We start from the raw sequence: 121,896 nt of genomic DNA on the forward strand, positions 1-121,896 counted from the left end.
TGTTCTAGTTAGTGAAGCTAAAGTCTTTACGAAGCTTTTCTTGTACTCTGTCTTCCCTTGATCCTCGACAAAAGTCTAGGTGGTGAGGGTTCAGGCTTTTACAGAAATGTAAAAATATTTGCTGCTCTTTTACCTCTTTTAAGAAAATATTTTTAGCTAGCGCTAATGCTTCTGTAGTTCTGTTACTGCAGGTCTGAGAGGGTTAGGGAAGTAGGAAGGAAGGCATCAAAATAAAAGCGCACAGGACCCTTGAAACTTGACAGTTCTGTTGAGCCAAACAAAGCTGGAAGACGTATATCACATCGTCGTTTACATCCACTTTGGATGCTAGAGTTGGAGTGAAATACAATAGGACTCTTTAACTTTACCACTAGGCCAGTGTGTACTCTAAAAGGCTAAAGTTCACAGCACCTCTTAGAGTAATAAAAATAACGTGTGCAGTAGCACTATTTTGTTTATTTTTCTTTAGGGCAAAGTCTAAACGTGTAACTTAAAGGAAAGTTGCTGAAGACATGGCTTCCCAAGTCAGGCTGAGGCTGCTCCCGAGTGCCAGGTGTCTGTTTGATGAGCCTCTTCAGGTGAAGGTGGCCGGGCTGAGGTCGAGGCAGGTGGTCTCCCTGAGAGCCAGCTCAACCGACGACAAGGGAACTGTGTTCAGCTCTGCGGCCACCTACAGAGCCAATGGCAACGGGGAGATTGACTTGAAGAGAGACCCCTCACTCAGTGGGAGCTACGTTGGGGTTGAACCGATGGGTCTGCTTTGGTCAATGACACCGGACTCTTTGCATAAAAGACTTCAGAAGATAAATGCCCTTAATCCATCCATGGTAAAGTTCTCAGTGCACGATGAGGCAGGTGAGGGCCGGATTCTGGCAGAGGCGACTAATGAGAGGATTCTAATGGGAGATGGGGTCATTCGGGTCCCCGTCAAAGAGGGGAACATTCGAGGAGTCCTGTTTACTCCTCCAGGTTTGTCAGCATCATTTAGAAAAAAAAGTACATAGTTGAAAATGTCCTAGTTACAGTTACTCATAATTTTAGCTCCATACAAAAAATATGCTTGCTTTCCATGTATGTTTCATTCCAGGCAGGGGTCCCTTCCCAGCTGTGTTAGATTTGTACACTTTTGGTGGAGGTCTGTCAGAGAAAAGAGCCTCTCTGTTGGCCAGCAGAGGATTTTTGGTTCTGACTGTTGCCCTGTATGGCCACGATGACCTGCCTAAAAACGTTAAGGAGATCCACCTGGATTATTTGGAAGAAGCTGTCGAGTTTCTAAAAAAACAAACTAAGGTGAGTTCATTTATTCTGGAAGACTCATAGTTGTTGAAGACAACTTTGATGGCTGTTCATTGACATGTTTTTCCACAGGGTTCCAGTAAAAAAGTTGGTGTAATATCCCTTTCCAAAAGTGGAGATCTTGCCTTATCAGTTGCTTCTTACCTACCAGATGTTGAGGCCACAGTGTGGATCAATGGCTGCTCTGCCAATGTAGCTTTGCCTCTCTACTATAAGAAAAGCCAAATACATTCTGCATTAATGTTTGATTTAAAGAAAGTGATTCCCACTGAGTCAGGGGCCTTCAACACCAAATACAGTTTAAACAATCCTCTGGCGGAGGAGAACAAGGGCAGCCTGATTCCCATTGAACGAGCTAAAGGACATTTCCTCTTTGTGGCCTCTGAGGATGACCTTAACTGGGACAGCAAGGCTTACGTGGATGAGATGGTGGAGAGACTGAAGCGTCACGGGAAGGAGAAGTTTGAGAGTGTGTCATACCCTGGAGCTGGACACTACTTAGAGCCACCTTATGGACCCTACTGCCCTTCCAGCTTCCATGGGGTTTTAGGCAAGCCAGTCTTGTGGGGAGGTGAGCCCAAGTCCCACGCAGCAGCTGAGGTCCACATGTGGAAGAAGATCCAAGATTTCCTCAGAAATCATCTGAGCTCTGATGCTGCACAGAATAGGGCCAAGTTATAGTTTCAAACCAGACAATGAATAACAAAAATTAAAGTCACGACTGCCATAAAACTGTGTGATAATCATGTCTGACCTGTTAAATGTGCTGATTAATGATTCACTATTTTAAACATTTAAAGACTGTAATTTATCACAACAGGTAGAACGGGATCCTCTTTACCCTCGAGGTATAGCTATAATTTTGTGTTAATACTCCATAGTGTCATGTAAATGCTTGTAAGTTTTCTGTTTTCATCATTAAAGTTGGTAAAATTTGAAAAAGGTTTATTTGTATAAAACTTAAAAAGCGTATCCTGAATTCTTGACGCGATGTAGATCCAGTCCTTCTGTCACACTGAGGTACTTTGATGTCACGAGACGATCCAGTTGTCACAGGGAGATGTTGCTGCAGACTTTGTCTCATGTCTACTAAAATATCTATTAAAATTAAAGTTACTTTTGCTGCTGGACACTCTAAAGTCAACTTATTAATTCATCAAAACCAAAAAGACAAGTCGTATTGACTGCCGTTTAACTCTAGAATAAAGGTTCTTAAGTGTTGATTTCTGATGTATTATTTAATGTAATGAAAGATTGTGATTTATCATAAACTAGCATCTGTGGCTCACAAATTACCTTGAGGCATACTGACACATCCCATCTGCACACAGCAAACTAGACAGACTGGTGCCTATTACCTGTACCTGCAACCTTACAAGCTAATGTTAACTGAATTTTGTTTTTCCTTAAAATTGTTGTTGCAACTGTTACAATAGACATGTGTATTCAAAGGCAATGAGTTTGCTCTTGTGTTTGTTGTTCATGGTTTCTCAATGAACTCCCAAACCAGTGGAACACGCCTGTGTCTCTCTTAGTCCTTGTTCTACCAGACGACCCTGCTAATAGGGGATTGTGAACTTGGTGTTTCCTCTCTAATATTACGCAGTCTTTGCCTCCCATTATAAGATAGTTTGGGATGAACTGTTGTGAAATGGTACTATATGAATGAAACAAGTTAGCCTGTCAGTCTTCACTACTGCCACAAGATGGCAGTATTAGCCTCTAAACAAACAGTCGTGCTCTGGCTAGTGCTCCCAGGACACAGAAAGAAACAGAATCACATCTACAACCAATTTAGAGCACCATCTATCCCAACCTGCATGGTGCTGGACTGTGGGAGGAAGACCGAGTGTTGGAGATTACTGTTAAGTGAACAGAGTTTTGGGCAACATTACACTAAAGTCTTGAAAAAATATAATAACTCACCATAAAACTCAACCAAACTAATCACCTCAAAGCAACTTTGGCAGAGCAGAAGAGGAATTTAAACAAGAAATGGGAAGCGGGGAACAAAACCTGACGCACTAGTAACTACCTCAACCTCATTTTTCACCTCTGAGATGGGAGATAACATGCTTGCTACAGTGCAGGGAGTTCATAAAGACTGCAGAACCTTCATCTGCCTGTTTGATTTATAAAGCAGCATTGTTGAAAAGCTCCTTCTCTATCTCTCCTGTTCTTTGTGTTTCTGTATCTGACTGCTCCCTTTCTGTCATTTCAGCTCAGCGGAGCTCATGTCAGCTTCTGGCCTTTGAAAGGCATTATACCTGCACTAAGGGATGTATGTTCTGTGGGAACTTGAGATTGACTTTATGCTTCTGTGTTTATGAGTAAATGATGATTAATTCATTTGTGTATTGCCATTCAAAATTTAAACTGCATGCAGATACCAGCAGATACCAGAACTGTAACTGAGATGTTAAAAGTATTTCACAAGTACAAGGTATAAAACATAGAGGCTTTAGAGACAAGCAGAATAGGTGATCAGAGAAGTTAAGGCTGGGTTCTGAACACTATCCAATGTCCACTTGACATTAACTTGCTGTTGTTAATGCTGAGCTGTTTGTTTTGGCCCATTGTGGAGCCAAAACAGACAGGAGGCAGGTCATGATGCTCCAAAAGACTTTATCAGGGGGGAAATTTTCAGGACTCCGTGAAACCTCACTGAATACTAGAGTTAACTCAAAACAACCCATAAAAACTGCTGGGGTTGAATTCTTTGCTGAATAATTGTATTGTTTTGGTGCTATTTAAAGAAGATTTAATCAAACTAAATAATATAAGATTTGAAGAGGTTAATCCTACTCTAGTCCAACATTTGTACTTTTGTTTATGTCACATTAAAAAATATTGAATTTGGAAAACATTTCCATTTCTCTTCTCTTGGAATCAGCTGCAAAATCAGTTACACCTAAAAAATCTCGCTGAATTAATTGAAAGTGATTTAAAGGATCTGGAGCAAGCTGGGGTATTTTGCCTGGATATTAATACCCCTGGTTTTTGGTCTCTAACAATAACTTTTTGGGATTTTCCCTGTTTTTTTCCCTCTCACTCACTCTCTCTCAGTCCTTCTGTCCCTTTCATTCTTCTGTGACGCTTCCTTGTGGGTCCACCTGTGGATGGAGTTTCCTTTTCCTGTACTTTCTCTCTCATCATCTAATCACTTGTGGTATTTAATGAAGGACTGGAGCGGCTGCTCTCCCTTGGATTGTTGTTAACATCATGTTGGTAATTTGTGACGCTGAGAATTCAATGAATAGTTTAAAAGATCGGCTTATAAAGTTCAAAGTTTCATTGACACAAACAAGCTTTCGGTCAGATTAGCAGCTGATTTCTTTCTTCAAGAAGTCCCCCGTACAGTAACAATTACAAATAATACTGTCTGTTTCAGGTGTTCACCTTTTTCTTCCAACTGATTAAAAAACAGTAAGAACGAGAATAGTTTTGGGCCAAGCTGCTGATCTGGTGAACATTACAAGCCTGCCATGTCTGCACTGTGTATTATTAGGCCATGTTCATGTAGTCTGCACCATGTAATTTTCTCAGCAGGCTGCTGACAAGAGGAGCCAAGATCTCTGTCCCATGTGGTGCAGATGTATTTATTTTTAAGACTGTGTTGTATCTTTAGGACTTTAGTAACAAAGGACAGAGACAAAGACTGTTTTAACGTCAGTTGAAGAAAACTTGAAAGCCCAAATTCTTCTTAAATTATTCTTACACTTTGCTCAATAATGCATCACATGATATCGGCTCCCCTTTCTTCACTATTTTATGCTGCTAGCTGCGAGCTTCTTTTTATTTATTTAGTCCATCTGGAAGCCATAATGAGATATTATCCAGTGTTTGAACCGTTTCAAAGTGTTGATTGCACTTTAAAAGCACATTTACTGGGTTTACAATAATGAAATCAGAGAGCTACAAATTTGAAGCAAGAGGAAATGCGTGAAATAATTTGAAAGGTCCACTCTGTTTCTAAACATAATGGTAAATGGTCTGTATTTGTATAGCACTTTACTTAGTCCCTATGGACCCCAAAGCACTTTACACTACATTCAGTCATCCACCCATTCACATACACATTCACACACTGGTGATGGCAAGCTACATTGTAGCCACAGCCGCCCTGGGGCACACTGACAGAGGCGAGGCTGCCGGACACTGGCGCCACCGGGCCCTCTGACCACCACCAGTAGGCAACGGGTGAAGTGTCTTCCCAAGGACACAACGACCAAGACTGTCGGAGCCGGGGCTCAAACCGGCAACCTTCCGATTACAAGATGAACTCTTGAGCCACGATCGCCCCCTAAATTATGTTATTAATAAATCTTGTTTATTAAAAGAAATCAGAATACCTATATTGATTGTAGCTGTAAGAGGTCAGTAAATAAGTAGGTAATTTTTTTTATTATTATTGATTTATTTTTTATATATCTGTAGCACATGTCTCATACTATAATTTTCTTATGAAACTGGCAAAACAATCAGAAAGCACAATCTGAGAGCTGTCTTGCTCTTGGACCTTTCACGGGAAACTAAATCCTAGCAATAGTGATTGCGATTTGATTAACTGCAATGACCGGTGTAGAAAATTCCTTATGGAGTTCTTGATTTTATCAACACACAAAGGAAAAAGTTGGGCTCCAAAGTCAAACAACTTTTGATTTACGCAAGAGCTCTTTTCTTTAGTCTTTGTCTCATTCCTTGCACAGTGCATCCAAAACAAGCAGAGCCACCATATCATCTCCTTTTAATTCATCTAAAAAGGACACGAGGAAACAGTGATTGTAGAAACATTTATTCAAATCCCTCTGCGGCCCTTGTGTTTGGCAGTGGTCCTCGGGCTCTTGCCAACATGCAGACAGCGAACGTGTTAACCTGCTTTTGAAAACAGATGATCAAAGAGTTCCACGTTTCTGGTAAAAGTATAACAATTACATGTTTATCCCACACATTTTGTGCTTTACATTGTTCCCAGTGAGGCCTGAATAGGCATAGACATCATGTCAGATTCTGTGTTGCAACACTACTGCATGGAAATCTGTATTTTCATATTTAAAAAAAAAAAAAAATACATTTAATGTTTGGTATATGATACCGTACCGTGTATATTTATGTAGATTAAAAAAAGCCCCCTGGCTTAACAGTGCAGTGGTTACACTACATCAAGAGGGAGCAATAGGTTAACATCATGGGTGTTACTGTTTCTGTTTTGAGAGTAATGCCTCCTGCAGGATTTGAAAAACTCTGTAAAAAATAGATAACTAATGAAAAGCTGAGATGTTCTATTAGGAATTTTCTGAGAGGCTTAAATGGGCTTTTTATTGTTAGTGTGTTCAAAACCATTATGAAATCCACTTGACTTTTTTTTGGTTGCTCAAACAAAAGTAAATGAAGTCATCAAACAAAGGAAAAGAACAAACTAACACTACTCAATCAATACTTAAAACAATACACATTTAGTGTTGCACTTGCACAAGCTTGAGCAACATCCTAAAGCTTTTTTCTTTTATTTTTGTGCCATAATTGTGGTTTAAGATGGAGTACAATAAAAAAGCCATCTAAAAGGAGCTTTTAACATCATCTGTACACATGTAGAATTTAAAGACTTGCGTATTTGCTTGTGCATATACTGTGCAGCAGTGGTGCTGCACATCATCATTGCAGAGATCAGTCCTGATGTGACCCAAATATCTAACTTTAGGCACCACATTTAAAACCTAAAGCTTCCTGAGTGTCAAGCAGAGTGGACCAGTGATTTGTACTGAATATCAAAGCAACAAGGTTCTGAGTCTCAACCCAGTTTGTGTGTGCATGTTCTTTGCCTTTCTGGCTTCTTCGGACAGCCCAAAAACATGCATGCAATTAGGTTAATTAGTCATGCTAAATTGACTGTAGGTGTGAATGTGAGTGTGAATGGATGTGTTGCCCTGTGAGAGATTGGCAACCTGTCCATGGTGGAACCCAGCTTTCCCTATGACAGGTGGCATAGGCTCCCCCCTGCCCCCTGTGACCCGGAATTAGGTAAGTGGAAGTAAATGAATGGATAGATTTCCCAAACAGAATGGAAGAAAGATTTGTTTCCAATCCTTTGTAGTTAAGCAATCAATACTAAACTCTTTTTAGCGTTGATGTAATAAATAATAAACTTGAATTAAAACATGTTATTTCACTCTATCACTCATACTTAAAAATAACAATGAAAAACAAAAACACAGAAAAACAGCCTGGTGTAAGCAGTGCGTTAGCAAGAGGATGTAGTTATCACCCAATGCTTGCAAGCTTGGTAAGCAAACTATATTAATACAATATATTGGTGTAACAAACTAAATACTTGAACATCACACACTAGAATTGGAGCATAAAGTTCTTGGGCTAGCTGATGATTTGCATTTTTAAATAATACAAAACTTACCCAGTTACGTGGCTGAGAGGTCAATTTCGGTGAGGCCCACTAAAACAGTACTGATCTAGTTTCCACACACCTGTCACTAAATGTGGCTACATCCACTTGCACACAATTTACATGGGTAAGTTATATAAAATTCCACCCTGCACGAAGCTGTTACAAGTAGAAAATTAGCCATAGATACAAAAAACGGCTTTGGTCCAAGCTGTAAACAAGTGTATTCCTACTGCTGAGAGTTACTCACTTCTTTGGATATAGCCTCAGGCGCCCGTTAAAAGAACTGCAGTTTTTGGCATACTTTTCAGCATCAGAGCACAAAAATCAGTTTATGTAAAGTTTACATCTACATCAGTATGAATTCAGCTTAAAGCCTTTTCATTGAGCTTGATATTGTGATTGAACTATAACTCTGATACTACTTTGAGATATCTACAGTGATTCTAGACCCTCACTTTCACCTTGTCAGTACATTTTTGCTGTTGTTATGATTATTTACATACTCCCACCGTCCATCTGTCACATCACAAGTAAAAGAAATAATGAGACATAAAGGCTTTTAAATGATTGTAAGTAACAGATCAGCAGAGTGAAGCTTTATTTCACATTCAGATGTTAGTGCAGAAATGATCATGGATTACAAATTAGTAAAAGTGTTCAAATGTCTGGAGGTTTAGGTTGACCTTTTATGCAGTTTTGTGCTTTTCTTCCATGTCTTATTGCCATAAACTGTAACATTTGGTGGAATGATGTGATAACCTCATCTGCATACATTCTGTGCAAGAAAAATTACAAACTACATTAAAATAAGGCTGTTTGTGTGGACAAGATAACAAAAATCTGGTGACAGTTAAGAGATAAAAGCTCAAGGGGAGAGAGAATACAGGGTTTATATCATATAATGAAGCTGAATAATCAGCTGTTTTGAATTTGTGTTGTTAAATAAATTTGGAAAGGGATAAAAATCCTCAGGGGCAGTAAGATACCAGAATCCTTGCTTTTCACTTTTCACTTATTTTGGCAGCTTTTGTGTTGCGAGTCAGTCACGAGCGTCTCACCTGTACAGTGAGGAGCTTCTCTGGAGTACATCTCCTATAAAAAATTAAACAGGACTTTTCTGAATAAGCAGACAGTGACTTAAGATGAATTTTTAAATGGATTACGAAGTGCGCCCCAGGGTGGCTGTGGCTACGATGTAGTTTGCCATTACCGGTGTGTGAATGTGTGTGTGAATGTGTGTGTGAATGGGTGGATGACTGGTTGTGTAAAGCACTTTGGGGTCCTTCGGGATTAGTAAAGCGCTATACAAATAAAGGCCATTTACCATTTTAATGGAAACATACATTTCCAGAAAAATGTTGATATATTTTTTTTCTTTGCTAATTTGAAAAATCTCTTGAGTCCTTGAATCTATATACAGCTGTCGTGGTCTCGGTGTCTTAAGAGCTCATTTGTCAAATGATTTATGTTCTCCCTGTGACCCTGGATTACATAAGCAGAAGAAGATGGATGGATTCATGTTGTGTCACATATCCTGTTTTATTTTGGTAATGGATATGTAATGTGTTTTGTGTTGAGCTAACTTCCCCTGTCTCATTATACTGTATCTATATTGTCTTCATGTTGTCTCAGTCTCCCCTTGTTCATTGTTGTGTTGTCCCTCTGTGACATATGCATGGTTTGCATATGCAGGACTCTAAAGATATCCACATGCCTAGATTAGAAGCTGGTGTTTTACACAGACAGTATGATTAATAATGAACAGAAAACAAAACAAATATCAAAAGTACACATACATAAGAAAAGAGGAAATTAATCCCATGAATTCAAATGTGCTTCAGAATAAAAGAAAGTAACAACAGTTGAACTCGTTTTTAACCCTGTAAAGCCTGAACCATGAAATAACTACAAAATGGTTCAACTTTTTGACACAGGTATTTTTTAAACTTTAGACCCATTAAAAAAAAAAAATTAAATATCAATGTGCATGTATGAGTTTTAATTTAATTTATTTCATTTTTTTTTTTTTTTTTTTTTTACTTCAGCTGGCATTTTTGTGCAATTTATTACTTGAAATTTTATTGTGCAATTTCTTCAGATTTCTCAGGGGGAAAATTCACACTAATAATGTAGAAGTCTCAAAAAAGTCATAAAAACTAATGTATTAAATATGATACACTTGGCATTTCAGCATTATGGGAAATATTCATATAAGATACGCTTTAGATCTCTGGAGTAATTTCAGTGATTCAGTAAAGTTATAAGAGCCATTAGTGTCATTTGTTTAATCCATACAATTAACCAAAAATCCATAAAATTTAGGGATTTCAGTGTGTCATTAACTTTCAGTCCTCAACAACAGCTTCCGTTTTCTCTTAAGGGAAATTAACTTTTCAGCCACTTACACCCACTTTTCAGTGATTTAGTTTCTGAAAAGTGAATAAATGATTTTGCCTGTCTTCCCCCTAGTGGTTGTGAGGAGTCATTTTGCACACTTGCTTGGAATAAAAGTATTTAAATAATCTAAATACTAAATGTAAGCAAGTAAAGAACCCCTAACTATCCAAAGTACTGCATATATATTAAAATATTATATTATATTTGAAAAGACGGATTACTTCCTGTTTGAAAAACATACACACAACCTGAAAAGACTGCAACTGGAGACAGAGATTAATATAATGTAAAATAAATGGAGACACACATGACACACACATTCATTTTCAAATGCACAAATATCCATATTAAACACAACTAAACACAGACACAGCTTCCTTACTGCAGGGAGGCACCCCACCAATAGACTGGTACCTGGTTATATACATATACACACACACACACACAAACACTTGCTTTTAATGTCCTTTCTCTCAAACCTTTCCTTTCTGAATCAGGCCGATCACCCAAACATCAAAGGTTTTCTGCAGTGGGGATTCTTTTTGATTTTTGACTTCTTGTCGCCACATTTATCTTTAAAAATACATTATTTTAAACAACTGGAAAGCCCAAACTGATCCAATCACAGATGTGAAACCAGAAGGAACAAATTAACAATATTAATAAACTGGAAATGATAATGAAACTAAAGGAACAAACAAATAAAATGGTGCTTTTTGCATCATCTGGACGATTAAACTCATTAAAGAAAAATAAAAGCACTAAATAAAAAAAAATCTGTATGCAAACAGTTGATTTGCTGGGGACTATTTTCAGTAGCAGATAAACACACATCTGGGGAGAATTTCCTTGAGCATGATAATGCAGCATGTGGGACTAAATAAAAATAAACAACCTATTTGTTTGTGCTTAGGATAACGTGACTGAGCTGCTCACTGATGTGTTTTAATCAGAGCCTGCGTCTCTGAGTTTAGAGACAACCACACCAGTTTTACGTATGTACCTCAATTATTTCAGTGGCATTTTCACTTTTCAGTGTCAAAATCCACTCATATGATTATCGCCTCTGACAGAAACAAACCATCCATGCTTGTTCTTAGTGTGTTTGAGATTTAAAGGGTTTTCTGGAGGACGAGCTCATTAGCCAAATGACATTATTAATAACTGATGGACAGATAGCCATGCCATTAGGTAATTTATCTCAGTAAAACATATCTGATGCTTATAATTCCTGCAGTGTTCACAGCTGTTTATTTCATACATATGTACTAAACCTCAATTTTGTCTTTTTTTTGCCATTTTATTCCTTGCTGTTGATGCTGCTGTTACCCAATTTGCCTACTGAGATCAGTAAAGTTTCATCTAATGTTATTTCTCAAACACACACAGCCCTGATGATAGCCATTTAAAATCCTTTTATCATTAAAAAAATCATCAGGCATTCAGATTATATGAGTCGACAATTACCTGAAATATGCACCCCTGCTGCTGGAAGGCACTTGGGTTAATAAAGGCTGATGTTCTTCGTATTGCAGATATGAGGTTTGGATCCATGAGGAGCAATAATGCTGTCTTCGCAGGAACATTATGTGGACTGTTTCCCAACCAGGTTTGATAGGTGGAGCTTTAAAAGACTGGGGTGCACAGGAGACGCCAGAAAATGGGCATAATCTAATAATCTATGCCAACACATGGCCGTCTCCACACACTTGTTACCCTGGAGCTGCAGTCGATACTGCTGAGCCAAAATCCCTGAGCTATTTAAAGAATATGCAATAGACTTCACAGGTTTTAACTATGTGTTATGCACACGTCACATCGCAACTAGCTGCATATTAAAATTTTGAGGGACTTTTATTTTTTTCCCTAGAAAACTCTGTTGTATCTATGTCTACAAAACAAAAAAAAAAGTCAAGTTATGTATCATCCAATACAGTCATTGGTATCAAAGCTACATTAAAGCTAGTAAAGCTAGGTTCATGCTACAGCCGTTAAATCAGTCATTCCTAAAATGTGGGTCACAAAGGTACAGGTGGTCCGCTGGAATAACAGATGTATAGTACATAGAGAAGTATGTACAGTTGCATATCTATATAAATTTATCTCTTTATATAAAAAGTTAAATAAAAGTGGAAATAGAAGGTTGTTAGTTTGTGATATTATTAATTACTCTTATCGAAATTTGCTGGCTTTTTATTAAAGTTTGTGTCCCAGTGACAGGTGTGTCACACTCAGGCCTTAATACTTTGCACATGAGTGGATAGAATTAGCAATTTATAGCCAACAACGAATGTCGGTTAGGTTTTTTGGATAAACCTTTCAAGGAAATACATCACTTTTTCTTGTATTTTAATTAAAGTGAATATTTAGGATTGGCTGGGCCTTGTGGGATTTTCTGGTTTTTAAGGGGCCGCAGCACTCTTGTCGTTGGGAATGACTGCTCTAAATGTTTACAGGAGACTAAACCTACCCCAGCTGATGATGGCAAGGGAGCACGTTACACCCAAGATGTTTCTGTTGAGTCTGTTGAAGTCATGCTAACAACAGCACTTACAGCCAATTAGCAATTAACCTCTCGCTGGATCACCTGGAGATAAAAGCATGCAGGTCCAGGGAGAACAGGTTAATGCACCAGCCAATCAGATGATTTTAAACCTGTACGTTCTTGCTCCGAGACGACAGTTCTAATCACTGCACCAGTGACACAGGATTGCATGTGTGAAAAGAAAAAAAAACATTGCGGCATATTTAACCACTGCTGAACTTTCTATGCTAGATTATCTTATGGTAATCATGTGAAATTATTAGATAGTTACTGTAAACTGATTGAATGTTTTTCAGAAGAATCTCAATTAACAATTAAAAGAATTGTATTTTTGTTCCAGCTCCTTATTTGTCTGAAAAGATCAAAGATCATGCACTAAAACAATATATCCTACATAGGCACACAGATGCCCCCCCCCCTCCACACACACACACACACACACACACACACACACACACACACACACACACACACACAGGGTCACACCCCAGGCTGGCTTTAACAGGAAAAGCCAATCAACACAACACTGGCATTTTCTTCTCCATCAGCCTTGTGTGCATATGCGTGTGTTTGTGAATGTTTGGGTGTAGACTGAGAGGTCTGGAAATAATTAAGATAAGGGCAGGGGGAGGCTGACAGACAAGAATCCCTTTGCTATATTTAGCTGAGTGAGGTATTCAGAGACAAGTCACTTCTTCTGTTGCTGCTGAGGTGATTTTTTTTTCCTCTCTCTACCAACTGTATCAACAACTGTACCTGAAGTGATTCAATAGAGTTTCCATCATCGCACATAGGGAATACAGGTTCCCACAGACTCCTGCATTAAACAAATGAGCAGATGAGATCAAACGTTACCCTCTGATACGACCTGAAGAGCTTAAAAAGTATCCCCAAAGTAAAGGTGTGTATTAATAGGGGCATCAGCTCTTTGATAGACAGCCACAGGGCCCTACCAGTCTAACACACATTGCTGTGTGATTAAACGTATTCTCATTTTATTTGTATGTTAAAAACATGGTAACTTGTGGCTTCTTTTGTGTAATAAAAAGTGCATATATATTCTGAAAACATTTACAACAAAACCAGTGACCAATCAATACTTTCTTGGGTTTTGTTTCTTTTGATCCTCTTATCCCTTTTGCATTTCTGTTTTTGCTTTAATTGTTGCACTTTATGTATTTTTTCTTTATTCATTCGTATTAAAGATCGTTTTTGCCTCTCTGCTTTGCATTTGTGTCCTTCCTCCAGCTATTTTTGACAAATCTGTTCTATTTTATTTACTGGAAAGGTTACTTGGCTTAACCACCATGTGTTATGGTAAGCCATAGATAATGTCATAGTGAAAAGCCCAAAAATGTAGCCCTCCTCCTCTGAAACATTTACACTCTACAAAACTGTCAAGTCCTGACTGGACCATTCAGGACTCTATGTTTAGCATGAATGTTCTTATATGATTGTTTTTGTTTTGTATTTTGTTTTTTTTAAAGAAGACATTTTATAGAGTAGGTAGAGTCTTTCATTATAATAGCTACATTGCCTCAGAAGGTTTAAATTATCACCTCTAATTAAAAAACATTGATGTTGAACTGCACCGCAGTTGCTGCTGTCAGCCCTGGTGTCTCTTCCTCTCACTCATTTAAACCTTAAAAGAGTAAGCCTGCAGCTGCTACGCTGAACACCAACACAGCTACTGTAAAATGCTTTGTGTAGTTCCATCCCAACAGTATTTTACTGAAACTTGGACTAAAATGTTTAGCTCCTACATTTCCAGTCCAGTCCTCCGCCCTCTCCAAGTAGTTTGCTGCAGGCATCCTGAGTTCACTCCTGAGTGTCCCTATAAACTGTAGGGACTCTTTTCTACCTAATTCAGCACAATTCTGGTCTTTTTTAAAAAGAGGTTGCAGGTATTGTAATACATCATTGCTATCAGATATTGTGCACAGCAAAGCGTGTCTGAGTCTGTTTTGAGGAGCGGATCAACATGGAAATGGTGCGCCCTGAGGCATCGTAACCGGCACATCGTAAAGACAGACAACTCCGCCTCAGCAGCGTTGAAACTGAATATAAAAGAAACTGAGTGAACAGGGAGAAGATGAAGTAAACAGAGAGAGGTTATGGAAAAGATGGGAAGACAAGAAGACAGGTAGAGCTTGAAGGAAGAAGGGGAAAACAGACAGAGGTAGAAAAAAAAATGCAGACAGGCTGCAGCTCAACACCAAATCCAGGTAGAGTTCATGTGTTTTCCGTCTGGGAAGAAAACTGTTATAATTTTAGTGTCTCTACATATAAAGAACAATATGCAGAAACAATAATAGTTAGATTATGTTTTCAAAATCATTGATTTGCAGACATGAATTTTTACCAGCTAATGAATGAGAAAAAGGTCAGGACCTCTTTCCAAGGCCCATTACAGCCCTATATGGGTTTTTTTTTAATTGGCTTTGAGAAACTGTTGTCGACACGGCCAGACAGAATTTAATTGCGTGATAGGTTGCTGGATACATTTCATTTCATTGTTACTTCTGATTACTCAACTATATCCCCAAATTAATCTATAAAATTTGCAGCAAATTTGCAAAGAAAAAAGAAAAGGCCCACATACCTGTCTTTGCAATAGAGAAAGGTAGTGGAAAAACATTGAAAATAACTGCTGGAAAGAAGGTGAATATAGGAGATTTTCAATTTCCCAGTGAAAACATTAGTTTCCAGCCACACACTCACCTGGGAGCTGCAGGAAATGGGGAACGTTTCACATCAAGGCATGAGCCGAGAGTGGGGAATACAGCACAGGAAACGCAAAACTCAACCCCTTCCTGTCCAACTCCGAGAGTGTGTTAGTGTGTGCAAGTAAGGGAGAACAAGATTATATCATAACCATCACATTTTTGGGTCTTTGTGTGAATAAACTGTATGACTACGATGTGCATTTTAAATACATCTGTGCAAAAACAGAGTTCTTTTCTTTTTTTAATGTTTTCACCAAAACCTTTGATAAGAACCAACATGGTTGCCCGCTCATATTTAATTCACCATTCACAAGGGCAACAGAGGCAGGTATAACGGGCCATTTAATCTACAGCACAGTTTTATACAGTTTTTGCAGTTTTATGATTTCATTTTGTGTTATGAAACATTGCAATATTTTATAGGCACTGGTGAAGACTTTTATTGCCAATTTCTTTTAGGGTATGTTCCCTAATAAATACATGCAATGTAACTGGTGCATTTAGTAATTTTTTCCAACAATTACCATTTACCTCACCTGTTCTTTGGAGTCATCAAAGATTATACATTTCAAACAGGCTTCACGCACCTATAAATGTTTATAAAACCTCTGTGAGCCATCTAATCTTTTACACTGAGTAAGATCATATGGACTCATGAGGTTTCCATCCTAAGACAGCATTGTGCACATGTGCCAGTGTGAGAGCTGCAGGTATCACATGCCTGTAGGAAAGAAAAACATAGACATGTGGCTTTAATGTGGAGCAGGCCCGGAGCAGGGACCTCCATGCAGCCTGAGACCTTGAAAACACACCTCAGGATAGAAATCAGCATGGCACACACACATTCCTCCAGCCAGATATTTCAGATATGCATTGTGGTTTGACTTCAGCTCTTACCTGCAAGAGGCTGAGAAATGCAGCCAACAGTGCACAGGTCCTTTAATGATTTCAACATGGTTTCATTCCCACTCTTTGAGTAGATCTGACCAGGGAAAATTGTTTTTGCAGACCTTGTAGGGCAATGAACAGAAATTCAAGCAATAGGAGCAGAATATCTAAAAGTCTACATCAAGATGCGCGATTGTGTACTAACCCAACACTTTAAAATGAATACAAGGAATTATTTCCATCTGTTCGTCCCGAGGAACACTAGGATGCATGTTTGAAAGAGAAATGTTTGTCTCTGTCCCGAGAGAGATCTGCAGTTTTTCCTTGTCTGATCAAAACAATGGAGCAGTTATTTAAGAAGTGACAGGACTCCATGGATGTCTGTGCTATGAAACATACGCAACAGGATTACAAGAGGAAGTTCTCGCTTGAATAGAAAAAAAAACTTTGATGAGACTGAGATTGTTCTGGGTCAAGGATTCAACAAAATGATAACATGACAGCATCACATAGATCTGTTGGCTACACATCAATGATGGGAATCTCCTGTTCGGCTACATTCCGAGGTCGCTCTACTGGACTGAGATCTGGTAACTGTGAAAGCAATTTGAGAACATGGAACTCATCGTCATGTTTAAGGTCATGAAGGACATGATCAGCAGCAGTAATCATGTAGCCTGTGGTCAGCTGGTACTAAGCTCAAAGACTGTGAGAAGATATTTCCCAAGGAAAAAAAAACAGCCCCAAGAAATCACACTACTATGAACAGCACGAACTCTAATCCCACTGATAGCGAGGAAGGATCCATGCTTTCATGTTGATTACTCCAAATTCTGATCGTACCATCTGAACATTGCAATAGAATTCGAGATATATCAGACAAGGCCATTTTTTCCCCCAACTTTATCTTCTGTTGTCCAATTTTGGTTACCCCATGTGAATCGAGCTCCTAGTATCCTGTTCTTACAGGAGTGACACCTGGTCTTGCGTTGATGTACTCCATCTGTTTCAAGGTTCAACCTATTGTGCATTCAGAGACTCTCATGCATAGCTTTTTTGTAATGAGTGGTTACTTAAGTTGCTTTTCCTTCCTGATAGCTTAAAGCAGTGTGGCCTTTCTCTTTTGACCTCTAGTATCAACAAAGCATTTTTGCCACTCACTGGATATTTTCTTTTTCTGACATCTTCAAATGCCAGCATATCTGCAGTTTCTGAAATACTCCGACTAGAGCTGAGTTGGTGGATGTGACAGATTGCTTATGGTCAAAGTAAAGTGAGATAATTCAGTAACAGGATGTTAAAAATAAATTGAATCTGCCACACAATAAGTTCATGTTGCACCTCAACATATAACAACTTGTGCATCACTTTGAAGTTAAAATGTTTGTGATGCAGTGCAGCTGATCCATAATCATCAAGTGAGGAGAATATATTATTTATTGGTTTCCTGAACTAATATTTCTAAGTTAGAATTTAATGGAAGACACACTCCTTTATTTCACAGCTAATCAAAATGTAATTAGGTCAGTAAGGGCTACAACATCTAAAAGTTTAAGGATAAGCATTAGATTGTTTTGAGTCAGTTAGAGATGGTACAGCACTTGCATCTGACTGGCAAATGTGGACTATAACAAAAAGACACTGAGAATGGATACAGTTGTTGCTATAAGTACACAACACAAGTTTAGGCATTAATATATTAAGAATTGTGGTCCTCAGCTGAATCTCCATACCATAATTTTAGTTTTGGTGTTCAGGAAACCAAGAAGTGTTGCATACACAGAGAGTTTCTTTTAAAAACCTTAGCTTAAAGGCATGCTACACTTGGAAAATACTAATAAAATGCTCCAGAAGGCTGGAATGACTGAATCATTTTATGACCTGTGTCCCTTCAACAGCAAGGGACAAAGTGCTGCAGCACATTAAAAAATCCATATAAATCCATCCAAACATCCAGTGCAGTAGATGCTTTGACCCAGAAATAAGAGACATGGTCTTTTTCTACAGAAAGAAAAGTTTGTCCAATTTACAGCAGGTTTCGTTATATTCAGGGATTAAGTGTGATACAGCAATAAGTGCATGCAGTCAATTACAAAATAATGACCAGAAAAAAGCTTCAAAAAAAAGAAAAAGAACCAAAGTTTGATGAGTGGAAGTTGGCCGTAAGAAGTTTGTTACAAGTTTAGGATGCCATCAAGGAAAGGTCACTGTGACTAAAGGTGAGTGTGCCTCGTATAACGGGAACAACCTACACTTAACTTTTACAGCATGCGCTCTGTCTTACCTCTTAAATTTTTCCTTGAGTCTTCAAAACATCTTCAGTCCAACCTTAATATACATCCTTGCAGAGCTATAATTAAAAGTTTTCACATTGTAGAGTCTCATTCTTTGTTAGTTAGCAAATGAAGATCCAGTGGTGAAAAGTGCAGCTGCTAATGCCATTTTGTTGGCTGCAAAGACAGTTAATGAGGCACCTGTGCTCCTATAATATCTTAAATATTGACCTGAGAAGGTCACAATCACTCAGATTAGATTCTATGTGGTTTGATCCCTTTTAATCTAGCGACACACTGCCCCCTTAGCAGACAGACACTATCAATAGGGCAAATGATTATAATGTGACTGAGATGAACTTTGAACTCATCATTGGTCCAACAGGAATGACTGATTGATATCAGGTGTGGTTAACTGCACAGCATTTGGGATTGTAGGATTTTATTAAAAGGGCATTTGGGAAGTGTGTGTGTAAGAAGGAGCAGGAAGCTACATGGTGGGACTGCATTCACCTTAGAAGGAGGGTGTCATTCGCAGCTGGTTAGGGCTGCTGGGAATGAAGGCAGATAATGAAGGGGTCAGTGTTCCTGTGTTAGGATGGGAGGCTTGTTGCCTTACTTAGTTAATGTAGGGCTCCGGGTAGTAATGCATATGGGGCGCCGTTTGTAAAGTGAAACATGCTGAAATTAACGGCAACATTTTTCCACATTTAGCTCAAAACCTTACAAAAACATGTTTTTTCGAGTCATTTTTTACATTATTTAGTAAAATATTTGTAACTTTTCATATTTAAAACACAATTTTAAATGTTAAATCTAAATATATTTAAATCTAAATCTAAATGTTAAATCTAAATATTGTATTAAATCTAAATGTTAATTGTTAAATCTAAATGTTACAGGAAACTAAATATTTAGCTAACATGCAAATTTACTGTACCGCTCAACGGAAATACCAAAATAAAAGCTTTACAAAAACCTCCAGTGGAAAGTGTGCCAGTAGTGGTCAGATTGTGTCTGCTCTCCAATGATGGTCACTTCTCACTGCCATGAGCTGCTTCACTTCTTGCCTACCAGCACGTCCAGTGATTTAGCTGAAAACATCAGGAGATCCGTTTTGTCAGCCATTCAAAGGTTCAGCAGTAGTGCACTCTCAGCAGCTGCAGTCTCCACTTCACAATTGCTGCAGCACATGTCCAGCGGCAAATTGATTGCTAACATGAAATCAATTTGCATGTTAGCTTTAGTTTCCTGTAACATTTAGATTTAAATATAATATTTAGATTTAACATTTAAAATCGTGTTTTAAATATGAAAACGGCGCCCCATAAATGCAAGATACCGTCATCAATGCTCCTAGGCCTCGTCTGCTGCTTCCAAAATGCTGTCCTTATACATTAGCACTCAACACTTTTTTTATGTGGGAATTCATCTCTCTGACCATTTTTTAGTAATGTTAGAAAATGCTAAAAACCTGGGGGCGAGGTCTTGTATTTAACCAGGCAGGCAACAAGTCCATCCTCCCCAACCGCTATCTAACGTCTCCAGTTTAAAGTGTGACAGTTGTGAAATAAAGTGTGTTATCATACACAAATTTCTTGTGACAGTGTTTTGTTTTCAGTTCTCTGACAGGTCACTGATTGTTACATTATGTTTTTGGTTAAAAAACCTCCCTACTACTAGTGTCCACCGTCCCTTAGTTTCTCCGCCAGATACTCCCTTTGCTCAGCATGTCCTGTTTAAAAAAACAAGCTGGTCGAGACTGGAATTCTTCACCGACTGACAAATGACACCTTTTTTTTCTGTTAATGTGGTCGATGTTTAAAGCCTATAAGAGATTCAGTTTGATAAAAACGTTCAACTCTGCTGCTCGAGTCCTCACTAAGACCAAAAAAGTGGACCACATCAGTCCAGTTCTGAGGTCTTTACACTGGCTGCCTGTCCGTCAGAAGATAGTTCTGATGCTGGTCTATAAAGCTCTGAATGGTTTAGGACCAAAATACATCAGTGACCTCCTGACCCAGTGTGAACCTTCCAGATCCCTCAGGTCATCTGGATCCGGTTTTTTATCAGTTCCCAGAGTCAGAACCAGACACGGAGAAGCTGCATTCAGCTTTTATGCTCCATATATCTGGAACAAACTCCCAGAAAGCCTCAGATCAGCTGAAACACTCAGTTTATTTAAATCCAGGTTGAAGACTCACCTGTTCTCAGCTGCATTTGAATAAAGCACTAAATCCGCACTGTTTTACTTTTAAGCTTAAATTTTTAAAACTTACTTTTTTTTCCCATTTTAAATCATGCTTTTTATTTGTTTCTGTTTTTTAATGTCTCTGTAAAGTACTTTGAATCACCTTTGCTTTTTTTTACATTTGTATTTTTTAATAGCAGCGACCGAGCAGTTAAACTGTTAAATCTACCCTGTAAGACCGTTTCATACAGCTGTGTGAACACATCTTTTCAGGTATCTTGGCCGACTTTTTCACAATATACCTGCCCTATTATTTGCTCATCTCATAGCTGGCTCTATGATAGTAGTAGACAGCTTTGGCAGTCTGTACAAAATAAGATACGGTTTAGCCAAACCTCCACAGTCTTATCGACCTGACAGCAGGGGAGAAATACCCAGCATGTGAGAAAGTGCAGTAATCATGAAGTCACCTCCGATTTTATTCTCAAGCTCTTGGAGTTTGACCAATCGTTTCTTCCTCTTTCCAGAAAGTACGGCATCAGGTGAACACATATGTTCAAGTCATCCGCTGACCTAACGTAGGTGTAAGGTTTCCTGCTGTTTGAAGCAAACACACACACACATATTGAAGATTTCTCTCCATCCAGATGGAGATGATTAGTGTTTCTTCAGCCAGCAGGAAGTGAGCCATCATTTCAGGCTGACAGGTACATGGAAGGATCTCACCAGCTCTCTGCTCTGCCGTCCTGTTCGGACATCAGGTCTTTAATTCTTTACAGCATCCTGGCATTGACGCTGATCACATGGGTGATCAGCTGAAGGAGAACGGCTTGCTTTATGGAGTCATTTCTGAGAAGATAGGATGTAGTCCAGCTGAAGCAGCCTTTTTTTAAACACATTTATCTGAGCAGTTCACTCACAATTGCCAAGTTTTACATCCATCCAGATCCCCACATGCCAGTAAAACATAATCTTTTGCTGCTCTGTCAGTGAAGCAGTCAGGGGTTATAGCCTAACTTTTCCACACATTGTTCCATCAGGACAATGGATTTAGTTCACATAACATCATAAATTAAAGCTAGAACATGCCCAAATAGTAAAACTACAACACTGACACGCATGCAATTGCTGCAGGAAATATAGAGACATACAAGAAACTAAATGAACACTGGAAACAGATATCAGATACCTTTTGTACAGATACTTCTTCACACAGATCCACGCTTTGCCTCTCACACTCATGGTACACAGATGCTTACTTTACTCTTACCTTACTTTACTCTACATGTTTCCTACAGTATTGCAAACAGATGAATATATTTGGCCTTCAGTGTCATTAAATCCAGCACAGCCAATGAGCACCAGAGGATGAATCTCAATGATTCGGTCATTCATATTTTCTATGTACCTAAACTCCTCCTTTAGATATTTTGTTGTATTGATTTTATTAAGCTGTTTTTTACTTTTTGCTTTTGGGTTAATATATATATTTTATGTTATCTTATTATGGAAAATTGTAATTACTTAAATTATTGTATATGTTAATGTAATCCCCTTAGTATCCAAAACCCATACAAACTAAAGTCATTAAAGAGTCTGGGCTTGAGTCTGATTTCGTACTACTGCTGTGAGGCTCCACTTCTTAGAAAGTCAAAGCATTCAGGTCCGAGAACAAAATACAAATACAAATTAAGGTAACAAAATCACTCTGTAGAAGTGCTGAGGAGGAGCTTGTGTTAATACTGCTGTAAAAGTTACTTAACTGAATTAACATCACAATGACCAATGCAATTTGAATCAGGTATAGTTACTACGAAAGTAATTTAAGGCAATAATCAAAATACTGGTTACATTTTTGGACATGCAGTTATAATACAGTAATATTCAGTCTCTCAAATACATTTCAATTTATTTTTCTAAAAGGAACAGACCATATTAATGGATATATATCAATGTAAATATGATGATTGGATGAAAAGCAATTCTTCAAAGGTAGTGCAAGAGTACAATGACTTGGAGGAGGTTTTCCTTTGGCTACACAGAATCCATTTAGTTTACCTGTTTTAATTTGCACCTCGGCTCATCTGCCAGTAACATTGCGTTGCTCTAAGTGACCCGAGTCTGTAACGTGAAGTGTTTCAAACTGTTCAAATAAGCCCAGAAATGTCCTATACAGGCTTTAAGTTTGTCCTCAGGTTTGACATTTTATCAATCAGTCTCGCAGGGATTGCCAGTATTTCCTTGTAATATGATATTCAAACCCCTCATGAGGACAATGTTGTTCATATTGTTTATAAGACAAACCACATAAATCCTCAAAAGTTATCATATTTCACAAGTTACATTACTTTGATAAAGGAACTAAAATAGTTACATTAGTAACTGCATGATTATTTTGACAGTTCGGGACACTCTTGACTGTTGACACTCAGTAGTTCAGTGTGTTTGTATTCTACAGAGTGAAGCTTAATTTTAAAAAAAGGCAAATTAACTCACTGAGTACAATGTTATCATAACTTATATAGCGGAAGATATGAAGTAAAACATCAGTATTAATAACTCAGAGCTCATTTTTTAAACACAGCCAGTTGCTCACTTTGTAATGTAATGTTGAAATATAGGTTTATGAATCTAATCCATTCTCCTAAAAGCTCTTCTTCATGTAAATGAACTGATCTGCAGCAACATGTTGACACATATAATATTACTTCTGCAGTTTAGTTGTTGTTCTGTAATCATTAATTTTGTCACAGACACTCCTGTGGCCATTAGGCAATGTCATTAAGAGAAAAAATATAACAGAGCTGAACAGAAAGGAGAAAGAGGGAGAGGACATAGAAAAAAAATCATGAACAAGCAGAACGAGTAATTTAGCAAAGATGAGCAGTGGGTGCGTGTGTGTGTGTGTGTGTGTGTGTGTGTGTGTGTGTGTGTGTGTGTGTGTGTGTAGCGTAAACGCCAAATAATGTTTGTCACACCGGGTTAAGCAACTTCTAGCTTCCTTCCAAACATCTGACACCACAGATGGCTGAAAAAACAGGTGGTGCACACACACTCACGCGCACATCCTCTTCAGGAGGTCACAGCTGTCTCTTTGTATTCATTTGCCCGTGAATGCCAGTGTAAGATACAATGAACCCAAGGCAGAAGATAGAAGTAAAAGAATGAAGTGGGCTGCTCCCTTCATTACAGTATGCTAATTAGAAACCAAACCATTTGCGTGAATTACCTCATTAATCTGCAAAATGGGAATCTCCACCCACAGTTTGTTTGGGCACTCGTGAGCTGTCAAGCGTGTGTACTTCTTCCTCACAGACACAGATTACCTTTTTTCCACTTCTGTGCTCACAAGACTCAAAGTGGCAAACTGACCAGCAAGAAAGCGGTCAGAAGGAGGAGATATTACAAATGTCTGCTGCAGACAACTGTCGCAGGTGGAGGAGTGCTGGGTTATATGTATGAGTAGAGGACGCAGGCTCTCAGTGTGTTAAAGTGTAGCTAACAATATTTTAAGGCACCATCAGCTTCATAACAATGTCACAGTGTTCACAGATGAAGATGCTGGTGTGAAAATCAAATATATACCCGACCCTTTAGTGGGACTGCTGCAGTGCTGCACAACACGTGATTAACTAAAACCACTGCCAGGAGAAGTGAATGACATTGATCATCTCATCATATGTGCTATATAAATGATATATAAAATATAAATGTAAATGTTATATAAAATAAATTTATATATCTGCAGATTTAAGTTTCTACAAAGCACTTGTCTGCAAAATAAGCAGAAATGGGTTAAACATGTTTTAGCTACTCTCATTTCATAAATACATAAGCTATCCCACACTCATGCAAATGCTGCTTTTGACCAAACATGTCTCATACGTGCAAGATTCGCTCCACATTCAGTGAGGTTATTGCTTAAAAAATGTGAGAATTACATTTACAGTATGTAGGCCAGAATTGGACGAGCTGGTGTAACAGAGTTGTCTTTGGATGATGACATAAAGGTGTTTTTCTGTTTCTGTGCTAAATCCACAGTGTCCACAGTGCCAGAGGATTCAGCTCATAAATTAAATACATCCTCTGCCCAGACAGTGCTGACACCACATGCAACTGTGGTGGAAAACATGAGGTGTACTAGAGACTGAATAAAATCTGAAAACAAACATCAGCTTTCTGTTTTGCAGACCAAGAAACAGCCACATCATCAGCTGGAAACTCAGGAAAAAGGCTTTAAAATCATGAACTAAATGTGAACCAAAAAACACAGTACCTTATTTCAGAGTTGTATAGCCTAACAACTACTAGGGCAGTTCACTGCTGACCTTCAGGGTTTCCACATTATGACCACACTTTTCCTCCATTGTCACCACCAGACTGATGTTTTTGGCCTTCGGTCACCTGTCTTGTCAGGCATTTGATTGATTGTCATGAAATTCAGTGCAGATGAATAATCGACAACAAAGGATGAATCTCAATGATTTTGGTGAAATATATAATTAATCCTATAAAATATGTCACCTTTCATAAACTTAAAGGTAATCAGTTTATCCTTCTTCTCCGTCTCTTTCTTCTTCTTCTTCTTCGACCGTTCCCTTTAGGGGTTACCACAGTGGCATCCATCTTGCTCTATCCCTAGCATCCTGCCTCTGTGACACCAACCCTCTGTCCCGCTTCACTACATCCATGAATCTTCCCTGTGGTCTTCCTCTTTTCTTCCTGCCCGGCAGCTCCATCTTCAAAACCTTTCAAAAATTAAAAATTCTGTGTTCACATTGTCATTGTAAGCTTGTTACCATGACAATGACAGCATTTAGCATGATTTTAGACTAAGGTTGAGAGCAATTTCCTATGCCAAAATTAATTGTTATATATGATAATATAATCCCTCAAAAAACAAACAAACTAAGTCTTAAAGAGATCTGATTTGAGTCTCAAATTCAGGGCAGGATTTGAAAAGCTGCTAGTGTAACTGAATTGGGTGTGTAGAAAAAAAGTCTTCTGTTTAAAAGCTGATTATGGTTATGTCTTCTATTTCTCTACAAAATACAACTAAACACAGAAAATAAAGTTCTTCAAATTTTTAATGATATGCCAATTTTAGTTAGAACTAAAAAGAAAATTACACAAGTGCTTGTGGCATGCGCACATTTCTAACTGTGACTCACTGGGCCTCCACTCAGGATCATAGGGCAGCTAAAGCATTAATGTGATTGTTAACTTGTGGTAACAGTCAGCTATGGACTCCAGTGAAGCAAGTGAAAGAGCCAACTATTGCCTGTGAACCAGCACCTGTTATAAAAGTAACACAAGCATACTTCCAGCTTGCAGTGTCCACTGTGTAAAGAAATGACAGTTAATGGGATCGGTTGAGGTGAAATCTGTGGAGGAGGTGAATTAAAATGTTCAGATATGACTACAAAGAGTCACAGGAAGATTTATCTGATACGGGACTGATGGTTCCACTCTGTGAATGGGTGGGTGGGGGAAAATTTTCTTCTTTGTGGTCACAGGGAACATTGCACCTGTAAAGAGAAACGTGAATTCCATTAAATATCACATTTTGGATGTAAATGTCAAACAGTCACAAAAGTGAAACTGATAAGATTTTGACTTTAACAACAGGATGCTGATCCAAAGCAGACCTCTCAATCCTCCATGAACTTTTTCAGAAACACGAGCTTTTGGAGTTGATTTAGAAAGTCTGAAAACCCAAAGTTAGATTTAAACAGGCTATGGTAACAATTTAATTTAATAAATTGGCTTTACTGATTTTAGTTAACTAAATAAACTAAATCCAAATTTTCAAATAAACACTTTAATTAACCAAAATGAAAATGCACTGAATGACTGAATGAACTAACTGGGGTAAAATACAACATACTGGAAAACACTTTTGTCAAGTCTGTTAATACAAACAGCCTGAAGAAGAGATGACTGTGTTTAATAGCACCGGGGTTTCCGACGAAGTGTCGAGTCATTACAGTAAGTTGTTGTGTTGAATGTGTTTTTCTAAACTGCTGAAATGTGACAAATACCACACGTATCATAATAACGAAAGCTAAAATGAATTCTGAAACCAGGTCTAGAAACTAACCAAAACTAAACTGAAATGAAAATGAAATTTAAAAGTAAATTGTAATATTAAAAAGAAGTACTGGAAAATATTACACTATAAAAACCTTGCAGAGATAACATGGAAGAGCAGCAAACTCTGTGTCTTTCACTGCAATCATGACACTGACTTCTTTTCATTAAAAAAATACAATTTTCTCATTTACTCACCGTCACCTAAACATTTACACATCGCTGTCCCTTATAATGCTAAAGTCACATGTAACATTTTGGTTTGCAAAGGCCCGGTTTCCCTTTTCACCACAATCTGAATGATTAAAACGGCTGACCCAATCCTAGCCATGGTTCTTTTATGACTCTGTATTTTTTTTCTGTCCTGTAAGCCATCATTTGCCTATTTCATTAAAAATGCCAGTGTGAGATGAGCCTCTTAAAAGCCCCCAAAGTGCAATTATCTGAAAATTAAATATGCTGTCGTGCTATTATCACAGCCATTTCTTCTGCCTCTCTGCATCTCCATTCATAATTTAATCCTTTATGCACTTCCCCTGTTCTAGGTGTTGCCAGCGCTCCTGGCAAGGTAGACAGAGAAGGGCAAAACAAAAAAAAAAAAGCCAGGAGACATCCTGCAGGGATGGTGTCTGGCAATATTTTGGGTTAATTATGAGTTAAAGAGGTTGTTGGTCTTCTGGTGCTGTTTACATGTGGGTTGAGACTGAAACTAGAGAAAAAAGCTGGATGAAACAAAACACAAAGAGCAAAGGAGGACTTCCAAGCATTACTGTCTTTCCAGCTGAACTTTATAGAATTATTTCTCTACAACCAGACAGATACAACAGCATCACCTTACATTTTATTAGCATTTCACTAGCTGGGCCCACATCCTCATTTTAGGTTTGACAGTGTTTTAGTAGGTAAAGGTGAATGCATGTACATGAATTGAGCTGCGGTTTGGGGAAGGCCTCGAAGGGGACTGGCGGCGGCTCCCGCGCCTGGCAGATCTCCGTGTACTAAATAGAAGTGAAGAAGTTAAAGAACTAAAAACAAGGAGGGAGGGAGGGGCACGTAAATGAGAATGAACAGCTTGCAGAACTGGGGGAACCTATGTAGATGACAACCGGAAGGAGCATGTTTGGAGGCGTGGTCCCGCTCCTGAAATTCTGATGCATAATCTCCAATTGTCTTTTCAGCTATTATATGAGCCTACAAAGTGTACTGGCAGCCATAACTGCAGAGGCCAAATACAGTGCTAAACAGTTTGGGTCCACGGTGATTTGCCCCTGGGGTAAAACTATTTAGAAGACAGAGGTGTCTCTGCCACTCCAATGACAGTATTGTTCTTATTCATATCGTCATATAGTCAGTCATATTTTCAACTTTGTTGTATTCTTATTAAACACTTTATTACGACAGATGACTAGAAAGCACTATATTTCCAATTAAATGTTAGCAAATAAATTATATTAGAGATACAAATTTGGATTATTCTTGTTGTAAACCACACATTTACATCCATTTACAATGTTTCTGTTTTTTGAGTTACATCTTCAGGGAGTGTTCATGTGACTTTATCAGTAAGAAGCTCATTTCCAAACTTATTCTGAAATATGACTGCACTGTGTCCACATGTAGAAGACTGTGTGTTAGAGCATTTATAAGACTGACTGCAGTTCTGTAGGACAGCGGTCCCCAACCTTTTTTGCGCCACGGACCGGTTTATGTCGGACAATATTTTCATGGACCGGCCTTTAATGTGTCGCGGATAAATACAACAAGATAAAACCAGTACCGGTACCAAAAAAAGAAGATTTATTCATAGCACACAGTAAAAGACCCAGGGAAACTGAGTTTGCGATAAAAACGATAAAAAAAATAATGATAAAAACCCTGAAAACCATAAATTTCACACCCGAGCCTCAACTCTCGTGGCCTGGTACCAAACGACTCACGGACCAGTACCGGTCCGTGGCCCGGGGGTTGGGGACCACCGCTAACATCTGATCTTGCTCTTTTACATTAAGTGAAATTCGGTTTTTGTTGTTGTTGTTGTTGTTTTTTAATCTAAAACAAGTTCTGTGTGTTTAAGATTCAATTTCCTGTATTTTGCTTCAGTGTGTGTGCACTAATGAACCATTGGAGAGCACTTCAATAGTAGAGCGAAAACACTGCAAACACAGAGGACTTCCTCAAAGCTCCTGGTGAAAGATTCATGACCACTTTGAATTTGAATTCTAAGTCATAATAAATCTTTTGAATACTTATTTTACTCGGAAGTGCAGAAAATCAACACAACAGAGAACCTTGTGTGAGGTTATATTTAGCTTCCTCTGCATTTTAGATCTGGAGTCATGTTCCAGATTATTTTCTGAAAGTAAATCTTCATCTGCAGTAAGAGTTCATCACACACTGCTGGTGCTTTCACCCACTTTGAACGTGACCTGGAAGATTAAAGTGCTGTTCTAAAGTTGAGAGGAGCTGTTGAGGGTAGTGTGTGTGTGTGTGTGTGTGTGTGTGTGTGTGGGAGGGGGGGGGGGGGGGGGGGGTTTAAGAGGTTTGAATATTAAAGTCAGCTTTTATCACATCACGCTACATACCTGTCTGATGTGTGAGATATGAAGCCCCTTTCACTGACTATCAAGTGTCAGAATGAATTTTGGGCTGAGTGGAGAAAACACAGCGAGTCAGTTTGATCTCGACAAAGTGCAATTAGTGTCAAAACAGTGAGGAGTGGAGGCTAGATGGCTTCTGCTGATCTGAGGGTGATGGCAGGGCGAAGCTGAGAGCAGGGGGGTGTTACCTCTGTGCTGATGAATCGTGCTCAGTGGATTCAAATACAGCAATTTAAGTGTGTTTACAGGTACCTATCAAGATCTAATGGGTGGAGGTAATGGAAATGACCCAAGCTGACTCTCTGTTGGTGAAAGCAATGTCAAAACTGTCTTAGCTTAGTTTGTACTGACAGATATAAACACTTCCTTTATAGAGCTGTATTTCTTCTATAACAGTCTTGGACAAGTTATTTTGTGACATTTTAGCTTTCAGCATATAATTCATCGCCATGTTTGTTTGTCATCTTAACAGCACGTCACTGTGGATCAATGACAGCTCGTCCCACACTTCAGTCCAGACTGAATTATCTCAAGAACTATGAGATAGACTTTCATGAGATTTAGTGTAAACATTAATTGCTCCTAAATATTGTTGCCTGTGATTCATAGCAACACGATCAGCTGACATGTAATGAAAGATTATTTACATTGACAATATGTTTGAATATGCAAATTATGTATTGTCCATTTTGAGTTAGCTTCCATACGTTTTCAGAACAATAGATGATTAGCAAACTTTGCTGTGTCTGATGAGTCTCGATTTCTGCTGACATTCGTGCTAATGTCAGAATTTGGCATAAACAACGTGACAGCATGGATTCCTCCTGCCTTGTATCAGTGATTCAGACTGGTGCCTGGTGGTGGTGTGATGGTGTGGGGGGATGTATTCTTGGCACACTTTGGGCCCTTTGGTACCAACTGAGCATTGTTTAAATGCCACAGCCTACCTCGGTATTGTTGGTGACCATGTCCTTCCCTTTATGACCACAGTGTACCATCTTCTGATGACTGCCTCCAACTCAAATACACTCTCCAGCCACCAGATCTCAATCCAGTAGAGCACCTTTTAAGCTTTCATGTCTATACAGACCAAAATCTCTGAGAAATGCTTCTTTGCCAGAAATAAGTAAACCTATTCTAAAGGCAAAAAGGCCCCAACTGGTGAAGAGCACCTAATGAGTGAGCTAGTGAGTTAAACGTGTGTATTGTAAATAGTCATTCAAATTAATAAAAAGGAAAAAAAGTGCAAAAATTTAACAGATATCACCATAAACAATCCTCAGTTAATAACACAGTTGCATTAGCCTGTAGCTGAATAATTTGTTAACATCTGGGTAGAAAGTGAGACTGAAAAGATGACTGGATTTTTTTTCACAATTCAGATTTGTAGAAAAAATCTAATCATTGACATTAGACTAAAACTAAGCCACTTGATGCACTTGATGTTTATTCATCTTGCAACAAGTGACGTTACACCGCTGAAGTCAGCCAGTAATTCTATTTACTGCATCAATAATAAATCAGGATGTTCTTTCCTTTCTTTGAACCCTTTCCTTTCCTTCCAGTAAATGTGAAAGTGTGACAAGCAGAAAGTCTGACTTTCATCTTCAATAATATCAAGTGGGATGAGTCACAGAGTGTGTCTGAGCAGTGACTTATCTGCTCAGACACTGAGCGCTGCTTTCTGTACCGTCATAGACTGGGGCAGAGGCAGGGTGAGATCATTGCTGGGACCCTAAGGGATGACTTTGGAATAATATATTAACCTCCTGAATTCTGGGAGAAAAAATTAAAAGGAACAAATACACAGAAGCACAAACAAATGTACAAAAAAATAATAATTTAATGTGTCAGTGAAACGTGAAGAACCGAAGTCAGGGTAAAGATGTCACAGCTGTAATTCATTTCTATGGAAATTTCATAGATATGAGTGCATTTCACCAGAGTAAGTGGTTTAATTTGACACAGTTTTCATGCCTGTGTGCAAAGAGTATTTCATCTTCTCACGCATATGCCCACTGAGCTTATACTCAGTGTTAATGCAAGCTACTGCAGTGCAGCTGCGGCAAAAGGTCTAACATAGGGTGTGATTAAAATGCTGGCACAGGTGTCTTTGTGTACATTCATTGATATGGGACATTGCGCATTTGGACTCGGTAAAGACTTTACAATTAGATTGAAAATCACACAGCCAAGCGTTGACAGTGTGCTTTGTATAGCACACTGGGAAACAGCTGGAAAATAGAGCCCCCTCCCAAAAAATCACTGTTATTAACTGTTAAGGTTCCAAAGTGTTTTGTCAGGTGTAAAAGGTCATCAATCTGTTTGAACACATGAGTGGTTCTTCTTGTTTGTTTCACTTTTAACCATCAAATAGTCCTTTTTTGGACATTCTATACTTTATTAAATAGCACACCTGGTTGGCTGGGGCCTTTTTGTTTCCTCTGGGTGCTTCTGACTCCGAAGACATGCACGTTAAGGTTAATTACTGATCCTAAATTAGCTGTAAATCTGGATGTGAATTTGACTGACTGTCTAGCTCTCTTAGTTAGCTCTGCGATGGACTGACAACCTGTCCAGATGTGCCCCATTTCTCTCCCAGTATCAGCTTGGTTAATTTCTAAACTGCCTGTAACACAACACCTCATTGGACAAGTGGTTAAAAATGTATGACAGATGGAAATTAATATATAATTCGCATGCAATTAAAAGATTAATATCGTTCTAAACAATGACAACAAAGTTTTTTAGCTTTTTGGCATTTTATTTTTATGGTGTCTTTTATGATAGCAGCATGCAGATTGGGGGGATGCAGCAGAACGAGAATCTTGCTAGCTCTAAAATAAGTGGGAGGAATTGACCTCTAAGCCAGGAGGATGGTGGGCAATGACTGGCCATTAGTTGAAGGACATTGCGGTTCATGGTTGAAACATCCAATTAAGGTTGGAAACCACCTGATGATATCTTCACCTGGTTGAAAACTACAGTCACAAGCAAAGTTTTTGTGTTTCTACTTTCTCCTGTTTCCTCTGTTCCCCTGTCTTCATAATCATTTTTAGATTTGGACTACATGCATCATTGTTTATTTCCCACCTGGTCACTTCCTGTTTTATTTTGAAAGATTCTTGTGTGTCTTATCACAGTTTTACTTGTTGCTGCTTTATTCCCTTGCTTCAGTAGTTTCAACTGTATTTGATTCATTCATTCACTTGTTGCCTGTTCGCACCTGTGTCTCCGTTAACTCCTGCTTGTGGTCTGTGGTTGTTTCAGATCAGATTCCTTTTCTTACGTTTAACGTTTCTACTTTATTTCTGAATAACAGTCAAATAAAGGCTCACATTTTATTATATCACCTGGGTTGCTCTCCTGACTCCCTAGCAGGATGTTTTTTCCATTGATCAGAACATCAGAATTTATCTGTACAATGACAGCTTGTACCACTGACTGTGATCTATTGAGTGTTTTTCTATAGAGATGTTTCTAAACACATGGTTTGTGCATGTAGGCTTTTTTTTTTATTATTTATTGGTATTGTGTTTTTCTACATAGATAGAGAAGCTTTCTAGGGTCAACTGTAAATATCTTATGAAAATGGGTGAAATGGTGAGATGATTATAACAAATGTAAAGAATTGAAAGTGATTATTTCTGAGCTGAAGGACTTTTAGAGTGCAACATCCCTGTAAATAAGGTTAATGCAACCTGTGACAAGGGGCTGGATGGTAAACCTGATAATTATAGAGAGACAGAGAAAGTGTAGAGGAGCTTAGGTTTCCTTGCACAAAGCTCAAAATGGCCACTTTCATAATAGGGTGGGCAGGACATTCAGCAAGAGCCTTTTGCTCCATATGGAGTCAGAAGGGCTTAATCACATGATTTCCATGTGTCCAGAGATGCGTGCTACAATAAATGAGGTCAGCCTCCAGGTATGGGCTTGAACAGCAGGCAGAGCCTCAGGATGAGCACTGCTTTACACACACACATGCAATGAACGCAAACTAATGCACATGTAAAGGCCCACACAGTGGCACGCTAATACATGCACAAAAAACACAGACTGTCTGGCCCCAAAGAAAATGAAGTGATGCAAAATGACACGAGTCGCTCCCGCTTCCGCATGTGACTCATTACACTGGCTCTAAAGATTCACCATTATCTCTGCTGAGAGCAAGAAAACAGTCCAGGTTATCGCCACACACATCACCTGAAGTGCACATGAGTCTATTGATCACCAGCGTGATGTGAGGAGGACAGGAAATGAATGTTGTGGTGTTGATGTATTGTGCGTGTGCGTGTGTGTGTGTGCGTGTGTGTGTGTGTGTGTGTGTGTGTGTGTGTGTGTGTATTTGTAACCACAAAGCTGCAATGATCCATTTTTCGCTGCCAGAGGGCAGAAAAGCACAAGAGCACAACCCCAACACAGCATAAACAAATATGAGCAAGTTTTAAAGGTCTTAGCTAATGTGTTAGCAAACAATCAGCTCTTTTCACTGCAGACGTGGAGCTTTAGTCTTAGTTATAATTTTAATTTTTGCTCCCTAACTCCCTAAAATTATCTGAATATCTGGCTCTGCGTTCACCAACTATAGCTTTGAACTCTGCTGGTCTACTTGTGCAGTGCTGCATAAGTCCATGTACAATGAGCAAATTATAAGACAGCAGGCCCCTCCTCATGGGCTTGTAAAAGATTCCCCACCTTCCTACACAGAAGCTGGACTCTGAAACTAGAGAGAAGGTGAGAATGAGCAACAAGGATGTAGCTGTGTATTTGGGTTTGTTTAGTGTCTTTGTCTTAAAGCTTTTAATCTCCCTGTGATCTGCCTGCGTCTTTCATCGTTTGTGGTTATTCTGTATCTCACACTAGTTTTTTTCCTGCTGCTCTGTGGTCATTTGGAGTCCTTGGTGCCTTCTTTTCTCTTTCTGATTGTTTTTGCAATATCTTTGGAGTCATTTTGTGTCTATTTGTGTTTGCTTGATTGGTTTTCCATTAAGAAATGTTAATTTTAAACTGAGGCTTGTGTCTGGTAGGCCTTACCAGTAAATCTTCAGTGTGGGTGCACAGTGGTTTTAGAGCAATGCCACCTTACACGCATTGTTTGCAGAACTGAAAGGACCAAACCCTTGCTAATTCATCCAACCACTAATTTTCTGCTGCTGACCAGATGAGTGTAAATTATGTAAATTATATGAGCTACTAAGGAGATGGTAGAGTCTTTAATAGCAAAAAACCCCCCAAAAAAACAGTGAATCATTCAATTTTAAAAGCATTACTGACTGAATTTAAGCATATGTTAAGATTTTATTTGTATTGTTGTGCAGGTGGCATTGTTGTTATCTAATATTTGGGGCATTTTAATAAGTAAATGATAATGAATTATAATAATAATAATAATAATAATAATAATAATAATAATAATAATAATAATAATAATAATGGATTGCATTTATATAGCGCTTTTCAAGGCACCCAAAGCGCTTTACAATTCCACTATTCATTCACTCTCACATTCACACACTGGTGCCACAGCTGCCCTGGGGCAGACTGACAGAATTGGCCATCAGACACTCCCAGTTATGCTCCCAATAATCTGAATTACTTGTTTTCCTGATGATGTTTAAACAGTTGTGACATTGATGGAAAATATACAATAGCACAAACATAAACTCTACACATGCACACACACACACACCTGGGAGAGCACTCAATAAACTGACCCTGGTTTACCTGTCTGTTGCCAAAACGCCCCTCAGACTTTGGCCTGTCAAACAAGCCCTTATCTCAGGTAACATGAGGAAATCTGACATGCGGGGGAGAAAAAATTGAAACTCTTAACTGTTTCAGTCAATGAATGATCAATAAAATGATGTTTTCTATTTCATGGAAAGCAAATAATGAAGCTTTAGAAATACCCCAGGTTCCCTTCAACAGATTAATGAATCATTGAAAACGACCATTACAGCCATATCGCTCAGTAAAGACATTTATTACAAGGTTATATCTCCACCGAGGCTTCAAGAGGAAGCCTTTAATTAACCTTGTCATAAAGTTAACGTTTCTCTGCAGCTAGTTCCCTTTATTTCACGTTCATGCCCTACTCTTCATTCATAATGTAATGCAGCTTTGTAGTCTTTACAGCTTATCCTAAATGGAAAGACTGACCAAGAGAGAGGATGAATAATCTTTGTCTCTCCTCCTGCCATATAAACTCTGTGTGAGGACTCACCATTATCATCTCCCCAGCCACTCATCGAGACGAGTGATTTGTACTCACATCACTCATCATGACAGAAAAATTACATTATTCATCTTTTGGGCATGAAACCCCCTCAACAGTCCTGGACTGGAGGACAGTAGAGTCAAAGTTAATTGATTTCTTCTGAGGAAATGCTACATGTTTGGGTCGATTAACATATCAAAGACAGAGCTATGGCAACCTTTGTCTTTTCTTACACTAACCTATGTACCACACATTAAAATAAAACATCAAGTAGTGAACAACAGACCTGCTTCAAAGATGAACCCTAAGAGGACCGACATGTGACATTAGAATAAAATAAATCTGGCATCAAAGGCACCAGTGTAGGTTTATTGCACAGTTTTAGCCCCGGTTGTGTTGGTGTCAGCTTTTAACATTACCATTGCATTAGCATTTCAAAAGTGCTCCACAACTTTTAACCTCACTTCACATGTTTCCATTATTCACCATTAAAACCATTAAGGTTGTGTGGTATATATATAATTACTGTTATAATGATGGATGCAAGTGATCCAAAGGCTCAGGCTTCAGACCTCTCTAAACACTTCATTCACACTTTCTGGTAGTTTATTTGTACATTTAAGCTCATCACACTGATCAGAGAAGATGCACCTTCAGACCTTCTTTTTGCAAGCAGCAGTCAAACAGAAAAAGTTTGTTTTGATTCAGATCGTGGATAAATTGAGGCGCTCCGTGAGGGCCTGCTATAAGACTGATAAGGATTAAAAAAAACAAAAAAAAAACAACTTTGAATGATTCAAATGTACTCTAATAAAAATCAAAGAATAAAAATATGGAGGTGGAAATGAGCAAAACAGGTCCACTTTAAACCTATACCAAATATAAAAATTCATGCTTCAAAAAATCCGTCTTACAGGTGAGGTCAACATGTCATTTTCTCGTTTATTAGGTTTTTTGCCTGCTACCTCCAAATCTGACTATGAATAAGCAAAAGATCAGGACTGAATGAACTTCTAAATATCTTTATTTAAAGTATACTTATGACTTTATTCATACCTGGAGTGTACAATCTTTTCCCCCTGACTATACCAGCTAAAGGGCAAAAATTCCTAATCTATATTATTACCTCAGTGCAGAAAATTGTCCATGTGCAAACAGATGGTTAGTACTGTAAGTGCTAACAGGTTTAGGCCTTAAATTCCTTGTATATCTCAGTGAGATCCACAGCCTCGTTAACCTTTAGCCTACCTGCAACCTGACAAAGGAAACTGCTGAGGAAGGAATAAAGAGAAGTTTAGCCCGAAGGGTGAAATATTCTTCAAAGAACGATGCTCACTAGTTCACTGGCTGACTTCGCGTTGAGAAGGATTTTCCAGCAATATATACATGAAGATGAGAAGAAGAAAAGCTCAAAATCCCTTTGAGCCCAATATTCATGCCAGTCCCAAATTAACATTGAATAATGGCATCCATATTCTCTTTTATTTTTCAGGCAGCAGGACATCAGTGGCCTACAGAGACATGATGATGTAGCAGGGCAGGACTTCCTGGATAGCAGACAACTCTATACCAATTCACATCCCGCTAGTGGGACATTCTGTTGCTGATGTGGTAAAGGGTGTTTTAAACTGTTAAAAGGTTGAGTTCAAATTTGTTAGCAGATTAGCGTTCCATCAAAACTTGGTGTCTATTTCCTCATACAGTAAGTAGTGATATTCTGACTTAAAATTTTCAATATGAGGCACAGATCTTACACATCTGACTTTCTTTCTTTTAAGAATTCATGTCAGGTAAAAAAAATCACCTCCTTCAATCTCAACAACCCAAGTTTTAAACAAAGGTTTGAAGAAATTTAGGAGGCTTTTTTGGACTTTGCAGTTCTCCCCCCAGAGGGTATTTCATCTTGATAATAATAATGTACACTTTATTGTAATGCATACTTGTTTTTCTCTGCATTTGACCCATTCACTCAGTGAAGCAGTGGGCAACCACTAAGCAGGCGCCCGGGGAGCATTGTGTAGGGACGGTACCTTGCTCAGGGGTACCTCAGGGTAGCTGTTCAGTGGATTTGAACCCCCGATCTTCCGATCATGGGGCGACCACTCTACCTACTGAGCTATCCCCTGCCCGCTAATCGTCCCATGCCCATATGCCCACTGACCATTTTGCTCTGTAGTAATCCTCGTGATGAGTAAGTTTTGTTGTAGTAAGAGGACAATAAATGACCCTTTTGCCTTAGAAGCTTGCATTTTATTTACACTCATTGACACTGACTACTGTCAGTAATACTTGGAATTCTTGCTCAAAAACACTTTGACATATCAACAGTAGGGGTTGGGAGTTAAAACACCAAGCCTATGATTAGTGAATCACTTAAACTGCAAATGCCCCACTTGTAAATAAGTTTGTGTACCATTTGAAAACTGCAACCAAGGTCAGTCTGTTTGCACAAATCTGCTAAAACCTAACATTTGTGCAAAACAAAATCTTTCCAAGCTGAGCCCAATCTGTGTTCTCCCTCTATTCACATGTCCTCCCAACATGATTATCTCCCACTTTAGTATTCGTATAATCTGGTTTGACATAGCAGGAAAAGTGGAGGAACCATGTAATTAATGATGATAAAGTCAGTGCACACAGTTTATTGTGATTGTTTATTAAGGGTAAGGTAGTCTGTCCCCATAGATGTTAAAAAATATTTATCTTTGGCCATGAATCGAAAATGTTTGAAAGGCACAAGTAGACTGTTTTTTAATTATTACAAATCCATTTGGATAATATTAAGGCTTAAATTAGAGACATGGTCACTTTCTTTGACATACAGCGCATGCTGATAATGGTGTTTGTAGCTGATTGTTGTCTGCCGAGCTTCACCTCTGCTAATTAAATACACTGGAATTGATCTTTTTACCCTGTTCTCTTGGTGCTTTTTGGAGCATGGAAGTCTAAGACAAATAGTATGTCTACCATCAGTTTTGATTGATTGATTGATTGATTGATTGATTGATTGATTGATTGATTGATTGATTGATTGATTGATTGATTGATTGATTGATTGATTGATAATACTTTATTCATCCCGAGGGAAATTGGGTTAAGGCTGCCAGCCGTGCCAGCGCCATCTTACCCTTCCGACCATGACGTTATTGTGGCACGCTCCTTCCTCTTGCTTTCCTTGCTAGCATGTCCATTTAGCTAGCTAGCGAAACAAGCTCTTTAACCCCGTAGGGGAACTGTTATTTATCTTTTGTGGAAAGATATAACATAGCATGCAATTGGTCTGTTACTTCTTCTTTTTTTTTTTCTTTTTTTTGCCTGTCCCGTTTGGTTCTTTTGCTGTCTGTTACTTCAAAAATTAGCAGGCGTGTGTGTCCATTTATGGCACTCGTATACTTTATGCAGCTTCCATTATCTCATACCTTAGCATTTTACCATCTACTCTAAGTGTAGTGACTTCTGGCTTTACAAAAACCCAATATGACAAGTGCCATTAAATTGAGGCTTCACTCGAGAAAACTGATGTGATGGTGGCTACTTCCATCTTTTATACAGAGTCTATTATGATGTATTGTTCAGGGTTATGACAGAAAAACTGATGTAATGCAGACATTTTGATACACAACAGTAAAACATGCAAAAACTACATTTTCCTTTAGGTGCTTCGGTTTCTGAGTTTTTAGCTCATGGTTATACTAGCATGCTTTACTGGAACACTCAGATTGACCCCATCCATTGTTAATGCTGCTAGTGTGGTTTTCCCACTATGACTAGTCACACTGTCCACTGTCCAAAGGCTCATATTGCCTCCCAATTTCACTGGTAGTTGCTTAATTTCCAGTTTGAGGAGATTAAGGCACTTCAGCAGGAAACTAAAGCTATTGAGACACATTTAGTCTGTAAAATGAACAAAAGGAATGACACAAAGACTGATCACAAATTTGCAATCGCAAATGCAATCCTACACGTTCTGACAAACAATAAAAAAAAGTAAAATGTATTACGCACCCATCTAGTAAAAATATGCAGTGCATGACAGAAAGGGGTACTTTAAAAGGGGATTTGTAGTCACGTGACATTTCCAACACTAAATATGTTACACTAATACACAAGTCTTCATTATTGCACTGAATTTTGCTTATGTAATCTGAGGAGGTTTATTTTTACACAAGGACCCCAGGGCACACCTGAACGCTTTTCTACAGTCTTTACAATACAGCTTTTCATATTTTACTCAAGTGATGCTTTAAGTAGTGGTTCATCAAACAAATACAGACATAGCAGCAAATTGAGTTATTTAACAGATGAAAAAGTATGACTTTCATACTCAGCAGTCATTCTCGACCACTATAATAGCCCTGCCTCTTTAATTGTATTTTGCATTCAGGGCAAAATCTCGACATTTACAAACATATCAGGCCAAATTAAAATAAAATAAGTTTATGGAAATGGAAATCGTTTCCTTATCTTCAGGCAACTAATTTACAAGAAACCTTCATTAAAACAAACAAACAAGCAAAAATTCTACTTTATTATAGCACATAGAAGATGTTGCTGTGAGCACTGAAGGTTAAGACTTCAGACTACCAAGTAACTGTGGTCTGTTGCAACGGCATATCAACTCTGTATTGTTCTGTTTTGATTGTTCTCGTGTTTAAATATTGTTTGTAATCGCTGTTTCCCTGTTATTCTCCTTCAGTCTAACTTGATCCACCGTCCTTCACATGCTATCGGTACATCCAGAGGAACCTGACTGGTTGAGAGAGTCTTGGTGTTCAGCAGCACCTGGTATGTATGAACTGGAAACCTGATCGTCACCAGGTACAAGAATAGCTCGAGTGGACCTTAAAGGTCATTCCTCTGACCTGCTGCAAACTATCTATGAACTTCTGTCTCTGCAGAGAAAAATCTTGCTCTACTTGCATTTTTTTTCAGCCATAATATTTCTTTTTCTTAGCTCACAGGTTTTGATTTTAATAACTAGTTGTTTTTAACTATAAGATGCTATAATTAATTAAAAATAAATAAATAACAAGCATATTAATTTGGGTCATGTTTACATAGTATTTTACTCTACATGTCTTGAAAGAAGATTACTATGACACTGTGCCGGGGTGTGGTTTGTGGCTCAGCTGCAGGGGAGGGCTGGAGCAGTGGGTTCAGGGTGCGGTGTCAGAGGAGGCTGACACACACCTGAGCTCCATCCTCGGATCATGGCTCTTCTATAAAAGATGTGCTGGGACCTGAGGTGGACAAGTGTGTGTGTGCTACAAACAGGGCAGCTGGAAAGTTGCACAGTGAAAAACAGAGCAAAAAAAGCGTGTACAACTGTAAATGATGTTGGTGTCAGGTCTGTCATTTCCACAGACACACAAGACAGGGAGAGGAGAGTCTTCCTTTAGTGTAAATAAATATGGAAGTGTATTTGAGTTTATATAAATAAGATACAAGAAGTGGTCACAAGAGGTGATGCAACGGAGTAAAACCCCATGAGTGTCCTCCCTTCGCCTCTCTTCATGCACTTGTCATAGGCTGACAGGAGCAAGAAAATCAGAAGAGATTAAATCAAAGTGCAAGAGTGCTTCTTCCTATGAGGTATTAGCTTGCTGCCTTTAGGTGATAATCATCTGTCTTTCAAGAATAATATTCGAAAAAAATATTATTTTTATTTGTTAGGGACATTTTAAATCTACATTAAACATTTGGAGTGAAGCTTGGTGGGTTGCAAAGGGGCTTGCAGGTGCATAGCAACTGCATGCCTGGTGAAGCAGGTTAATTGGCAGGTCCTTTGTGACTTTGTGTAGAAGGGTATGAGATGATTAATTCACTGATATGGGCTGGCACTGAGATCAGATTAACTTTGCTGGCCTATGCTTTCCTTAGTAGTAGTACTAAATAAATACAATAAATAAATAAACCTTTGCCTAATAGTTATGTGTTCATCTCAAAGTCAAATAATCAAAATATCAAAATAAAAATATATTCCCTCATTTTTTAGATTTTGTTACCATGCAGCCAGTCTTTTCTATCCTTCTATTTTTAGGTGATCTTGAACAAAAGCTCACTAGAATAGTTTTTCTTTGCTCATCGGCTGCCATTTTTAGTTCAGTCCTTGCACCTGAATGTTTTCAGAGGAATCTCTGTTTTTGTATGTAAAGCACTTAACCTGTGGGATGAATCAGTGTAGTGTCTACAAATAACAGAAAACTTAGCAAATAGCCAATTTTAAATTCTATCTTTAGCAATTTTTTTATTATCAGACTTTTTCCCATTTCATGTAGTTGAATCTAAAGAAATGTCAACGATAACACAGTTTGGCAGACATAAAATAGTATACCTACAGCAACAAGGTGATTTCCAGAGAGCTATAAATGGAAAAATTGGCATATCCCCTACATGATATGAAGTTTGTCCTTAAAAAAATCATTACAAATTGCGCAACTGGAGGACATAAGAAAAATTGAAGGTCTAAACAACTACCCATAGCAGATGAACAGTATCTCAAAGTTGTCTTCATTTGAAAATCTGAAAAAAGAAGAAAAATACAGCAAAGACCTCACATGGAACCTCAGAGTTAAATCTGGTCCTTCATTTGATCCATCTACTTTTCTCTGAAGCATCATGAGAAATGCTCTGCAATACCATAAAACAGCAATTTCAGCATGAAAATAATCCCAAACACACTGTCAATGCACTAAAAGTATACCTGGATAGAAAAATACACAGTGGAACACTATCCTGAATCTCAATATTACAGAAGCACAGAATGAAACAAAAGGCAGCCGACAGAGAAGAACTCTGGATGTCCTTCAAGAACCCTGAAGAACTGATTTTAAAGACCACTTTAGGAAATTACAAGAAAGCTTAGCTGTGAAAGTTCAGGCACCACTGAAGAATAAAGGTGCTCGTTAGAATTGTAAAAACTCAGTTTTCATCTTATATACTGTATTTCCATGTATGTTTGCAGATATTTCAATGTTTTATTGCACTTATTTCCCATCATCCCACAGCACATTACTGTTTATATATAAATATGCACATGCAAATGACATTACTGAAAAAGTCTCAGTCTACTATATTCTAACATATAACACATGCACTTACAACATGCTTCATTTATTGATTAGACTATAGTTTGCTTTATTATCTAAATCTGCAGTGTAACTACAGGTATCAAGCACATGCAATGAGCTAAAAAGTACAATATTTACCACTCGGCTACTTTATACATCACACTTCAACCACATCACATCTATTTAAGGACTTTAAGAACACGCTTTAAAAACACACCATGCAAGCTACACTGTTACAGTTAAAATTAAAAAGGTAAATTAGCTTCACCTCAACAACACTGTAGACTATTTATAACGACACAACAATGTAATATACAGAAAATTATGGCTTCTGTGTGTCTCTGATAACACTGACTACTAAAGTTGAATATGAAATACTCAGGAACTTTGAGTACTAATTTGAACTTGAGTATTTCCATTATAACCTACTCCAGTGTAACTATCAATTGTAACTAATCAACAATAAATTTGCCACTTTGCTGATAAAGTGTGAAAACTGAAACCCAGCTGACTTCTTAATTAATCAATTAGTTCATGGCTTTGACTTGTATGTTTCCCAGTGTTCCTCCAGCACTTCTTATCAGTGACTTATTGACACCCCCCTTAGCTCTTCTGTGTCGCCACGTTTCTACTTTTCCACCTGCAGAGAAGCACCTTACTGCTACACTTTTCAATCTCCCACTCAGCAGTCAGGTGGGTGGCACAGCCAGCGTGCGAGCAGGACCCACTCTGACACAGCAGCAGTGTTAGCAGCAGCAGCTGAGCTCCCAGCTCGCCCATGTGCGGCCAGTAGGAGGGGCCATGTGCTGAGGTGTTTGAGAAGGTGATGCCGTAAAAGCGGGCAGTCTGTCGCAAACCAGGTGTTTCTGCGAGGAAGAAGGTGATGTCGTAAAGTCGATGGGAGGGGTGAGGAAGAGAGGAGGTGGGGGAGGCGGGAGAGACAGGAGGAGGAGGAGGGAGGGAGGTGACTTGCGAACCGCTGCGTTTCAGACTCAGCGAGAGGATCATGGCGGATGGCCCCAGGTGTAAGCGCAGAAAACAGGCGAACCCGAGGAGGAGCAGCGGTAAGTCCAAACTCCGCCGTAACCGCTGCTGGTCGAGCCAGGCGGGCTGTCGATGAGCTGTCCGCCTCTTCTGGGGACTTTTGGAAGTTAGTTGGAGCACATTTCAGGGAGTTTTGGTCCGTATTAGTGCGTTCATATCCCAGTGTGGTGGTGTACCGTTATACCTGGCTGGCTTCTCTCTCTCCGCCTAGCGGTGCATGGGGCAAACCCGACTGAGTGAACCGTTATCTGCCTGCTAGAATAACCCGAGGAGCGCTTTTAGACTTGTTTGCATTTTCCACTTTGCTCTTTGTTTTTTGCACTTTTTTTTTTTTTTTGGTCAGTTTTGTAACGACGGCAGCACTTGGTGGCAGGTTGCGGGGCTTTCGCATAACAACGTGGCCCGCTGAGCGCAGCTTGTAGTTGAGAGTGTGAGCTTTTAGGGCGAGGTTGTTGCGGTGTTAGTTAGTTTCATGCTAACTTGCTGCTTGCTCGGCCCCCCCTGACGGAGCTGGTGGTCGCTCTCCGTTGAAGATAACTTTACTTTATGGGTGTTGTTTTCATGGCCGGATGGTGGATCACGCTGTTGTGGTGGATTCATGGGACTTATTTATTTATTTATTTTTGTGCTGCTCCGGTGATGGCAAAGACATGGGATGTTTATTTCAAGTCCACTTTACCCCTCCCTGCTCCAACTGCAAGTACACATGCTGTCTTACTTAAGGTAAGCGTGTATATTGCATTGTTTACTCTGCAGAAGTAGGTAGGTTTCGCGAGTTTATTTTCACGCGTGCATGCATTTTGTCTCCGTTTGAACCAGCGTACCTTTATTCATTTAGCATTTTCTCCTTATTCGGCGTGCTTTTTCTCGATTCCCCCGCTTCAATTACACGTTTTCGACTTTTGCTTCTTTTACTGGTAAATTCGGGTTTACGCCACAATACTGGAAATATATATTGTTTTTGCTTGTTTTTATGTATTAAAAGGAAATAATACGTAATTACCGGTTAGCTGCTTAGTGGTGTTTATACAGGATCGCGGGGATTTATCTCACATATCTCATTATGAAAACGATCTCATTCTTTTTACGAAGTAAAGAAAGTGTAAATAGAGTTTGGCTCCAAAGGACTGTCTAAATTTAACGTTATTACACCCACCTACATCCGGACTCCCTCATTGGCCAGTTCCTTACCTGTACTCTCCCCCTCTTTCGTTGCATCCACCAATAAAAAAAAGTAAACCCATAAATATATATATTTTTGGATACCGTTATGAGGCATGGTGTGTCTGTGAGCCGAGGGGCTGGAAAGCACCTTTTTTCCCCCTCCTGCTGACGACACGACGGTGACTCTGCGCGTCTACACGGGAGCCATCATCATCATCACCATCATCATCATCATGTTTACCTGAACGCGGATAACGGGGCTGACCAATGGCCTATAAATAAACACAAATAACACCTGCGGCTCTCGACCGTTCACGGAACAGGATCTGCTCGCCGTTTCCTAAAAGCTCTGCGTGTCGTGAGGAGCCAGAAAAACCGCTCCAAATGTCAACTTGTGCAGGTAGACGTGATTATTTAAATATTTATTTCTGGTACTTCTCACCGTGTGCACCATGCCAGCTTCGAATGGTTGCTCGTCTCCCCTTTTTTAAACAACCCCTCTCTATTCTGGCGGTGTTTATGTCATCGACACGTTTTTCTGACCCACTTGAACATGATTTATCCCCCTTTTATGTATTTTTTGTGGGACCGGTTGCCTCGTTTGTTCGAGTGCACCCCACAGCTCTCCGTGTGTGTGTCTGCTCTGGAAAATGAGCGGGGCATAAGGTGGCTATTCTTCCCCTATTCTTCACCATGTGCGATAACAGTGTTGATTATGTGGCTCACCGTCAAACCTCCCGTGTCCATCCATTGTGCTGATAGTTCGTTATACAATTTCCCGAGCAGTGTGCGGAAGGGAATGGCGGTCAGTACCATTACTGCAGTGAAGGCGGGGTTGCTGCTTTTTTCTGGACCGGAGACAGCCAGGTACGCAAGGTGATGCAACACCTATAAAGGTGTATTTTCACCGATTTTCTCGTGGCGATCTCGGCGTTTAAGCCACGGTTTCTTGATGGGAATGCTTCTTAGCGCCTCATTTCTGTACATCCTCTAAAATTTGAGGTGAAACGAGCCTGTAACGTGAAAGGAGCGCATCCCGGTCCGTGTAATGGGGCGCACAATCAAGATGGCAAAAGGTGTTGTGATTCAGTGCGCAGCGCTTTCATGTGCTGCAGGTGAAACTCATCCGCCTTCTGCCTTTCGGTTCGTTTCCACCCTTCCTCTTTACACGTGCGTGTTTTCTTTTTCGTTTCCTGTTACCTTTTGATCCAGGTGGCACACACAATGTTTATCCTCAGCTACCTCTTCGATTTTTAAAAGAGCTGATGTACCAAATATTAGCCTGTGCTAATGTACCATGACCTCCAACCAGTCGTCGTCACCGTGATGTGGCAACCAGCTGCTGATTTAATCAACTAAAGTCCCCGAAAAGCTTATTTCTTTGTCACGTTAAAATGCTCACCTTACCTGATACTCATATAAATGGACCCTTTATAATTAAATAAAGCTGGATTACTTCCTCATCCTTGGTCTTGCAGGTGATAACTCAGGTTGCTTAGGTAATTTTAGCTAGATTTCACCTTTTAGATTTTACTCATTAAGGAGGATGACATCTTAATTAGGTATATGCTGATTCATTTTGTGATTAAATGCTTGTATATTTTCCCTATAAACTATCACATATTTACCAAAGATGCTTATTATAATTTCACTAATCCCCAGATAACATTTTCAAGTTGCTGACTTTGTAGAATTGCAGTGGTTTATGTTTTTTTTATGTTCTGTACATATCAGAAATATATGTGGCATTCTACAGTTATTGCATCAGGTAAGAATGAAAACAGAAGCACGTTTTTGATCGGTCAGATATGTATGTACAGGTTTTTGAGGAAGCAAGGAGATGATACACCTGTCAGATTCTGTCTGGTATGAATATCCATTAGATGTCACTTACATCATCAGCTATATTTATTTGATCGATTGGGTTCTGATTGCTTTATTAAGTCCCGGTCTACTTTATGTTTGGGAAGACAAGTAGATTTTTAGCATCCGTGCAACTGCTTTGTTATCACTTAGTCTGATTCTAGTGCAGAATCAGAGTAGGACAGAGCATTGTGTGTGACTCAGGTGTACCAAAGCTCCACTGCCACAAGTTTGATGTCTCTGTTTTGCAATAAACAACTGCCAGAAAAGCAGTAAGCTGTAAGTTTGTGTGTGTTTTTGACACATTAAACAATTTGCTACAGCTTTCCAATCCCATCACTAGCTTGTTATTTTTTTTTTAAACGCTGTAGATCAGCAAATGCTTAAAAATAATAACAATCTGTCAATTTTTGGTAAAGCACACAGTCTCTATACTACTGCAGCCCTATTGCTGTGCTCCACAAACAGTAGAGAGAGAACCTAGATTAAGCTTAAAAAGCAAAAGCAGTCATTTCAGATGCTGGAAATAGAGGCTGTTTACTTTTTATTAATAATATTACCTAATCAACTAAAAGAATATGAGAATGGTTCTTCAATTAATCTTCTGTCAGTAGAACAATCAGGTAATTGTTTATAGCTCTGCTCCTAACAACTCACATTTGCCTGGGTTTTGTCTGCCTTGTTCCCTTTAATTAAGTTTTTATAATGAATCATAACACATTTTACAGTTACACGTTAGAAGAATGACTGAAATCACTGATAGCTGTATTGTACATTATTAGCCTAATATCTGCTTTGTTCATGTTTTAAGGGCCCATTTATGCCTTCATTTGTCTTCCTCTTGCTCGAAATCTCCAGTTTGATTTTTTGCATTTCTTTACTTTGGACAATTAGGTTTTACTGAACCAGAGCGCTTAACAAAAACATTAGCAGATCATTATCAGATGGAGCAGGTAATCTGTCACTGATAGAAGTCAAGTTGGTGATGATAGCGATCTGCTTCCAGGCCTTGTAATTTAAGCTAATCATTGACTGTGGTCTTTGCTGCAGTGCCTCCTCTGGAGCTAGTTAGGAACCAAAAGATAAAAAAACTACATAATTTGATTTGTCTTTGGCTCATATTATTTATGTATGAGCAGCACAGAATGTCAGGTTTAACATCTTCATGTCTGGTTTTTGTCATTTTCTGGAGTTGTGCCTTCATCCATTAATAACAAGCCACATGGCAATTTGCTTGAAAGAGCACTGGGTCTCATTTCCACTTGTCTCTGTGCTGTGATATTGTGCCACCCAACTTCAAATAGCATTGTTCTCGCCTATCTAAACAAACTAAACCCAACCTGTCTGGTTTTAATGATAGCTGGCAGAGAGCTGGCCTTCCTCTGGCTCTCAACATAAATGATTTTCCACCAGGCATCAGCAACTGTGAACATGTTGATGCAAAAGCCAAGCAAAGACCTCCAGTAACCCTCGTTTTTTTCCAAGATGAAGTTAATCTGTGCATTTAGTGCACATAAAACAAATATTCTATTTTTTAAGTATATAATACAGATGTCCGGCAGGAAAAAGAGCTCAAGCTAAAGTGTGAAGTTGTTTTTGCCATGCTAACTGTCTGCAGTACAACTGTAAATGGCAGGTGTGTGCCCTCCATGTGCCCTGCCTGTTGCTGCCGCTGCTTTGGTCACGGCTTCATCATCCAGCGCCTTTAAAGTGCTGCACTCTCAGCTGGGCTGTAATCTAACACTGCAATTTAGGGACTACAGGAATGCAGCCTGGTGTTAACATACCTTGACAGGATAAACACAGCGGCCTACTCCCAGGCTTGGATACTCATACTGTACGTAAAAGCGAGCCAGGACTCTGCCGTCACCACCGTCTGTACTCTGGAAGTGAGAGTTGTTCTTGGAGTGATTGCTGATGGGGTTGTTTTTGTTTAGGTTGCCATTTTGATTTCAGCTGTACCTCTAGAATTGATGTTGTGCTAATGCAAATATTCTTAGTCATAATCAATATTTAACTGGCAGATGTGCATTTGGAGAAATGACATGCAGCATTGCCAGTAGAATCAATGCTGCTGCAGTGACAGACAGCTTTCAGTGACTCTTCTCAGTGACTGCTCTTTAATATCAGGTCAACAAAACAGACATTTCTTGGTGTGAATCAGTGAATGCTGGGCCTCTTTGATCAGGCTGCTGTTGTTTGATGTGTGGATGAATGGCATTTTCCTTCTCCCTCGTATTTATGAGCACTCCTCTCTAGTTGCTGTATTGCACGGTTAATGTCTTGCATGTTGTACCACCAAGCTTCGCCCGATTGTGAAAGTACCATAGCTGCTATTTAATTGAGCTTATTATCTGAAATCACTGCTTGATATTTCACTGTGCAGGACTGTAGTTTTGGTGCAAAGCAACACAGAAAAGCTGCACACACACTTTCGTTACGGGAAGATGGGTTGCATATAAAAGTGGCAGCCTGTTTAATAGGTCTCTTTTATCTTTTATGTCTGAACTATATTCTTGAGGTCACCCTCAGGTGCTCCAGTTGCAGCTGTCTTTCACACAGTCCCACAGAGTCACGTGAGGCCTCAGAGGTAATGCTGAACATTTATTTGCAAGCTAACACTGGCTGTTACACTCATTAGATTAGCTGGGTATCAAATGATTGACGTTATAATGGCTTATAATTGCATTTAGCAAATGGAATTACACAAAATCCAAGTTGTTTCTGTAATGCAACCCTGTATTTTTATCTGGACATGTTCTAGCCAATGCAGTTGTTGCATGTAAGGCTATTATTTTTAATATTACTTGAGTGTTATGTGAACACTTACTCGCACAGCCGCCTCTGCTATTTGTGAGGGAGATGAGCGCTTCAGAGAGAAGTGGTCTGACTGGTATTAGAAGTGGTTGTGGTCAACATTAGCTGTTAATTGATCTATGGCCAGTGATCATTGAAGTTACTTTCTCCTTGTGCTAAAAAGCCTGAAGCTGTGTGTGTGTGTGTGTGTGTTTCCTTTGCACAAATGGGGCTATGGAATGACAAAGCACTACAGGATGTCTTTAGCCGTTCAGCTTTAGCCCCTCCCTATCGCTTTTTATGGTCCGGAGGGGGAGGTGCATCAGGGCTAACTGATGCTGCTGCTGTGACTAATTGAGCTCTGTGTGTGTGTGCATTGTGTATTGTGGGGATGTTAGCATCAAGGTGGGAAGCTGCTACTTTCCTCCAGGCTTTGCATGACAACACAGACTTGCTTGTTTGGATTTACATGCATTAACAAAGTGCCTGTGAGGGAACATCAGCGGTTCCTGCTGAATGCTGTTGCTTCAATTAGATGACGTGTGCTGATAAAGGCACCTTGACAGATCAGGCACGGAAAGTGAAGGCAGCCGACTCAGTGTGGCCTAATCGAGGCGTGTGCATTAGATTTGAATGGGTGTTTAAGCTTTTAAGCTTTCGGAATTGTACAGTGTTTCTGTAGTGCTAGCTTTAAATCAGATAAAAGAGTCAGACAGTTCATTAGGTTGAAGTTTGTATGGTGTATCTGTTGGTAACAAATGTAAACATCAAAGTTAAATGTGAATATGTAGATGAGTTTATCACAGTCAGCAAACACAAATCACATCATGAAGGACATCGGGACTAAAAGCTGCCAAATCATGTGGGGTTACCATCTTTGGTGAACCTTTCTGAACAAGAGAGCTGCTGAACGTAGCTCTTTCTATGAATTGGTAAATATAAAACAATCAAACAACAACAAAAAAGGTAACACAGTCAGGGATTTGATAGCTATACTGTCAGTTTGCTTCATTTCAAGTCACTGTTACAATTATTGCTTTGGTTGTATTCATGTTTTATGCACATTAAAAAGCTGATCAGATACTATATTTGAACGAATGGCCCAAACAGGGAAAGTATTGGAAAGCTGATATTTCTTAATGCTGTCTATCCGTGATCAGGTTAATAAAACATGAGTCCTTTTTGATAGATATCCAGCAGTGACTCATGTGCTCCACTTAGATTTGTGAAGTCAACACAGAAATCTGCTGAAGTAGTGCACCACGACCTTATCGAAAAGCAGAGCAGCTTCTCCACCTTTCAGCGGACGTTATTACCTCATCCTCTACATTTCTGTGTGACCAACATAAGAAACATTTTCTTTTGTAGCAGCTTCTTTTGATGCGTCGCATTCATGTTGCCTTACTGTACATGTGTGAAGGCTCTGAGGTAAACCCAATATAGCAGCAACAATCACAATCAACTTATTAGCTGTGCTGGCTTGACAGATGACTAAAAACATGACCCAGCCCAGCCGTGCCTGTTGTCATGCAGGTGTGAGCGCTTTGCCCCTGCAGCTCGTGAACACTCAACGTGAGACTTATTTTTAGTCAAGGTGAAAAGGAAATGGTGCGGCGCCCTCTCATTTAACATGAAACTGAGAGCAACTAATTGTGTCATTCAGGCTGCAAAGAGCAGAGTTGTCTAAATAAAGACTTTTTAAAAAAAAGATGCAGGCAAATTCTGTGTCCTTCACGACGAGGTCAGAGGTCAGTGGAGCAGCCCTCAAGCTGTGTTACAGCAGAAGGTACAGTACAAGACGCCGTATGCTGAGAGAAACTGCGCAGCAGTGACCAGAATGAGGATGCTCAGAGTTTCGGTGTTAATTTCTTTCTGTTCTGCATGAAGATTACAAGGAAGTAGTCAAAGAAAAGGCTGTGAAAACTAAACTGTGCCTGTTTACTAATGTCATTTTGAAAGAGCTCGCTTTAAAATGTGATGACGTCTTTGTCCATTAAAACATATTGTTTTGTAGGTGTCCATCATCAGTGCCACGGCGTTTCTGTATTAGCACTAAATAATACCTTTGTTCTGTTAGTTGCTACTGTAAAAGCTGCATTTACTTTAGCAGATTCTATATTCCTTTCAGTCATCCTGTGCTTCATGCTGCTGAAAAAAAGCAAGACTGTAGTCATTATTCTTCCCAGAAAACAAAATGTTTTGAGAGGCACCAGAAAGCTCATTTTCTGCCGTGTCATATTAAAATAAGATTATAGTTAGGCCAAATCCTTCTGACTTTACAGCGCCGTTCAAAATCAATGTTTTGAAGACAAAGTTTGCTCTCTGCCACCTACGCTCTAAACAAAGCCAAATGTGGAACCAGAACTGAAAATTACCTCCAGCGCCACCAGTGCATAAAATCTCGGAGGAACTGCCAAACTTCTTACAGGTGGTCTAACCCGTTTTCATAATTAACACGCTTTGCTGTTGCCTTTTTTTGTTCCCTTTCTGCCACCTGAATATTCATGCATTCGAGAGGTTCCCCCAGCAGCTAAGACTTTAATCTGTACGGTGGGAGGGAGGTCGATCTTCTGCTGCTGCTGACCACCGCCTTAAAATAATGCATACGTGTTCATTTATAAGAGCGCTTTAATGCACTCAGATATTTAATGCATTAACTCTTTTGTGAGATTTTGTGGGTTATGTTTGTGTATATGTGTGTGTGTGTGCGCGTGCAGGCAAGTGTGTTCAAAAGAAAGAGTCCCATTCAAAATCCTGGGAGAGGGGGAGCACTCGTTTCGCACTCAGCCGGTGGGAAACTCCTCTCCTTCTTCTTTGGCGGTGGTACAATTTGCATACCCTGCCATCCTCCATTCTCTTTTCTTCTTCTGCCGGCGGAAAAGGAGAACAGAGGAAATCAGTGAACGCCGCCTCCAGGCAAAGTGCCGATCCGCAGGCGAGGGCGCCGTACAGTAGAGATTAAGCTGATTTGTAATTTTTGCGTGTGCTGGTCACTGAAGTGGAGTGCCACCTGCCTGTGATAGGCTATACTCGCTTTGATTTACTGCTGTTTAAAATTGGGACACTTCTCAAAGGTAAACCAAAAAGCGACAGGTGTGGGGAGGCTGGTGCAAAAAAAAAATGCACGCAGAGCTGAGAGCAGAGTAAAAGTGGAAATTAATAAACTAAAGTGCAGTAAAGTGCACAGCAGTGGAATCATTAAAAAAATAAAACCTAAGTTCACTTCTGATCTCCACATTTGACACAATACAGAACTAAAGAGTTTTTCTTCTCTTACTACCACTGAGTCATAGCAGCAAGCTGAGCTGTAGTGAGTGTTTGAGTAATGAGCTGGTCAGCTGACTAAACATTAGACATGCACCAATGAAACAGGTTTTGTAATGCCAGATTTGCATTATGTATCTCCTCTCCAGAAGTGGAAAAATATATATTCTGCAAAATAAACTACTTTAAAGTTTTTAGTGCTGTCTGACAGTAACCTTTCAGACACCATATTCTTTAGTTCTTGCATCTGAAATGTGCTTCCTTTGTGTTTCTTTGCTTATTTGAGAGCAAATGTGAGTATTTTTGTACTTTCTGTCTGACGTCACTGTGATTAATTCCATTTCTGTTTTCATTCATTTCATTCTTCATAGTAAGCCACTTCCATCCAAACCAAAAAAAGAAAACAATATAAAAAAAAATAACTGTAGGAGTAGGAGGGCGACGTCCTGGCAGCGCTTCTGGTCTCAGGAGACATAAATCAAGAGCAGTGGACAGGTGGGTTAGGAATGGCCTGACTCATTAAAGACACTCCTGAGACTCAGAGGAGTGTCCCAGCAGTCCTGCTGAGACACTCCTGAGACTCAGAGGAGTGTCCTAGCAGTCCTGCTGTGCTGCTGCTGGGACTGGAAGAAAGATTGGAGAAGAGATTGGAGGCAAAGCTGAGCGATTTATTCTCACCTTTCACACCGCTGCTTGATTTTAGATCTTAGATCTTAGAAATATAGGCCTAAGTCTCCTGTGTTGACTCATAATTTTGAGTCTTCTTGTAGAAATGGGTGTTTTTAGGTTTATTGATATAACACATGTCTGCTCGATCAACAGAAAGTTAATCTGAAACTAAACGACTCATATTTGTTTTCTTTTTGTAACAAAAATGCATTTGACAGTTTAGACTTCTCAAATCCAGAATGAAAATGTCTCTTTTTGTGTCATTTAATCTGAAAAGGCTTTGGTTTTGATCTGTTGTTGGGACAAAAGAAGTTGCTTGCAGGACACATCTTTCATTGGTTCTGTTGCCTGTAGGTTTTGTGGTTAAGCTACTCTTTATTGTGGGGTTCACTCCCTTCCTTCACTTGCCACATAGGAGGCATAGAAGCTGAATAAGTTAGGAGGGAACAGAGGATTTGATTAGAGACGTGGATTGTGAACTCTGTCTCTCATCTGTTCCGTATCCCGTGCTGTCCGTGGAGCCAGCAGGATGATGTATGAAGCTTGTGAAAGCGAACACCAGAAGGTGGAACGCACCTCGCTTGCACACACGATCTGAAAGTCTATTCAAATCTATTAGACTGTCATTGTAGATTTAGATTAGTTTGTTGATGCAGGAGAACATTCAGCGCCGTTCTTTTTAAATTATGCAAGCAAATTCACAGTCGAGAGAAAGAGAGAGCTGGAGTGGCTGAAAGAAAGGGAGTGTTGTTATTGAATTACAGGTGATGGCTGCTAATTGGGCCCTCCAGAGATTGTGTGCGTGTGTATGTGTGAGGCTCTAGGGATGGAGGGTTGATGAAGCTGTTAGGGTAAAGTGCGGGGCCCCTGTGTGCTCCCTGAATGCTGTGCTTTAGAGTCTGTCCCGTCCCTGCGGAGGAGTGCTAATGGAGGCCACACAGCCCTCATGAATTACTCCCAGACTGGAAGGATGAAGGGCCGATGGAGCCGGAGGTGACGCTGCCGTAATTGAGGTGGCTTGCTGCGTGAGAAGATCGCACGGGTTTTGATGGGCTGTAGGCAAGAAGGAACACGTTTGTACCGAAGCTGTGACAATAACCACATTAGCACTCCACAGTGGTTCTTGGCAGGGTGTCAGCACTATCTGAAAGTCATACTCTGCAAGCATTTTATTTGAATATGTGTTTTTGCTGCTGTTATTGAATCACGCCATGATAGCGACTCAGCCTATGGCGACTCTGTGACAGTTTTGCACAGATTTGGATTCTATTCCTGGCAGTAGCAGTGTTTGTGTCTTAATCTCCAAGTGCTTTGTGACAAATATAATTGAGGAATTTAATGAGCTTCCTCTCGTCACGCAGGCACACTGTAATTCCACACTCTTGGACCGCAGCTGCTATTTTTTTGTGCTACTTTGAAGCCTTGGGGAGCTTGGTGTGGTATCACGTGAAGCAGCTAGCCACCTCCAGCCGTTTCTGGTAAGAGCGACCCTTCCCTGGCTCGTCAGAGCAAAAGAAGAACTGTCATCACCAGGTGTAGTCCAAAACTGGAATTCATCTGGAGGAGGAGACTAAGTCATATCGAAGATCAAAATAAAAGCAAGGGGATTTTCCACTAGCATACCAATTGTGGTAGTCATCGTTTTAACGGACTGATGAAAAAACAAAAAATAAAAAAATGCAAAAATGACTCATCGAATGGTTGATAAATGTGCAAAATATTTCCTGGTTCGACCTTCTGCAATAGAAGTGAGTAAAAATACTTTCAAATATATATATTTAGGGTTTAGGATTGAAGGTTGTCACCAAAGACACTTTTTAACATTAAGGGGCTTTTTTGATCAGCTTAACCAGTAGTAACTCTCTCCAGATGCAATCAGTTAAATTCAATTTATTTATATAGCGCTAAATCACACCAATATTTGTGTCAAGGCGCATTATATTGTAAGGTAAGGATCCTAATTTTGCAGTGATTGGACCCTTCAGGAGCAGAAATGAGCGCTACAGGAATGAACAGAGAATAAACATGAATATCTTCGTGCAGCATCCATACTTGATGAGGACATTTGGCGATAGTAGTTTTTAATCAAACGGTGCTTATAGTGTGATTTTGTGTCCCTCATTTGTGTCCCAGGCAGTAGCAGCTGAAATGTTTTGTATTTCATATCCTCGTGTAGATGTAGAGCTGAAACAATTTGTTCATCAGTTGGTTAACATGGAGCATATTCAGCTGCTCAGCTGTAAGGCTTTTCTTTGTTTCACAGGATATTCATTTTTGACATTTTATTGATCAAATTGATTCAGAAATTCAGCAGCAGCTGTTGTCTAGTTTCATGGTTGAATATTAATTCATAAAAAACTACAGGTCATTGGAGTAAAACTTGAGTAAAAATCGTCTCCTTCCTGTTTTTACTGCTTTTATTCTTTTCTGGATTTATGGTTATTTCCCGTTCGCTTTGTTTTTTTGGTGAGCATTCAGGATATATAGGACACACAGTCTTCTCCGTTGCCGCTGAGAACGCCGCTGTGCTTACGCACTTATATTTATGTTGATCAAAGCAGTTTTGGTGTCAGTGTTGCTGTTGCAGCGTGATTGCTGAGGTGTCAGCTGTTGAGTTGACAAGAGGTGGAGAGTGGAGCAGCGACAGCGCAGGCTTTCTCATCTTTTTGTTTGCGTGTTTGTGTTGCTGTCTCTCCGTGGGATTTTGGCTTGCTTTGCGTTCACATAAGAAGACATGTTTGAGAAGGCCACCTTCATTGGCTTTAGAGTCTATATGTACACTGCGCTCTGTGTGCAAACATTAAAAAATGGCTTTGAAGATGGAAGCTGTTAGCCATAAACATACATGTAGGTGTGATTTTGTGGGGTGTTTGCTTATAAAAATGTGTCACTGTAGCAGGACCTCTGTGTCCTCCCAGTGTTTCCTCTCTAATTTTGCTGCAGTATATATTGGCCTCATTGCATAAAACTGTAGTGAGCCTAGGATTATTTTTGCAGAGGTGTCTCTTCTTAATGCTGAGGTAAGGTGCTGGAAAGCTGTAACCTTTACACCTGTTGATCATGTGTAATTTTCAGTGTGCGCCGTGAAGTATAAATATCAGATGTCAAACCACAAAAGCATTCAGAATAGTTTGCAGTTTATACGAACACTATTAATGTCTATCAAAAGTAACAGTTTTAGGTGGAAAATGAGGCGATATTTAGTTTTTGGATCAAGTTTGTAGACTATGAAAAACATTTCTTTTTTTTGCATTAAAATTATACGATTTTAAAATTAATCTTAAAAATAGGCCATATTGCTTCAGATTAGCTGGTTTGGGTCCATATATATGTACACCGTGTCCAGTTATTAGTCCAGTGAATGAGGTGGGAGGACTTATATTGTCAAGCAGCTGTGTGGGAAAGCAGTGCACCATTACAGGAATACTTGCCCCCGTAAAGCCTGAACTATGAATTAATTACCAGAAAATTCACATTTTTTGAAACTACAGTGTTTATTGAACCTTCTGAATAAAAAAAAAAAAAGAAATATAATATCAATTTACATATGTGAGTTTTAACTTGTATCAACTTTTGCTACATCTGGCGATTTTAAAAGTAAGTAGTTTTACATTGCATTAATCCATTAAATATTCCTATTGAAGTATCAGTAACAATCTTTCTTACTCTGGCAAAGATATTCTTGAAAAGTCACTTGTGGGTCACTGACTGACAGCAGCCATTTTGGATGACTCAATAGAAGAGCCTCTGCATGAATTACTGATCCCTGGTGGATTATCTGTGCACTGCATGTGTGTGATTGTAGAAATCAGGTTTTTCAGGAAAAAAGAAAATCATGCAGATAAAAAATGTAGAGGTCTCAATAACGCACATATCAAGGTTGATGCACTTGTTACAGGATTCAAATGTATGTTCCCGTCTTGCTCTAGTAAAACCAGTATGTTGGGATGGCTCCACATCAGTGTAGACTTTAGGGAGACTCTCCCACTGTTAAGAGAAGAGAGGTTATTTCCCATTTCCAGCATGAAGAGCAAGTAACACAGCCTCTACCAGCCAGAGGACATCTGATGGTGGTTAACCTCTTTCATTCCAACCCTAACAAAAGTGACAATAGGTAAATAATATACTTTTGCTAACTTGAGAGTTGTTTTGTTTAAGAAAATCATTTTAAAAATTCTCCCAAAGCCTGGCGAGCTGCTGGGCTTGAACAGAAACTGTGGGTTTCCTCATACAGACTGTTACGGGAATATCAAACTGACAGCAAAATAAGTCGACACTTCTGATACCAGATTAGCTGCTGGCTTTTGGAAACTCAGCCCCTCTAGTCAATGGGTAAAAAGTTTAATTTCCTGCTTTCATCGTGTACGAAACTTAAGCACAAGTCTGTCTGAGCTGCAGTTTTCCTTTTTGGGTTAGAGGTACGAGAGATTTGGCACAGGTGCAGCTCAGAGGCTGCAGCTTTCACGTCTTGACTTGATTTCATCAACACGGTTTGTTTTTCCTCTCTAGTCTCATGCAGCAGCCATCTTAATGTGAGCTCAGAGGTGCTTTGAGTTAATCTCACCAACCTTTAGTTAGTCTGCCTTCTCTAATTTGAAGAGGCAGAAAAGCCTTAAGAGAAACCCAAATACCACTTTTATAGGAAGCCATTATTAGTTTATTCTATTGAGCTTCATTATCTTTACTATGCTTAAATATATTTATATATGTATTTTACTTTTACTCTGACAAAACAACAGTTCAGATGTGTCACCGTGTTCACTGATAAATGTTAAGTCGGTTTTTCAGGCATTAAAGATTGAAAAATTATCGGCAGATTAATAAAAATTATTACTTTAAACACTCGTTTCATTTTCGGCTGGATGATGATTTGACTTGAAAAACGCTGCTCCATTGAAAAAGGGAAAACAGTTTCTGTCACACTGCTTTCTCTCAGACTGAATCCATGTGAAGACATGTTCTGTTTTTATTTGTGTACATAAAACCCTCAGATTCGTCAAGCAACCGAGCACCTAAATGCATCCAAACAACAGCTAAAAACAAGCGGAAACAAGGAAACTGAAGGATTTGCTGCCAGTGAACGTGTATGTGTGCTTTTGTGTGTGCGTGTGTGTGTACCCTTCCCAGCATGGCAGGTGTGCCTAGGCTTCAGCGCCATTACAAGTCTCATAAATACCACCTGACACCGTTACAGCAGGCAGGCTTCGATATAAAACTCTCCTCCTGTGGCGTGCAGCCCTTCAGCACAATTATATTATACCACACTTCAGGGGAAGAAAGCTAGACTCCTGCCCAGTACCTCTTAACAGACCGAGCTGGTCTGAGTAAACATGCTTTCTCTCAAGTAGAGTCTTCGGACTGTTTTTTCCCCTCATTTAAGGCAGAAACCTGTTTCTTTAAAATGGCCTCATGAATTCATTAGACTTGACTTTCTTTTTTTTTGTTATTTTTAAAACAGGATGCTTCTTGAATTTGCAGTGTCCCGTGCCACACTTTCTTATTTTTAACTCCAACCCTGTCCAAAACACATACTTAACTTTACTGCACACACTTCCAGAAGCACTGTGTGTAAATCCCATTCAGCCATGCTGAAAATCAACACTGTGCAGGACTAGGTGTTTGGAATTTTTAAGTCTCTGAATCCATAAACTGTTATAGAAATTCAAGTACATTATCAGTCAGAAGGTGTTATAATTATAAATATTTGTCTGGCATTCGCTTTACGCAGCTCCATCTCTGCACTGTTTGTCGCTCTGCTACCTCGCCTGGATGGCATTTCAGTCGAATGGCGTTCTGAATGCGCTTGACATTTTGTTAAACTGTGTTCGGAAGGTCCTGCCTGTCCCTGTGTTTTCCTTCCCCTCCTCCCTGCATTGTGCGACTGGGTAAACAGGCAGGCACTCACGCACACACACACAAACCTCACGCGTGTATCCTCACAGACTACCTATACATCTGGGGAGTTTGCTTTGTACGGCTGCAAGCTGAGGATTATGCCTTTGTCTTTACTGCCTGCCATGCACGGAACAGCTTTGAGTTGTTTATTTTTGATGTTTTCCCTAAACACACCTGTAAAAGAAAAGTAGGGTAGCATCTCATTATGCTCTCCAAACAAAGCAGTATTTTCCACAGGCTATACAGGGAGGATCACTGCTCAGTCCTTCCTGTGTTCAGACATTAGGAGCTGCAAATCGTAGGCAGAACTAAGTTTTAAAGCACCAAATACGACTTATTGATCTGCTTGTGTGTACAATAATAGATCATCTAAGACACTTGAAATGTTCTCAGACGGTGCTGTGAGAACTGAGCCTTTCGAATTTACACTAAACACACACAATTGGAAACACTTTAATAAAGTACTTCCCATTCCATCTCCCTCCATCCGAGAGGTTCAGCTGAACTTGAAATCTAACAGTGGAAAGCATATGGGTGTCGTTGCCTTGCTTGATTTTACTAACACTCAAACATGAAGCTGTCCTCAGCAGTGCCAGCTTCTCTGGTGCCTGGGCACAGTCTCATCTCCCAGCTTGACGCGCCCCTCGCTGACAGCCGTTCAAACAGAGCTAGCTAACCGTCCGGCATCCAGACGGCAGCGGCTGGTCTTCATTTAGTTTGGACAGAACTCCCATGCCAGGCGAGGCTACGTGCCAGATTGCTGCCTGCAGAGCTTGCAATGGCTGCTGCCAACTCCTGACATACAGTAGATGGGCGGTATTGTGCTGGCTGTGCCAAAAATACTCTGGGCTGATTAAGTAATATGATGTAAGATGGTGGGATGGTGTGAAGCAGCCTGCTGGATGTGAAAGATGGAGATATGGTTAGTAGATGATGGAGCTGGAGTTGCGTCCATTCTCCATCTGCGCTTTTATTATGAGATTAGGCTGCCGACTGGATACACCGACCCATTCACCAGGGCTTAATCTGCGAGGAAGGTGGGACTGTGCAATAACACAGATGGACTAGTACAGTAGCTAAAGTGAAAATGCATTGCTAGATGATATTTATATTATATTTTATATTTAAAATGTTCAAATTCAAATCTGTAAGAGTAGTTGTAGTTTGCAAAACAGGGTCTAGCCTGTTTAATAATCACATTTACGTAAAGATCAAAACTGCTTTTTTTTTTTTTTTTGCCAATGTACAGATGTTTAACTACACATTTAATCCCTGAGATATCTCATATAAAAATAATTGGTGCCGTCATCTGTTTGTCTGTCAGAGCAGCTCTGACTGGTGTTTACAGCACCGTCTGCAGCATACGTAGAAGAATAGTATCACTGTTGAAGTCGAGTAAACTTTTTCACGGTAGGCTGATAACTAGTTGAACTCAGCATTTTCCATTTGCAACAAACCCCTGAATTAGCCAACTGCATGCTGATTAAGACTATCAGTAAATATATCATGGAAAAAAAAAAAGATTTGGATTACCCTCCGAATATCCAGTAACAGTTGAACAAAGAACCAGGAACAGTGCACATTAATCAGCAGAACCGTAAAACTGCCCGTGTTAGCCAAATGCCTCATTTTCAACGCTTGTCCCCTGGCCAGATGTTAACCTAGCCATTTTAACAACCTCCTTATGTTACTCTACACTTAAGGAATTGGTACGAAGCTAAACAAACTCATTTCTCATCGAGAAGACTGGTTGCACGCTTATTCCAAAGCAAACATTTTGAGTGATGTTACCTTAACGTTGACCTTCATTTGCCCAGATATCTGAGGGCAGCGGTGTGATCCAAGAATATTTCTGACATGACAGCAATAGCCATTTGTGCTTCGGCATGCTTACCCTGAAGCTGAGGCCAGTCCCACACAATGACAGTCTCAGTGTTAATCTGGGCGCTTAGTTTAGCGTAGCTTAGCCTAGTGAAGCACAGCACGGATACAGAAATTGCTTGCGGCAATACACCCCTCTACCCTAAAGGCTAGCTCTCACAGAGACACAGCTAAACACACAGATGTCATGTTTGCACATCATAGAGCTCAGATTTTGCTGATGCTAAGCAGCACTTTGTAACCAGCACAGTTCTCCGACCCATTTCCGAAGAAGTTTTGTGCCAGTGAGGGAGAGTGTGTGATTTGAATACTGAGCAGGTGAGAAGGAAAATGTTGGGAGAGCTAGTGGAGAGGACAAGATGACCACAGCAGTGCAGTGGTACCTGCTGGGGCATAAATCAGGCTCACAGATATGGATAAGATGGAAGTGTTTTTCCTGGTAAAACTCAGTGACCAATGTGAGGCAAGGAAGGACATGAATTATGAAGGCAGGACTTTTCCAAGTGTACAGACTAAAAGCAAGGTGAAGAGAAAAAAGATGTATGGCTTAACTGTAAAATAAGATACTGAATAAAAATACCTCATGATTCTTTTAGGCACCTGTGGTGAATCACACAGTGGAGGAGAAAATTTTCCTGTGCATTGCGATATCAGCTGTGCTATAAGCTTGTCAGCCAGTCAAGAATAGGGATGGGTATCATTTAGGTTTTATCCGATACCGGTGCCAAACCGGTACTTTTGAAACGGTGCCGGTGCTTAACCTCCTAGGACCTGGCGTCCACATATGTGGACATCACATTTTGGGTTATTTAGACCAAAATACTCAATTTTGCTCTACAAGGGCCCGATATCCACTTATGAGGACCCTTTACTGCTACTGTTCTATCAAAATTTTATATGAATATCCTCATATGTGGCTCTCATTTTTCTTAGAAACAAAAATTAGGTAAAAAAAAAAAATCTGGCAATTCTTTGTTTTTACATTCATAAGGTCTCAATCAGCCCAAATATCAAAGAGAAATTAAAAAATACATGCCGTGGAAGAGTTCGGGTCTTAGGAGGTTAAACGGTGCTCGAACCGGTGCTTAAAGAATGGAGAACACAAACTTTGTCCAAAAAGCTCTCATGTTTTTATTTTTAGCAGTCTCTTTTTTTCTGCAAAATGATAACCAAGTTAGCCTTTTCTGTTGATACAACATACCTCCTTGGGTTGGAACCGGTGCTTAAACAATGGAAAACACAAACTTTGTCCTGTGTGCCCGGTGTGAGGTCTAGCAGCAAGGTATCAAATACGGTGCATTTCTCGGCTTTTAAAAAAACGCTATGCGTCTTTAGGTGTTTCATCAGATTCGAGGTGTTACCTCCTTTGCACAGTATCACCTTAAAGCACTTGTTGCAGGCTGCTGAGTTTGCATCTTTTGCTGTGAAGTACAGCCAGACTTTGACCGCTTCGCCTTGGGCATTTTTAATCTGTAGCTCTGCTCTAAAAGAACGTACGTACCTGGGCCCGTCTACTATCCTTGGAAAGGTAAAATGATTGGCTAGAATCCAAAGTGTATGACATCTCAAGAAAAAAAAGCACAGAAATAAAGCACCGAAATGTGCGCTGCTTTTCGGTCTGGTTACTACCGTTTATGTCAGAACCGGTGCCATCATGGCACCGGATACCGGTACCCATCCCTAGTCAACAATAGGTTTGACAATATAAATATTTGCATTGCAGCATCTCCATGAGAACAGATGCTGGAGTTTTATTGATCAATGGTATGATTAGCTGCATGCTTCAGCAGTAGCTGGTTTGGCTATAGCTATAGGATATCCTTTGTCTTGCACCAGTAATACAATACCAAGGGCCTAATGGATATTAAATTTGTCCCTCTATAAATTGGAAATGAACCACAGCATGTCTTACAAAACGGAAGGCATGGATTTAAAAACAGGTCATTTTGCAGGTAACAGAGTCCTCCAGGTGGCACATGTTCAAAAAGCTGTCAACCGCAGTTTTTCCCATTATATTTAATGGTAATTATTACATTATAAATGTTTCTAATGCTGTGGCAGGCAGGGAGAAGAGCGCTATAGGCGATTGAAGACTTAATAGGTGAACCTTAATGACATTTTGAGTGCGATAACCCGCAGCAGTCTTAAAAGGAAAGGTCAGTGGAGACAGTATTAACATGTAAAGCAGAAACCAGCAGAAGTCAAGTGTTTTTCCATCCGTTGTGTTTTTACTTTCCGGTAGCCCTTTGTAGCTTTTCCAGACAGCTTCACATGAGGCCGTAGATGACGGGCGGCTTGATTGAGAGGATATTAACCTTGCTGCACCTACCAGAGACTGAACAACCCCCCACTCACAGGGTAGAGTGACAGGAAAGATGGAAGCAAAAGAAAGGGGGCTGGGCTTTCTGTTAAAGGGTATAAGGAAGTACTGCACGGACAGTTTGAGGCACAACGAATTGCTCTTCTGGCACATGGAGGTTACAGGTCAGCAGCAGCTGCATAACTGCATCTCAGCTGGAAGAAGAAGAGATTTTCCATCAAGGACACTTAAGCAGGTTGGGTGTTTGAGGGGTTAAACCAGCTGTTTGGGTTTCTCCCAACAACATATCTCCACTCACAGTCCAATTCCTGATGGCTGTGCAAACTGGCAGACATAGTAAAGAGAGAGACGGAGCATGAAGAGAAAGCTGCAGGAAAAAGCTTGTTTCCAAAGAGCTAGTGAAAGTATGAGCCAGTTGTGTTGTTGTACCAATGCATGTGCATAACAGAGCTTCATGCTTAACAGGCATTATGTACTTTTGTCGCGTTCCACATGCATTATTATCAGCATCAAATTCACATAAATGATTGTACAAAAGTACACTAAAAGAGTCATTTGTGATCACTGTGGATGCAGACCTGCCTGAAAGTACAAAGATGAATATCTCATGATCAGGGCCAAGGAACAGTAAATGATGCACAAGAATAGAAAAATATTTTAATGTGTGGCTGGCTTTGGATTTTTTTTTCTCTTTTGTTTCGAGCAGGCAGAATTGCTCCATGGGAATTTTTTTTTCCATTTTCATTCTTCTCCTGAATCCCTGCTGAGTCACACGTAATATTGTTGTTGTGTATTTGAGTTGTTGTAGTTTTCAGTTGCAAATCACGTATACTATTATACAAGCTATTGATTGAGTCTTTCTTTAAATTCATTCCAACACACGGACTCATCGAGACCTGCGCAATCAGTATTCTGCTTCTCCCAGCTGCGATGTGATGAACCGCTCTACAAATACTCCTCTTTTTGGAGTGTTTCGTTTCGGTTTTATTGTCATGGAAACGAGGACTGAAATGTGATTAGCTGTCGAAAGTGGCAGAAAAGTTTCACCTGACTTTACTGATATGAGACACGATTCATCACTCTATTGTTCTCAGGGTGAATCCAGAGGTTGAGAGTCAGACACAAAAATTTGAAAAACACCGTGGGATGAAACTACTGGGTCAAACACTAATGCTGAGCCTCGAATACACAGCGATGACCTAGATTTACTCTCACCAGTATCTGTCACTCCAGCAGAACAACAGAGGCTCCTACAGGATTGCAAAAACAAAGGACAAGTCCAGGGTACCTTCAATTCTTTATGAATGTGTCGTCTGCTACACAGCTGCTGATTATAATGCGGCAGCTGTATGGAAGGGAAACTGTTGGATAGGCACATTTCATGAATCTGAGGCTGGAAAATAATAAAGTAGAGGAGTTCCTCTTCATGTGCACCAGAGGCTGCATTACAGAAAGGTCCTATGACAAGTTAAGGTCATTCAGATACTCAAATCATTTCATTTCAGTGAATAAAGACTTTTATTCACAGTGTTTTGTCTTAACAATAACCTAATGTTAGGAAGAGTATGTTACCTACAATACTGCTGGCCAAAAAACATTAAGAGAAAAGATCTTTATCCTCTGGAACGAAATGAGTGAGTGTGAGACCTCGGGATAAGAATCGTCCAGTGCACTGGAACAACACGTGTCCAGGCTTATCAATTGCTTTTATCAATTCTGACATGTTTTTCTGGCACATTGGAAAACATGCAAGCCTCTGTTTTACTGTTTCTGCACTGTGCTCAGACTCAGAGGTAATGAAACAATTAAATCAGTGCCAAAACCTGTGTGGGCCTAATTCTTTACAAACACAAAATTGATCAGGAATCGATTTGGGATTCGATAACGAATCTGGCCCTAGTTCCACGACAGAATAATTGCTAATGGATTGAAAGAAGCACTACCTACCAGGGGCTTCTGGTTAATGTATATAACCTGTGGCAATGGTGTAGTTCATCAGGTGCTGCAGGAGGTAAATTTCCCTTTTTATGTTTTATGTTTTAAATTTTTTGGGGTGGCTGTAGCTCAGGTGGTAGAGCAGGTCATTCACTGATCGGAAGGTTGGTGGTTCAATTCCTGGCTTCCCCCTAGTCTACGTGCCAAGTATCCTTGGGCAAGATACTAACCCCAAGTTGCTCTCCGATGCATCCATCGGAGTATGAATGTGAGTGAATGTTAGCTATGAAGCACTTAGAAAGATGTGCTGATGTGAATGGGTGAATGCACAAGTTGTGTAAAGTAGAAAAGCCCATTTACCAAATCCAGACCTATGTGCGTTTATCATGGTAATGAGTGCTACTATGATAAAATCTGTACCACACACCCTTAGTGTCTGTGCAGCTTGCTAAAGGGAGGAGTACCTTTGTGACTCTCTTCACAAAGATGAGGGTTTTGTCTCCAGCTACTTCTGTATTTTTTCTGAAACCAATTATCCGACTTCACATCATCAGCGTTTGTCAGGGTTGCGGAGGTGAGAAAGCAGGCTGAGTTTAAATTTTTTAGTGTTTGTGCACTTTTCATGTGCACAGCCCTGAGCAATGCTATCAATGTCTCTCTGGGGAAACTAACTGGAAACATGCTATTATCCCCAAAAAATGTAGGCTTCATCATGTCTGTCTACTCTTTATGACAGGCGGCCTTTCACTCTGCCTTTGAGTGCAGCTATTTCGATCAGATATAAACACGTCTGACATCACTGGATAGCATGTTTCAGAAACTACTTCTGGCAGAGCATGAACTGGCTTTTAGTCACTACATCCTACTCTTGCTACATTTGCTTTGTTTGAAAGCACATGTACTCTTTGGATCAGTCGATGGTAGCTGTGTAGAGAAATTTTGGCCAATGTGGTGGGAGCAATAAAACAGGAGCGCTTTAGAAAGCCTGTGTATCATCCTCTGGCCTAGTGCATCCCTGCTGTTCAGTACATGCCAGCTTGATGTTTTCATTAGTACTAAAGTAAATACACATGGTCCCTGCTTAATGTTTGAAATTGTAATTCAATCTATGCTTAGGAATATTATAATTTCAACATTGTGACATTTGTGGGTGTCTTTCCAGCTCGTTTTGGCAGACGAACCCGACTGCTTGGGCTGGAATAAAAAAAAAAAACCTCATGTAATGCAACAGTGTAAATTACATCTGTGCCGGTGCCACTGGGGAAGATTCCCCGGCGTCTGCTGGAAGATAAACTGATTTATATTCAAATGAATGGATTCAGCTCCAGCTCAACGCATTTCTGAATTTTAACCGCAAGCTAGCTGCCCTGCTTTCTTTTTTTCTTCAGTGAGTGTCATGTGGCTAAAGGCCATGCGCTTAGTTTCTCCACCCTCCCCAACACACTAACCTGTCCTGTCTCCTCCTACTCCTCCTGCAGCCTCCTCCTCCTTCCATGAGATGGCCTCTGCATGCTTTGTTACTGCTCGTTTCCAGTCAGTGGACGGCAACGGCTGGGTAGCGACCTTTCCGACCTCTTTAGAGCGAATGGACGCTGTGTGGCTCTGAGCTTGGCTGCGTCGTCTTCTTTCTGGCCTCTGGTCTTACACTAAAACGAGGCTGCTCATTGGGGGGTGGCAGAAGCTGTTGGTAACCATCAGCATGGTGGTCACCATCTGCACTTCATCAATGAATGCACTCAATTAATAGTACTTAATATGTTTCAAATGTTTTTTTATTGTATTGTAACTTCTCTACTAAGCAATGAAAGCTAAATGAGTGTGCTATTCATTAGTAAGAAAACCTACAAACAGCTACAAACAAGGAGGAAAGGTTTTTCATGCAGATTCAAGTCTTTAATATACAGAAATCACCAAGAACTAAGAAGTAAAACTACTTAATTATCGACACTGAAATGAAGATTATTTAACACAATTAGGCTAATCATAAATTTGTTGAACTTAAAAACAAATGAAAAAATAGAGACAAGACAAAACAGTTGCATCACTGCAACACAGAAGCATTTTATCAGAAATGTTGACATCAAAACTGTAATTTAAAGTCACATTTGATTAGCAATAAGTACTCAGTTCTGCACGCAAGTGACACTTTTTTGTGCTAAGTGAAGAAATCTGATTTGTAGTCATTAAATTAAATGTACTCATTTGTAATCCACTGCTTCCTGCTGTAGACGGTCGGTGACTGCGAAGTCCTGGGAAAGGACTGACCTCATTACCTCACAAGAAGGTCTTGTCAGTGCACCAAGCAGAATACAAATAATCAAGTCTGGCCTAATTAATCACCGGTATTGATCTGATGGTGCAGGGATCGGCAGAACACATGAAAAAAAATGATTTAAATGCTGATTCACTACTGAAAGATTGTCCTCGACATCCCTTATGTCCTTTGCTATTTCATCTAAACAGGGCTTATCTCTGCACCTTTCTACACCGGGTAAGCAAGATATAAATGTTGGACAGCAGTAATATGCTGGGTGGTTTTGCTCAAAGCGAGGCCTCTGTATTCCCTGACCTTCTCCTGCTCTGGGTGCCAAGGCTCAGACGAATAATTAGCCTCAGCTCTGGAACTGTGTTTTCAGTAAACTTGTGGACTGGTATCTCCAGCTTGGGTCCTCTATGAGGAAACTATTTATCTGTCAGTCTGGTGGTCATACTTGTGTTATATTGTAGAGGGGGTCTTCTGGGTGAGTCAGGTTTTTATAGACAGAGTGTAGTGGAGAGGTGAGAGACTTTCAGCTCTCCAAGGAGCACAAAGCAAAAGAACGAGTATCATGATTCAGTATCATATTGTCATACTGACACATTAGTGTCTGGCACTGTTGACAGATTTTATTATCACATCCGGCTTGTTTTTCCAGAATCATTTCTTTTCCCAAGTAACAGGAGGAATTTTTTCCTAAAATCTAATAATACATTTTTAACGACTCAGCATGAAGAACAGTTGAGAAAAAATGTGCTGGGAGCTAAATGGAGCCAAGCCTGCAAGATAGTTCAGGCAAGTAACTCGAACTGTGCTGTGCCAAACACACTTAGATGCTTCACCCCAGGAATACACTGTGATGTCTCAGATGCAGATTCGATTCCTTTGAAGAGAATCAAATCTAACCAGGAGCATTTCTACCTTTGGTCTTTTATTTTGGAAGTTGACTGGTTTCTTTATGCAGTTCCTGTTCCTGTGTGTGACTTCCTGCCAAGGTCTACTGACACAAATAGACCTGCCCCTATTTTTAAAGGTGATGCAGAGTGGAGAGGTGCTTCTAGTACACTGAAATAGCAGCCATCATCTTGAATAGGAGTGGTTTCAGTTGCTATATTGGACCCTAAAATGATCTGTCACCTAAAGGCGCTGGCGGATATTTAGTCATCATACATCATCACATATACTATATTTGTGTATATAATAATGAGAGGATTGAAACCAAACTAATTATAATCTACTTCTGCATTAGTTATTTTCACGCTTGAGTTGTCTGAACAGAATATAGTTTATTTTTTAATATAAGACATTTAAGAACATATATCACCTGATTCAATCCATGACTGATCATCAATGCTTGTGCCGAGGCCTGTTCATAAACACTTTGTGTTGCCTTCTGGGGTGTTTTCAGGAATCCAGACGCCTCCAAAAACTAGTTAAACAGCAGAGACTGCAATATGACATTCTATATCAAAGGTTATAATGGCTTTTAACAAGCAAGCTGTTTAAATTTGCCACATTAAGCTGCACACTGCACTAAAGTGGAGGATGAGCCTTAACTCGCAGGCTATAAACGGTAATATAAAATGAAAAAGCAGCTTTCTGTAAGGAACCGGTTTACTGCAGGTCATGCAGCTCATGCACCGCGGTCTATTTGTGCTCATAATAAAATCAAAGAGTCACAGGCAGGTGATGTATGCATGATGTATAGCCTGCCATGAGCCTGAGCACTGTGAACGAGCATGCGCACACACGAGTCGTTTAACAGACCAAAAAGATTTAATGTCTTAGCCTCAGATCTCACGTCTGCCAAAGTGGAGACCTACATAAAATGGAATTACATAAAGAAAGAGAGAAGAAAGGAAAGTGCTAGTATGGCAGTTTTTCTTGCCATAGGCACACACACACACGCGCGCACACACACACACACACACACACACACACACACACACACACACACGTCTCCTCCCTCTCCCTCTCACTCAGTAGCAGCTGGGTTTCTTAGGTAAATTCAATCAGTTGCTCCCCGGTTGCTCTGGCTCTTATGCGGCCCCTATCATGGAAACTCAAGCTATCAGATTGATTTTCGCTCTCACAGTCGGCTTCCCCTCTGTTCTGCCTAGTGTATCAGGGATGGTCTGACTATTTGAGTAGATCCAGCAGAGCTGAAAGTCTTAGAAGCAGGTAACTTGGGGCTGCCTGCAGAAGTCATTAGAGCCCCTGCTTATCATCACTATTATTTTCGACTTATCTCACTTCCTACCATGTAGTAAGTCTGCATAGTCAGTCAGTCTTTCCGTGGCAGTGACAGCGGATGCTGTATGTGAAGGTTTCTCAGAGTAAAGCTTATGTAACCTCCCTTCTCTTTTATTCCCACGGGTGTGCTTCATAGACTACTAGAAAACAGGGTCAGAGCGCCTCCTCTTAATCGCTTATTCTTGGCCAAGCAGCCTTGAGACACCACACACACACACACACGTCTTCTTGAGCTATTTTCTGCCTGACTTCAGGTCCTGCCCTCAACCCTGTCCTCCAACTAAACCTCCGGATTCAGAAGACGATTAAAGAGATACTTCACCAAAATTCAATGTCTTGTTTCGCAGGCTGAATGTCAGACTAAAGGGTCAGGCAGCATCACTCTGATCAGTATCCTCTTACTCATAGGTGGGTGATTGTAGCAGAGAACCTATCAGCTACAATGTTTGTCCTAAATAGTATTTTTAAAGGTGTCCTGAGACTTTAGTATAGGGACCTATAGTGGTGTCCCAGTATTTGTCAGGCTGAGCTGAGAAGCTGTTCGGCTTATAAGAAGAAAAAAAATCCCAGCTTACTTAAAACAGCTTAATTGTTTTGATAATCTCAAATGGACAGATTTTCTTGAATTCCCAGACCTTTTGTGCTTGGTGGTAATTTTTGCTGTTGTTTTCTGTCTCGAGTTAAATGTCAAAAATGTAATGTTTAAAATCATGTGTTTAAAAGGAAAAAATAATGGGTTTCAAGGCAGATCTGGGGCATGTGGGGCACATTTAATTAAAAAAATGTAAACGGCTTTTATTTTAGAATAAAAATAATTGTTAGTCCTGTTATGTGAAGTCAGATATCAGAAAGCTGTCCAATTTGCAAAAAAATGAGGGCTTTTATCTACACATTTCACTTTTCGTGGATGATTTACAAAAGGCCTGTATTTTTTTACAGAGCACATTTTGACATGTCAGAGTAAGAAAAGTACAGATGTTAACAATGAAATTATTGTAACACTGTCATGGCTTACTGGGACACTTGAATGGAATAAAACCATTGTTAAAGTTTTTTGTAACTCCTGTTATGACAAGTCAGAATGTCTGCTGTGAAAAAAGGCCTTTAAACAGGAAGAAATCCTCCCTGGAAGAGGCAGAAACTGGTTTCTGTACCCCATTAATAATGAATTAAGTAGATTGGCTCATCAAGATGAACAGGAGGCTGAAGCCAGAATTACACATGCTCATGTCTTATCAATATGTATGTTGTGTCTAAATAATTTACCAGAAGTGTTTGTGTCCCCAATTTTAGTCCACTGTTGAAAGTAATTCTGAAAAATGTAAGAAATCAGATTAGCAAAGCAGAAGTTACTTTGATAGACAGACACTGATCAGTTCTAGTTCCCTTAAGAACTTTGTGTTTTTCCTGTTTACTGATGTATATTAGTGAAACCACATTAAAACATAGAAATCTCGGTTACTAGATAAGGACTTCTGTTGTAAAATATAACGTAAATTATTCACTGGTCTACTTGTCTTTTTCTGGCCCGCTCTTTAAAACTGTCAGAAAAAAGTAAGAAGTGACCTTCCTGGAACCTGAGGGGAAATTTTCATCTTGTAGCTGACTAAATACAAAAACTTAAAAAAATATTTTATTTAAATGATAAAAAAAGAAGCTATAAATCATATAACCTGACAAGCTGTGACGATTATTGGAGCAGTGGCTGATTAATCAGCTTGTTTCAGCTCTGCTGTGGTGCTTCACACAAACACATTTGGAAATGTGCCGTTTTTTCAGTTCGTTCATTCTTTTGCTTCATATTTAACAACTTTCAACTTCTATATTTTTCATCTCAATTAGCAAACTGAAGTGAACTGTGTCTTTAGATAACATAAAAGATGAAGCCAACTTCCTGGTCTGACCTGCATCTTTTCCACTGGTCAGCAGGGGGCGACTCCTCTGGTTGCAAAAACACTTCTGATTGTATTGATATGTATGTGAAAATGGCTGTAAACTGTCTTGGTGCTACCTCGGAAAGTAGTTTACTGATAACTTAACGCATTCAGTCATAATGTTGCAGGTTGTATTGACTAAACCTAACCTTTATTAGAATAAGAAGTAAGAATTATCCAGGGTATGTCAACTGACTAACGACTTGTCACTCACAAGTCGTTCTGCAGCTGTCTCATTAGTTGTGACCTTGTTAGCCTATGTCTGATCTCATCACTGATTTAATTGCCACACGAGAGGTAAAACCCACTGAGTTCAGTGTACAAACAGTAGCTGTATGCAATAAATCACCTATGATAGATTACTGTATGAAACCATTTAATCCAGGTGTAGAGCTGGTATGGATGGCCTTCTGGCAAGGGAAGATTAGTGAGTGTGTGTGCTAGTGAGTGTGTGTGCCTCCTGATGCAGCAGATTAATGCATGTACTGTAGTATTAAATTAGATTTAAGCTCTCCGCTGCAGCCTCTGTAGTGAAGAAGAAGGGAAACGCCCTGCCAGAGAGGTTGTATGAGCGAGCACTCGTGTGTGTTTGTGTGTGTTAAAATAGAGAAAGTGTATGCACATGTGTGTGGGAGGTGGGAAATTTGAGTGAGTATGACAATGCAGGTTATATGTTGGACGACCTGCCTCATCTCTCACTCACTTTACTTCTCATGCACAAACACACGCCAACAGGCTGCAGGCTGTTAGGTACTCATTGTTTTGAAGTGAGTACTCTTGTTTCTCCTCCCATGCATTTAAAAGAACTGGACCGGCAGCAGGGAGTTTCCAGCATGTGAGAAATCAGTCTGTGAGAGCTGAAAACAATTACACATGCTCATCTGTAGCTCTTGGTTTTTGGTGTCATACGGTGCCTTTGTATGATTAATTAATCGATTTACTAATAAATCGATACCGTTGTTTTGCAGCATATCAGACTGTGTTTTTGTGAATGGATCCTGGTCATTGATCGTATTTTGAAAGAACTTAAACCATCTTCAGCTTCTTAGCTTCTTATGGAAGCAAAGGCAGAATTGAGGGATGTCATCAGAGTGGATGGATAGTTTCATCAACACAAGGAATTTTACCTAAACCATATCAAGCAAGGTGACATTCCTGCCAGTGGAATGGACCCTGATCATGGACTGTATATAAAAGATGAACACAGCCCCCATGACCTCACCCATCTTGACAGCATTTGAATTTTTTAAGATAAAGACAGACGTTACCATATTTGGTTAGCATACTGCAGCTGTAAGCTATGTTGGTGCATCACACAGACATACAAACCCAATTACAAGTGCGACATACTGGATTTTTACTCATCAAAACAGAAGCATAGCCTCTTTGTCATTACAGCCCATTACATTTATATTACATTTATACTGCGATGTTTAAGACTGCACTGAAACAACAAAAATAGAAGAGAGGATCAGCTGGGAAGCTGTTAGCAAGCATGATATTGGATTATGTTTTGTAAAGCCACAGACCAGTCCAATACAGTGGGTAGCCAGACTGGAAATCTGCAACAAAGGGACAAGAGAAAATACAGTATATTTGTCAGCTTTCATATCAGATTCAGTCACATTAATGAGTTTATGATGGACCAGTAAGTGAGATTTAAGTGCAAGGTTTAATTTAATTTTGAGAAAGGGGGAGCATTGTTGTTGCTTTGCTACCAGCAGATAGATATGCTGAAGTATCATTGTCACTGAAGCAGAAGACTGAAAACAACAGTAGAAATGTCCCAGAGATGTAATCATCAATTATTACTTCTTTCTGAATTTAGGATTGAAAAAGAAAAGGAGCAAAATGTCAGTTTGGCGTTCTTGTGCAGTTAAAAGTACCTGGACAGCATTTCTAAAAGCTCTGGCCTGGATCTAGTTTGCCCAACTCATCTCCATAATACACAGTCCTGCAGATACTTTATTCGCTTTGTTGTTACATCAGTTAAACCAAAATGTTGATGCCTTGTGTGGCTAAAAGAACAGAAAGCAGCCGCTGATTTAAGGAGCGAAGGCAGAGCAGAGCTGAGAGTAGAGGACTGGGTATATAGAGGAAGACTCGAGGGGGGAGGTACTAAGGTAAACAGGAAGTGACCACTCACCACGCAAACCCCCCACTTCCCAATATGTCGCTTCCTGAATGTGAAGGGCTGCTTATTGTAAGCGCGTTCAGGTTACATTTGTCACAAATGGTGAATGCGCACCTCTGTAGCAAAAGTGTGAGTTGGTTGGAGTGTGGTGTGTATGTGTGATGTGTAGGTCAAAGCTGTGTTTATACTGTATATTTAAATGCATGTATTGGAGTCAATTCCCAATCGCGTCATGTTAGCGTGTGACCCAGTTGTTGTCAGGGTGAGTTAAATCCTGCTGAATGTACACCCGTCAAACAGTCTGGACTCTGAGTTTGTTAGGCAGGCAGCGGTAAGCTAGTATGGCAGGTGAATGTCAGGCACGCATCTAGGCTGTGGATCACTTTTTACAGACTTACAGGCTCAGTGGGACTTGGGGCAAATCTCAAAATCCAGCTTTGCTTTCACTGTGAAGCTGCACTTACAAAAGCACAGTTTCTTTTGTCTTGCATCCCCCCCGTAGGATCAGAGGTCAGAAGGCCGGGTCACATGCGGAGAAACGCCTTCAGTCTGGCGTCAGAAAAGACTTTTTAGTTTAAAACCTTCAGTTATTAGGCGTATTGTTTCACCTCTCTATGTGACACATTCACACGAGAAGAGAGTTTGACTTGACGGTGAGGAACAGGCTCTTTGTGCTTTCCTGCACCATTAATTCAACCGTTGTCTATCTTCAGTGGCTATTTTACTACAATCCCAGACTCCCAAAGTTCTCAAAGTGTTCTCAAATATCATTAAAATAATGTAAAATAATCATTTTTATTTTAAACAGAAATAATACTTTTGAGCTTCCTTATTTAGAAACATTAAAGAGATGCTAAAACTTCTGCTTCAGGTCATTTATAGTAATTTATTTAACCTATTTACATAGGTTGGTATACTTTTTAAATAATTATTTTGTTTATTATTTGCATGCATCAGTGGAAGGCTATTGAATGAAGATATTTGCCCAAAACATACACAATAAGAGAAGAGTCAACAAGCACATAGGCCACGTTTTATTGTGTTGATATAAACTGTATTTATGTTGACTTGATGTATGAGTCCTTTGGTCCATGGGACTGATCTTTAAAAGTGTTTCCCAGTCTAGTGTAGAAACTCTGTCTCTTCTAGGGTCTTCTGCCTTTTTTTGCTGTGCAGTCTTATGATCATCTAACTGTTGCTTAATATGTTTTGGCTCAGCTCGGGGCTGTTGGTATTGTTTGGAGAATGTGACTCAGCTGAACACTGTGGCATAATAACCCCAGTATAACAAATAGAGTTTTGGAGGGTTAATTGCAGATTGCAAAAAATAAATTTTCAATATGTTTGATGACGTTGATGATGCACAGCTGTCAGTTTTGAGGTGGATTTGATTGGACAAAATAGCTCTGTGTCATAACATGGAACATTTTATTAAGTGTTTTTAAATAGACAGTTTTATTCTGAAAATAAATGGAAATTTCTATTAAAGAAACATTCCGAATATGCTTTTTACACTGTATGCACATCATAGTTATTGCCTTTTTGCGGTTTGTGAAATGTCCTTTAAATAGCAACACTAGTTCTCAGGCGGTTTCCATCTGAGTTGCGTCATTAGGTTTGCCGGTTCCACATTTCGAAGCATTCTTTGTAAAACAAGAAGATGACTTGCTGTTGTTGACTCTGGCCTTCTGTAAACAGAGTGCTTGTTTACTGCTTTTTTTTACTTGTTGATTTCATTTTTTTTAAAGCTAATCTGACCTAACAGTGACACTCAGACACAGATTGCTCAAATGGCATTCTCGACTTGAAGCCTCACTTTAGGGAGACTGATGAGACTGGAAGACTTTTATCTAAAAATCTTTCTCCAGAGCAGCTTCAGTGCATACCTCATCACCCATTAGTGTTGATATGACTCACCGATGAACTGTACTTCATTAGACAGATTATGATGTAGAGCAGAGGTGCAGTCAAACTGCTGGTTTTTCCAGGCAGCTATAGCAGCACTGAGATCTGAGCTGAGAATGTTACGTAATGCCCCGGTGCACTGCCACCCCCTGTGGAGCATGACTCATTACACACATACACTGCAGAAATTCAGCATGTACCACTGGGCAGCTCATTAGCCTGATGCATATTAAAATTCATGATTTGATCATTCACATTTGTCATCATTTCATTTTATTTGTATCATTTATTTGTATTAGTTATGTACGGTTGTGTTGGTGTATATATGTAATGCACGTATACCGCCCAGTGATTTATTCCACAGTTACCCTAAATTAAAAATATTGGTAATTACCAAAATCCAACAGTAAGCACAAGCTTTTTAATCATAATTATATTTGTTATGCTAAAATATAATTATTGTTGTTGTCAATGAATTTTCTAATTTAGTGTTTAAAAAAAACAAAAAGGCAGAACAGAAAAATTAATTTTAGTGGTTTCATTAATTTCTGACTTCTCAGAGAAGTCCAGCCCAGTGGATTTAGTTTGTTATTTACTTAAATAATAGCACAATAGCAATATAACTTTTGGTTTCTACTGGGTTTACATATGTTAGCATGTTTTGTTCTTCTGCTGTGTTTGCTGTGTCTGACAAACAGCTTCTAGGTACATTACCAACACCTCCTGGCAGTAGTAGTGTATTGCACCAGGTGGCAGTAAAAACAAATACAAATCTTTATTTTAAGATAAAGACATATATTAATCACTCTTATAGCTGGCATGCACTGGACAAAAAAAAAAGTATAACAACTAATACTACTTGTCCTTGGTAACTGCTTTCTGTGTGCACACCCCAAGTTAGTTAGGTATAGTTAGATATATAGTTGTGCCTGTGATTCCTAAACAGTTAATGTACTTTTGTTAAACCTGTTAAATTAAAGCTAAACATCTGCACTTCAATCACAACTTGATTGTTTGCATGCTACCACAGTGGATTTGAAATCAACGGCAAACTTACAAAAATAATTTAATTGTCTGAATACTTAAATGTAACTGTAGACACAGATGATGACCCAAAAAGATTTACTTGTGCTCGATGTTCCAGTTGTCCATGTTTGAATCTTACACTTATATCACACGGTCTGAATCTGCCTGGGCCAATTTATATCTGTTTTTTGTTTATATCTAAATTTTAATATTCCTTTACATATATATTTGTCAGATAAATGCACATAGTGGACTGAAAGACTATTTTTATTTGTTTATTTATTTTAACCAGTAAGTGAAACTTTTGAGATTTAGAATATCCTTTATCATTATCCTGTTAGCCTCTGTTTTCTTCTGAGGCAGAGATAGCTCTTATTAAATTACCATATTTTTTGATAAAGAGTGATAAAGTGATAAAGGGGAGCTCCCAGAAAAAAATCAAAAAACCCCAGGGCCTTCTTGGTGTGAGGACTAATCAAAAACTGAGTCACCAGTTTAATTTATCTCACTGCTCACCACCCCAAATATGGAACTGTGTTCAAGCACAACAATATTAAACAACTTTAAACAAATGTATTAATACGTTTCTTAACTACTAAAGTCCTCCAATGCTTTATTTAAATTACGATCATGTGTTGCTTCTGTCAGTCACTAGTGAGATATACTTTACAATAAATGGTAGCTTCAGGGGGAAATGACATCACCCATGGTTTGTACCACATAAGCCACCCAACATCATCTCGGAAGATTATGGGATTAAGGTATAAGAGTCACTCGAGGTCGGTATGTGTCTTCTTTATGAAGAGTGTGCAAGTTTTCTAAATGCCAAATATTAAAAATGCACTCTGAAAAAACGGTAACGTGGTTACGATTAGAGTTATGAATCATTTGTTATGGCTAAACTTGTTATTTGGGAATTTATCTCTCTTGTGAGTTTGTACCTCTTGTATGATTAATGTGAATGTTAGAATTTGATTTTGGTCGAGTACTTGACTTTTTTTTAAAAGGCTTTTTCCGATATGACATTGGATTTTAAGCTCCGTCCTCTAGATTGCTGTTAGAACATGGTGCAGTTGACTGATAACAGCACTGCGAGTTTTCTGTTATTGGATATGATGTATTACACTTTTCATTTCCACATGAATTATGGGCTAGGAGCTGTATACTCAGGTACATATAATCAGTTTTGTCAGGAGCTTAATGGATCACAGTGATAATGAGAAACTTTGGTTGGACACAAAGTAATGGTTGACCATTGACTGCTATTTTTACCAGTAATAAGGACAGACTATGCATCTTATAATACAACACTGCATTATTATTATTATTATTTTTTTTACGTTTTTTCATTGGTCAATTTTTTTCATATTGTACTAATTTAACAGTTAAAAGGACTAACATCCCATACCAAGGTTTCTTCATGGATTAAATCTCCTTACGCATCCTGATTTCCTCAAACGTTCTCAAACAGAATCTCATAGCTACGCAACCAAAGCATTTCTACGTGCTTTAGACCTCTGCTGTGACACTGAAATGTGAATTTCTCATAGATTTTCCTTTGCCTCCAGAGTGCAATGAAACTTTTAAAATCAATCGCTCACACTTCACACTCATGGAGCTGTGCTAAAAGGTCTACCTTGTAAAGAGGATCCTTGATCTCAGTGGGACTAACCTAGATTCGTGATGATTCTCTCACTCAGAAAGACCAGAAGAGGTAGATCAGGTAGTTAACTCTCACTCCCTCACTCTCTGAACATTTTCAGTAACCTGCTAAGACTGTAATGGTAAATAATAGATAAAAAACTGGTACTTTCCTTTTTTATGCATTCATTAAGTTGTTTGGTCTGTGGCGAGATATTGTGTCCATCATTAAATACTGAAATTAATTTTGAAGTTTTGATTATATATGTTACAAACCAGATTTGTACTGTTGCAGACACATTTCTTTCTCTACTGGTCAGATATCTTGAAAACAGTGTACTAGAGAGAGCTAGTGCTATTTCCAAGGTGAAGGAATGGTCACATCAAATACTGATTTGATTTAGCTGTTTTCCATTTACTGCACTTTGTATGACGTTAACTACAGCTTTTGCCAACAGCACGCTCAACCTGAATCATAGGTTTTTTTCTCTGTTATATTGTAAGGACTTAGCATTAGGGTCCTGAGAAGATGCTAGCATTTTCTAACATATACTTTTAAGTTGGGGTGTCGCACGCCCCTACACAGGCCAGAAACAACCCTCTAAGTTGTTCACTCAGCTTTACTGGATGGTTTGTGGATTGTGCAGAGAAAGAGGGTATTATTTTGGACATATGTCACCATAAACCATAATTGTGTTGCAAGTTCATGATATATCATCAAGAATGGAGAGTGTTCGTAGAACATGAATCTTAACAAAGACATAACCAATAATCTGCCATACCACACCAAAATAAGAGAGGATAGGCTGATGTGATCTTCAGTAAAAGTTTTTGCAATGACAGAAGACTGATTTAATCTTCAATTAAGGTCAGGCTGGTGATCATCTGTTTCGTTCTCTGAAGATATGTAAATATTTTTTTAATTTACTTGTATTTTATGGAACATGTAGAAGTCTTTTTCTTGTAGGTTACGCAATAGTTTTACTGGTACAACCCACTTGAGATTGAGTCACACTGTGAACTTTTTTGGCTTCTGACATGGAGAATGCTAGAAAAAGTTTGAGAACCACTGGGTTAGAAGATGCCATGCTATACAGAGCCCAGCCATCATTACTTTAGCTTATCATAAAGACTGAAAGCACAGGTAATAGATATGCAATAGTTTATACAATAGTAAGTTGTAAATTGAGAATCAGAATCATGCAAATGTCATTTTATGGATATGTTAAAGGAAGGTAGTGCACATGACTTATTTGGTTCAATGTGAAATTAGATTTAGGACACAATGTCAGAAAAGTAGCCGTTTACCAAAACTAGTCAAGCCTTCTAAATATGAGCTCAGCCTATATCCCATTTAAAGTCCCAGGCTGTTCTCTCTGTGTAAGCTGTAGGCCTTGTGCAGAATACAGAGGTCATGCAGCTTTTCTTTACTTCGTGCTTACTGAGGAACCAACCCTTCAAAGAAAGAGAAAAAGGTCTGATTGAGCACCTGGGCAGTGAAGGAAGCAGCTGGACAGTCCTGATTACTCTGTGGACACACACATAGACGTTCTCATGCACAGTTCTCAATGCAGGTTAGCCCTCAGTGACTTATAGAGATTCACTGGATGGTTATTAATCACACCCAAGCCCTCAAAGGTTGCCTCCCTCTCCCTGTCACAGTAATAAACACACATATACGAACATACATGTGGCAGATGCTCTATCTCTTTTGGGGGGGGAGGGTGGGAGAGTCCCTGGCTTGTGACTTACATTGCTGGCTGGAGCCAGAGGGGCTTTCCTGAGTATGTGTGTGGAGCTGCTGCGTTTAGAGTTGTACAGCGCATGCTTGTCCAGAGGTTGTCAGCTGTGTTAAAGCAAGGTGGGCATGGAAACTCGCCGTTGTGTGCCAGGGAAATAAGCGACCGCGCCTCACCTCCATCTGTCTGTGTCGATGACGCAGCCACAGTCTTACCTCATGATGCCCGTCTTTAACAGAAACTTCAGGAACATGACTCAGTGCTACATAGTTAACTACTTCCAGTCATAAAGTGATGACTGTTTTGACTTTGCTATAACCACTTTGTAGCCTGGAAAGCCCTTATAGGCATGCAGCATGCTGAAAACCAGACAAATCACTTCATGTTCATTCTTTTCAGTAAACAAAGTCAGGAAAATAACAACCTCTTTTCAGCAAGAGTTGATGGGATTTATAGAAATGGTACCTTATAAATGATACAAGTAGCATTTTTTTCTTCTATTCAGTCTTTCCTTTGCTGCAGATTTCATTGCTGAAATGATATGGCTATAAATTGTTGCATATTAAAGTGAAATATTGGCAGTTAGCCCAAAGCTTAGCTTGGTTTAATCTACCAGCAGTCCAAAGATGGCAACTTTTACTGCTTGGTCAAGCAATAAAAGTTGTTCCTTATGCTACAAGTGTTGCTGGAGCTTCAGTCTGTTTAGATTTTATGTTCCTCTTCGTGCATCTTGGAAGTTAAGTGTAACCATGTCAGAAACCTGTACTCTGAGCAAACTTGCTGTTCAAATACCAGGATTTGTAGAAACAAAGTAGTACTTGGAGTCCTATAGAAGTCTGTGGGAAAACAGCTTTGTGGCTTCACCTCTGTGAACACTTTTCTGCTGAGCTCAAATACTTGTTTTGAATTTTACTGAATAAAAAAGTAAGTCTGTTTTGTAGGTCTTGGCCGTTTGACTCTGTTTCAAACAGGAGGATTATCTGTGGTACTTTCATTGGCTAGCAACTCGTGAATGTCAGACCTGCCCCTTATTGTCATATCCGTTCTTTTGCAACCAAGATGGCGGCGGCAGAATCGCTCATCTCGAGGCTTCAGAACAGGATTTCAGAAAGCAGTGGATGATTTCATGATAGCTACGTGCATCTGTTATGCGGTCTAATCTTTTATAGCAGGGGTCGGATGATTGGACAAAAATAATCAGCTATCAGATTACAGTCTGGTCCATCACGATTTGTGGGCTGTCTTTTTTGGGGGGGGTTTTGCCTTATTTTCGTATTTGCATTTGCTAATTTGTTGCTGCCTCAAGAACTTAATTCAGTAAGTAATTTATCAACAGCAACGCCTGAATAGTGCACCAAGGCGTGTTTCCTTTTTGTTGTGGTGAGCTGGAGGATACTGTTGAGCTTCTCATTATGAATGACTAGCATTGCTGTGGAGATAAAATAACAGAGATGACAAGATAGGTGTGCATGCTAGGATCTAGGCAGGCCAGCTGCATGTTGCAGCTTTCCAACACACGCCACTGAATGTTATAAATTATGAACCCTGAGCATTTATTGGAAAAAATAATTTTATATAGGTATCTTCTATGTCATCCTCATTTAGAGTTTAAATATAGATTGTCTCTCACATAAACTACCATAGTTGTCGACTACAAAGGAAAGAAAATGTGTGACTGCACCTTTAAGTGGGCTGCCTCTCTCTGCAGCTGCTCACCATGTTAAAGTCTGGTCACATCTAGTAGCAGACAGGCAGCTTTAGTGATGTACACTCCTCTTTGGCTGTCTCACACACACACACACACACACACACACACACACACACACACACACACACACACACAGTGGGGTAATTGTCTGTTAGAGGTTTGGCAAAGATCCCAAGCTGCACAGCTGCACTGGGTCAATACACACACACACATGCACACACACCCACCAAGCAAACTAGCTGCGGTTTTGTCACAGTGTGATGTTTTGCTCACACATCTTTCTTTAGTTGGGACTTTTTTAAAAAGTGATTTTTTTTCATTCATCCCTAGTAGTACTCGCTCAGCTGGAGTCTTTAGTCTTTAGTCATGCGTTGACAATAATGAGTAATATATTGGTAATCAACTTAAATATATGCCAAGACACATTGATTCATTTGTTTAGCTAAGGGAAGATCTAAAGACGGAGTGGGTCAGTCAGTTTATGACTGTTCCAGACTCAAATGTTTTGGGGTCTGCGATTTTGTGGGCTGCAGTGACCGTTTAAACCAATAAAGATATGGTGTCTGGTAACCTCTGTACAAACGATCCTTTGGATTTTTCTCTAGTATCATCATGAGGTTGATGTGTGTGGTTTTAGTGAAACTGATCAAAGTTTTTTTTACAGACATTCATGTCCCCTCAGAATGAATTGTAATATGTAACAGTAGCCTTCTCCTAGAAAAATGACCTCACAGGTCAATCGAGCAAGCTTTTATTACAACCTCTAATTTAGTTTTAGCGTTAATTGACAGCTAGTGGCTGTGTGAATACGTACAATGAGCTCTGATGTCATCACCTTTAGACTTTAGTAACCTAGAAAATGGGAATTTCTCATAGTTGTTTAACAGCATAAGGAGGGATTTTCACCTGCAGTAGAACTCGAGTAAATTTTCCCTAATCCTAACTTAGTAATCAAACGTATACCAGCCAAACAGTGAGTGAAAACGAAAATAAATTGAGTGAAACTGAAACTGAAGAATAGCTTCAGACATGAGTCAGGCATGATTGTACATTTACAGGGGAAATGACCCTATTTATCATATCAGAAGTCCTTACAAGAGTTATTTCAGGAAGGATCATTTAATTAGAGGACTTGTTAAACAACTTAACTTAGTTAGTACAGCCTCACATACATGCACATACTTATATAGTACTGATAAATAGCATAGTACTGATAAATCACATATGCAGACTGATAGTAATCTATTTCTAGCTTTTGCTCTCCCTCCCCCCTTCTGTCCCTGCACAGCAGCTGACCTTTAACCCAGATACCAGACCATGTGGTCCACTTCGGGTTATGTTGTGGTGTGTCAGGCCAACGTGATTTCCTCTCCATGGTCACGTGTCTTGATGTGGGTTTGGCTGCCTGATGCTAAAACTGAGGAAATCAGTTGCCTTGCTGATCACTCAGTGAACTGTTGATGTTTTTTGCTTTGCGTATGTTTTCCGTAAAGCAAATGTTGGGAGAAATTTTTCATTTACTATTTTTTGAGTTGCTGAATGATAAATAGAAGGCTTTGTATAAAGGACAGTAGCTGCAGAGGTGACAGTGAGGGAAATTGTGTATTTATAGTAGTGATTTCTTAGAGCAGCTGTTTGTTCTTAAAGTCTATTATTTATTGATGTTTTTAACCATCTGCAGCCGTTTTTGTTCAATTCTTATTTCAAATATGTTTTTTTTTATTTCAGTGAGAATACCTCATTAAATGGATGAATAATTTAAAACTGCAAACATAAATTCCAAGATATTATAAATTCCAACCTGTGACATGTTGTTTCCACATCTTTGTGTGTACCTCACTGTGCCAGCAGAGTGCTATTGAAATTAAAGCTGGTCTTTTTATTCAGTGGTGGCACACAGTCCTTGCTGTTATTGAATATAGGCCATAATATCAATCTATGACTCTTAACCTGTTTCATATATATCTTACAACAGTGTGTAAGCTTAGAAAATGTGCTTGAATAAGGTGAGAAAGGATGAAAACCTTGCACTTGCTCTCCACAGTATTATTACCTATTTATTAATTCACTGATGTTAACCTAAGCTGAATCATATGGTACATAAAGTTGATATTTTAAGTAAAATATGTGGCCTTCTGCAAAGAGTCCATTGCATTTCATAAAGAAAAATGATTTCAATCATGAACAGAAAGAAAGTAGGAAAAAAATTCATGTATTTTTGTGCTAGTTTTTAAACTCAAAGTGGCAGAAAACAAAATCAGAAAAAAACATTAGTTTGGAGTAGTAATGAAGGAGCCTGTTATGAAACAGATTTAATCAGAGAGATGGATGGCAGGAAGGGAGGAATGCTTTTGTCTAGACTTTTCTCTTCCTCTCTTAGCCGGCCTCTCCTCTTCACAGAGCTCCAGATGGGGGATTAACAGTTCACTTGACGCATTGTCATGATGATGTGGACAGGTCTCTGTGTCTCTCTCTTTCTCCTACACAATAACCCTCTCTGGCTTACCTATTATGTTTTTGTCTGTTCTGCTCTGCTCAGTGCTGCCCCCTGTCTGTTGACTTTGTAACAAAACTATGTAAAATACAGCAGAGGAGGAACAGGGTCTGCAAGAATTATGAGTCTCAGGATCATTTGTATTCAGGGCGTGCTCCGCTCAGCTGCTGTTTGGTTATAGGTTTTCATTAAGGTGTCTTCAGAGCAATAGTTGGACCACAACATTGCATAAGGATGTAAACGTCTCACATCACAAATCCTTAAACTAATCATATTTAACCACACACATCATGCTCATATCTGCTTAACAGATGAGTTTCTCATGGTGAAAGGGGGGGAGTCAGATTTAAGGTGCTGAGTTCAGCTTTCTCAGTGCAGAGTTGTACCTCCTGTAAAGTTTGTTCTGTTCGTATTTCGTCTTGGTAAATACCCAAACATTATTTGGGCAAACAGGGAAAAGTGTATTAAAGTGTACCTTAATTACATGAAATGAGACATGTCTGTTACGGCAGCACTTCGAGACGGTACCTGACAGAGAGAGGGTGTTTTTCTTTTTTTAAATTTTTATCAGTGCAATTAAATGAACGTCGAGAAGATCACTCCTCTCCATATCAGGGATGTGCACTGAGAACTACTCGACTTTTCTGTCAGCTGTATTTTATTTGATCCCCTCCCACCTCAAACCGCTCTCACTTGACTGTGAGAGTGTTGCAGACTTGTGACAGTGTAGCTTTATCTGACAGAGTGTGCACTGGATCTCATTTACATTCATTTGCATCCGTTTTCTATTTCTGTTGTTTAATGGTGATTGTGAAACAGTCACCATTAAACAAGCACAAGTGCTCCCCTTCTGGCAGTAATAATGAATTACATTCTCCCAGACGTGCACACATAGCCACGATGGAGCCACAGAAGGAGGCCCTGGCTGGGGTTTAACCTTACTGTGACCTAGCATTGCTCATCACTGAGTTAGCATGCTAACTAGACACCAGAAACAAAGTACAGAGTTAGATTTAGGAATGCAGTTTAAGAAACTACATTTTCATCTGCTAATGCACATGATTTGTCACCTTCACTATCGTGCTCCCAAGATTAATTCTGTTAAATTCAACGCGCTGACTAAAATCCAGGAAAAAGAATTTATGTGTGTGATGCTTAAGCAGTTTTATCAGGGGCTCAGCTGCTCGCGCTTCCCTCCAGCCAGTTCTGTTAAGAATTCCTAACCATTTTGCAACAGGCAGCCTCTGGTGTGTAGGAAAGAAGAAGAGCTTTCTATTATCGGAACTGTCACAAGCCTGCCTGGTTAATAATGTGACTTTTTGTTTAAATGAAGAGAGACACAGTTTGTTGACTTTTTATGTAGGAACTTGCTGCCTACGGTGGTGTGTTTACGCTGAATGCCTGCGGTGTGGTACTTAAACACATTATTAATCTGCATCTAGCCAAACCACAGTGGTTCACCTAAAATTCCATTAAGGTTTTTGGTCACACTGTATAAGACTAATCATATTTTGATGCTAAGATTAGATTAAATGACAACAATGTGTTTAAAGTTGCTGAGTTTGAGGTCAGGAAAGAAAGCATTATTTTTATAAGACTGAGCAGCAAGACAGCAAGTAGCTAAACCGACATTTTTTTTATCAATAATTTTAAATTTGGTAAGAGTTTTGTCTGTTTAACTTGGACGACCGATAAAAAAAATCTTTTAGGACCAAAGAGCTAGACCTGCATTGACATGCTAAAAACTGCAGTGTCTTGAGTGGCCACTAGAGGCTGGTTCAGTCAGTCCCGATAGACTCCTATGTTAAAATGTCCACCTTACCAGCATTAAAAATGTATTTGTGCTGTTGGTACCTTTTGGAGCATTTTACTTGCATTATCTCACAAATAATATACCCTCATGTCCAGTATGAGGTATATCCATGAAGCTTCTGCTTTGTTTTTAAAATCGTATTTTTTATTTCTTTTACTTCATTTTTCACCCCACCGTCTTGTGACAAGTCCTCAACCATTGGTCGACGTCCATGTTTTATATACTGTTGAGACACTTGAGTAATGTGAATGGGAAGTGAAGTGCTACGAGTAATATACTCATGATGAGCTCTTGGTGATGAAGTGGGACTATAGCTCAGTGTTGGGTGTAATGCGTTACTAAGTAACGCGTTACTGTAATTAAATTACTTTTCCACTGAAAAAGTAGAGTAACTAATTACTGTTCATTTTTAGGTATTTTAATTACAGTTACTTACAATGTACTTGCGTTACATTGTAAAATAATTAAACTCGCTGAATATTATTATTTAATTTCAATAAAACGTAAAAGTAAACTCTGCCGCTTTAACATCGCTGTAGTGCAGGTGCGCGTCATTTCGCGCCAGTTTGCTGCATAGTCGTATTCTAAAGCGGAAGATGTCGGACTCGGCTGAAGCGAGTGGCTTTTCTGAAACAAGCAGACAAGAATATTACAGTAATATGTAAGCCATGTCCTGGGGAGAAAAAACTATCGGCCGCTGTTAATAGCACGAGTAATCTACTGAAGCGCCTGACACGAGAGCATAGACGAACACTTCTGAATGATCCTTGTTCATCATCCATGGATAACACTGCGGCAACTCCTGCTAAGCGGGCAAAACCTGATTTTACTTCAGCAGCACAGAAAGCATTAAAAAAATGATTGCAGGCTACATTGTGGAAGAGATGCTACCGCTGCGTACTGTAGAGTCTCCGTCTTTAAAAAAATGTATTTATTATTTAAAGAGTTTAATTTCTATTGTTTGCCCACTCAAGGTTTATAGGGATTTTAAGAAGTATTTAGTTAAATTAGTTATTTAGCAATTAAGTTACTTTTCTGACACAGTAATTAGATAAATATTTTAAATACAATATTGACTAAGTAATTAGTAATTAATTACTTTTTTAAAGTAACTTACCCAACACTGCTATAGCTACACAATAGTGACACACAGCTTAACTGACCACCCAAACACTAAAAAAAACTCAGTGATAAGTCTAACACAGGAAATGGGCACTGCAGTTTATTTATAAACAGCTTCAATGAATTTTAACAGTGATCACTTTCACACTTTGATGCTTTCACTATCCAGAAACCATTTCCCACAGAATAACCGGTCGCGACAGATGGCCGCCCTCCCTGAGCCTAGTTTAAAAGGAGCTTTTTTTCTCCCTGCTGTTGGAGTGTTTGCTCATAGCAGATCACTGGATCATTTGGTTTTTCTCTTTTTTGAACAAAGATACAAATCCGTGTATACATACATGTTGAGTCCAAACATGGGTGTTTGTAGGTTTTACCGACTCTGTTTGGGTTTTAGACTATTGGTCAGATAGATATGTCTTTAAATCTTTTACTAAGTGTTTGGGAGACTAACCCGAGGATTTAAATAATTACAGATATAGTTGAGGTCACCAGCTTCATCACAGTGTACAGATGAGATATTTATTCATTTTTGTTGTTGCTCTGCTCATCACAGATACATGATGCCATATGAAAATTATTCCTGTATTGCTTTTTAACATAAACACATTCAAGGATTTCTAACACCAACCTTTAAAATGTTTTGAGTACTCGTATTTCCATCATTTGGTTGGTGTTACATCATAAACTGAAGCTCCAGCAAATGTTTTTTATGACTCTCCAGCCTCTTACATCGATCCAGACAGGCATCGACCTCACACCATAAACACACAGACAGGGCTTTGCGTTCACAGCTCTGCTCGTCTGCCTGGAGCAGTGACTGAATTGTCTCCAGAAAGCACCACATCACTTCTTGAGGGGTGGTGTTGGAGTCTCTGTGTGTTTAAATAAAGTGTGTGAGCTCAGTAGGTGTCATAGGCTAAATGTAGGTGGGTTTCAGTAGGTGTGTGTGAACTGGTGTGCAGTGTTTGCATGCAAAGAGGTATGAGATAACGGCACAACCTGAACTATACATGTAGAGCTTGTCTTGTGGTTGAAGACGTGCGTGCATTTTTTTATGTGTGTGTGTGTGCACCTGTCACCTGTGAACAAACAGCCCGAGCTCTTCTCCTCATTAGGCATCTTCAGCACCTCTGCAGAGACGTACATCTTCCCTGTGGAGCGCACACACTTACACGCAGTTTTATTCACTTGTATACACACTCTCGTGTGCTCGCTCACGCTCGTTTGTGTTTTCATGCTGACAGTTAAAAAGCCACTGCAGCATATTTTGCTCATCATCACTTACTTGTATGCATCCGTGTCTCGAGCATCTACAGCTTTGTGCTAAATCCCCCCCGCACACTTCTCGCTCTTAAGTTCATTCAGATCGGTCCAGTTGGTCCGTTTTTCACACCGAGCTTCCATTAAGAAGTCGTATCCTACAGACAAACTCACCGACTGCAGCGCAGTGTGAAATAGATTTGCTTTCAGAGGCTGGTAAACAAGTGATTATTTTTACCCTCGCCTGCCATTTGTCCTTTTTTAATATCGTCTCCTCGTATTTGGAGATGAAAATTGCACGTGCAGAAAGTCAATGGTTTATTTTTGTTGATGCAGGTTTTAGGGCAGCAACGATTTTGAGGATCAGATTTCAGGATTTAAAGATTAAGATATGATAATGTAGTCTATTAAAAAGGTTTTTGCAGTGTTCACAGAGAGAAGGCACTAAAACCAACATTTGTGGCTCAAATAAGATACATTTGTTTTGTCACATTTAATACAAACATGTTCAAAATAATGGATTTCTTTCTGTATTCAGTGGGCATTGACATTTTATTGTGTTTTATGTTAGCAGTGTGGGGACATCTCATTGACATAATGCTTTCCCTAGCCACTTACCCTAACCCTAATCATCAAAAATGAATGCCTAACCCTTACCCTAAACCTAACCATAACCTAATTTTAACTCTGTCACTAAAACCACATTTTGAGTCTCAAAAATGCCTTCAAACTTGTGGCCTGTCGGTCCCCACGAATATAGTAAACTTCCAATTTTTGGTCCCCACAAAGATGTTAATACCCGTCCACATACACATACACATACACACACACACACACACACACACACACACACACAGTCATTTCACTTATGAATGCGTTTCACAGATTTTACAGGCTTAACTTGAAGGTCAAAATATTACAGTCAGTGCTTTCCTGGAAAAACAAGAATCAGGTGCTGCTATAGCTTACCTGGTTGAGCAGGTGACCCACATACACTGAGGCGGAGAGGCTGCAGGGGCCAGGGTTTGATTTTGCCTCAGACCGTTTCCTGCATGCGAGTCCCCCTTGTTCCCTCCCTTGTGTCTAATTCAATAAATGCTAAAAACAAAAGAGTGAACAGACAAGAAAATACAGCATATTCTTCAGAGGCAGAGTCAGGGTTTCATATCAGGGAGTGATGCGTTTCCTGCTGGATAGCAGGGTTAAGCTGGGCATACACTGTGCGATTTTTTCAGTCGCGTTAGCCAGCTTCTGCTCAAACTGCACGATTGACTCGCAGGGGTTAGAAGTTCATAGGTCACGATGCAGGGTCTCACACTATACGGCCCGATGCTCTGATGCGACCTGAGTGCTCACACTGTGCGTCCATAAAAATGAAGGTTATAACAGAAATTCTGTCGCTCGCTCTCCCTCTCTGTCTTTCACTCACACAGACACGCACACCACCACCATCAACTTTGCTAAATTGCTAATGAAAAACATTGATCAGGCAGCTGTGATTGAGCAGCAGTGTAGATCCAACTATTTTCACGGTTGTTGTGGTTGTGATAATTTTGTGAGGCCACATGGAAAAGGCTCGGATGAGCTTGCCATAGTTCTACAAGTTGTGCCTCCATCGCTTGTGTCCAGATCACACGCTGCACTGCCGCGCTACTCCGTCTTTTTCGCTGACATTTGTGTTTGCGCGTGCGCAGTGTGAGAAGCTGCTCTGACAGCCTCACGACGGTCGCGAGGATTTCAAACCCTCGCGACCAAGCGATTGATGATCGGGAGCTGGTCGTGAGGTGTTAATCGCTACTCGTTACCCCACGTATACTACACGATGCACGACGCACGATGAAGGCCAAAATCGGGCCCATCGCCAAAACGGTCGCACGACTCAAAAATCGGCTCAAAATGGGCCAAAAATCGCAGTGTAAGCCCACAATTATGTATATACAGGATCACAGGTGCTTGCAGTAAAAATGAAGTAGATGATTTAATGTCAGCATGGCCTGTTATTAGATCTGCTCAATTAATCGAATTTTAATCTCGATTACGATCTGGGCTTTCAACGATCATTAAAAATGACTGAGCAGATTATTAGCCCCCCCCCCCTCGTGCTTTACTCTCGCGCTGCTCCGTGTGGCAAATCGAGCGCACCTCTCTGCATTTCGAACACGTGTCACAACAATTAAGAGCAGCGGTCCCCAACCTTTTTTGCGCCACGGACCGGTTTATGCCCGACAATATTTTCATGGACCGGCCTTTAAGGTGTCGCGGATAAATACAACAAAATAAAACTAGTACCGGTACTGAAAAAAAGAAAATTTATTCATAACACACTGAAAAGACCCAGGAAAACCGAGTAAACGATAAAAACGATAACAAAATAACGCTGAAAATCGATAAAAACCCTGAAAACTATACATTTCACACTTGAGCCTCAACTCTCGCGGCCCGGTACCAAACGACTCACGGACCGGTACCGGTCCGAGGCCCGGGGGTTGGGGGCCGCTGATTAAGAGGACCCGAGGGAAGCTCGGAAAGCTAAGCAGAAGTTATTTGGAGAGGAGAGTGACTGCCTTTGGTTGAAAAGAGAGGTAATGTGATGTGAAATGTATGAATGGGAGACATTAAGGGGGCACATAGGGGCTTTTTCCCCATGCAGCTCAGATGCTAATCACACTGAAGTTAATTGCCTTTATTCTGTTCACCACATGTGAATCAAACACTGATTACAGCAACAGGGTGCTGGCTTTTCAGTGCTGGGGTTGAGAACAAGTTGTTTATGTGGTTATCAAGTGGTTAGATAATTTCAAAACACTAAATCTTTTTTTTTTTTCTTGCAGTGACAAACTTCAACAATGGCTTGGAGGCCAGCTCAGACTCCGATGATGAGGACAAGCTACACATTGTGGAGGAGGACAGCCTACAGGAGCCTGAGGTTACAGATGCTGATGGAACCACATCGCTGGACAGCCATGACCATGATGCCACCGTAACAGTATTACCCCACAACGGGTCCTGGAATGGAGGTGAGGCACGAGCCATGAGGAATGTGTGTTTAGCACAGTAACAGGTGCTTTTCAGGGTGTTTTCACACCTGCAGTGTTTAGTTTGTTTGAATCAAACTCGGGTGTGGACCAAAACAACTGCATCGAGACCTTTTGGAGGATGTGGCGGAGGATGTAGGTGTTCTTTAATAATGTGAATGTGATCTGAACCAGCTACCACATGTACGTCGCAAGTTTAAGGTAAAAAACTTCCTGTAGCTTTGTATGCTTTGTTCTTTGGGATGCAGAAAGGTATTATATATCTGTACGGGCTAAAATAGCTCTAAAATTAATATAAGTTCTCCACCTTATTTCTGTGTTTACTTTTGTTGCTCTGACCCCAGACACATCTGGCCAGTGAGCGCACTGAACATTTTCACGTGGTTTGTAGTGACACATTTTTGTTTGCTTAGAGTTTATTTGGGTTTTAGAAGCCAAATGATGGGGAAAAGCTGGAAAAAAGTTATAAACTGATTCGGACTAGAGTAAACAAACTATTAGTATGTAGGTGAGATTAAACACAGGTACCAGGTCCAAAGTGTTTCTAGGAGCCAATCTTGCCACTTAGCAGCCATCTTCAAAAACCTCTGATTAGATAATTTAGATAATACATTAAAAAACCTTTTATTTCATTGGTCACTGCATTTTATTTCAGTTCACTCTCTGATTGGCATTTCTTTCTCTCATAATTTCTCTTTAAGACTGATCTTATTATGTTTTAATCTGGGACAGTTTCCTGGGCATGCTTGCGCTTTCTTAGCATCTCATCCAGGAGATGCTCGCTACACCCACGGGCTTATACCAGCTGTTTCCACACAGATGTGTAGCCCCTCACGGGAAATACGTTAGACGTTTACTCAGCTGTATCTTGGTAAGAGTAGTTCATGGTGGTTTCAGTATAATTCTCTGTAATTCATGCAGTCTTTCTGCAGAATTGAATCAACAAATCTTGACCCCAAATGCCTTGAAGTCAATTATCACACTGGAGGGTAACAGCCAGTATTTTTCACAAAAATGTCCTTAGGGCTGGCATGTGTAATTTGTCCTTATTGCTGTTGTAAGTGAAGCTTAAAAGGTGCATTAATACAGCAACGGGTCTGCTCAGTACTCATATTTATGTAATCAAGTGTTGGCTTCTGTGTTTCAGGAGATACTGTATATTAGCGCAGGTGGGGAGATTACCCACCCAACTGTTAGCAAGTAAATCCAAATCAGAGCAGCAGTAGCGTTATGTTCACTGACTTTGTTGTGGATCATTGTGGAGAAGAACTGTACTAACTTAAGCACATACGTAGTGCTTTTATTGAATTAAGTGATCTGAAGGGGGCACACACATGAACACAGGAACCAAGCAGCCTGCATGCGGTGCTGGTGGGAGTAAAATCTGGAGGCATGAGTCAGCTGAACACGATCACAGCTCAGTGTGGTGTGCCTTTTTCAGATCAGAAGAGAAGTAAAGAGTAGTAAAGAGTAACCAGAAACCAAGAATTTATAGCAGCGAGAGAGAGGATGCAAATGAGGAAAGAGATATATAAATAAGGAGGGGAAGTAAGCTCGTCTGAGGAATAGACATGTTTCTGTAACGCCCTCATTAATCCTTAATCTAGCCGGCAGTCTTGCAGAGGTTTCTCTCTATAATCTCCAGTTCTCACATCCAGCAAACTTTAATAAATCCCATCTACTCCCTAACTGGCAAAGATTCCTTTTAATAATACAATGCTCTGCCTAAGCGCGGTTCTTTACATGCAGTTTATGCTGCATCTTCTGTGCTTGAACATTTTTGTCAGTGCCAGTAATACTTAAAGCAACATCTTATTCCTACATTTTTCTGTAACCTTTTACTTTTTTGAAAACAATTTTAACCTCAAAAAAAGATTGGCCCTTTGCATTTTAACATTTTCACTTATTAACTTGTTACGTATAATACAGATAAGTGGTATCCATTTCCATATGCTGCTTTACACACGACATGCCGCATAGTGTAAACACAGTAGATGCTCACATGTGATTTCAGCTGAGATTAAAGTGACGGCTGGTGAAGCGAGACTCAGAGGGAAACTCTAACCCAGTCGGAGATTTTCAGAATGTTTTGCTATGCTGATAAATGGTGTTGATTGCAAGTAGACAATTGTAAATGGTAAATGGCCTGCATTTGTATAGCACTTTAATCAGTCCTTAAGGACCCCAAAGCGCTTTACACTACATTCAGTCATTCACCCATTCACACACACATTCACACACTGGCAATGGCAAGCTACATTGTAGCCACAGCTGCCCTGGGGCGCACTGACAGAGGCGAGGCTGCCGGACACTGGCGCCACCGGGCCCTCTGACCACCACCAGTAGGCAAACATGGGGTTACAGGGCTCTAGACTAACTTTTTGCCATGGGCGTACCGGTACGCCTAACTTTTTAAAGTTAGGCGTACCGGCACAAAAGTTAGGTGCACACAAATTTTATAATAATTTATATAATATAATGTGTTTTTCTGGATACACTGTGCTTTTTCAGCATTCAAAGATTGATGACACCGTGTCAGAGCACTGGCTATGAATTTCAGAAGGATCAGGCCTTAACTTAACAGAAAAGTTAGCAATAGTTCTTTTCCTATTACAGCTACATCCACTTCTGTCGTGCCTAGGCTGCTCACTAGGGCTGGGTATCATCACTGATTTCTATAATCCATTCGATTCCGGTTTTCAAAGTCCCGATTCGATTCAACTTAGCCTCAGACAGTCAGAAATATTATAATTCTGATCATTTATCAGTACTGACTTCATCAGAATTGTGAACATCACAGCAGATGCCTTTGTGTGAAAGTAACTGAGAATAAAACAGAAAAACATGAAGGAGATTTTCCTGGTCTGGCTTTTTATAGCAGATAACCTTAAAAATATTCTACAATGTTCTGCATATAAAGTTTAAATTTCTTCAGTATTGAACAACAGAAAAATAGGCTTTCTTGTCCGAGGTCATTTAAGTGAAAAAAAGAAAAAGAAAAGAAAAAGGCAGCAGCCGACAGCGCTGTAAACAACGGTGGACTGGTGGGTAATAAGCGAATGAATAATACAGAAAACAGAGATTGGAGACGGGAAACTGTTCTTGAAGTACAGAGAGAGATATAGAGAGAGCTAGCTGTGCATGAAGTGTGATTTTAATAGTCGTGGAAGCAAAACAGCAAAATTCATGACGACATTGATCAAATGTGAAGCGCAGTTTGCTGCTTCTTTTGCTGCTGGCTCGGTGAATTTTGGTTGGAGAGAGACAAAACCTGCAGCTCAGAATCAGCGCAAAAAGACGTAATCACAGCACGGACCGGACGCATCAGAATCGCTAAGCTCCGACAGCGTGTCCGTCTACGGGCCGTCGGGTGAGAAAGCCGAGAAAGACAAAGCTGATTCTGATGCGTCGGTTCCGCTCCGTGTTTACGTCTTTGTGTGGAATCCGTGTACCTGCTCTCATCTGCTGTTTGGTTGTTGTTGAAATGGTTTTGTGAGCTTTGATCTGAGAATCTGGCGTTTCTGGCAAAACACAGTTATATTTAAAAGTCGATTCAGGATTTAATGAATTGATATCGCTTTATTCAAGCTACTCACCTCCCACTTCCACCTGCACTTTCAACTGGACCACGGCCAATCAGAGAGGTCCCGCCCCTTACTATCTCTGATTGCTTTAGTCCACGATAGGGGCATAACGTGTGTCTGTTGTTGACCACAGGGAAGGTTGCAGATTTTTTTTTTTTTTTTGCTACCCGAACAGTTGGTCGCACAGGTGCAACCAAATATTTTTTTTTAGTCGCACCACTGAAAAATTTGGTCGCATTTGCGACCAAATTGGTCGCACTCTAGAGCCCTGGGTTAGTATCTTGCCCAAGGATATTTGGCATGCAGCTAACCAATGTGGTAATAATATTAGGGATGAGTATTCAGATGTTTAATCAGTAATTTCTTGAAGAAAGTCTGCTGTATTTCAAGCTTTGCACATCAACTTGTTCTTTGCTTTAGCATCTAAAATGTGGAAAATACCTAAAAAAAAAAAAAAAAAAAAAAAAACCCTACAAGGGTTTTTAGGACTAACGGCCCATCTAGTGAGTTGTGAGAATTTCAGGTTAACTGTCCAAAATAATCTAGGGAGCTTGGAAAGAAAAGCGACTGGACTGGAGTGTGATGTATGTTTGTATGTATCTTAATGTAATTAACTAACAGAAGTTCAAAGCAACAAGCAACTATATATAAAATATAAACTTTACCGCTCTGTGCATTCAATCACAAGATTAAAATTTCCTGCAGCATTATTCTCTTGTGTTGTTTGGAACTGTGTTGGGTTTTTCTGTTTCTGTTTTTTATTTTCTTTATAGATCTGATAATGTCTCTGATTGGAGTTGGTGGCACTCGGGGATATTTTTTTGCAGAAGGATCATATGACCTGTGAAATGCCCCGTTTTATGTGAGCACGCACAGAGCCTGAGGCAGAAAGTCTGGTTTAGAAAAGGACGTTGATAACCACCACCGTCATACCCATTATCTCCAACTGGGGTTTCAAGTTTTTTAATCCAGCAAAGGGAAAGAAAACCTGGTTGTGTTGAGCTTTGTTCATAGAATACCCCTCAGAACAGCAACTGAGCTCTAAAAAAAGTGTTTTATGGAGCACAGGCACTGCCAGTGTTGCTGATTGTTACAAGCCACACATCCTCTCCAATTCCTACAAGAATAGCAGCAGCACAAACAAGGAGCTGTGTTGAAGAAGGTTTTGACAGTACAAAAATTGGGTGTGCGTTTATGTTATATATTGCCTATTTACTGTATGGATGAATTTTTATTCATGTTGGAAATGTACTGGCACATTTTCAACCATTTTCTAGTAGTACTAACAAAGAAGATCCTTACTTACTAACCTTTGTGCCATCTCATTTTGACAGATGCAAAATAAATTCTGTCAGTGTGTATTTAATGCTTTATTTAGCTTAAGCGATCAAATCTTGAAATCTCAGCAGATTCATGTATTTTTTTCTTGAAAACAGACTGCCTCCTTGAACTGCACCTTGAAATCAAATAGAAATGGTGCAAATATGCACCTGTAACTGCATGCAGAGATCTTAAATGTTACACCTTGCAGTTTCGTGGAGAGATACATTCGGTTGCATTTTACCTTTACGGACATAAGTGGATTTTTATGGTACCATTGTTTCTGATGGTATACAACCAACATGTACAAGCTAACCAATCAGCATAAGAGCCTGTGTTGCAGATCTGCATGCATTTGTCCTTCCTTTTTAAATCACAGAGCCTGTATCCATTAGGTATCCATCACACAATCTGATCTGTTCCGATATTGAGGTTGTACTCTCAAGATTTTATTAGCACCATCTTGCAGTGTGACATGTAGAAAGACAGCCATATTGCTGATAGAGCCCAGTTGTATAAGATTGTTTGTCTGTACATCTCATCTCTCTCTTTGATCGGATTAGTTCATCCTCCTCCAAGCCTCGGGGAACGCCCGTTCGCCCGCCACAGCCAGATGTTCTGCTCTTTCTGTCTCGCACTTGTAGGTCAGCCTGTATGACACCACATCCTAAAGGCTAATCTAACTATGACACACACACACATCCACCAACACATCCACTCTCTCCTCCCTCTGAATCGAATTTCTCCCTCTCTATTCCTCTTTGATAAAACACAGAGACAAGCTCCATCATCATTCCTTGTCATCTTTCTCCTCTGACTGGTGTCTGACTGCTTATCTGTTCTCCAAACAATAAGTGCTCACTGACAGGGTGACATGCCAGAAACATCTTGAATTTCTTTCTGGTGACAAAATGTACATTAAAATGTAAAAAAAAGAGCATTTTTTTAATATCCTTTCATGTCATCACTGTGTGTCTATAAATTAGATAAACACTAGACATAGTGTAAGTGAAAGCCCCGCCCACTGGAGGGGAAAAGAGTTGTTAACAGATATGCTGCAGAGTGCTAAAATACTAATAACATGTTTCAAGGTGGCTCAAAATATTAGTGATGTTCACATATTAGGCTACGTTCACACTGCAGGCGAAAACGCATCAGATCCGACTTTTTTGACCCTATGCGACCCATACCCGATCATGGTATGACAGTTTGAACAGTACAAATCCAATATTTTCAAATATCACTTTGCTATGTGGTACTGAATCCGATACATATCTGATGTTTCAGAAAATGACTGCTGTTTGAATGGTCATGTCGCATTAAATCCGTCTTTTACGTCACTGATACAAGACAGATGCCAATTATCAGCGCCGGAGAAGACATCGCGAACACTTCCTGGTCATCCAGTGAAACTGTTGGGAAGACAATGTTGGAGAAATGTGAACATTTTATTTGTACTGTATAATCTGCAGATTCTGACAGAAATTTCCAACTATCCTTTGAAGCACCGCTCCTCTCTAAAACAGCAGTAAGGATCATTATTAGGCCATTTGTAAATAACAAAATAACTTTATAGCTTAAAGCAAAATTGGGAAACGTAAAGTCCGAAACAAGTCTTTATATTAAGGCCATCAGTCAAACAATACTGTTTGCTCTGGGTCTAAACAGCGCGCGTTGTGTGTGAAGTCTTCTTTTGCGCATGCGGGCCGCTTTGAGTGTTCACACTAGAGCGCGTTTGCTGTCACATTTTATTTGTAGTGTGAACAAGCAGACAAAAAATCGGATTTGATCAAAAAATCGGAATTGAGCATTAAGACCTGCACTGTGAACGTAGCCATAGATTTGTCAGTGACAACATTTAGCTTAAGCTAAATAGACAGTCAGGATCTCAGTGTTTTCCTGTTCTTCCTGCTGATGTGTCACACCTTTCAGTCAGGACTGCTGGAGTAAAGGAAGAATTTTATTTCTTAATTATATTTTGAAGTATGAATCTGTTCCTTCCACATGCATACGAGGACAGCATGAGGCAAGGAGAGATCAGCAAGACCCGCACAGTACAGAGGATATGACAGTAGTGACAACAGACATTAACCATGTCAGATACAGCATAAAAAGAAGAGTTGCAATGGTGGTGGGTTGCTAAGTGGCTTGCAGATGCATAGCAAATGTGGGCAGGCAACAACGCCACGTTCCCTATGTCAGACTTTAACAGGCTCTGTCTGTAGGCTCTTGCAGTTGACCCTTTGCTGCATTAATATTAATTAGGAAAGACCAAATTATATAATCACTTCATTCTAATTTAAATATTGTGCTCATTTACATAAATGAATAATTGATTGAATATTATAAAATCAGCTTATTGCTTCAGTTCTACAGTGCTATTTCTATAATTCAAACGACATAAAAACAAGACATTTGGTTTATATATTAGTGGAATAACAGCTTAATGAGTTCCCTCATTAACACTGCTGAGATGGTGTGTGACTGTGTGGAGTTGAGTCAGCTGAACTGCTTGTTGTTTCCCTTTTGCAGACAGGGTTTTTGTGCGCTGCACGTCCGCTGGGAACCGCGGAACAGGTTTAGTCATATCAGATGATTCACATCTGATGCAGTCAACAGTTTTGGACCTAAAGTTGCTCATCCATCAACTTCCTGCCATCCTTCTTCCTACTCCGAAGTTCTGAAGTTTCACCAGCTGCAGGAAGCGCAGACAGAAATAGACTTTCTAGAGACTTTGTGTTTATTTTATTTTTTTAATTGGTTTCCACTCCACATTCAGGCAGCATGGTAAAGCTCTTTAAAACTCTTTAAACCTCCAGATACCCCAAAGTAAGTAAGTTTGCAGGATCAGCGCTTACCCGTGTTCGCACACTTTCAAAAACATACCTCAGGATCCAAACAAAACAGCAAAAGTGTCACAAGCTTTAACGAGCAGAAGCAGAACCAACTCTGCATTCAACAGCCGAAGTTGATTGGCTTGTGTTTACGCCGATTCTCAATGCCCTTTTAATCCTCGATTCCTCACAAACAGCTCAGCCTACGCAAGCATCTGCCTTCATCTCGACAGCAGTTAGTTACAGCCAAGCAGGAAATACTAAAACCATGGAGACGGCGAGAATGTGACACTCAGAGATATTGCTCTCAAGGCTTGTTTCATTGTTCCTGAATAAAGCCTTACATGGTGTGAGCAGTGCTCATGAGTGCTGCTCACACCATGCTTTATTTCTCTCCCTCTTTCTCTCAGCTCTATCCTTTCTCCTCTGTACTCACTACTTTTCTGCAGTCACTGATCCCTTCTCATTTCTTTGTATTTTTCTGCCAGGCTTTCGTCTTGCTTTCTCTTGCTTTTGTTTCCCTTCTTCTTCGGCTGAGTATCCAACTACAGATATTGTAGGAAAGCCTCCCCACAGTGTTTGAAGTGATAGGTGGTGCTCTGACTTTGGATATTATTAATTATCCATGGAGGGTTTTCCTACGCTTGTTGTTGTTCAGTAAACCTCAACTTTTTGGGACAAGCTAAAACTTCTAAGCCTTATTATCACAATAAACTAGCACGTCAGGTGAAATAATACATTCACTTATTAGCCTGACATCAGAATAGTACATATGATTGTACACCCAGACTACATAGCAAAGTTGTAATAGGTTTGGACTGTTCTTATACAGCAGTTTTCCACTCAAATACTACTACAAGTCACGTTTATACAGGGCTGAATGTCTATCTAACTGTCACACATATACTCAGACAGCCCACTCTACCTCCTGATCTGCAGCTTGTATATTTATTTAAACAGGTCTGCATCAAATATCCACAGTAGTGCAGGGTTTGATTGGTATTTTAGAGGGCTTTACAGAGAATAATGATGGAAATACATGTGATACTGTTACCACTGGGCCTGACTTTAAAATTTCCAGGCATACACATTTGTGTTCATGATCACCAGCTTTGACTGTGAGCACAGAAGCAGCACACACCTTTGTATTCAAAGCTTCTGTTTGAAAAGGGCAGCCAATCAGAGTGATTTAATTTATTTATTAATTTCTGGTAATAAAAAGGTGTGTTTGGTTAGCTAAAGCAACTTTTTTTTAAATACCTAGATTTGTACACTTTTCTTAATAAAATCGAACTTTTTTCATAGCTTTAGATAAACACTTTGATTAAAGATTGCAATGTGAGAAAAATATGCAGCGCTGAGCAGAGAGAGACTTCATTTATTGACTGAATGGTCTGTTTTTTTCACCTTTGACCGTTCCTGTCAGGTGCCTTTTTGTTGTAATAAGGTAGGATGGTGAACTTGTATATGTAGTTATGCACTAGTTCTCTTGACTTTACAGTAAGAAGAGTTTTTAAATAGAATAAATGTGCCATTAACAATTACATTTTACATCTTAAAAATGCTCAGTTTGCAAAACCTTGACAGTTTTAACAAGGAAAGCATCAGCAGAGGTGGTGGTAGTAGTAATAGTAGTAGTAGTATGTTCTTTGGGGTCTTTCATATAAAACTAGTCTTGATATAAAAGTATAATATAACGGATTGAATTGACTCGTGCTTTCATGGCAGTACTTGTTATTTTTCAACTGCACCTGCAATAGAAAGCAGCCTGTTCACTCCTTTAGAAAAACATTAACAAACCAGGAAGGAGTTACATATTTAGTGTGTGCAGAGGAGCTCTGACGGTGTTGGAGGGAAGTCATGGAAAAGTCATGAAATGTTGCAGCGCTGTAAGGCCACGGTGCACGGTGGGAACCCTTCAAAGGCTTCGCGTGATATTTTTGGATAGTCTGACTTTGAGTCTTTTCTTTCCTCCCCGTCTGAGGCGAGAGGAGAAAGAACGGAGAGCAGCTGGTGTTGAATTGGTCCTCTGGTGAGAGATTAGTGTGCGCTACTCCCCCTGCAGTCTAGGCCGCACTGCAGCTCCAATCCATCCTGCCTTATAAATTCACCACGGACTCACAGTGACAGGTTCTGGCAAGGTATACAAGTGCTGTGTGCAGAGAGTGCATGTGCCTGTGAATAACTCGGCTGGTGTAAGTATGCAAGTGTATGTGTGTGTTTGCGTGTGTGCGAACCACATGATTTCCTGTTTTCATTCCATTCTGATATTCCACATGTGTGTGTTGCAGGGTCCTGGTTGTCATTACAGCATGTATGTTTTTTGTGAGGCATTAAGTGTAATTGTAGAGTGTGGTGGGAAAATATGCAGAGAGGTGTATCAAGTGAGGGGGGGGATTGGAAGGAAGGGGTGATGGAGGGAAATAAAGTAAGTGAAGGAGGGAGAGAGATGAAGTTAGATTAAAGAAATGGTGGGGAGGGGAGAGATTGAGGAAGCAAGCAGTTGGTAACGTGGTTGAAGAGAAGGAAGAGGAAGAGACAAAGACAGAAAGGGAGAGGAGGAAGCTAATTTAAAAAGAAAACATGACAGCAATGCAGCCAAGTGTAGTGAGCTGAAAATAGAACATGTTTGTTTCTTCTCTTTTGAATGGCAAACGAACAAAGAATAGTATTGCAGCTTAAACCTTTTTAATCCGTAAACATGTATCTGTTAATCAAGTAGTCATTTAACAGAAAGTGACATCCTTTCTCAATTAAATCTTTAAGACCTGCAACTTTCTGCAGCTTAGGGACAGTTGGAAATAATCTTATCGTGCCTGTAAAGTTCTCTAAATAATGACTCAGTAAATATGTAGTCTCAGCTTGCTAAACCTGCCATTTTCCAAACTGTTGTTCGCTTACTCTTTAGCAGGGTCTTTATTTTTGGTAACCTCTGCAAAAAGGTTTCAGCCAGAGCCAAATGAAAGTACCCAACACTGCACTGCATTTTGTTAACTACCGCCATGAATAGGGGTTTTGTGGAGTTCAGCATAGAGAGATATATTTGTTCATCAAATGATCGGAAATAAGATTCTGCCACATATGTTATCAGAGTTGTTGCCTTTGTGGTAGGTGGACACATGCTTACATACATAAGAACGATGCACAAGTCGTTTATGGAAGCTGTGACACTTTTGACTGTTTAATAGTTGAACAATTAGAAAACTGTGAATTGCATCTGATGAATACGACACATTAATCCGGCAGGAACTCGTCAGCTGTTGCAGTCAACCTTGACACAGTATTATAGTAAAAGCCCCCAAGATCATCATGGAAATGGCTTAATGGAGCTGCATTGTGTAACTAGAAGTATTTATGTTTAAAATCAGAGTCAGAGTCGACCTGTGTACTTGATTTTACTGACACAAAGGTCTGCAGTCAGTCAAGGTCAGCATTTTCACATTCATCCCTGCACTTTCCTAAATGGAGACTGTTTTCAAAGAGCTCAGCTTTCAAATGCCAGGGGGCCAAAATGTGTTTTTAGCTTGCTTAGTGAGGGCATATTCTAGAACGGATTTAAGAGACTCCTCTGCTCTGCTCTTCTTGAAGTCTTTTTCATGTTTTCCTTTTAGTTGAGGTTTCTTTTTTTTCAAGAAGTGAAGTTTTTCCCTTTTTTCATTGAAGAGTTTAAAGACAGACGGTGCTGAATGCTGTACACGTTAGTGAGCTACATAAATAAACTGAAGGAAGGACTAAGATAAGGAGAAAATGACGATATAAGAGGCTATAAGAGAAAGGAATGAGCAAAGAGAGGTGGGGAAGGAAGCTTGAAGGGTAGATGAGCGAGTCTCAGAGGGGGAAAAGAGATTTGGAAAGCTTTTGGATGAGATCATGGGAAGTAAAGATCTGTGTGTTTAATATGAGGCTTAACAGGGCTCGGCCTGGGCCCGCCTATTCTTTATAAAGGCGTACACACACACAGTTCAGCATAGACCCCTCCTTTCTTTTTCTTTTTATGACTGGTTCTGTGATTGCAGATCCTGCTGACTACACACACACACAGCTGCACCTGTCCCTGACACGGCTCAGCAGGAAGAGGCGTGGCCTTTCCTGCTGATTCTGCCTGCATTTAAAATACTTGAGCACCATGACAACACTGGTCACAGTTTCACCTCACTGCTTTCTCTTATCAGTGTTTTTATACTCAGAAAGTGAAGTAAGCGCTCTGCCTAAGTTCCTCTTCTACACTTGTTATGATATTTGCACTTAGCACAGCATCCGATCTGATCAAGGGAAGAGTGGCAAAACTCTTTGTCTCAGACGGATGAAATCCTGCTTAGAGCAATATGCACACAAAAAATGCTGTAACTGCAAAAAATCAAGAATAAAACCCTGACTGAGCTCTAAAATAAAGAAAATCACTGTATACTGTGGAGTATATACTATGCATCCATTTATCAGTGCACTGCTCAAAGGAATATTCAGCCACACACATTCATGCATTTGTATCTTGCCTAAAGTTATTCTACATGTTGACTGTAGAAGTCAGGAATCAAACAACTGGCTATTTAAATGAGTAGATAATCTGCTTATTATGCATGCCTTAACATTAGACTCACTTTCACCACTCTACCAGTTTTACAGAGGAGTTTGGTGTACTTAAACAAGTAAATCAGATGGGGCTGGGGGTTAGTGGAAAAATAAATCATGCCATCAGTATTATCTCAGATTGGTGTTGAGACTTCAATTACTTAACGGGGACCTTGTGTTATAAACAGGCGGTGCAGTGTTTCTTCTGCAGTCTGAAGTGTTATCTGCATGGCTGTCTAGTTTAACTGTATGCTGTGAATGATCGTGGATGGAAAAAATAAGACGAGTGTTGGAAAATGTGTCACAGTCTTCGCATACTCAAGAAAAAAAAGGCAAAAAAAAAAAATAGGAATGAGGAAGCCTTTGATCCTAAACTGATTTCTTCAATTAAGTGGCTTGGCCTTCTTTGCCATTTCTTTGATGGTGCTCTGCAAACATTTGAAGTAACAGGTAACAGCAAATTATTACTTCCATTCAGGTCACCATCTTTTCAAAATGCATTTGATATAAAATTGCATGCAGTGCCTTTTTGAAGCACTTGTAGATGCCAAGTTTGCCTGAGAATATATACATTGCTGTCTGTTTTGTTCCATGTCGGCTACTTAAAGTTAATTTGAATAGAGGAGTGTGTTTGGTTTAATGAGAGGGAGTGTTTGGGTAGAGGACAGACTGTCAGTGTGGTGACACTGTTACGTCCCTGACTCATTTCCCTCTGAAGTGCCACGTTTGAATCACGCCCAGGGCTGTAATTATTCTTTGTAATGCTCATTATGGTTGCAGGGAAACATACTGTCTGTGTCTGTGCAGCAAACCAGCTGTTCCAAGTGAACTCAAACATCGCTAACAGTTCAGCTGCTGCAGCCACATAAGCTGGCTGTAGCTATAGATGATTAAAGATGTATGAATATTAGCAGGTATGCGGGAAGCAAGGGTTTCTGTTTTTAATATTGTCCTAAGTAACATGACAGCACAGCATCACAGTACAGTTTGGTCTGTCTAATATTTGGCTCCAAATTCATTTTTAAAAGTTCAGTATAATACGGTATGATTTTATTTAATCTTAGCGAACAGTATGTGCTGGGACTTTGTAGTTGAGTGTTAATTCGAATTACTTCAAGTGTGTTTAGTTTATTTTTCCAATATTTAAATATGATAACATTTACAGAGGTTCATGCTGTATGTTTGGTCAGCATTACAGTCGCGTGGCTCAGTTTTTCACTGGTCTGCATACTCACGTCAGAGCTTTCTAATTATGTCCTTACTGCTTCTATATTAATTAGGAGGGTAAGAAGCTATCAAGTGCTTCTAATCAAATGCTCTTGATTAACGGATCATCAGCAAGTGTGACCGCCTGGATACAAGCAGATGTTTTAGCAGTTTGCTGGTCTGAAGCAAATTCATGCCAATGTCAAGATGCAAATAAACAGCAAAAAGCCCAAGAGCTATGTCGCAGACATTGACATTTACCATGCTAACTGAGGTCTGCAAAGTTCTTGACTGTACGGTTAGAGAAACATGAATGTGTATGGTTTTTTTGGAGGTTTGCCAAGAGAAAGCCATCCCCTTCTCGTTTATGTTTGCAAAGTTGCATGTGAACAGACCACTCCTGGAACAGTGTCCTTTGGATATACAAGCCCAAGATGGAGATATTTGGCCTGAATGTACAGTGCCACATTGATGAAAGTCAAACACAGCATATCAGCACAAACATCTCATACCAACTGTCAAACACAGTGGTGGAGGGGTGATAATTTAGGGTGGTTTTACAGCCACGGGACTTCGGCCCCAGCAGTCATTGAGTCAACTCTGTGTACCAAAGAATTCTAGAGCCAAATGTGAGGCCATCTGTCCAGCAGCTAAAGCTTGGATGAAACTGGGTCATGTAACAGGATGATCTTATGTACACTACATCATAATGGCTGAAAAAGAAAAGAATCAAGGGACTCAAAACTCAACCTGAATGATGTAGCAGGAACTTATGAGACCTGTGCATAAACAAATGCCCACAAACCTCAAATAACTGAAGGAATGTTGTAAATAAGAGTGGGCCCAAATTCCTCCACAATGACGGGAGAGACTGATAAAGTCATACAATAAATGATCCCTTCAAGTTACTGCTGCTAAAACAAGTGTTGAATACATGGGGTCTCCATAGTTTTCCACAACATTGTAGCTAAAACTTCCCAAATTCAGAATCTTCTGATTTTAGGGATCTCTGAACATTGTTAGCAGAACTAGTCCAGGTTTCTTTAAGGGTAATTTTTCGGCAGCTATGCCATTTTTAAATTGCCCAACAAATGTTTTTTGAGAATACAAAGTGCACAACGGGATAGCTCAAGTGATGAGCCTGTTGTCAAATCATTTACAAGTTATATGGCGCCCTCTAGTGGTGGTAGTTCAAGCATTAGCTCATAGAAGGGATTCCTCACAGAGAAAATAAGTTGTTTAAAATGATTTAAACGCAAAGTCATTCAGTCTGTCTGTATCTGTAGTGCTGTCCGTGGTGGATAATTGGGCTCTTTGTGTACAGCAACACTAACCGTTGTGCATTTGTGTTTTTAGTGAAGGAGGAGTGTGCATCAGAGGAAGAAGAGGAGGTGGAGAAGGATGCTCTAGTGGAGGAGATTCTCCAGCAGGGAGACACAGCCATCATCTATCCTGAAGCCCCCGAGGACGAGCAGAGTCCGACAGAGACGGGAGGAGCCGATGAAAACGGTAACACGCCGACATCACATATTATACTGAATGTCATGATGCAGATGCTCAGCATTCTGGAGTTCATAGCATGCTATACTCAGCTTAGTACTCACCTCAGAAGTGAGCAGTAAATAAGTGCGATTGTGAATTGTTTGAAAAGCTGACAGGTAAACTAGTTGTTGGGGTGGATAACAAATGGCTGTATTTTCAGAGCTTTTATTTCACACACTGAAAATCTCAGAACACATTTTCTTGATAATGGACCTCTGAGGTTATAATAAAAGATAAAATCAGAAAAGTGAGATATTGTCACACAAATCTGCCATTTACAGTTGAGACACTAAGGTTCAAACTCCAAAGTATAACCACTAAACTCAAGTGTTGAGTGCTCCACTCGCAGCTGGTGAAGTTGAGGATAAAGTTGAGATAGCACAGGTCAAAGAACATTACTTACTTGGAGGAAGCTCTGAATGTTCTGGAGCATGACAAAGGCATAAATGCTGAAATAATAACAGTAGCTGGCTTGTTATAGCTTTAAGGAAGATTTAAGGGCAAAGACAATAGTAAAACTTATACAGTCTAGAGAGGTTTTATGAAGGGCAAGTTATTCTCAGGCCTTCATACAGAGAGTGGGGAAACTATGTTGTTTATATCCAAAATATTTAGTTTATGTGTTGGACTTAACACAAAAAATGTTTGGGAAAACCAGAGGTAGATGCACAGGAATGTCACTTTTTCCCTCCATCCAGCTGGCTAGTTACTGTATGGAGAGTTGTGGATGCTGGAGAGCAAAGTTAAGGAAATGAGCTAACCAACATCAGAAAGGAATAGGAGGAGGAGGAGCTGTTTGACTGTCCGACATGCTCTTCATATGAAGTTTAAGAAAAAAAAATCATCATTATCATCCACGTTTCCCTTTTGCTTCCACCACAGGAACACCCGATTCTTTTTCCCAGTTGCACACTTGCCCCTACTGCTCCCGGGGCTACAAACGCAACGCCTCATTGAAGGAACACATCAAGTATCGCCACGAGACCAGTGAGGATAACTACAGCTGCTCGCACTGCAGCTACACCTTTACCTATCGCTCGCAGCTGGAGAGGCACATGAGCCACCACAGGGGCTCCAGAGAGCAGGTAACACCTCTTAGCATGAGAACCGAAGACGCAATGCGCCAAACTAAGAGCGAAATCAGGTCTGATACGTGAAACTGTTACCCAGACTCAAATCTCTGCCTCAGGATCACTAGGATGAACATTTTGTCATGTTGTTCAACTTTAATTCACTGATATTTCTTTTTCGGTTTTAAAATTTTGTGCACTTTGATTTATTATGCATGAGATTCGGTCTGTTATGTAAGCAAAAACACGTCCCCAGTGCTCCTTTCAAACCTTCGAGCTACAGTTTTCAAAAATGTTAAAGCTTTCACACAGAATTGCTATGAAATATTCATCTGATATTAAAAGAACTGAACGACACAGAAAAATAATAGAGACATTCTTCTTTTCTGACTCAGCGTCACGTTTCGCAGTCAACAGGAGGATCAGTAGGAACAGGTGGAACTCGCAAGTTCAAGTGCACCGAGTGTTCCAAGGCCTTCAAATACAAACACCACCTGAAGGAGCACCTGCGCATTCACAGCGGTGAGCTGCTGCACACATGCACAGTCTGCTACAACCTGTGTAGCTGTTCCAAACTGCAGGCCTCTAATCATCGAACATTTGTCTGCAATTACTGCATTTACAACTGACTAATAATTTTCATTAAATGTACACATTAACCGACTGAAAATTTTAGGTTGTTTTTTTCGTTCGTGTATTTAATTGGCACTGTGTATGTTAATGGACACCAGATTTCAGGTGTTCCATTAAAGCTGGTTAATATAGAGCATTTCCTTAGTGCACTTGGTAAGCTATGTCAATAACATAAGGCCTGGATGCCAGAATTGGCTCAGAATGGGCTGCTGGATGGCTTTGGAAAATATGTAGGAGGACAAACAAGTTTTACAGCTTTCCCTGCTGATAAAGTTCCCCCACAGCCATATATACTACAAAGAAATATTTAAGTAAGAGTTAAACAGTTAAATTACAGAAAAGTTTAGTTAAAAAAAGACCATTTTCATCAATCAACCAAATCTTTATGTTTTATAAATACAGGACAGCCTGGGCAGTGAACTTCATTGTGTAGAAAAACTGAGAAGTGGTGTTAAAATTGCACTTCTTTATCTTATATTAGGATATCTCAGGGGTTACATTTGTAGTTAAACGTCTTTACATTGACAGAAAGTGATGTTTCACTCGTCCGGCCCACTTAAGATCAGAGTGGGCTGTGTGTGGGCCTCGATGAGTTTGGCATCCCTGCTGTAGACACACTAATGCAGTTTGTCCAAATATGACATCATGAGGCCTCTAGTACAAAATTGGTCAGTACATTTTTTTTAATAAAGTCTCATAAAAGTGCTTGTTTTGTCAGTCGGGGGCTTTAAAGTTTTTTTGGATCTGTGCTGCTGTTTAAATTCTTTTTTTTTACCCCATCCCTGTTTCTTCAAAAGGGAACATAGGAATGTGTTTTGATGAATTGATCTAGTTAAATGAAGGTTGCACTGACCTACTGCATCATCTTTTGCTACAGATTGGTAATGGATATCCGCTCCAGTTGCCATACCAAAGGAAGTTTAAATGCCCTGCTTTCCTTAAAGAAGGAAGTTAATACCCTTTACATATAACAAGTATTTTTAAACGGTTTTATGGCTGGAGTGACCAAACTCTGTTTTTCTGCTGTAATGAATCAATTTGTCAATTCTGTAAGTTGGTCTCAGTATCAAATCCCAACACTTTTCAAAATAAGTTACTAAAAATTTTGAATTGTTTTTGGTTTTCATGTTTCGAATCTTCTCTTTGAAAGTTTTGTCATTTCTCTCTCGCTCTCTGATACTTTTAGGTGAGAAACCATACGAATGCTCAAACTGCAAGAAGCGGTTCTCCCACTCAGGCTCCTACAGCTCCCACATCAGTAGCAAAAAGTGTGTGGGTGCTACACCCCCCAACGGTGTTGCTCGAACATCGATTAAGTCCCCCCCAGCCCCTGCACAGACGAGACCTGTTGTGATCGCTCCAGCTCGTGTGGTTCTTAAAGACAAGACTGAAAGCAAACCCCTCCAGGAGCAGCTGCCTGTCACCCAGATCAAATCAGAACCTGTGGAAATTGAGTGCAAGCCTGTGACGGCGGCACCGGCAACTTCAGCCGGCAGTAACGGCGTGGTGAACGGAGGAACAGCACAGCCGACTGTGGTCCCAGCTGCAACCCTGCCTCAGGGTGTGGCTATGGTTGTACCAACAGTAGGTCTGATGTCGCCCATCAGTATCAATCTTAATGACTTGCAGAATGTGCTCAAGGTGGCGATGGATGGAAATGTGCTCAGGCAGGTGCTGGGTTCAGCCAATGGGGTGGTGACGCAGGGAAAGCAGGGAATTGTGGTCCAACAGCCGCAGCAACAGATCATCAGCCTTCCTGCCTTCGTGGATCACGATGGTACCACGAAGATCATCATCAACTACAGCATTAGCCCTGCTGCTGCCACAACTGCCACCGCCCAGCCTACACCGCTTGTTGTCAAAAATAACCCTACTCTGCCTCCCACTATCACGACTGTGGCCGCTGCAGCTCCCACTCCAACCACAACAACTAAACCCCAAACCCAAGAGGCGGCCGACCTTACGATTATCAAGAAAGAACCGGAAACAGTCCCCATCGCAGATGTGGAGAAGGAGGCATCCACGCAGATAGAAAAGGCAACCGATAAAACTTCAGAAGCAGCTCAGAAGCCAAAGCCCAACAGCACCAGTACATGTTTACTTTGCGATGACTGTCCTGACAATCTGGAGGCGCTGCATCTCCTCCAGCATCGCAAAGCAGCCAATGGAGAGGCCGTCGACTCTGCTGCTTTGGACCCGTCTTTCGCCGCCTTGCTAAACGAGGCAGGGGTGACCCTGGAGGAGCCGCCTGTCGTCGATCTCCTCTCACTTCTTAAGACCTACTTTGCCTCCAACGCCAATCCCAGTGATGAGGAGCTGACAAAGATCTCAGAGTCTGTCAGTATCCCAGTGGATGTGGTTAGAAAGTGGTTTATCAAGATGAACTCGGGGAAAAGTGTGAGCAAGCGCCACAATGATGCAACCGCAGTTTCTAAAGACACTGAAGCCACAAATTCCAGCTCAGAGGTCACTGTGAATCAGAATGAAAAGGAAGAAGAAGACAATACAATCAAGGAGGTATCCAACAAAGCCTCGTCAGACTCTCGCAGCGCCTCCCCATCAGACTCTGAATCACTTAACAACGAGGACCTTGTCATCGTTAAAAGTGAGCCAGAAGACCCGGAAGCTTCTGACTCCCAGGCGGAACCTCTGGACCTCTCTCTTCCTAAACAGATCGCAACAGAATCGGAAAACAAAATGACTACACCTCCCGCCAAGCAGCAAGAACAGCCTCTGAACCTGACCTGCTTAAGGAAGGAGGAGCTCGAGGGTCGAACCATCTATGTGACCACACCTCAGACCGGAAGACCTGTTAACATCGTCACTGCCGCACAGCTTCCTACCTTAGTTGCCATCGCTGGTCAGGGCTGCCTCAACACCACCACGAAGCGCACCATCCTCATCCCCCAGCTCACGTATACCTACGCCACTACAGCTGGCAATGCCACTGGAGCAAAGACTGTTGTTCTCAATGGTCATAAGGTTAGTAATGCAAAACAGTTACTTCTTATATCTTTTTTATTTATACAATGTGATTATTTTTTCTTATTATAAAGGTTTTATATCTTTTATTTGATCACTGTGTGATCACCAGTCACCAGGAACTAGCAACTCAAAAAAGATGCTGTAGATAATTTTTCTTACGCATTATCATCCAGTTTGAATGGATTTGAATTAATTTGCTTGTGCTGAATAACTGAGAAAGAACTGAAACTTTTCAAGTCACATTATGAAAGTACTTTGAGAGCGAGACATAGCTGCTTGTGTAGTCTGTCATCCAACATCAGAATAAATGGGAAGCTGATCATTGCGGCGAGTGATAACCATGTTATATGTAAAAAAAGTTAGCAAGAAGTTTCTAATTAGAGCTCTGTTTGATTCCCTAAAGTGAATGGTTGTCATGCACACCTACTTTGAAGTACTGAAGCAAAGAGTATGTGTCTATTTGTACCGAGACAAATTCAGTACCTGGAGAGTCGACTATACATAAGTCTTAATTACAAAAAACCCCAAAAAACACTGAAGTGGAAGAGGTATAAAAACCTTGTTGTTGCAGCTTGCAGTTTTTATTGGTTAGTTAGTTCTTGAAATTTCTATACGACTTTCCCAGAGTCTAACTTGACACTGCACTATTTGTTTTATGTAACTAAAATTTTCCCCTTTAACTGGAAATTTTAAAAAAGGAGAAAATCCTCACTTTTGACCAGTCCAGAATTGATTATTGCAATGACTATTTCTTTTTTTTAATCAAGTTTCTTTGCAGGGAGTGAGGGTTGTTTCCTTTTACACTGAAACAAACTACTTACAAACTAAGCATCTATAGATTACTGGAAAGACTAACATGCTACCTTTAGGTGCATTTTGCTGTGGAAAGTACCAGAGTTAACCCAAATTAAAAAGCATCCTGTTAGTGTCAGTCCTTCAACACAAAAAAACTGAAGAAATGTGCGTCAAGAGAAATAGAAAATTCCAAAAGCCTGAGACATGCTGAGTTCAGCAGTCAAAGTGAGAATCGGTAGTCAAGCCACAAGGCAGTCATAAAAGTCTGCAAGAAGCCATTATATGCTATATAAGAAACAGCAACAAACATTAGTTACTTGGAGCCAGTCAGAGTCAGCATGTACCAGACATCGTTAGCATTGCGGTTGCCACTTACGATGACCTGAAGTCATTATTTTACCAGTAATGACTCATTAGTTTTTAGGTAATTCTCTGATTCCATTAACTTGAACTGTTCCTATCTACTTCACCAATACCATTAGCTCAGTTTCAATCGATGACAGTAGCCCCGTGAACTCATTAAACATTTCAATAACATCCTGTCCACATTACATGTGATGACTTTGTAGAACACCCAAACTGCCTTTGAGTAATACGATATCCTCAAACCAAATTTACTTAAACATGAAACCTCGTGTCTGTGGAGCTGCTGATAGAAACCATCTGGACAGTGCACCGCAGCATGAATTTCATCAGTAGATGTGGGTTGAACTATCCAGTTCAGTTCAGTTTTATTTATATAGCACCAAATCACAACAGCAGTCGCTTCAAGGCACTTTATTTTGTAAGGTAAAGACGCTTATATAATAGAGAGAAAATGTCCAAAATCAAACTACCCCCTGTGAGTGAGCACATGGCAACAGTGGAGGGGATAAACTCCCGTTTAAGAGGAAAAATCTCCAACAGAACCACGCTCAGGGCCAAGCAGCCATTGACTTAAATTAGCAAAGGGGAGACTTAGCAGCTCAGTTAATCCAGCGCATCCATATCTTTAAACCTTAATGATTATCCAGATGATTGAGTTAGGGGGGACGAGTTCTTATGAAGGGAAAAACTATCCAAAAAGCTCAAATACGAGGCTGTTATATGTGCAGGGCTGTAAACATGCATTTTAAATGTGAGTCTTATGGTATCGACTTGCTTTTGTAGCCAGCCTATAGTGTCACCTAGAGGATTTTTTATGTTTGCACTCGGGTCTTAGCTTCACATTTCCACCCATGATTGTTGCTGCTTAATTCTCAGTAAGTTAGAGTATTCACACTAGGAGAATTATCTACCTCTAAAGTGAAGAGCTTCACTGCAGGCTCTCAGGAAAACATTTTCAAGAACAACTCAGTCAAAGAATGAGCTCTTCACATACCTGTCACACAATATTTATGGTGAAACTAGCTTTCCTGAAGGGTAGGATGGGAGAGTAAATAATGATAAATAATAATAATGTGACTCCTACATACTTTAATTCTGTTTACAACAGGAGAAGCGTTTGGAGAGCAGCTCCGAGGGTGTTTCCACAGTGGAGGAGCAGAACGACTCAGATTCAGCCGTGGCGATGAAGAAGCGGCGGCTAGAAAATGGCGTCTACCCCTGTGATCTTTGTTCCAAGGTCTTCCAGAAGGGCAGCTCCCTGCTCAGGCACAAATATGAACACACAGGTACGTCTTGTTTAAGTGAATTTTTCAGCTTTAGTCTATTAAGCAGGATTTCTGTTACTTCTCAAAAGAGTTCTACTTTTGAAGGCTGTGTTTTTACGTGTGACATCATCCCTCGTTAACTACGCTGTACTCTGAGACTTTTATGGGACACCTGGCCTGTAAATGTCCCAGTTGTCATCAGTGCTTATAGACACGTAACTCGTGCGGTGAATTAAAAAGGATATTTTCCTAGTAGCTCCAGGTAGCATCATATTGGCAGTGGTTTTATTCAAATCTGTTAGCGGTTATCTTTACACTGCACTACTGTGTTTTGGTTCAGCCTTGACATCATCCACTTTAAAAAAACAAAGGAAAGAAAAGAGAAAGAAAGAAAACATCCTTACCCTTCAAATTGGCCCTACTCTTATAACATATGAGCTTTGTTGGTGAGATTTTCTTTTGGCAGGGGATGTTAAAACTATTAAATGCTATACTCTAAAGACACTTTAAAGTCTGTTTCATAAAAGCCTGTGATAATGTGTGGCTTTGATCATTTTGTGTAAGTTTTAATGAGTATGGGTATGTCAGCAATTACTTTTCCAGGTGCTGAGAGTTCTGAATACTTAAAACAAACATTGGCTCCCAAGCTTTTTTTGCTTGTTAACAATTTAAACTTCTGATTCCCTGATTTGAGCAAATTAAAAATATATATATATTTGTGTAATTCTCCCAATGGATACAATCCATTGGGAGAATTACACAAATATATATATATTAACAATTAACTATGAAAAAATAACCTGATACTTCCATTCTCCCAATGGATACAATCCATTGGGAGAATGGAAGTATCAGGTTATTTTTTCATAGTTAATTGTTTTGCCTTTAGGCGTTTTGTTGTATTTCCAAAATGTTTTTGCTACAACAAACTCCAACTGATATTTAGTATAATATGGCTCCCAATGAAGAAATGCTAGAAATATTCACATTTTTGGAACTGGCGCTAGTAAATCTTAAAGTTAAACATTCAGTTGTTTGGGAAATAAAGCAGCAGTTTCTGTCTGTTTTTAATTTAAAGGTACAATGCATATAATTAACATGAGCCCTTAGGTTCATCATGTAAATTAACTAGATTTAGTCATGCAAGTTAATCTTTATCTGTAGTGCATCTGGAGATTGATGGCAGTGACAGCCGCTGCCAGCAGCTGTCTGCTTCCCTCACTGCAGAGTACCTTTAATGCATCTGGGTTTGTGTTAAAGAGACCTGTGATTTGGCTGCAGTAAACCTCAGATTTGAATTGTTCAAACCTGCTTATGTTTATTTGAATGAACACGCAAGCTTGACTGATGGCAGGGCATGCTTGCTGTCATTGCCTTCAAGAACCCATGAAGATCATAATGGCAAAGGCAAGTTTATTTATACAGGGAGTGCAGAATTATTAGGCAAGTTGTATTTTTGAGGAATAATTTTATTATTGAACAACAACCATGTTCTCAATGAACCCAAAAAACTCATTAATATCAAAGCTGAATGTTTTTGGAAGTAGTTTTTAGTTTGTTTTTAGTTTTAGCTATTTTAGGGGGATATCTGTGTGTGCAGGTGACTATTACTGTGCATAATTATTAGGCAACTTAACAAAAAACAAATATATACCCATTTCAATTATTTATTTTTACCAGTGAAACCAATATAACATCTCCACATTCACAAATATACATTTCTGACATTCAAAAACAAAACAAAAACAAATCAGCGACCAATATAGCCACCTTTCTTTGCAAGGACACTCAAAAGCCTGCCATCCATGGATTCTGTCAGTGTTTTGATCTGTTCACCATCAACATTGCGTGCAGCAGCAACCACAGCCTCCCAGACACTGTTCAGAGAGGTGTACTGGTTTCCCTCCTTGTAAATCTCACATTTGATGATGGACCACAGGTTCTCAATGGGGTCCAAATCAGGTGAACAAGGAGGCCATGTCATTAGTTTTTCTTCTTTTATACCCTTTCTTGCCAGCCACGCTGTGGAGTACTTGGACGCGTGTGATGGAGCATTGTCCTGCATGAAAATCATGTTTTTCTTGAAGGATGCAGACTTCTTCCTGTACCACTGCTTGAAGAAGGTGTCTTCCAGAAACTGGCAGTAGGACTGGGAGTTGAGCTTGACTCCATCCTCAACCCGAAAAGGCCCCACAAGCTCATCTTTGATGATACCAGCCCAAACCAGTACTCCACCTCCACCTTGCTGGCGTCTGAGTCGGACTGGAGCTCTCTGCCCTTTACCAATCCAGCCACGGGCCCATCCATCTGGCCCATCAAGACTCACTCTCATTTCATCAGTCCATAAAACCTTAGAAAAATCAGTCTTGAGATATTTCTTGGCCCAGTCTTGACGTTTCAGCTTGTGTGTCTTGTTCAGTGGTGGTCGTCTTTCAGCCTTTCTTACCTTGGCCATGTCTCTGAGTATTGCACACCTTGTGCTTTTGGGCACTCCAGTGATGTTGCAGCTCTGAAATATGGCCAAACTGGTGGCAAGTGGCATCTTGGCAGCTGCACGCTTGACTTTTCTCAGTTCATGGGCAGTTATTTTGCGCCTTGGTTTTTCCACATGCCTAATAATTATGCACACCTGATATAGGGTGTTGATGTCATTAGACCACACCCCTTCTCATTACAGAGATGCACATCACCTAATATGCTTAATTGGTAGTAGGCTTTCGAGCCTATACAGCTTGGAGTAAGACAACATGCATGAAGAGGATGATGTGGACAAAATACTCATTTGCCTAATAATTCTGCACTCCCTGTATAGTGCATTTCATTACAAGTATAAAAGCGTGCCACAGGCAGTGAAACAATAATAATAAAACAAATCAAACCAAAATAAGGAATACTTGCTTTGAATATTTTTTCTATACTCTGTTACACTTAATGCAGGCAAAGAAGCACAGTTCCTCTCTAACTCGCTCTGGTTTCATCTGCAGGAAAACGACCCCACGAGTGCAACGTCTGCAAGAAGGCTTTCAAACACAAACACCACCTGATCGAACACTCGAGGCTGCACTCCGGTGAGAAACCTTACCAGTGCGACAAGTGTGGGAAGCGTTTCTCTCACTCAGGCTCGTACTCCCAGCACATGAATCACCGCTACTCCTATTGCAAGAAGGACGGGCCAAATTCGGGCTCCGGCTCGGGGCCACCCAGGGATCAGTCAGAGCTCGGCAGCCCAAGCGCCAGGCTGCAGTCAGACAGCCGGACCACGACCCCGCCCTCCCAAATGGACTCAGACGAGAGGGAGAGTGACGAAGAGGAAGACGAGGCCATCTGCATGGACGACATACGGGTGGTGCAGGTGGACGACGGCGAGTGCGAGATCTACGAGGGTAACTTTGACGACGATGAGGAGGAGGAAGAGGGAGAGGAATTAGCAGAGGAAGAGGTGACAGCAGAAGAAGAAGAGACTGAAAAAGAGAAGGAGCAGGAGGAGTTTGCCTGTGACGTAGTAGAAGTGGAGCTGGGAGATGACCACGTGGAGGACGCCGAGATGGAGGAAAGAACCGAAGAAAAGGATGAATCAGCAAGTGTGGATGCAGAGAAAGCGGCAGACTGTGAAGTCAATACAGACAGCAGCATAAGGGACGGGACAGAAAACACCGAAACAACAGAGGAAGCGGTGACAGACACCAAATGAAGGAAGAAAATTCTTCGGGACAGTTTGAGTGTGTCGGTCATTGAAGTCGGGTAATCTTAGACAAAAACCGCATCTTGCCATCAGAAGAAAGTCACGGCAGTTGCCTGATCTTAACGGTCCACTACTGTGTACAAAAACCCAGGTGTGCCTGAACTTGAAAAAAGAAAAAAAGAAATAGAAAAAAAGAAAAAACGTGACTTTTTCTTTGTGAAAATGAAATATCAGTGTTTAAAATTGTTTATAGAAGTACAGATTTTAAAGTAGAACTCACCCATCAACTCATTAGACTTGTTACTGACACATCCCAGGTTGCTTTGTTTTGTTTCTTTTCATTCAATCAGTGTTAACTAATCGTGTTCTTGTTTGAAAACCTTTTAACCTTTAAAGATGAGAAAGATTTCTATACCTTTTTATTGCCAATGAAGTTTCCTAAAATCAGTATTTTATTGAGTTCTACGAACAAAAACCTCTGCACTACAGTATTCCTGGTTTACCTATGGATACATGCCTCATGCATTGTATGCCCTTCAGTGTTATATATGTACACTAGCTAGCGAAATGTTGTTTGTGTTAGTGTTACTCTTTGCTAGCTAGCATTACTGTTGATTTCAGTTTGACTGTTAGCCTTAAGGAAAACAAAGTATTCTTGGGGAGGGTTGGGGGGTGGGATGGGGAGTCCGGGATGAGAATGCGGCTTCTGTACGCCATAACCAAATTTGTCCTATCAGGGAAGGCAGAGTCACAACCTCAAAGCCAGCATGGCGCGCCTTTGTTTTGCTGCTCAGCACTGCCCGAACGGGTGGAGTCTCCAGGTGAAGACATAAAAGCAGACTCCGACCTCGTGGCTCGGCTGTGGATCCAAAACAGACGCGCCTGTTCTTACCAAGCTTCTCCTTATTTTGGTTGACTTTAGTTCTCAGCGAGTGTTTCAGTATTATCGGCTTATATATGAAGTCAAACTGTACGTGAAGGATCGGGGCTTTTTTTCCTGCTCCACCCCAATGCCTCCAGCCTTATGCAAGACCTGTGTGCTGTTAAAAGTGCCATTGAACAGTGTTATTATTTTTTTTTCCTCACACATGTAGCCAGTATTATGTCCCTCTGTTACTTACACAGGAGCCATGTTGACTAATGTTTGTTGACTTGCACAGAACAGCAGATTTGTCACAGCAACAAAGAAGGACACTTGAGAAACAGTATTTGGGCTGTTTTGTCTGTAAAAAGACAGACCCCATGTCCAAATAGCCCATTTGGGGGTTACGTCTTGTTTTATTTTATCTGCCAAACTAAAAGCTAGAATTATTTAGTTTACAATGATTGTTTTTCAAAAAGACAAGTTAAAGCCAGAGAATGTTTAGCACTTTTCTATCAGTAAATTAAATCTACAGGCATGTCTAAAAGTTCTGCTTTTGTTCCTGGTACTTAAAATTGCATATTTGCTCTTGACTAAAACTTTTTTGTTATGAATTACTAACTCATCAGTATCCAATGGCTGCAGCTTGTAGGTCCAAAGTCTGAGGTTTAGAGCAGTGTTTTTAAAATGCCTTCTAATGTGAGATAATCAGTTTCCAACTTTCGAACTGCATAAATCCAAATTTTTAAGAACCCCTCAACACTCAAACTCAGTAATGTGCCTCACCAGGTCGGCTCAGGAAGAGATAAACCAGACCAAACCCACAAAAGTTTAAAGTATAAAACAATGATAGAGAGACTCAGTAAGTTAGTCTCACTTGTGCACTTATTATTTTCAGATGATGATTAAAAGAAACAAATTCATTGTGGCAAGCTGTCCCGCACTTGAGGTAACAAGCGTTAGTGAATGTGGTCTCTGTTGAAGAGTTTTGCTTTGGTTTTACCAGACAGTGTTTATAGTATTAATCTGTTTTACTTTTTTTGTTTTAAAAGTATGTCCTCTGTATGTTTTTGTCAACAATGGCAGTATTAGAACCCTTTTCACAGATTAAAAAAATATACCTGTTTAGTTTTTAGAAGACTTTTTTATATTTATGTGTCTTATTTTTATATTTTCTTTTATGGTTATTTATTACACATTGTAGTGTACATTACTGTAGTTTGAATTGATACAATAATATATTTTAGTATGAAAAATAATCTCGAGACAAACAAAAAAAAAATCCCAAAATGTGGTTCTGGGAAATGAAGTTTGTTTTAACAAAAAATGAAAAAAAGAAAGACATTAAAGGAAAAAAAACCTAAAAATATAAAACATGTATTCTGTAAACTTGACTTCTGTTTTAAGCTAAAAAGAAAAAAAAAAAAAAAAACAGGAATGAAGTGACAAATAGAAACTGTTACATGTGCATCCGCTCTTTGCGTCGTTATAAAGCTACTGAATTCTAAAACTTTTTAAAAGCATGAGTCGTCGCCGTTTAAATGAAGGATCTTGTTATGAAGACGTTACTCCTCCCCTTTTTAAATTTTTTTTTTATTTTGAAGCCAAATTTCCAACGTCCCGTCACCCTGTTTTCCGTTCTGTGCCAACTTGTTCCATTGTACTGTTGAAGGCTGCATATTGTTTGTCCTCTCCGCACCCTTTGTAAATCCACTGTCTTTTTGTATTGTTTTTATTTTAGGTTTGCTCCATTTCTATGACTCCCCATCACAATAAAATGTAAGACAGCAATTCAAACTGACTGGATTGTTTTGTTAGTCATCTGATGGAAATTTTCTGTAAGGTCTTTTCCTCAGAAGGTTTCGAGTAACACCGGAGGTCTTTCCATCTATAAATATATCAAAAAAAGAAAAAAAAATGCAAAGTGCAAATATTTATATGAATATTTATATAAATATATGAATATAAGTCGTGTGTTTATCAAGCAGCTACTCAGATGATCTGAACAGTAAAAGAGACAACAGACTTCCCTCATAATGATGAAAAAGAAAACTTTTTTTTTCATGTACATTAAAAGGTGAGAATTTAATATTTCAGTATATCAGTGTTATTCAAACTCACGTGGAGCCCTTACAACAAGGATGTCAAACTCATTTTAATGTCTGGAGACTTTACAAACCAAGATTTTTTATTTTTTTTGTAGAATATGAATCAAAATGAGGGACTGAACACATAAGCTCAGCAGAAAAGTCTGCTGAAGCATTAAGATAAGACAAGAAAGCCCTTTTCCCATAGACTTAGATTGAACGGAAATGTTTTTTGCAGCCACATCTATCGCCATCTGCTGGCCTTCAGATGGAGGATGCAGGTTCAAGGCTTCTGACCTGGAAGCTTCATCCATATTGTAATACTGTATAGTAGAAGCACAAAATCATGCCTGATATATTTTGAGGAATGATATGAGTGGGAAAAGTCCAAAAATGACACTCCATTACTTTATGTATGCAAGAGGACTTAAAGCTACTTAAATCTTCTTTTACACGCATGTTATCAATCCACATCAGAGTTTATAGTTCAGCTGCAAGAACTCAATCAACTCATTACAGACTCAGGTATCTAACGACTTGATAGACAGTAAAATGCTGAGCATACGAATAATCTTGGAGTAAAGAAGACATTCAGAATTTATTCACATATCTCTGTAATCAATCACATGTAACTGGGATAATAATTAAGCCACTTATACAAGTGTGGATGCTTTAAACTTCACTGTCATCTAACCTAAAAGTGGTAGTAGAAGACATCCTGTAACTTTTGAATTGAGCTATCTGCAAAGAGATGTTTTAATGTATAACGTATGTAAAACAAAAAAAGTAATGTAATAGTTTTTGGCACCGATTCAAAACAGAGTAAAATACTAAAAATGAGGGAGTTTTTTCTGTTTTGTTTGGATATCCTAAATCTAAATGAAGACGTATCACCAGGTGGCGCTGTGAGACCAGGAAACATTTTTACAATGCCAGAAAGCCCACAGAGCTGCAGACCACAATATCTCCTGACATCAGCCATTCATAAACTATTGAGTTATGAGCCATTATTATTAAAAATCATCATGTGTCCTTTGAGTGGTAAGAAGAATTGCAATCTATGAGTATGAATCCATGCAATCTAACAATTATCTTACTCACCCATGAGCAAATGACAGATTATATGCATGGCTGGTTCCAGCTTTAATGTACAATTAGAGGGGAAAAATGCAGTGGGGATTATGAGGACGCAAAGCAACAAAAAGAGTTTTCTAACAGCATTTTGAAAGCTTGAAGAGGATGATTAGACAG

At 39.8% G+C, this 121,896-nt stretch overlaps 2 protein-coding genes across 4 annotated transcripts in view; both read left to right on the forward strand.

Annotated features, from left to right (window-relative positions):
• LOC146368055 (acyl-coenzyme A thioesterase 5-like) overlaps nucleotides 1-2,240 on the forward strand; it is a 3,584-nt gene extending 1,344 nt beyond the window's left edge. For both annotated transcript variants that reach the window (XM_084913445.1, XM_084913444.1), the window contains exons 2-4: nucleotides 470-969; nucleotides 1,088-1,290; nucleotides 1,369-2,240. In XM_084913445.1, the coding sequence (XP_084769571.1) occupies nucleotides 513-969; nucleotides 1,088-1,290; nucleotides 1,369-1,977 (1,269 nt within the window). In that variant the 5' untranslated portion in view covers nucleotides 470-512 and the 3' untranslated portion in view covers nucleotides 1,978-2,240. The remainder of the gene's footprint in view (nucleotides 1-469; nucleotides 970-1,087; nucleotides 1,291-1,368) is intronic.
• Nucleotides 2,241-43,646: 41,406 nt separating this feature from the next.
• LOC146368056 (zinc finger E-box-binding homeobox 1-like) lies at nucleotides 43,647-120,355 on the forward strand. 2 transcript variants are annotated; one of them, XM_084913605.1, is made up of 8 exons: nucleotides 43,647-43,757; nucleotides 91,642-91,827; nucleotides 106,715-106,867; nucleotides 107,783-107,985; nucleotides 108,366-108,492; nucleotides 109,790-111,585; nucleotides 113,858-114,035; nucleotides 116,999-120,355. In XM_084913605.1, the coding sequence occupies exons 1-8, from the start codon at nucleotides 43,700-43,702 to the stop codon at nucleotides 117,703-117,705; spliced, it is 3,408 nt and encodes a 1,135-aa protein (XP_084769731.1). In that variant the 5' UTR covers nucleotides 43,647-43,699; the 3' UTR covers nucleotides 117,706-120,355. The 2 variants fall into 2 exon arrangements, with proteins under 2 accessions (XP_084769731.1, XP_084769732.1); XM_084913606.1 differs by lacking the exon at nucleotides 43,647-43,757 and adding an exon at nucleotides 44,470-45,301.
• The last annotated feature ends 1,541 nt before the right edge of the window (nucleotides 120,356-121,896 follow it).

Source organism: Perissodus microlepis, chromosome 18 (genome assembly GCF_051167445.1).
Source record: "Perissodus microlepis isolate ML-2025 ecotype Zambia chromosome 18, ASM5116744v1, whole genome shotgun sequence".
NCBI classification, from domain to species: Eukaryota; Metazoa; Chordata; class Actinopteri; order Cichliformes; family Cichlidae; genus Perissodus; species Perissodus microlepis.

What these genes read in the sequence shown, in the direction of transcription:
- LOC146368056 (XM_084913605.1), top strand. Translation starts at nt 43,700, where the DNA reads ATGGCGGATGGCCCCAGGTGTAAGCGCAGAAAACAGGCGAACCCGAGG. An exon ending in CAACGGGTCCTGGAATGGAG is followed by an intron (nt 91,828 to 106,714) that starts GTGAGGCACGAG and finishes TTGTGTTTTTAG; the next exon opens with TGAAGGAGGAGTGTGCATCA. An exon ending in GGGAGGAGCCGATGAAAACG is followed by an intron (nt 106,868 to 107,782) that starts GTAACACGCCGA and finishes CTTCCACCACAG; the next exon opens with GAACACCCGATTCTTTTTCC.